Below are 144,179 nucleotides of genomic sequence, written 5' to 3'. Positions count from 1 at the left end.
CACTGAGCGGTACCCTTACGTGCTACCTACTAGGTGTGTGCTGTATTTTTCTGGGTCCAATGTATAGTTTGTCGGACTCCAGCATCATCAAGTGAGGCGGAGCTTCCGCGTAGTATGCGTGCTATAGTTTTGGCGTGCAGACAGCTTGTCTGCACCTACCCAGCTCCGAGTCCCTGGGATCCGTTGGGTATTGTAGCGCCGTCCCAACGAGGAGCTCCACCCAAAGATGAAGCATGACATCCTCTAGGGGATGTGTGAGGGCAACATAAACAGTCCCATTGACTGTTCCGTTCCAATACTCTAACGCCCTAAAATTTCCTCAGGAACATTAGCCCTACTGTTGAATTATGTGATTACTGCTAGGAGCATGGGCTTCTGGACCTCTTGAATTAGCTCCTTGCCCCCCCCCCCCTGTGCCCCTTCTCTCATAGAAGGGGTCCCTTGTTTGAAACTGTATGGTAGTGGCCAGATGTGTACGCTCCTACTTAACTCTCTCTAATCATCGTGCAGCCTTCACGTTCAATTGTTCTTGAATTCCTCATCATAGGATTGTTGAAAGTGCTAAGCAGAAGTCTAATATTTTGTCTTGACTATAGCTTATTGTTATAGTTTGAACATAGCTTTATGAGGCTATGGGTAGCATGTGTTGTTTAAAAAAAAAAACAGGCTAAATACTTAGGGATCCGCGGGGATGTCCGTCTTGTGTAGTAAGGTGTACCCACAATCAAATGAGTCTCTGGAAAAAATCCTCTGACATTCCAAAAACACTGACCTCAACATCTCTTTGTCCATTACCATCCACCTATGGTCTTCGTTTCCCATAATTTCATGGAATCCTTAAAATACATCAGGAGCATCCAACTGTTCCTCTAGTTTGGCGGAAATTTCACAAGTTATAGACTTCACTTCTGCTTCTTCTTTTTGTAACACTGCTGATGCCTGGTTCCTGTCTATTTCATAAAATGCCAATTCACCATCTTTAATCATCCAAGGGATCATATTTATCTCAAAAGGATGCACAGATCTGATTCTAAACATCCCTTTTGGGGTTGTGTACTGATCATCATTGCCCTCTCAAATTACATTTTTTTCTCACCAATTATCTCACTATCAGAGCCTTGCCCAGAGGGATTAAGACCTAATTTCCCTGAAACATTTAGCATGTACGAACCTGAAATGGGGCCAAAGTCAGCGTGGCTTGTGATAGAATCACTGATGGCTCACAAACCACCAATATGGCCAAAGGGAAGACGGTTGGATATCAGGAAAAAAACCTTTCCATTGGCAAATAAATAGAAAACATTCAAGCCCAATGCAATGCCACACAATATAGAGCTGGTTTTGCCATGTCAATCCAGCCACAGTCTTTCACTAATACTCCCAACACATATCCAAGAGGATAATATTCGAACCCATTCTTAAAAAAATGTATATAAATATATCTATATCAAATCAATTATTCAATAAATCTATCCATTCATCCATCCATTCATCCATCCATCCATCCATCCATCCTTCTATCCATCTATAATGCAGTGTGTAGGAAGCTGGCTCTGTATATGGTATCACCACTAGGTGGTTATACCGTGCACAGAGTCCAGGGGTTCCCCAGAAGTGTATAAGGCTCAATGTAAAACCCAAAGTGCTCTATTAGTGGTAGTTTGACTGAGTCGCCTTAGGCCTAACACCGAGGATTATAAGACATTTATTGCACAACAGTGATCAATATTGGACACACGACTCAAGAAGGAGATCCAGATCAATGTTAAAAAATATACTTTGTTTGTATTTTATTTTAAGACCAAGATCTTCTCAATAAGGTCAGTAAGTTTTAAAATAAAAATACTTTTCACTTTGAAAAATCGACACTTAGAAACTTTTCAGCACACTTCAATGTTATCTCACGGGGAAATCAATATTATGGTTATACAGGTAAGTAATGCCCTTACAATTCCGAACTTCAAGACCAAAAGTCAACAAGGGTCAGGTGAGTACCAAAACTGCACCACCAGCGGCACAGGGGCGGCCGGGTGGAGAGGTCAAAATTGGAGTTGAGCCCAAAGCTTTTCAATGGAGACTGGGGTGCCTGGAGCCACACTGCCTGCAAGTAGGTAAATCAGTTGCAGGGGTCAAGCTTTGGGGGTTAGCACCGGGACGGGGGGCCACAAAGCAGCAAATAAAATACACCACCAGCAGCACAGGGGCAGCCGGGTGCAGGATGGAAAATATGCGTTGGCAAACAGGCTGCAGGCGTTGTACAGGAGGTTGCAGGAGGGAGACCAACAACAGCCAAGGTAATGTAGGGGGTCGTAAGGGCACTATTGGCTCAGCTCACAAAGGCCAAGGGCTTTGAGTGCAGGGGTGCATTTCGACATTGGAGTCTTCTTACCTGAGCTGATTGTGGTCTGGGGGAGCCTTTGGATTCAAACTTCAGTTGTTGCTGTGGAGATCAGAAGAGGTCAGCCAATGCTGGACAAGAGGTCAGGATCGCTAGGGAGAGTTCACTGAACAGGTGAGCCATTCAGACTCGGCTGTAGGCGTTGGGTGCAGAGTGGACAGGTATCGCAGTTCCAGCTGGATCCAGAGCATTTGGAGTCATTTTCTTCTGGTTAGGTCCACTGTCCATGGAAGAATTGAGTCTTTTTCGAAGGCAGCAGTCCTCCCAGGGTTTTCAGAAGTCACTGGATGCAAGACAGGTTGTAGGTTTGCAGAAGCTGGAGACAGGCTGGTAGGGCTTGGGCAAAGGCAGTCATTGTCTTCAGTCTTCTCTGCAGGGTCCTCTTCTTGCTTCTTAGGTCATCGCAGATCTAGTTTCTAGGTATGGGAAGCCACCTAAATACTAAATAGGGGGCATTTTAAAGGTGTATCAGATAGGGCCAATGGGCACATTACCTGGGGTGAATACATCCTCTATTAAGTTAGCCTCCTGTGGAAGGGGGCACAGACCTAGCCATGATTGGAGAGGTCTCCTCATCTTCAAGATGGCGGGGACTGAAAGGTGTGCATCACCTCGCATCCCTACCTTAGGGTTGGAGTTGGCAGAGGTAGGCACACCTCCTATTCTTCTAAGTTTTCCTGCCAGTTTTCCCACCCAAAGTGGGGGTATCAATCGGGAGATTCCATCTGCTGCAAGCAGCAGAGGTTGGCAGTCGCATTACAAAAGCGGCAGGCCATTGAAGCTTCCCTCTTCGAGCACTGGCCCATCCTGGAGGAGGAGGTGTGACACCTCTGACCAGGATGTGTATTGTTTCTGGTCCCAAAGAGCAGAGACTTTCCACCCAGGGGTCCAGAAACATGTCTATGTGTGACAGGCTGCCTAAAGCCAGTCAGTGCCCACACCAAGGTTGGTAGGTTTTTAGGGGGGACCTCTGATGTGCCCTCTGAGTGCATGTTTTACTATATTTCACACTGGCATCAGTGGGGATTTATTACAAGGAGCTGTTTGTACCAAACACTCCTGGGTTCAGTGAAGCCGTCATGGTGCAGTGGAACTCGAGTTGTCAAGTTTCCAGCCCATGTACTCTCTATGGCTTCCTTGGCACTTACAATACTACGGAATAGACCCTAATACCGTAAGGATATACCTGCTCATGCCGATATGCCCATACCTGGATATAGTGCACCCTGCCTTAGGACTGGTAAGGAATGCTAGAGGGGTGACTTACCTATATCTTATTCAAAAATCAATTTGGAGGGAGAAAGAAGGGCTTAGATCCACTCAGCTTCCTTATCTCAATATCAAAAAATCAGTTGTAGAGTGGATCACTGGTCCTGGAAAACCAGGGTATTGCATGGTTAGTACTTGGTACTATTTAAGAAACCCTCATTCACGTTTAGTTAGGGATCGAGTAGCGGTATATCTTGATTCTCCGCTAGATGTGGTATTCAACGTGATCGCATAATCATTGGGTTAATCCAATGCTTCCTCCACCCGGAGGCTTTTACCACTGGTAATCACAGTAGTGATCGTGAATCAAAAAGAGTGAAGTGATTGTGATAAAGAAAAAAGGTGTTTAAAAATCTCGTAAAGCCAGTAGATTTCTTTATTGGTACTGGATTCGGGATAAGTTTAAAAAGGGTATTCTAGTTGTGCACGTATCCGACTTATTATGGTCAAGTGCACTTATTAAAAACTGTGTCCAAAAAAGGTCGACATGTTTCAGCCCTCGTCAGCCCCTAGGGGTCAAGCGGGCTTTCTTCAGGACCTGGTGCAAAACAGAGTAGCCCAAACTACGGGCACCCTTGTGGATGTGCGGGAAACTTTTTCCTTCTTGGATGCACATACAATCTAAAACCAATGGGATGAAATGTTTGTGGGAGGGGGGGGAAAGAAGAAAGAAAGAAAAAACACAAAGATCATTGTGAATCCATTCTCTGTATGCAATCATAAAATGGCAAAACTTTGTTTGTATGAGACCCCCAGGTGGGGGACTCCTGGTATGGCAAAGTTCGTCCCTCCTTTACTTGTAAGAAACAGACCTTGTTCACAATCCATTTTGTCATATTCCCAAAAGAGTGAAAAAACCGAATCTCCAAACAGCACCTCATTGTCAACAAACGATGTGTATGCTCTGTACTCCCCTATAAGCAATTCAGGCTGAGGGGTCGAGAGAATAGCACCTCTGGACGTTTCCTGAGGGTGACTGGGATCTAGGTCATCACTTGGGACCACATCGTTAATCAAAAAATGAGTCTGGGCTCATTCAAAGGTTTGTCAATAAAGTTTTCGGTCAGTAAAACTGGTTCAGACAGACTATGCTAAGCGGTACAGTAATGCGGGCTCTAAAAGATAATAGCCCTCTAGTGTGAATCAGAACCTAGAATGTGAACCAATACATTGCATTATTCTGTTCATGTCAATGGCTAAAGTGAGTAAAAACACACAAGACAAGGAGAAATAATGCCGTGATTACCTGGTCTCCTTCGTTACAGGCCACAACGGGTACTCTAGGGGGGTCGCTTCACGCTCTAATGGTGTTTGAAGAGAAAGCAGTGCTTCAAAAGAAAGTAATCTTGGCAATACGTTACGTTTTGTGCTCTCGATTTTTGCTCTCGGCGCTCTCGATCTCCTTCCATTACCTCTTTGGCGTCGGTCTGTGACCAGTGCTGACTCTGCCTCCTAGGACCCGGTGAAGACATCGGTTCCGGGTCTGCTAGTTCTTATGAAGGCAGACTGGTCATAGACATGGAGAAGAGACTTGGAAAGGAGACTCGCTCGTTTACTCACTAATATGGAATGCAGAACTCGATTTGAAAGTCGCCTAATTACGTTCATAATTCGAGGATGGTATTTGCAAATTATTAAAAAATTAGTTTGTCATGGATATTCAATGTTATGGTATACACGGTACCTATTAGGCCCATTGGAGCCGTAAAGCATCTGTACAGAAGTCATTTACGATCTCTTGACAGTGGTGAATGGGCGAAGTGGCTGCATTAGTCTGAATCCTCTGAGCTTCAAAGCATTTCGTGGCTCAATGGGTCATATGTACAATTGCCAGTGGACAGATCGGGCCGCATTAGTCAGTGCCCATATTAATTCAGGCCCCAGTTCGTAGGTATGACATCTCTGTGCGGCAAAGCATCTCGTTAGAATACAAGTCATTGGCAGGTCTCTTTACTGTTGTAAAAAGTCGAAGTGGCTGCGTTGGTCAGAGTTCTCTGAACTGCAAAGCATCTAGTGGGAAAAGAATTTTTATTTGCACACCTCCGTTTTTTTACAAGTTGACGGGTCGGGCCGCATTAGTCAATGCCTGTATTGACCATGTTTATCTCGTTCCTTGCCAGTAGGAATGTCGGTTTTGAAATGTTGCTAGATTTCCCAGAATACTCCGTGTAGACGGATGTTAATCTATCAATCATGTGTTTTTAAGGCTGAGCCATGGGATATTGTCGTTCAGTCCTCGTCTGTGTGTCTGGAGACGATACACCCATCTTTGTTCCTTTTCGAACAGTATCTTTTCGGCATTGGAGTTTTTGTAGGCTAAGGTCTCTAAAATGACCCATTGCAGATCATCCACTGTGTGTCCTTGCTCTATGAAGTGGCAACTCATCTTTGTGGTCATTTTTTTGCATTTCACATTGCTTCTATGTTCACATAGTCTCGTTTTGGCTTTTCGTGTGGTCATGCCAATGTATCTTAAATTGCAAGGGCATGTAATCATGTAGATTACATGGGTGGTATTGCAGTTTGTATGTGTTCTGATTGTCCATTTTAAATCAGGAAGTAGTTGCAATGTTTTGGTTGTTTTAGTTAGGTGACATACTGAGCAGGTGCCACATGGGCAGTGTCCTGTTATGGGTGAATTATTCCATGGACCTCGTGGGATTTCATTGACAGTTCTCTCTGGAGGTCTTGTGTGGACGAGTAGATCTTTTAGGTTCCTAGTCCTTCTGTTCGAGAACCTTGGTTTAGGCCATTTCAGAGATCCAGAGGTGAGGATCTTCCAGTTTTTATTTACGATTTTCTTGGTGTTATTGGAAACCGTACTGTAGGTACTCACACAGGTGATGAGATCTGGTGTTGGTTCTTTTGTGATGGTTTCGAGTAGCGCTTCTCTCTGTTGATTTTTGGCCCTCTTTTGGCATTTTTCAATGGTCTTGACTGGGTAGTCTCTTGAATGGAGTTTTTCACTGAGGTCCCTGGCTTGACGTTTGTAGTCTCTCATCTCACTACAATTACGTCTTAACCTCAGGAATTGCCCATAAGGAAGATTGTCTCTTAATGGGCGTGGGTGAAAACTTTTGTAGGACAAGAGACTGTTCTTGGCGGTTGACTTAAAGAACGTTTTTGTGTGTATTGTATTGTTCTTGATGAATATAGTAACATCAAGGAAGTCCAGACTGTTTGAACTTGCTGTATATGTGAATTTTAACCACACATCTCTTTCGTTCAGCCAATGGTGAAATTCAGTCAGGGAATCTCTATCCCCTTCCCATATGAGGAGCACATCGTCGATGTAGCGTTTCCAAAAAACTATTTTGTTTCGAAAAGGGTTCGAAGTGTCAAAGATATGGTTCGTCTCAAAGTCACTGACATACAGCCCTGCCACACTAGGCGCAAAGGTGCTCCCCATAGATGTTCCGTGGCACTGTTTGTATATAGTTTTATTGTATTGGAAGTGGTTCTCAGTTAATGCTAATCTGCAGCATTCAAGTACAAAGTGTCGCGGTGTTTTGTGCTCCCATTGTTGGTTGAATAGAAGTGTCTCTAGGGTCTCTAGAGTCTTCTGTTGGGGCAAGCTTGTATATAAGCTTTCAACGTCCAGACCAACCAAAAGCATCCTATCCTCAGAAAATTGTAGATTCTGGAGAAGGTTCAAAAGATTTTTCGTATCCCTCAGGTAGGTGGCGGTCTGCTGTACTAATGGTTTTAAATAGTAATCAGTCATTTTCTTCTGGTTAGGTCCACTGTCCATGGAAGAATTGAGTCTTTTTCGAAGGCAGCAGTCCTCCCAGGGTTTTCAGAAGTCACTGGATGCAAGACAGGTTGTAGGTTTGCAGAAGCTGGAGACAGGCTGGTAGGGCTTGGGCAAAGGCAGTCATTGTCTTCAGTCTTCTCTGCAGGGTCCTCTTCTTGCTTCTTAGGTCATCGCAGATCTAGTTTCTAGGTATGGGAAGCCACCTAAATACTAAATAGGGGGCATTTTAAAGGTGTATCAGATAGGGCCAATGGGCACATTACCTGGGGTGAATACATCCTCTATTAAGTTAGCCTCCTGTGGAAGGGGGCACAGACCTAGCCATGATTGGAGAGGTCTCCTCATCTTCAAGATGGCGGGGACTGAAAGGTGTGCATCACCTCGCATCCCTACCTTAGGGTTGGAGTTGGCAGAGGTAGGCACACCTCCTATTCTTCTAAGTTTTCCTGCCAGTTTTCCCACCCAAAGTGGGGGTATCAATCGGGAGATTCCATCTGCTGCAAGCAGCAGAGGTTGGCAGTCGCATTACAAAAGCGGCAGGCCATTGAAGCTTCCCTCTTCGAGCACTGGCCCATCCTGGAGGAGGAGGTGTGACACCTCTGACCAGGATGTGTATTGTTTCTGGTCCCAAAGAGCAGAGACTTTCCACCCAGGGGTCCAGAAACATGTCTATGTGTGACAGGCTGCCTAAAGCCAGTCAGTGCCCACACCAAGGTTGGTAGGTTTTTAGGGGGGACCTCTGATGTGCCCTCTGAGTGCATGTTTTACTATATTTCACACTGGCATCAGTGGGGATTTATTACAAGGAGCTGTTTGTACCAAACACTCCTGGGTTCAGTGAAGCCGTCATGGTGCAGTGGAACTCGAGTTGTCAAGTTTCCAGCCCATGTACTCTCTATGGCTTCCTTGGCACTTACAATACTACGGAATAGACCCATATACCGTAAGGATATACCTGCTCATGCCGATATGCCCATACCTGGATATAGTGCACCCTGCCTTAGGACTGGTAAGGAATGCTAGAGGGGTGACTTACCTATATCTTAAGCAGTGCTAGCTGGCATGACACACAGGCAGGGCCAGATTTGGACCTGGGAATCAAATCCAGCCCTGGCATACTGCTCAGCCAGCCCCCGGTGGGTTGGGGAGGGTTCGAGGGGGTACGACCGACCTTTTTGCAAGGGCCGATTTCGGCTGATTTTGTTACAGGGGGCTGATTTTGCAGGTCCCCGGTAACACAAACGGCCCCCGAGGGGCCCAAAACCGGCCCCCACCCTGACAGCCCACCAGGGAAACGACAGGTGCCCTCTACAGCCAGTCTGGCCCTGCACACAGGCAGTGTGCCATACCAACTTGGTAATTTGTTCACCTCACTAGGGCATGCCAGCTTCAGGGGCAGTGGCATGGTCCTAGTAAGAGGTCCCCAGGGGACCCTTTTCAGCCTCCAGGCCCAAGGTACACTGTGTACCACTTACTAGGGACTTACAGGGGGACAGAAGTATCAATTGTGGACATGTTGTTAGGGAAAGGACACTGGTACTGAGAACCTGGACAGCAGGGACCCAGTGCTCAACAGTTAAAGTAGCATAAAAAAACAGGCAAATGTGGGTGGGAGGTACTGCAACAGAACCCCATTTTCTCACAAAGTGGTATAGAAAACATAATTCACAGGGAACATGGAACATATTTCAGTTTCCTGTGAAGTATTGTTTTGATCATCATAATGACAGCCCCCAGACCAATCTGCAGAGCCTTATCATCATTGGCAGGGCTATTGAGATCACACAGAGAATTACATTATTTGGCAAGATTATCTACATTTTGGAGCAAAAAAAGCAAATGTTCCACATAGGTATGTGGTATTTGTACAGCAAAAACCTAGCCAAAAAGGCAATGGAGTGCTGTAGAGGGTCAAATTGTGTGGCACATTCTTTGGCAGTATTAGTTTGGCCCAATTAAATAAGAAACAACACTTTTTGTGAAATCTGCAAATTATGTGGCAAATCATTTGAGTACAAAAAAGGGTGGTGATGGAGGGAGCATCAGAGCCAATCAAACACTCACACCCAGTCAACAGATCTGGGTTTGATCCATCGCCGTTCTTTAGCCCACTCTGCCACCCCTTGCTCACTTTGCCACTGGATTCAAGCAAGCCTGGCTGAAGACGGCTGAAATGCCAGAAACCGGTCCTAGGAAGCTTGTTTCCGGTCCAGGGAAGGCATGGCTTGGCAGTTCGGGCTGGACTGTTCCCATGAGGCACAGGGTCAGACTGATTTGCATATGGCCATGTCTGAACTGGGGTGGCAGAGTGGGCTAAAGAACGGTGATGGATCAAACCCAGATCTGTTGACTGGGTGTGAGTGTTTGATTGGTTCTGATGCTCCGTCCATCACCACCCCCTTTTGTACCGCTTTGTTCGCCATAAGTTGGCAGGGTATGCTCAGACGTGAGTCCCTTGCTCACTTTGCCACTGGATTCAAGCAAGCCTGGCTGAAGACAGCTGAAATGCCAGGAACCGGTCCTAGGAAGCTTGTTTCCTGTCCAGGGAAGGCATGGCTTGGCAGTTCGGGCTGGACTGTTCCCATGAGGCACAGGGTCAGACTGATTTGCATATGGCCATGTCTGAACTGGGGTGGCAAGAGTGGGCTAAAGAACGGTGATGGATCAAACCCAGATCTGTTGACTGGGTGTGAGTGTTTGATTGGTTCTGATGCTCCGTCCATCACCACCCCCTTTTGTACCGCAAATCATTTGATACATGCGGAAATCTAATATTATGCGGTAAATGCTAGGTCATTTGGTCCTTATGACTGTGCTTTATTATCAACTTTTTGTTGCTTTCTATGGAACAACGAACTTAATTTCAATGAAACACACTTCAATGTTGAAGTGCTGCAATTTGAAGTCTTCAAACCAAATTGATTCTATTTCTCAGTAAAAAAAAGTGAATTAACAAGGAACAGCCTGAAGGCCGGACAGGGTTGTTGCAACAGTCTTATCTTTTACGGTCTAATGTTTCCTTCAGTTTCCATAAGGCTGAGTAGATTCCAGAAAAGGCTCAGCTGGTTGTGTCCCTGCTCTGGGATTGCCAAAAGTCAAACACCCATCACTCTAACTATAAAAGGGCACAAAATCTCAAAGAGTTGGTGACTAACCCATGGAATTACAAGAGTTGGCAGTCAAAGATATTAAAGACTCATTGGAGGTTATTGAGGCTTTCTGACGGGCAACAGTGAGAGCATGGTCAGAGATGACAAAGGGATATGCTCATAAATTAATCTCCGAGGATAATGATGACTTAATTGCAAATATGGTGGAGGGCAACAGAATTATCCTGGAAGGTTAGGCAAGTTTAGGAGTTTTAAGAGCATATTCTGGTGTGTGCACCTCAGATTCTTGATCTAGTGCATCAGACACTCCCTTTGAGGACAGAGGGAAGAGGTAGAGGGGAACATATGTTATGTTATTAATGTTATACAATGCTATGTCACATTATGCTACTTTATGTTATAAACCACACTCATGGATCTTCCAGGCTGCTTCATGTCATGTGTGTCACACAAGTGTGACACCACCTTTGTTCTAAGTAATTTCAAACCACTGATAAGCTGCCCATTCATTGACAAGACAATACCCTGAAAAACACCAGTCTATAGCATCTTCAAAAATGTAAAGAGAGATTGATGAATCGAAGACATGCTTCTTCTGCAACAGGGCAAGTGCTTGTGTGTCTGACCAAGCTCGTCTATACTTGGAGGCACACAGCTTTACTTGATCTATCTACCATAGAGCTCTGCTTCTCGATCTGTATGTGTCCATGACTTTTCTGTAATCTGGGCACAGGATCTTAAATCCAAATCTCTGTTTGACTTAAAGTCAGTGCAATCTCATCATTGCTGGCGAAATTTCACATATTTGATTTAATCTGAAGATCAGCCTGGCGTCTATATTTTGCACCTTTCACCCTCTACTTAAATGATATACAAGGAACTCAAGCCCATATTTATCATAGTGTTGCATCATCCTTGCGTGGCACAAGGGGCGCAAGGGTGGCGCAAAACTAAAGTCAGATTCATCAAGCCATGCAAGGCCACCTTGTGTGGTCCTGCATGGCTTGATAAATCAGGAGTAAGGCAAGCCAGCACAAACCGCTGCATTGCGTTGCTCTGACACAGGGAGGCGTTCCATGGGTCGAGCGTGGGTGTTCCCACGCCAAACCCATGGACTGTTTAGCATTCCCAGATTTACCATTAATGGCAGACATGGTAATGTGTTAAAATGTTATCTTTATTTCTCCTCGTTCTTTCCTCTTTCTACTTGTGCTGCATTCTGCAGCATACAAAGGAAGAAGAAAATGCCACTCAGGACTGTTTTTGTGCAGGAAAGTGTTCCTTAAACACATATTTTTGGCATTTTGTCAAGCCGGGGGTGACAAGCGTCATCACTGAGGCGGGTGACAAAATGGCAAAAATATGTGTTTTAAACACATATTTTCGTCATTTTGTCAAGCCGGGGGTGACAAGAAATTTTCCACACCGGGTACCACCTGACCTTGCTACACCACTGACGAGAACATCACTATATCCATTCACAACTAATACAACTTTCATAAGAATGTAGCATATGCTGAAGACAAGTACAGTTGACACTGCACAGCCAAAACTGCCAACAACAAGCACAATGTAAGTTAGATAGAGGTGACAGTAGCTGACAGATGGAAGGAGCTAGAGAGAAAAGGAAGAGCGCGCGTGGTCAGCAAATTATGCACGGGTGAATGAGCACAGCAATTGACTTGCTTGGGTGAACATCCATGCTAGGAGGTTCAGAAAGGAGCAGGGAAGAGTCACAGAGAGATAAGTCCCCATGCTGTGCACCTGCTGACTAGCACGCCTTGCTGCACTCACTTATAGCCCCTTGGCATTGCAGCGACAACCTGCAGATGGATAGCATCCATATATATATATATATATATATATATATATATATATATATATATATATATATATATATATATATATATATATCATTTTTTTAACACCTCCAGCCTCCGCCATCCCACATCAAAATCAAATTCTATCACATATTTACTAGCCCTTGTTGATTTCGGCTGCCATGTGATTCTTTTCTCACTGTCGCACTGAGACTCGCGCTAGCCCATGCATTCTCGCTGCCTCTTATCCTCAGCTGACACATATTATTTATCAAGAAAAGATGATCTGAATCTAAGAGTACTCAGAATCCGCTCCATCTGTGACACTGTATGAGCCCTAAGGCTGCTCCTGCCCGCATGTCTCTGCCAGAACACATGGCGTCTTTCAGTGCCTGGGCCTTCTTTTGTGTCCTGCCCCCATGTGTGATGCACCTGAACATTTTGTTACCCATTGTAAGGCTCTGTAGGGATGCATTACGGGTCTCTTTGTTCTACCTATTTCCTGTCTATCCCGAGGTGAAACTGTTTCCTGTGGTGGCCTTAAATCCACACCCGCTTCACTTTTAGCTCTTTGATGACAGTGTTGTGGGTACCACACCACAGATTTCCTGTGTCACCATGTACACGTGATAGCTTTCCCTTTTCACTCTTAGATCCTTCATTGAGAGTCAGAATGGACATGTTTGATACACAGGTGAAGCTGATCAGAAAGAAAGTAAACACAATGGGCCACATGTATCAAAAAAAGCATTTTGCGATTACCAAATAGAGATTTTTACCGAATCACTATATGTTAATCCCAAAATACTATGTATGTAAGAAATCGCCAAAGATTTAGCGATTCCTTAATATTACCAAATAGGAATTCGGTAAATAGGTAATAGCTATTAGACAATACTTCTCCATTTGTTGTGAATGGTTTTGCATTAGCAAATTTGCGATTACCGAAATTGGTAATTGCAAATTAGCTAATGCAAAGCCAAGGGTGCTCGGGGGCCTAAGGCCCTCCTAAAGCACCCCCCAAAAAAACGTTCACATGCAAAGCCCAAGGGGCATGTGTGTTGAAGAATGCATTTTTGTGCATTTTTCAAATTTTGGACATGGTGACCATCAACTTGAAGTCGATTGTAATAGCATTTTCCTAAATGCACAGTTTGCATTTAGAAAATGCTTGGTACATGTGGAAAGGGAATTGCAATTTGGGATTCCCTATTTGTAATCGAAATTTCAGGTAATCGCAATTTTCGAGTTTACCTAAAATTGTGACCACAAAGTCTTTTATACATCCTGAAAGTCTATTTTGCATTCGCAAATGGCCAAATTTGGCACTTCGCACAGTTTGCAAATGTAAAATTGTTTCATACATGTGACCCAATGTGTTTTTTAGCATTTTCTCAGTTCTTCAGTATATGGGAATATGTGGGTCTTGAAAGTTAAGGTGTATTGGCCTTCACTGACCGAGGCATGTGGCAGATGCATTTCCTAGCTGCCACGCTTGTTTTTACTATGACACGTGGCGTATGTACAAACCCTTGAACCTGGGTTCCAGGAGAAGGAGGGAGTTGCTGGTGGTTTTGTTTCATGACACTCTAGAGCACAATGAGTGCCTAATGTTTATTATTTTATTGTTTTAGCTCAGGGTGTGTGTGGTGTGTGCATATGTACTGTGTTTAGATCTGGCATTGGGCAAGACCTTTTGATTTTACAGAAATATATGTATAATATTCATATACACGGGGGCTTTCTGCCAGCTCTCTTCATTCATTGGGCTGTTATTGTTTCATTCACATTTTTCTTCCGCACCATACATCACACAGTTTGCGGCACTGGGTCAGCCCTCTTCAGCCATTGGCTTACTTCATTGTGACTTTCACATTTGACACATCCACAAACAAAGTAGCTCCCTTTATTGCCAAGGACTACTACGGCAATGTGTGCCTTTTGAGACCAGAAATGTTTTTGTTTATAACCTTGTTTTTAGAATGGCGAGGTCCAGAAGTGTTCCAACAATAAAACTTTTTAAAAACCTTGACAGAACAAAAACAAACAATGACAAAGCAGGGTGCTTGCAGCCAAAACACAGGCTCACTGCCTTTGCCATGTTTGTTTCCATTGTAGTTCTCTTGTTGGGTGATTTGGCTGGAAACCAGTGCTGCTTTGTGGGCCCGTCAATGCCTCTGCTTGGTATTTTCCGGAAGGGGATGCTGTTTGGTAACACATTTTTTAATGTTCCCTTCGCTATATTTACATGGGAACTTTGGAGTGAACGTGGTGGCTTTGCATGGAGTAAGCTTGGAGTTTTGGTTCTAAATCTTTCCTTGATTGCCTTTAATCTTGACATTTAATTGGCATGGGATCAATCAATTTGCCAATTATATAGTTACACTGCAGAGCAATTTCTTGCTCCATTGTAACCAAGTATGTCAGCAACCTGCAGGTTGCAATTGGATCAGGCAGATATCATTTAAATTGGCTTTCTAAAGTTTTCAATGAAGGACTCAAATATGATACATTCTGGAAGGATGGGAAGCTTCCAATATCCAAATTATATTTGCCAACGCAGATAGCCTTCACCTATGGCCACTTCACTCAACTTCCACCATTTATACCTACTGTGAAGTCGAATTTCCTTGAAGAGTGACTTTGACAATTGTTGGGTACGTACTGGCTAGAACTGTGCAAGCTATTTTTTTTCTTGAACACATCCTTTCACTGTTCACCCAGCGCTCTATATTTACGTTCCATATTCCGCACTTTTTTAAGAGAATCTTGAATAGCTGCATCCAACAATTACAGGGTTTAGGGCCACATGTATCAAAAATCCATTTTGCATTCCTTAAATAGCGGATTTTAGGTAATCGCTATTGAAGAAATGCAAAATGGTATGTAAGAAAATAGCGATTACCTAATAGCGATTCCTAAAGTTTCACAATCACAATTAGGTAATACTACTCCTTATGTTCCTATGGGCCATAAGTGTGAATGGTTTTGCATTAGCTAATTTGCGATTACCTAATTGGAAATTGTTAATTAGTTAATGCAAAACCAAGGGTGTCTGTGGGACTAACGCCCCCCTGTAGCACCCCAAAAAACAATTAGCACATGTAAAGCACACACATGCCCTAGAGCGTGTGTGCACTACATGGCACTTTGAAAAATGCATTTTTCAACAATTGCACATGGTTACTATCGACTTGGAGTCAATGGTAATAACATTTCCTAAATGCACAGTTTACATTTAGAAAAAGCTTGGTACATGTGCTTACAGAGTCGCAAATAGTGATTCCCTATTTGAATTAGCAATTTTAGGTAATCATAAAGCATGCAATTACCTAAAATTGCGACTTCAAAGCCTTTCATACATCTTGAAAGGCTATTTTGTATTCGCAAACGGACGAAATTACCAATTCGCACCGTTTGCAAATTTAAAATTGTTTGATACACGTGTCCCATTGTTTCTGTTGTAGGGGTAGAGAAGTATCATGGGCATGTTATAGTGTGTCTCCACTAAAACCATTCAGCACCACGAATATCGCACCCATTTAGAAGCAGTAGGATTGGAGTTTATGATGGAAAACAGGTTCCCGGGCTTGGCTTTATGCCTCTGGTCTGCACGCTGGGCTGAAGCTTGGATAAAACCGCAAATGCTAGCTTATTTTTGAAATGCACTGTGTTTCTGGCTCAAAGCATAAGCAGTGGTGGGAGCGGCATCCCAGCACGCTTCAGAAACTCCAGCTTACCAATGGCGCGACTGCCAGGAGAAACAGATCTTTCATTCTGAATGCGGTGTCTGCAATTACACCTCTAGCGCGTTAGTCCTTCCTTGGCTGAATTCCCAAAAAGCTAGAGAAGAAACCGCCTGCCGCAGTCCAGGAAACACAAACACGAGCCAGAAGACGGTTCGCATCAAGGAGACAGCGCATATGTTCTGATCGTATGCTAAAGTTTAGTAGTCAGTGGAAGAAGACGTGCATTGGGAAATCATAACCCCGCTATTGTGAAACCAGCACGTTAGAAATCAAATATTGGAGACATGTTTGCAAAAAGTATCAAACCCCCTCTAGTCTTCTTTTTCTTTAGCAGTCACATTCATTCACAATAGAATTTCCACTGCTGAAATTGCAACAAATCTCAGATTTTACTGGCTTGTATTGCATATTTTTGGGATAATGCTCATCAATTCAAGAGTTTTTCAATTAAAAAATAAAACGCATGGACTTTTCCATGAAGCATTTAAAGGGGATACCACCTACATTACATCTCGGTCAGATTTAAAGGCCAGCAAGTCAAATGCAGAAAAGTAAATATTGTCCACTGCATACCAGGGCCACACTGGGACAAAAAGTAGGCCCGGGCACTGAAATAAAAGTGGCCTACGTTAGCGAACCAGAAAGCTAAAAATAAAGTGGCGCACATATGCAAATCAGGCCAGTTTTGACCTTGAAAAGACACTGTATGATTATTTTGCAAGGCATTGGAGAATTCATGCATTTGTATTTGCTGCAGGCAGTGTTTGTTTAAATTTCAGAGAAATCAACAGTAAAAACCTGTCCACATGGTCATAAATCAGGCCCATAAAGTGCTAAAAAAAATCAGATTCACACACTGATCGGCGATACCAGCCCATTGGGTAATGCCCGGCTGCTCTAAAGGCCAGTCCGACGATGCAGCACGTGCACGTCTACTGAATAAAAGCTCCATAGGTCCCAGCAAACAAGGAAGGTGTTTGATTCTCCTTAATATATGTAGCGAGGACCGAGGTCAAACCTCCCAGGCTGCTTTGCGTCACTCTTGGATGAAGTACCAGCCACTTCCGCCTCCGCACCTGCAGTCCTTCAAGGCCGGCCGCCATTACCTCGCCTCCTTCATCTTTCTAATGTTCTTTCCTCTCTCAGCCGCGCGCTCTCCGTTGCCTTCCTCGGCTGCGCCTTTTTCTAACACACAGAACGAGTTCAAAGCTGTCCCTCTCTCTGAACACTCGACTTGACAGGCATTTGCTGTATACCCTAGGAAGGTTTTACACGGGTTTTATTCTTCCGCCAGTTTGCTGCTCCCCATTATAAACTGCACCCATAGAAATGGATATGAGCAGTAGCAGAGCTGGAAGGCTTCTGATGGCAGACTTGAGCGCATACTTGACCTGCCGTGAACCTTTTAGAAAATGCTATAGGAAAACACATCAAAAGCAAGTGTTATTTTAACACCGCTGATTTTAGAAGGCGCTAGGTACATTATGCACCTGCGTTTAATTCACATTTAACCTGAGCAGCAGTACATTGCCCTCCCAGTGGCTTAACAATAGCTCCCTCAGCCCCCGTGGTGCGGGGGGGGGGGGGGGCAAGCTCCAGAGAGCCCCCTCTGGCACTGTGCACGGCCGGTGGGGCCCCTGGCCTTAAAGTTTCTGATTGAGTCTGGAGCGGGGGAGCCACCTAGGTCAACTGTATAGGGGTGGGCTCTAAAGTTTTGTTACGCCAGGGGTGTAACACAGGCCTTGCAGCCCCTACAGTGTGGGGTGGCCCCAAGCTCCAGGAGCCCCCTCAGCACAGCACTTCAGCCAGAGAGCTCCAGATTGAGGCCCCTCCACATACTCTGCAGGGGGGCCTCCTCAAGTTACGTCACTGCATTACGCCACTGCCCTCCCAGTGGCATCATCATGAAGAGAGCTTGTAGAAAAAAGGCAGACATCCCTCTGCACTTCAGGTTGAGATAATGACGTTTGTACCCTTCATGGCAAACTCTTGCATTTAATATCTAACAAGAAAAAGGCTAGGGGGCGGGTCTGGGGAACTGCTTTTGTGATTGGCTAGACAGACTGAGTGCTAGTTTGCATGCTTTACTTGCTAATAAGGAGGTGACTCGTCAAGCTCTAAGGTTACCGTGGGACAGGACAACCAACAGAATTAGTTAGGGACAACAGCTACTGTGGTTAGAGGTAAATATAGAGATAATTTATTTATTTCTTTATTTCGGCCAATTTGGCCATAAAAGACACATGTATATAAAAAAAAACAGAGAATCATAATAACATACATGCAGCAACACTTTAAACTAATAAGTTTAAAAATGTAGTACAAGAATAAATTTTCATCTCCTCAATTTAAAACACATTTCATTTTAGGAACAGATTTTTATAAGCATATACGGAGGTCCTACTCAGAGTATCTGACCAAGTTTCCTGCGAATAATATACACAGAGTAAAGGAACCTGCTTATGCTAAATACAATAAACTGGGTTGTATTGCTTTTTATAATCCTGTATGCTGTAGAACAGGATCTGGTTCCTAGGAGAGTACACATGGGTTTTAGCCATTTCTTTCGAGCCTTCAGGTAGGCACTACATTCAAACAACATGTGAACCTCATTCTCCGTACAGGAGTTTAAGCACATAGGACAACACCCGCTTTTGTCATTCAGGCCTCCCAGTCTTTTCTGTGACCAGCGTTCTGTATTATAGTTCAGCATAAGGATCCCATATCTAAACTTCAAGTAAAGGGACTTTGCAATAGGAGGCTCAATTTCATCCAAAAAGGATTCGAAACGGGGTTCGTCCTTAAAGGATAAAAAACCTTGAATTAGAGACCCAACTCTACTTTCATGTACGAGCCTGTCACTCATGTAGGACCAAAAGGCTCGTTTAACTATAGATTTAGAAAAGGCCGGTAAATTGTCAGGATTCTCCCACATTGAGTACAATCCCAGAAGCATGAACCATTTTTTAATATGCGCAAGCCACTGAATAGAGTTAAAAGAATCAAGAATCAACAATTCTTGAAGGCCATTTCTGTATTCGAGCAGTTCTGGGGTAGACCATAACCTAACCCAAAACATTAATGGTATAAAGAGATAATTGTACAATCTAGTTCTGATGTAAAGCTCGCCAATACCCTTGGTCCAAATTAGTGTAACAATAAAAACTGCAAAAGATACATAAAATAAAAACCTTGGGCCGTATTTATTACACATTTGCAGGTGAAAAAACAGCCATCTCTATAAAAATTTGTTATAATAACCACATGCATTCCGTACAGATAGACAGAAAAATACATGCCCATCAACACGCTCACTCATTTTTGCATGTTCATGGTCCGACCTGCTTTCCAAACCCACCCTGTGGCAAACATCCAATTTGGGACAACCACAGACTGGGAAGGCCAACCAGAATCTTGATCACTCAGCTGCCCAAAAGTAGTGGCAAGTCCCACTCAGATGCGAACCTAAACTAAATATGCTATAGGCAACCCTGGAAGACCACTTGGCATATGTCTGAGACAAGAGCTTGGGCAATCAGACCATAACTTAGTCCTCAAGTGTAGGTAACAGCCCTCTCTATCCCAAAGGGCCATTAATGGGAGCATCTAGCTATTACAGGGCCAGGAACAGATACAAACAGTCCAGCCCGAACTGCCGGACCAGGTCCTCCCAGACTGGAAACAAGCATCCTAGGACTGGTTTTGAAGTATCACCCCTCATCAGATAGGATAGCTTTACTCCGGTGGCATGGTGAGCACAGGACCCATGTCTGGGCATACCCTTCCCACTTAGGGTTACAAATACAAAAAGAACAAATGATGGACTGAATGCTGAACAATGTCCAACACTCACCCCCAGTACAGAGATCTGGGCCTAAATCCATTGTTTCTTTTGCTCACCATGCCATTCCAGTTTGGACCCAGCCATATGCAAATCAGTCTTGACCCTGCTCATCATGGGAAAAGTCCTTACTGGACCAGAAATAAGGATGCTATCCTAGGACTGGTTTCGGGGTATCACCCTCATCAGCCAGGATAGCTTGACTCTGGTGGCATGAGCACAAGACCCACGTCTGGGCATACCCGTTCCACTTGGCACAACAAATGCAAAAAGAACAAATGATGGAAGCAATGCTGAACAATGTCAAACACTCACCCTCAGTACAGACATCTGGGCCTAAAACCATCATAATTGTGCTCACCACACCACCCCAGTTTGGACCCAGTTATATGCAAATGAGCCTTGACCCTACTCTCCATGAGAACAGTTCAGCCCGAACTGCAAGGCCAGGTCCTCCCTGGACCGGAAACAAGCATCCTAGGATTAGTTTTGTGGTATCACCCCTCATCAGCCAGGATAGCCTGAATCCAGTGGCATGGCGATCACGGGACCCATGTGTGGCCATCCCCGTCCCACTTGTGGTGACAAATGCAAAAAGAACAATTGATGGACAGAATGAAGAACAATTTCAAACGCTCACCCCCAGTACAGAGATCTGGGCCTAATTCCATCTTTTTTTGCTCAGAATTACAATTTTAAATACAACGTCACCATAAGTTAAATTGTGACTCCAGAGACACCAGACTTGAAGGGGTCATCCCATTTGAAAATTTCTCATATAAAATGTAATAAGGCAACTCTAATGTTATCCTATGGGAGCAACAGGCCTTGCACTAGTAAAAACGAATGTAAGAGTTTTTTACTACCATGACATGTAAAACCTAAAAATACATGTCATGCATTTTAAATGCATTGCACCCTACCCTCTGAGCTGTTCAGGGCCTACCATAGAGGTGACTTATTTGTATTATAAAGGAAGGCTTGGGCCTGGCAGGCCTTAGACATTTTTAAAAGGTTACTTAAGTAAGTCGCACAATCAGTGCTGCAGGCCCACTATTAGCATTAATTATACAGGCCATAAGCACAGATAGGGCACATTACTAGGCAAGTATAAGTAAATGAAGTATGCCAATTGGGGATAAGCCAATGTTACCACTTTTTAGTGAGAAAGCACAAGCAGTTTTCACTGGTTAGCAGTGGTACAGTGCAAAGAAACAAAACGGAATTCAGCAAAAAGTGGAGGAAGACAAAAAGTTATGGGGTGACCCTGCAAAAAGTGCCATTTCCAACACAACCCCCTCCACCCTAAAGCTAGGGTAGACTACTCAATACTGGACTTCCCTGCCTAGGCGACAGAACATGGACTTTGGCCCTCTACTGTAGGAGCACTTATGAGTTCTACGCCTCTCTGAACTCAGTTTGATCTCTATGTTTATACTTTCCTGAGCCACTTAACTGACCCACAAGGAACCCTTCTCCTCGTCTTTGAACCCCATCTGTTTAGCACATAACCTTAACTTACTCACAGATGCACACCAGTAGGCAGACAGTACCACCATGGCCAACAAGGTGATGTGGCACATTCCACCCCTTGGATAAGATTTCTGACCTCAACCCAAGGAAAATTCTGTCCACAAGGACAACAACCAACAAAGGCCACTGACAGCTGTCAGAGTCAGTAACCAGGCCCCAGGACATCCAGGGATGTCTGACCTCTCTGGTTTTTCAGAGTGGGGGCTGTAGCCCCAGGTGGTTTGCACCATAGTTTCAGTCTACCTCCCAACAGTTCAGGGGTAGTATCCTGAAACTGGTCCTTCAACCCAGGGTCTGTACCCTTTGGCTGAACAAGTGCCTGGTGGGCCAGGACTTCCAGGGGGAACCACTACCCACCCGAAGGGAGACACACTCTGTCTGTATCATGCAAGAGTCTGGCTGGCACAGGTCCCCATCCTTCTGTCCCTGTGACAGCTCATCAATTTCCCCCTAGTCAGCAGTGGCATCACCAGGGTCAGTCTTGGGATGCTCTGTTCTCAGAGCTGGCAAATGCTTACCTACTGGTTGTCCCACTGTGGACTGTTTTCTCCTCCAGCCCCTCCATCTGGGGTCCTGTACCCTCCGCTTGGGAGTGATACCCCAGAAAACTGAACATTCAGGGAGCCTGTGGTGGCCTCCTCTCACAGTTCCCCTGACACCGGGGGCAACACATTCTCCAGAATGCAATCTATGAGCATCTGGGGACTAGCAATGGCCTACCTCGCCACCCCACCCCACCCCACTCCAGGGACCCTAGGGCCGTAGGGCAGAAGACGTCCTGCCCATCGGTCTGAGTTACCCTACACACCTGGCCATTGTACTGCTCTGGAGAAGCTAGCCTTTCAACTACCATGGTCTTGCTAGCCCCGGTGTCCCTCAGAGCGGTGACTGGTACCCTAGTCACTTCCACCTTGTGGAAGTGGCGGCTCCCACCCTCAGGGATCACCAACTCATCTTCTGAGTCCACCTCGCAGCTAAGGGAGATTATGGTATGGTCCTAGACCTGCCCCTGGTGAGTACTTACCCCTAAGGCCACACTGGCCACCCGTGGAGAGCACGCACTAGTGCTGGTTTCTTATGACAGACAGACTCCCCCTGCTAGTGTCCTAGCTGAGAATAATCAAAGCAGTGGGGTTGGAAATAGGGCGCCCTGAGCCCCCACCCACCAGAATCTTCTCCCTGTTTCTCAGAAGGGGCATGGTAACACTTTACTCCTCCTTACTCTCGGACCTGTCTGTGTCTCCCTTGACCTCCCCTCACTCTGCTGGGGAAACCAGAACCACCCTTTTTGGGGTCACTTCAAGATTCCTTTCTTTGGATCCTGGTGCTGATCCAGCGGGCCTCCTCCTTAGCAAGCACCCTGGGGTCCGTGAGCTTACTATTAATGAGGTGCTGGAGTAGATATGAAAACAAAGACTGAACATGAGCTCTCTTGCAATCGAATTATGCAGCCCCTGATAATCCTTGACTTCACTGCCCTTCACCCAACCATCCAGTGCCTTGTAAAAAGAACCAACACAATCCACCCAGATCTGTTAGGCCAGGTTCTGACTGTCCCTGAACTTTTGATTATAACTTTCTGGGGTCAAAACATATTTTCTGATAAGGGCTTTCTTCATTGGGGGAAACCTCCTATCCTCCTTCTCTAGGGCCAGTAGGGTGTCCCTCTCCTCGCTAGGGATATGCCTCCGCAGACTGGCCCCCAAACCCCCTCAGGGATCTTGTGCATCTGTAAGCCATTTTCATAAGTCTCAAACCACTTATCAGTGTTGTATCCCACAACAAGGTCAGGCACCAGGCAGAAGATGTGGACACTCTTCTCTCCAGAGGGCATTGAAAACTTGCTGCCACCATTACCACTGGACTCCACTTGCTTAGCTCTGATGTCCAGTACTTTCATACTTAGCTCACAGGCCATCCTCCGTTCCTCCATGGCTAATTTCTTCTCCTCCAAGGCTCTCTAGGACTCCAGTTTTAGTTTGGCCAGCTCCAACTTGAGCTTCTTCTCTTTTCTCATGTCCTCCAGCTCCTCTGGGTACAGTCCTCTGGAAGACACACTTCTCCCTGCACGGGAAGGGATCTCCAATCCTGGGAGTATGTTACCCTCCCTCCTTAACAGACTGTCTTTCAAGAACTTCCTGTTGATTCTATTCCAATTCTTCCTCGTCATCCACCTCCTCATTATCTGTTGCGGTCTGGTGGGCCTCTACCCATGCCCTCAAGGCATTTTGGTGCTCTGCCTTTTAGTGCTCCTCTTAGAAGTCAGCCCCCTCTACTGACAAAACTCCTTGAGTTGGGCCACGGAATAGCTCTCCAGGTTGGCCAGCTCAAATTCCATCTTTGCAGGTGAGGTCACAGACACAACAGCTAGGTGATGGAAGAATACATTTTCCAATAGCAAAAAGGTCAATCAGGGAGAAGTTATTCAAATTGGTCTTAGATGCGTGATGGTAGTGTACACCAAATTACTGTATGACAGTGCACAAACACAAGCGATATCAATGTTAGAAACTGGGTTGTAGGTTGACTGGTATGGGAGCCCTGGTCAAGGAGGAACCACAATCCTAGTCAGGCTAAGGCACAAGCAAACCCCAAAATAGCATGTGCTCACCCTCTGGTAGCTTGGCACAGAGCTGTCAGGCTTAACTTGAAAGCAATGTGTAAAGTATCTGTGCAACACATCAAACACTAAAACAGTGAAAACACCACACACAAGGATCCCACATCAAGTTTAGAAAGATAGTGGGGGGGCGTGGCCAACTGCCGAACATGGCGGTCGCCTCTTAGGGAAGCTCCGGACCCGGGCAGCAATCCTCCTGGTAATAGCCGTTTCCCGAGGTGCTACCTGCAACCAGGGACCGGCCGCTACGGTACAGCACTAGTGCCGATCATCGGAGCCGTCTTAGGGCTCCCGCGAGGCCCCCGCTGTGGAGTGGAGCGATCGGCTGCTGAGGGGCAAGCCGAGCCGGTGAGATCGCGGGCCTGCGAAACAGCACATGCGGCCCCGAGACCATCGGAAGAAGGGAGAGTCCGGAGTGGATCGGTGGGGCCCCGTCGGGGTCGTGCACAAGAACCCGGAACAAAACGAGTGGTGCGGCGCGACCTGGGGAGCGAGCGCCGGAGGTCTGGAGAAGCGCGACGTGGGATCTCGAGAACGCGAGTGCCGGGGATGCGGCGCGGCCTACACAGGCCTGCTGTATCCGCCACAGTCCGGAGGAGTAAATAACCCGGAGAACAAAGGCGGATAGCGGCGGAGTGACACTGCCAAGGGTCAGCAGGAGAGGAGACCCTGACACGCTGTGTGAACGGACCCCAAAGGTAGCGGTGCAGTCTGGATGGCAACTGCCGGATAACGAGTGAATGGGGCAGCACTGACGCCAGCGGCAGGTAAAGGCCTGCACAGAGAAGGTGGAGAGAGCGTGTACTGCGCTACAGAGCTGATGGGGCATAGCACACTGGGTGAGGCCATAGAGAGAAGGCCACACAGGAAGCCTGGACGACTTCGCCCCCAGCCTCCCTGGGAGGGCATAGACCTGCGCACCTACACTGTGTCACACGGCGGCAGTCGGGGTGCCCGGCAACAAGCTTGAGCCGGTGCTAATAATTACTCTGGGGACCGACGGCGGGGCTGGCTGGGGCAGCTGCATAGTAAAGGGCCTGGTGGACACAGCAGGCAGCACATGAGAATAGCCCAACGGTGACAGTGGGCGCGGATTCCCCGCAGTGGCAAGGGACACGTCCCCTGGTAGTTTCGTGATGGGGCGAGTGAAGGGCAAACAACAGGAAAGCGAGGCGGGCTCTGACCGTGTCCCAGACACAGCAGCATCCATGGGCGCTTCCTCACAGGCCAGCTGTATACCACCTACCAGCCCAGTGGATACGGTGGACAAACTGGACTTAATCTTACAGGAAGTGAGAGACTCGAGGAAAGCTATAGAAACTCAAATCAGCGCCCTCACGACCGGCCTGTCGCTACTCCGAGCTGATCATACTAAGCTCACCGACAAGGTGAAGGACCATGCTGTGGAGCTGGGTGTCCTCTCCCCCCAGCAGACCCAAATCACTACCCATATCAAACAGCTACAGACCCAGGTCGCCACCTTGATGGAGCGCTTGGAGGATGCGTAAGGGAGAGCGCGAAGGAATAATATCCACGTCATTGGTATGCCGGAGAGAAGTGAGGGGGCCTGCGCTGTCCGATACAAGGAGGGATGGGCCAAGGAACACGTCACCTCTGAGGGTCTTTCCGATCATTTCTGCATTGAGCGAGCACACAGGATTCCTGCGGGCCGTCCGAAACCGGGGGCTCCGCCAAGACCACTCATAATTAAATTGCTCAATTACAGGGATCAGGATGTGTTGTTGCAGAAATCGAGAGACGTGCCCCAAATTAGATTCGAGAACACTATGGTCTCGTTGTACCCAGACTACACAAAGATTGTACAGAAGCAGCGCTCCTCCTTCCAGGCAGTTAAAAAGAAGCTACGGGAATCGAATTTACAGTACGCCCTTCTCTTCCCGGCGCTGTTACGGATCATTCACGAACAGAAGACTTATTTCTTTGAAAGCCCTGGCGACGCGGAGGAGTGGCTGGAGGTGATGGAGCCGGAAAGACGATCGAGGACAGCCTCACAGACCTCGACTTCCACAACACGGGATGGTCGGTCGACAGGACAGCGCAACTCGCGCAGAAGAGATATGTAGTTCCGCCCAACGTCCCAACAGATGCAGAAGGATTCCTCCCTCCGAGGCACGGCAGGGATCGGTGATCTGACTACCTCGGAGGTGGACACTCAGAGATCGAACTCTGATGGGAGCGTGCCCTGTTTCCTTCGGTGACTCCGCAGACGGCGGATGGGCTGATCCCTTAGTGGGTTGGACTGTGCTGTGAACCTGGACCCAAACAGAACAGTAACGTACATGGTTGCTAGATCCTTATTTTCATAGTTCTTATAACGGCATTGTATTTGTTGTATACACGGCCCGGGGGATGCGTGACTACTGTGGCACCCCAGAGTCGGCTTAAGCGTTGGATGGGTAGGTTTGGCCACGTACACCAATATGCGAAAGCCTCGTTTGAATGCTATTTTGGTTTATATATTTTTTGTTTGGTTGGGTGGTTCGGTTTAGTTTTCCAATCGGACCGAGTATTGGGTATTATTGGGGTGGGAACTGGTCCTGGGTTGTGCGCTCTCTTAGGTTGGCACGGCAGTATGCAAGTTAGGGCGACCATGAGGTGGCCAAACTTGGATAAGAGATACACATGCAGAATAAATACACCATAATAACGTGGAATGTCCGGGGACTGGGCGCAGTTCAGAAACGCCATAGGATACATGCACAGCTGTTGAGGTGCAAGGCGCTGATAGTCTACCTACAGGAGTCTCATATGGTTGAGCTGGAGGTTGGGAAACTTCGTAAAAAAATGGAAGGGGCAGGTGTTTTCTACCACATGTTCGGGATTTGCGCGAGGCGCCACAATATGGGTCAGGCATGGAGTGCCCTTTACGCCGGTGGAGCAAAGAGTGGACCAGCAGGGGAGGTACATCTTGGTGCGGGGTACCCTGGATGGCAGACCAGTAGTTCTGGGCTCTATATATACGCCGAACTCAGAGCAGGAGAGGTTCCTGGGTGCGCTGTTGGTTGCCTTAGCTGGATGGGAGAGTCACCCATGGATAATCGGTGGGGACTGCAACGCTGTGATGAATGTGGCACTTGATAGGTCGCATCCACCCCTACATGGGACAGGGGTCTGCAAACAGGCGAGTGCGCTGTGTGGATGGGCGGAGGGATGGGGGTTGTGCGATGTTTGGAGGATGAGACACCCAAACCATAGGGAATACTCCTTTTATTCACCAGTGCACATGCTACACACGAGAATTGATAGGATGTACTGTTCAAATAACATTGCGATGCAGGTGACAGATACTACTTATTTGGCGAAATCTTTTTCTGATCATATTCCACTGGAAGTGGTGATCGAGTGGGGAGGATACCCACCCCAGTGCCAACATGGCGGTTGTGGCCTCAAATGCTAGAAGACTCAGTATTTCGCTCCGCTATATTAGACACTATTCAGCATTATTTTACTGAAAATAGTAACACGGCGTCTACTAGATTAATCGAGTGGGACGCCTTTAAAACGGTGATCCGCGGGAAGGCAATAGGGGTGACGGTGGGTGCGCGGCAAGAGGTTCATAAATCCCTTACAGAGGTAGAAGAAAGGCTAAATAAGTTGGAGCAGGAAGCTGTGCAGAGCGCCGACAAGCGGGCACCCCTGCAGGAGGCTAGAATTAGATGTGCTGAACTTCTGGAATCACTCCGGGTCATAGACCATCAATGATACACGCAATTGTGCCATGCAGAGGCGGACAAGGCAGGGACACTGCTAGCAAAATTGTTAAGGGATGACCCCCCTAACGTGGTTATCAGTGAGGTCACTACCACCACAGGAGAAGCAGTGTCCACCCAAGGGGAGATAAATGAGGCTTTCAGGCAATATTACGAGAGACTCTACAGTGGACCTGGGGAAGTACTGGAAGTAGACATAGACGAGTTTTTAACCGCGACACCTTGCCCCCGGCTATCAGCAGATGCACAGAAAGGGTTACTAGGTCCCATTACGAAATCAGAAATCAAAGCCGCCATTAAGGGCCTCCCCAGGAATAAAACCCCGGGGATGGATGGCCTGCCAGCCGACTTTTATGCTACCTACGCGGAAATACTCGTACCCCAGTTGGAAATTTTATATAAAGAAGCACTGGAAAAGGGAAGTTTGCCCCTCACTACGGCACAGGCGCTGGTGGTGTCAATCCCGAAACCAGGCAGGGACCCCACTGACATGGCCAGTTACCGCCCACTATCATTGTTAACGACGGAGTATAAAATACTTAGTAAAGTGCTGGCTAATAGACTCCTGCCGAATTTGCATAAACTGATCCATATGGATCAGACCGTTTTTTTACCTGCGCGAAGTACATCATTGAACATGAGGAAATTGCACCATCTGCTTGCCGTAACCCCGAATCACTATGATTATGCGGGTTGTATTTCACTTGATATGCGACAAGCGTTTGACTCCGTTAAATGGGACTACATATTCAAGGCCCTAGGAAGATTCGGATTGCCAGAAGAGTACGTCCGGTGGATCCGCCTCCTTTACAACGCCCCTACGGCTAGAGCGCGAACGGGAGGGCACATATCGGCAGAATACCAGATACGTAGGGGAACGAGACAGGGGTGCCCGCTGTCACCGCTTATTTTTATATTAGCACTAGAACCTATGGCATTGAAGATTGGGCGGAATTAGGGGATATGGGGATCAGGGTGGGACGTACCACGCACTTGATATCGGCGTATGCAGATGACATTGTATTATACTTGCGCGACCTCCGTACCCCTGTGGACGCCATGGCAGCGATGTTTCTGCGCTTTGAGCAGTTGTCGGGGCTAGCTATCAACCCAACGAAATCGACGGTATTTTACTTCAAGGAACAGGCACCCTTACGGGACTTCTTGTTTGGTACGCTACAGTTCAAGGTGGTGCTGGAGCAGAGTTTTCTGTTTGAAAATTCGCTGGTTTTTGAAGCTCTGGCATGTCTATTTGTCATATTAATTTTATTAATTACTAGCAATTAATTATTTGTCTTGTGCAAGTGCGTTTATATTAATCAATCCGTTTGTCCTAACAAGAGAGAGTTACACGTGGGTGCGCATAAATGTGCTGTTTAAAAATAACGTGCGTGTTTTCATGTTTAAACGTTGCTATGTGTTGTTTATTTTTTAGCACAAAACGCTTTCCGAATTAATGCTTTTCTATGTTGCAAGTGCTAGATAGATGCATACACATAAGGGTATTAGTGGGGTTAACACTGTTTAATCACTATGCTGTGGTAACGTTGTTTTTGTTTCTTTTAATTAAGATGGTCTATTGTGGCCTATGGCGGCCTAGTTAAAGATGGCCGATTTTGTAAGCCTGGCCTCGAGTTGAGAATAAGAAACTGTGATGGAAGAGAGCCCTGCTGAAAATGGTCCTGAAGTCAGCTGACCACAGTCCTTGCTTGCCTTATAAAATTTTCCGTGAGGACATCAGCAGCCGGGGTAATCTTCGAGTGAAATGGAACGTCCTTGGCAACCTTGGGAAAACAAAGGAGCCTTAGAGAAAGACTCTGAGCATTGGTCTCATTGCCGAGGAGAAGTTGAACTAACAGATACATTTGAAATTCTTGGTTCCTGTTCCGTAGTCTTTATTTTGTGATTTTTCCTGAGCGGAGATTTTTGAATGTTGCCATGTTACATCCTTTCCTTCTCGCTCTGCTCAGCGGTCCAGCGGACATTACAACTTTTCTTTGTATCTTTCTTTTGTTTGATTTAGTATAAGAATTGTTAGCCTAGAGAGGGCTTTGCCACTTGCCATTTGCCTTTGCCGCGTATCGAATCTGCGTTGCTGAGGATTGATGCTGAAGGGACTTCGTCTTGAGAGACTTTACCGAGAGACTTGTCCTGACCCGTTCTGACATTTAGCTAGAATAGGTAACTATGAGAAAAATGATTTATGCTGCTTGATTTTCATTTGACTAATTTTAGATAAAGCAATATAACTTGAACATGGTGTTGGATATTATTTCTTGTCAATTATTGTGTATTATATTTTGATTATTCGTATAGGTTGTATAGATTATGTTTATGGACAGTCTCAATAACCAGATCTTATCGACCTGATATAGATGCAGGGTGATTAGGAGTTTTCTTTCCACAGGTTTATTGCTGCTGGTAGAGTATTTGAGCGTATGTTAGTGAAATGGGCCCTAGCGTATGATGAATGTATGTGCGTGTAACTGTGAGATTACTCTATCTGTGGTAGTGGGAATATTATACACACCCTGATCTCTATCAATTTCCTGGTAGCAGAGTGAGGATGGTTATTGATGATTGTCTTGATCTGATAAGATTGCATGTACATTAGCTTATTGATTATTGATTATTGATTGATGTTGGTATATATACTAATACTATATGTTGGAGTCGTAATGTTGAGTTATATGTAGTGCTTCTGGAACTTGGGAGCTGGTAGCAGTTCTGTAGTAGGGCAGAGGGAAGTATATGCTGCTCTCGGGAAAGACGGAATTGTAAGGAATAACGTGTGACAATTGAAGTTGCGCGTCACATTGTCTGGGTTCGGAATAAGTGACATCGTCGTATGTTACTACTAGATATTTCTGGAATATAAGGAGTGTGTATGATAGTGAAGGTTATCTGTGAAACTCTGGTCTTAATTCCCAGGGATCCGTAAGGATTACCGTTAAAGCTTATCGCGGGAGAAGTAATAGGTATTCTCTGAGCTTATTTGAGAAACTGAACAGAGGAAAGCTGTTTAGTTGATGTATGTTATAATTCTGTAGTGGAGCAGATTGTCTGTTCTCGGGAAGCAGGATTCTGTGCGTATGTACTATATTTTCTTGTATGAATGTGCGTGAATGTTTGTACATTTAGTTGATTGTAGGACTCTTTGGACAAGTCCTAGAGGAAACAGTTAATGAATGTATGTTAGAAGGGCAGAGTAGAGGAAGTGCTACTGTGTCAATGAGAGGTTTCTTGTGAAATAGACTCTCTTTTACTATTCTGTGGTTAGCGAAGCAGACAATGGAGATGTTTTTATGTTGTAACTAATAGATTTGTAGAAATTTTGACACGAAGTCTACTGAAAAGATTTTGTAAAGGAGGGGTAGACGAGTGACAGAAGACAGGAGACAAGCGACTGCAGCGACTGTTGACGTCAGAAAGACCGCGCTCTGATTGGATAGTAGATCAGAATAGTGCTCGCGCTAGGATTGGTGCGTTAGTGTGAGCCGCGCAAGGATTGGAAGGGCTATTTAGTGACGTAGACGTTCCAGGATTGGTGCGTTAGTGTGAGTCGCGCTGCAATTGGTTGAAAAATTCGTATTGTATATTTATAATACGGAAAGAGTAGAGAGTTTTTTTTGGTAAACGCTAAAATGTATTACCAAGAAGAGAAAAAGAAGAAAACATTTTTTGGTAAAATTAAAAAGTGGTTTAGCAAGGATAAAGATGTTAAAACGAGAGAGGGTGAGTTGTTACCTCCACCGAAAACACCTGCATCCTTCATGGCTGCAAGACATGGGTTTCATACCTGTATATGGTTGGAGAATTGGGTTAGGTATACTAAAGAAGATGGTGTTCTAGCATTTCCAGAACATGGTTCATTTAATCTAGCCGTGTTGAGAAATTTACGGGAAAAGATGCTATGTCTAGACCCGAAACCGAGACCTACACAGTTCGAGGCTTTAGTGGAATGGGAAGAGGAAGTACATGAGAGAGAAAAACAGAGATCTGGAGGGTACTACAGGTACATGTTTGGGAGGAGACATGACCGTGAGACTCATCATGATCGAATGAAAAGGTGGCGAGATGTTAGTATGTCAGAGGGATTATATCCGATGAGAACAGTTGAAGGAGGAGCAGAAAGGGTTCCTGAGTCAGAAATGAGAAAATATGGAGTTAATGAGTATGAGGATGAGGTCTTGAATGACATGATTTACAAGAGACCACCTCCATATAGACCAGAACCGGATAAAAGTACACCAGTTGTTTCTCCGATAAGAGATACAGTTTGTGTTAGTGAGACAGAAAATGAGACACCTGAGGTAAGAAGTGATCATTACCTTGATGAGAATGCCAGACAATTAGCCAGAACTACAACAGAGTTGACAGAGAAGATTAGGGAGTTAACGAAGAATCTAGAAGCTGTTACGGTGCCTGTAACAATAGGTCCGGTTATGCCTGTGTTTGACAAACAGAGGACAGGTGAGAATGGACTGGTGATTCCATATGTTGGGAATAATCTGACAAATTCAGTTGGTCCTTCAGGAGATTCAGGCAAAAGAGCAGAAAGAAGTGACCTGAGACAATCAAGACATGACACATGTAGTGAAATATTGGATGCTAGTGAAGCTAGTTGTTCAGGGATGCCAATTTTAGAACCGCAGAAGAGAGTGGTTCCAGTGAGAAAAACTGCTGAAATAACAGTTGAGGATTTGAATGATTGGATGAAGGTTCTACAGAAAAAGGATAAAGATTCACAAGTAATTGATGTAGCTAGGTTACGTGTAGAACTAGAAGAGCTTGTTACAGGAACAGTTCCGACAGAGATTCTGAAGAGTCATCATGATGGTGAATTAATGTTCATGTGTAAAAACATTACCTGGAGAGCAAGAAATACACATGACAGGCTAAGAGCAATAGCGAATGAGCAGGGTGTTGACATTGATAAAGTGAAAGCTTTACAAAGAACTTACAGGATGGATTTTACAGAGAAGAATATTGAGAATTTGAATGCTACTGGTAGAACAGGACAGATTAAGGAAATGGTAGCATTATTGCGAAGATGGGGTGATGTAGAAAAGTGGAAGGATAGGTGGTACAAGAAAAGAGATGAGGCTGAAGATAGAACAACTTATTCAGCATTTCCAGTGAGAGAAAAGGAGAAACCAGTGGATAATTATCCTATGAGAGAAATACCTGGAGGAGGATATGTACATGTTCCATGGACCAGACAGGATATTTTATCATTCACGAATGATTTCCCTCGATTGAGAGAAAAGCCCGTCGAGTGGTATAGGCAGGTAGATAGATTTGTGAAATTGTCAAAAGTGCTGTGGGTTGACCTGAATAGTCTGTTTGATATAATTGTTCCAGCAGAATTGTGGACTGAGTGTAAAATAGTTGTGAGTTGGCCTACTGAGGAATATCCAAGAGACCCAAGAACAGGGGCACCAGATCCAGAGGTAATGAGAAAGTATGATCAGGTGATGGTATACCTGAAGAGTAAAGTTCCTGCAAAAGAGACAGACTGGGTAAAGATAGATCGAACACAACAGGAAGCGAAAGAATCAGTTCATGCTTTTTACGAGAGGCTGATACTGGCATTCAAACAATTCAGTGGAGATGAACACCTGGGTGACAAAGATTTGAGTCATTTTGTATACAGATTTGTATATGGCCTTAGACCTGAAATTGGTGAGAGAATTCGTGAGCATACAGTGGATTGGCAGAGTAAGAAAGTAGATGAGATTCTGAGACATGCAAAATACTTCAGTGATGAAATTGAAGCAAAACAAAGAAAGCTGAAAGAGAAAGCAATGTGGGCACAAGTGAAAGTTGCGGAGAGACAGGAAGCACAGTTAGTGGAACAGGCAAATAATCCAGGAAATAATGCAGGGAATAGACCTAGATATGTAGGGAAAGGAAAAGGAAGCCTCGAGGAAGCGAAGAAAAAGTTTCCTTGTCACAACTGTGGCCAATTGGGGCATTGGAGATCGGAGTGTCCTAATCCACCATTAGTGAGTAATGAGAATAAATCCTTAAATCAACAGGTGCAGAATGAAGGAAATAATCAACAGCAGCAACAACAGAAAGTTGTGAGACAGCAGAGTCAAGAGCCAAAAACGCCCTTGTCGCAGAATAAGGGGTTACAAAAGTATAATCAGGATTCAGGATTCTACAATGATGAACAGGTAAACAAACCGAGACGTTCAAACAAGGTACAACAGTACTTGTTAAAGAGTGAAGGGAGTGAATCTGAGGGTGATTATTGACGGTGCCGAGGAGAGGAAGAAGAGTGCATACTTGGTGCAACTCTAGAAATAGACCAGGCAGGACCATTTGTGGATGGGAAAATAAATGAGGAGAGTGTTACTTTTTTGGTAGACACAGGTGCGACAAGATCAACTGTCAGGTCAACAGATGTTAGAAATCTTCCTCTCTCGGATGAAGCAATCCAAGTAGTTGGTGTAGCCAATACGCAAATCAGAACACGTCTTACTGAACCTGTAAGAGTACAGATAGGGAAATTTTCAGACATGCACAGATTCATTGTCTGTGACACTAGTCCAGTGAACCTGTTAGGTAGGGACTTGTTGTGCAAGATGAACTGCACAATTTTTTGTACACCGGATGGAATACCCTTTGAGACACCAGATGAAGATGTTTTGTACCGAGTGACTCTAGAGAATAGAGAGAGTGAGTTAATTGGTGCATTTGCTCTGTTTAATCCGGAGGATTTGCCTCGAGAGCTGAGAGACACAGTGAAAAGGACAGTTTGGGATTTTACTGGAGAGGATGTGGGATTGATGAATAATGTAGATCCAGTGAAAATTGCAGTAAAAGAGGGACTTACATATCCTAACATTCCTCAATACAAAATGACACCAGAAATAATTGAAGGGATAACTCCTATAATTGAGAAAATGATTCAGCAGGGAGTCCTGAGAGAACTACTGAGTAGTCCGTGTAATTCACCGATAATGGGGCTGAAAAAGCCTAATGGGAAATTTAGGATCGTACAGGATTTGAGAAAAGTTAATCAAATTGTGGTGGCATGTTGTCCTATCGTGCCAAATCCATCAGTGATCCTGTATCAAATTCCACATGATGCCGAGTGGTATACAGTAATTGATTTGTGTCATGCGTTCTTTTCAATTCCATTACATCATGATAGCCAGCCGATTTTTGCATTTAGGTTTGGCCAGCGTATCTTAGCATGGTGTCGAATCCCACAGGGGTATACGGAGAGTCCTTCGATATTCAATCAGTTATTGAAGAAATCGTTGGAGAGTTTGATCATGCCTGAGAGCTCAGTACTAGTGCAATACATTGATGACCTACTTGTGGCATCAAAGACACGTGAAGCTTGTGAAGTAGATACCATAGCTTTACTGAATCATCTGGCAGATGGAGGGTTAAAGGTATCTCCAGCCAAATTGCAATTTTGCAAGAAAGAGGTGCATTATCTTGGACACAATATTGAAAAGGGTCTGAGAAAAGTGACGGATGACAGGATCAGAATCATCAGAGAAATGAAAGCTCCAAAAACTCAGAGAGAAGTGAGAATGTTCCTGGGTATGGTGGGTTATTGTCGTCAGTGGATAATTAATTTTTCCTTGATAGCAAAGCCACTGATTAAACTGACAAAAAGTGAGATGACAGATCCATTGGATCTAGATGCAGAACAAATGGCAGCATTTGAAGAGCTCAAAAGTAAAATGTGTGAGGCTCCAGCTTTGGGTATGCCTGACTACGAAAAGGAATTTGAGCTGTACTGCAGTGAGAGAAATGGATGTGCACTTTCAGTGTTAATTCAGAAACATGGATTACTGAGAAGGCCTATTGCGTACTTCTCATCGACACTTGACCCTGTAGCTGTGGGTTTACCAGGTTGTCTGAAATCTGTGGCTGCAACATGCAGGAGTCTGGAACAAAGTGAGGGAATCATAATGGGATATCCTGTAAGGGTATTCGTACCTCACAATGTGGCAATTCTTTTGACAAGAAGCAGAACCCAGTACATGTCACATAGTCGGTTGACTAAATATGAAAAAGTGATTCTGGGAGCATCAAATGTGACTCTTGAGAGATGTGTGAATGTGAATCCAGCGACACTCTTGCCAGATATTGAAAACGTGGGTGTGAAAATGGAAGATGATCATGATTGTTTGGATGTGCTTGAGTACTGTACAAAACCGAGACCAGATATAAGGGATCTTCCCTTACATGAGAGTGATCATGTGTTGTTTGTGGATGGTTCATGCCTGAGAAATGATGATGGTGTGCTATGTGCAGCATATGCGGTGTGCAAAGTTTCAGAGGTCATGGAAGCATCACCATTGAAAGGAGTGAAATCTGCGCAAGTTGCTGAATTGATAGCATTGACAAAAGCTTGCGAAATTGGGAAAGATTTGAGGACGACTGTGTTGACTGATAGTCAGTATGGATTTGGAGTTGTGCATGACTTTGGCCAGCTTTGGCTACAAAGAGGTTTCTTGACATCGAGTGGAACTCCAATAAAGAATGCTGAAATGATTGGTAAATTGCTTGAGGCGATACAGCTGCCTAAAGAGTTAGCAGTTGTAAAATGTGCTGCCCATGGACCAGGAGAGGATTTTATCACGGTTGGAAACCGTTACGCTAATGATGTTGCGCAATACTGTGCCAAGACAAATCAGTCCATAAATCGGGACCGAGAGGGGGAAATGTCTTTTCTCTCTGTGATGTTTACTAATGTCTTAGAAACCTGGGATGAAGTGAAACAGTTGCAAGATGAGGCAGGAGAGGAAGAGAAAAAAGATTGGATTAAGGCAGGATGTGCTCCAAGAGAAACAGACCATGTTTGGGTCTACAGAGATGGCAGACCAGTAATGCCTAACTCCATTTTGTCGTCAATGGCAAGGATGTATCATGGCCAGGGACATTTGGGGAGGGATGCGATGGTAAGGTCATTTAAACAGACCTGGTACAATGCAAAGTTCAGGACAATTGCAGAAAGCATCTGTCAGAGGTGTTTGGTTTGTCAGCAATTTAACACTGGGAAAAAGACAGTGGTGAGTCTGGGAACAATAGGCAGAGAAGGAGGTCCTTTTACAAGAATGCAGATTGATTTCATTGAGATGCCCCAAGTAAACAGACTGAGGTATGTTCTAGTGGTAGTCTGTTTGTTTTCAAGGTGGGCGGAAGCTTACCCGACTAGAAGAAATAATGGAATAACAGTGGCAAAGTTACTGTTAAGAGAGTTGATTCCTAGGTACGGGTTTCCAGTAACAGTCGAGTCTAATAGAGGTGGACACTTTCAAAATGAACTTATGGGTTTGATTTGTGAAGCATTGAAAATACAGCAAAAGCTACATTGTGCATACCGACCAGAGGCTTCTGGTGTGGTTGAGCAGATTAATGGCACAATAAAGAACAGGATTGGAAAGATGTGCTTAGCCACTGGCATGAAATGGCCAGATGTTTTACCTTTAGTACTGATGACTATTAGATCTACTCCAGATAGAACTACTGGTTTGAGTCCGCACGAGATATGGGACGTGCAATGCGCCATGCATTCGTGCCTGTCAATAAGTTGGTGACAATAACTGATGACATGATTTTGGATTACTGTAAAGGCCTGGCTGACGCAGTTCATTCTGTGTTTCACCAGGTTGGAGAAGAAGCTACCACACTTGAGAAGAAGCAAGCCCATGATCTGAGTCCAGGAGACTGGGTGAGGATAAAAGTTCACAGAAGAAGAAATTGCTTGGTTCCAAGGTGGGGAAGGCCAAGACAAGTTATTCTGACTACGACGACTGCAGTAAAGTGTGCTGGAGTGAGACACTGGGTACATGCAAGTCATACTCTGAGAGTTCCAAACCCAAAAGAAGGGACTGGTAAAGAGTATTTTGAAGAGTCAGATTCCAGTGATGATGAAGATACAGAATCGGTGGGGAAAGAAGTAGGAAAAGCTTCGAATGAACCACTGCGAGTATCAGAGAAGAGATCAAATTCTGTAAGAGAGCCTGAAGTTTCAAAAAGCAGTGAAGGAAAAAGAAAAGAAAAGAGAAATTTCACAGAGACTACTCCTGAATCAGAAGAGGAGGAGATCGAAGAACCACTTGAGATTATACTTGAAGAAGTAGGGTCAGAAGAAGATAGAGAGGGACAGATTGCGGAAGAACCCCGAGGAGGTGTAGGGAACATTCTTGATGAGATAGGTGAAGGGACAAGTAGACAGCAAGAAGATTGCGTGTCGGAGACTCGAGGAGGGACAAAAGTAGGGAGATCTCAAACAGTGGTGAAAAAATCTGTGGAAAAGAAGAAAGCTGCTGGAAAACGGAAACAAGAGGCACTTGAAACAGATGATGAGAATGAACAAACCGAAGGTCGAGTTCTGAGAAAGAGAACTTGGATTGGAGAAAGAAGTAATAAAGAAATAAAGCCGAAAAAGGTGTTAAGAGGAGATCGTTGGCCTAACAACAGAGTTAAGAGGCTGAGATACAAAATAATAAGAGCAAGTACATCGAAAGCTGAGCAAGTGAATGAAGTTTCGAGTCAAAGTTCAAAAGCTGAAGGAGAAGAATCAAAGGAGTCAAAAGAACCAGTGGAAATAAAAAGAGTAAGAAGACCCAACCAAAAGTACAGATCACCGGAATGGTCTTATGTGGCACTGTCTGAAGGAGGAAAAGAAGAAACAGTGACTCGAGATAATCCGGAAGAGATCTTGAGAGAAGTGGTTGAGGAAGATACTGGTGAAATTCTGAAAGTACTCTTGACTGACATTGGAGAAGAGTCGAGTACTGAGGATTTTGATGTCGGAGATCTAATACAATTTGATGTTGAAGAAATTGAAGTGAAGAATGACAAGTATCCAAACTGAATAAAGGAGGATTCACTTGGATTAAGTGAACGAAAAGATCATTTGGAAAAACTGAAAGCTGAAGAATTGTTGAAGAATTGAAGAGTTCCTACAGTAGTGGAGTAGTAGAGGCTAAACTAAAGTAGTAAAATGGCTCACATAGAGGATAATAGAAATAGATGTGCCTTATTTAAAAGGTGGTGTAGAATGTGCTGCTGCTGTACTGGATTATTAATGCTTCTATGGGGTGTTTTAGTTTTATTAGTTACTTTTAAAGTAGAGTTTGAGATGCATACAGGGAATGTGACAAATGTAGAGAAGAATTCGCAAAAAGTAGTTCCAATTAGAATTAGTAATACTTACATACACAAAGATAGGTCAATTAATAACTTTTCTAGTAATGTTTTTTCAAAATTGTTATATGAATATGTGAAAACAATGGAAGTAAGGGATTGCTACGTCTGTATGCAATTACCTGCATCCGTTTCAGAGGGTGTTACTTATCATCATTTACCAGCTACATATGGTATTTCCTGTAGTATTTTAAGTAGTGTTTTTTATTTGTTAGGGAAAGTAGATTATAAGATGTCTAACAGAGATAGTATTTTTGGGCACTTGCCAATGAACAAAGAGCTGAATCCAGCTAAAGAAGCTAACACTTTTGGTGAAATTTTTATTGAAGAAAAAGGATTAACATTAGATTACATTTTTAAGAATAATTTAACTTGCAGTCTGAAAGGAGAGGAGAAAGCTTTCCTGGATATGGTAGAAGAAAGGAGATTAAACATGCAGGAAAAAGCAGGAAAATATAAAGTGAGTGAGACAATTTGGGACATTGAGATGGGAAAAGAGTTGAAGAATGGGGCTAGTCCAACTTTAGCTTTAGATGCACCACAGAAAGGTAAACTTTGCATTACAAGAAGGAAATCCCAATATGATACATATTTTGTTGGGACTAGTGAGTGCCATGATACATACTTCATTGCAACAGGTTGGGGTTTCAGAGGTGGAGAAGATACAATTTTTCCAGGAGTATATTATGTTTGTGGGAACAAGGCTTATTACAAGTTGCCTGACCATTGGTATGGCACGTGTTATGTGGGCCTGGTTTTTCCAAAGATTTTTCATATAGATAAAATAACAGATGTAGAACATATTAATTTACTAATGCGTTTTAAGAGAGAAACTTGGTCTGAAATAGTGGGTGACATTTTTGGGGTTTTGATTCCAGCAGTGGGAATTTCTTTGAATGCTTATGGAATTCGGAAACTGTCCACAGTGGTTGATCGCTTATCGACAAATACCGCTGGAGGGTTTCTTTTGGTGAATACGGAATTAAGTGCCGTACGTGCCATGTCTATGCAAAATCGACTTGCCCTTGATATTTTATTGGCCAAGGAGGGTGGAGTCTGTGGAATGCTGAAAGTTCAACATTGTTGCACTTACATTCCAGACGAAAGTAAAGACCTGAAGGTCTATATCAAAAATATTACTGATTTGCATGAAGAATTAGTACCACTTGAAGCTGAGAATTTATGGACTAAAATAGCTAATAAAATGATAGCTGTTAAGGATTTTATTGCAAAAATAGGTAGTACTATTATAGGTAGAATATTGTTTCCTTTAACTTGTATAATTGTTGCTTTATTGATAATAAGATTGGTGTGTGTGTGTTGTAAAAACAGGGGAGGGAGGAAGAAATTGAATAAAGAAAAGAAAAACAAGAGGTTGAAAAGAGAACCTCAAGAAATTGAATTAGAAGAATTGAGGGAGAGTGTTTACTTAGAGACAAAAAGGGATGATGAAAGAGTGACTGGTGTGTAATGTTGTGTAAGGGGAAAAAGACATTTCCGATTTCTCCTAAAATGGGACTACATTTTCACTAATTTTTTTTTTGGGTTTATTTGGTGATAAAATCACCAAAGGGGGGATTGCTGGAGCAGAGTTTTCTGTTTGAAAATTCGCTGGTTTTTGAAGCTCTGGCATGTCTATTTGTCATATTAATTTTATTAATTACTAGCAATTAATTATTTGTCTTGTGCAAGTGCGTTTATATTAATCAATCCGTTTGTCCTAACAAGAGAGAGTTACACGTGGGTGCGCATAAATGTGCTGTTTAAAAATAACGTGCGTGTTTTCATGTTTAAACGTTGCTATGTGTTGTTTATTTTTGAGCACAAAACGCTTTCCGAATTAATGCTTTTCTATGTTGCAAGTGCTAGATAGATGCATACACATAAGGGTATTAGTGGGGTTAACACTGTTTAATCACTATGCTGTGGTAACGTTGTTTTTGTTTCTTTTAATTAAGATGGTCTATTGTGGCCTATGGCGGCCTAGTTAAAGATGGCCGATTTTGTAAGCCTGGCCTCGAGTTGAGAATAAGAAACTGTGATGGAAGAGAGCCCTGCTGAAAATGGTCCTGAAGTCAGCTGACCACAGTCCTTGCTTGCCTTATAAAATTTTCCGTGAGGACATCAGCAGCCGGGGTAATCTTCGAGTGAAATGGAACGTCCTTGGCAACCTTGGGAAAACAAAGGAGCCTTAGAGAAAGACTCTGAGCATTGGTCTCATTGCCGAGGAGAAGTTGAACTAACAGATACATTTGAAATTCTTGGTTCCTGTTCCGTAGTCTTTATTTTGTGATTTTTCCTGAGCGGAGATTTTTGAATGTTGCCATGTTACATCCTTTCCTTCTCGCTCTGCTCAGCGGTCCAGCGGACATTACAACTTTTCTTTGTATCTTTCTTTTGTTTGATTTAGTATAAGAATTGTTAGCCTAGAGAGGGCTTTGCCACTTGCCATTTGCCTTTGCCGCGTATCGAATCTGCGTTGCTGAGGATTGATGCTGAAGGGACTTCGTCTTGAGAGACTTTACCGAGAGACTTGTCCTGACCCGTTCTGACATTTAGCTAGAATAGGTAACTATGAGAAAAATGATTTATGCTGCTTGATTTTCATTTGACTAATTTTAGATAAAGCAATATAACTTGAACATGGTGTTGGATATTATTTCTTGTCAATTATTGTGTATTATACTTTGATTATTCGTATAGGTTGTATAGATTATGTTTATGGACAGTCTCAATAACCAGATCTTATCGACCTGATATAGATGCAGGGTGATTAGGAGTTTTCTTTCCACAGGTTTATTGCTGCTGGTAGAGTATTTGAGCGTATGTTAGTGAAATGGGCCCTAGCGTATGATGAATGTATGTGCGTGTAACTGTGAGATTACTCTATCTGTGGTAGTGGGAATATTATACACACCCTGATCTCTATCAGTGGCACCTCACACGTTTAAGTATCTAGGCATCCAAGTTTATCGGTCCCAGGCAGACATGATAGAGGGCAACCTGAACAGAGCCCTTAGAGCCTTACGATCTAGCATTACCTTTTGGACTGCTCTGCCACTGTCAGATGCAGGCAGGGCGGCAATAGCAAAAATGGTGGTCCTCCCGAGGCTGCTTTATTATTTTACAAACATATCACTTATGCTCCCGGGCACCACTTTTAAATTGATGAATACACTACTAATTGACCTTATTTGGGGGACAGGTAGGCAGAGAATTAGCCTTAAGAAGTTACAACGCAGCACCTCTGGAGGCGGCCTGGGAGTGCCTGCTCTCAGAGCTTATTTCTATGCCTGTCAATTGCAGTGGCTGGCCTTCTGGACAGCAGGGCGCAACCTACAGGAAATAGGGATGATTGAACAGGATGTTGAAAGAGGGGCTCTACACACCCTCTTGCTACCGCACAGTAGGATCCCGCGGGATCTACCCCCCTGTTGCGCACGGCGTTGTGCTGTTGGGGGGCAGTCCTGCAGTACACTGGAGCATCCCCTGCGTACGCCGGGAACATACCCCTGCTCGGTACACCTTTACAAGATGGATGCTTGACGTCGCGCAGGCTGGCGCCTTGGTTGGATGTGGCGGTCAGCACGGTGGCGGACCTTTTCGGAGACGGGGTATTAATGGACCACGATAATTTTGTGCGAGAAACCGGAGCTCCGGACCACCTATATCTCTTACAAGCAGCACTATTGCAATACGTCCGAACACATTGGGCTCCACAAAGACAAGAGCCATCCACGAATGATCTGGTTAAAACACTGTACTATATGGGGAGGGGTCGGCACCTCATTAAATGGCTATATGTAGGGCTGCGCTCCCATACACAAATAGACCTGACGCCGCTGCGCACAGCATGGGAGGGTGACATAGGCAGAGCCTTAGAGGACAAGGAATGGGAGAGAGTAGTGGAACACCCGAAGAAGGTATCAAGGAATGCGAGGTTCAAGTACATCCAAACCATGATCTTACATAGGGCATATCTTACACCGCACAGATTAGACAAGATGTACCCAACTACACAACATCATTGCCCCAGATGTCGATTAGAGGGAGCAGACCTTATACATACGATATGGTCCTGCCAAAGAATTGGAGGGCATTGGGACTCGATCAGACGCCATACGGCGGAGATTACACACAGGGAGATACCTGCTACAATCGAGAGCTGTATACTGGGATTAAGGAAGGGAACTTCCAAATATAAAGTACAGAACATGTTTGTGAATTTAGCACTTCTATTGGCAGTGCGAGCGATCACCATGAGATGGAAATCAAAAATGCCGCCCACAATCTATGCATGGCATACTGAAGTGGTGAGATGGGGGGGAGCAGAGAGTGCAGCACTGAGACGGGAGGAAGCGAGAGGGTTACGGAGGACTCCTATTGCGATGGAGTGGGATGCCATGTTGGAAGCGGGTCGAGCCTTGGACGTAGACTTTACTACCACTAATAACAACACGCAGGGTAGTGTATGAGGCCGGGATACGGGCATACACGTACAAAGCAGTAAGAAATTTGCAAAGTGTATGGTGTGTGAAGCAATTATGTACATGCCGAAAATGACAGCGGGAGATGTGTAGGGACCCAGGAAGAAGGGGAGGGGGGAGGGAACGCTATTGTTGTGGGTTATATATTATTTGTTGAGATGAGCACTATGGTAAGCAATTGCAGGAGTAGGGAACAGCTGCGGAAAGCAGACATTATGTTATTTCATACTACAAGTCATATGATAGAGTTATTATGCAATGTCACGCCACTGTATGAAACGTGCAACTTTTGAAAACCAATAAAATTATGTTTAAAAAAATATATATATTTAGAAAGATAGTGTAGATTTAAAAAAATAAAAGAAGACCAAAAAGACAGAAATCCAATCAGGGAAACTGAAGATATTGAATTTCAAAGTTTAAGTTAAAATAGAACCAAAAAACACAAAGCGTCAACAAGGGATATCTGGTCGCGCGAGACCGGGACAAAGTAATAAGTTCAGGCAATTGCGATGGAGCATCAGCTGGATACAGGACCATGTTAGACCTGCTGAACAAAGTACCTTAAATCCTGGTTGTGGAGCATTGCATTAATCCGAGGTAAGATGCGTCGTGCAGCTGAAGCAACACATTGGTACCCAGATGCGGCAAGGCTCCGATGCGAGGTCCTGCCGCGTCTTCGTCGAGGATCCCGTCGATGGGGGCTTGCAATGAGCAGCCTGTGCATCAAAAGTGTGGTACGCAGCTGAGGCGATGTGTCGGTTCCGAGGAGTTACCAGGCTGTGATGCGGGTCCTAGCACCGTCGTCGAGCTGCCATCGATGAGGGATGTGAGGAGTTGGATCAGAGATGTGTCATGCTAGCAGCGATGCATCAGTTCCAAAGACTGCGCGGGTGTTGCGGGCCTTCTGCAATGGGTCCAATCCACGCAACAGCAACGATACGTCGGTCCCTGCTTGAGGATGCACCGCTTAGCTGAGGAGATGTGTCAGTTCGGATAGAGGATGAAGCGCTCAGCAGCCAGGATGCGTCAGTTCTGCTGGTAAGCACCTTATGCCCCCTTCCTAGGGTCCAGGACTGGTTGGCACCTCCTGGCAGGGTAGACTCACAGATGGCGAAGTCCAGGTGCAGAGGCCCAGCTGTCACTCACCCCATACATGCAATCAAAGACAGGCAACAAGCACCAAATGGCTAAAGCATAACAATGCTCACTTTCTGAAAGTGGCATTTTCAGAATCGCAATTTAAAATTCGACTTCACCATAAGTTAGGGTTTTAAATTGTAATTCCAGAAAAACCAAACTTGAAGGGGTAATTTCTTCCCATTTGGAAAATATTTTTATAAAATGTAATAAGGCAACTCCTTGGTTATCCTGTGGGAGAGCCAGGCCTTGCAGTAGTGAAAAACTAATTTAAGAGTTTTTCACTACCAGGACATGTAAAACGTGACAAATGTATGTCCTGTATTTTAAATACATTGCACCCTGCCCTCTGGGCTGTTCAGGGTCTATCCTAGGGCTGATTTATTTGTATGAAAAAGGAAGGTTTGGGCCTGGCAAGAAGTTTAACTTTCCAGGTCAACATGGCAGGTTAAAATGTGGGCATTAACAAAACTGCTCTGAATTTGCTGTCCTCCTTTCTCTCTGATAGTTCCCAAAGGTATCTATGAACCAGTTCCATTCTGCGTCTTTTGTGTTGCCATGCGGGGTTCCTCAGGGATCATCCTTGAGCTCCACGTTATTTAACCTCTACGTGTCCCCCTTGGCTAATCATGTCCGCTCCTTTGGTTTCAAGACAGTGTCATAGGCTGCTGACACTCAGATTATTGTATCAATCTCCAAGGAGACTCAGGGGATTGCACACACTTCAATCTCTGTATGAAGCCTGTTGCACTTTGGATGACCAAGAATTACCTCAAGCTGAATGGAGAAAAGACTGAAGTACTCTTTTTTGGCAGCCCTACCACAATCTGGAACGGTAACTGGTGGCCTGATATGTTGGGCACTCCACCCATTCCAGTGAACAATGAAAAAAATCCTGGTGTCCTCCTGGAGAGTGACCTCTCTCTGGATCGCCAGGTCAACCACACAGTCTCCATGTGTTTCTGAACCATTAAACTGCTCAGGAAAATATTTCAATTTTTGGCCCTTCCAGCTCGAAAGCACGTTGCACTTGATTTGGTGTCGTCAAGGATGGATTACTGCAATGCGATCTACCTTGAGACTAGCAAATTGTACATTTTGCACTGGCTCGTCTCGTGCTGGAGATCCCTAAGCAGCAATCTGTTTCAAAAGGACTCCGGGAACTGCACAGGTTGCCGGTTGAGAAACGCGTATGGTTTAAACCTATATGTACAGTACACAGAGCTCTCTACAAGGTAAGTCCAGTCGATATTAAAACCATGTTTAAATGGTATGTGCCCCCTAGAACTCTCTGTTCAGCACATCAAAATCGAGTGACTGTGCCCAGAACTCGGAGGAAGAAATGGGGAGGCAGAGCCCTCTCTATGGCAGCGGCAAGGCTCTGGAATACTCTCCCGCTCTGTCTCACATTTTTGAAAATCCATCTCCCTTTCCGGAAAGCACTCAAACCAGTTTTTCTTACCTTGTAATAGGCACTATACCCTTTGTATCCTATTAGTCTTCTGCATTTTGTGCTACACTACAGCGCCTTGGCACCCATGGGCCTTTGAGCTCTTTACAAATCCTTATCAAATCAAATCATAACAAAACTGCACACACAGGCTCTGCAATGGCAGGCCTGAGACATGTTTAAAGGGCTGGCTACTTAAGTGGGTGGCTCAGTCAGTGATGCAGGCAAACTAGTAGCATTTAATTTCCAGGCCCTGGACACAGGCACTGAACATTACTAGCAACTTACAAGTAAATTAAATGTGCCAATTGTGGATAGGCCAATGTTACCACGTTCTAAAGAGGCACTACATACAATTTAGCACTGGTTTGCAGTGGGAAAGTGCACAGAGTCCTAAAGCCAACAAAAACGAATCCAGCAAAAAGGGTAGGAGGAAGCCAAAACATTTGGGGATGACCATTCAGACAGGGCCATTTCCAACATCTATGTTTGTTTATCACAGTATTATCACAGTACATTATCACAGTATAGGAGCTAAACATGAATGTTTAGCATTTTTTCTGTTTGTTCATCTTGTGAACCACCAAAAGAGATTTAATTTTAAATCAGAAATACGAATCAGGAATATGAAAATAGACAGATACCCAGTAGCTTGCTCAATGTACAGTGGACACTATATTTATCAGTTGTGGGTGTTCCTTTAATAATTCAAAGCATTCTGGGCATTCTAGTCTAACAAACATTGGAAATACTTTTAAATTTACATATCACTATTGTCCTGTCACTTCTCCTTCTACCTCCAACATTTACCACTAAAATGGAGACCTCTACAAACTGAGGTTTTGGCACCCACGGCAGAGAAGAGTAGATAAAGTAGTGCTGCTAGAATACTACTGAGTACCTACTGAAAAATGCTTTTAGTGAATAGACCAGTGCTTAATTTGAGGCGGTGGTTTCCAGTGCTCAGCATTGGCACTTAATTGTCAACACTGGTGCTTGTGGCAGTCTGCCACTAGTTGGTGCTATCTGAGATGACCATGATAATAGTCAATTATTAATTCAGTAGACATTAAAAATGAATATTACCTGCTGCCGAAGCCATTCTTCTAGCTTTGGGGACCTGGAATAGTCTGAATTGTCACACTTGTTGGAGTGTGATGGTTAGTATTTGTGTTGTTACTACCATTTGCAGCATGGCAGGGGCAATGTATGGTGCAAGCTGCAGTGGTCTCCTGATGAAAGCCATGGCACTTATTTTTATTACAAATTAAGCACTAGAATAGACTCCTCTGACTGCTGCATATGGGGGAGCTGCAGGTCCAGGTAAGCAGTGGTCCGCCAGGAAGCTCCACACCAGCTCGTGTTATACCATTAAAACTGCTCTGGGCAATTAAGATACTATAAATGCAGCATGCACCAAACTAAGATGACGCTGTCCTTTTCTACTCTACTATGCACTGTTTCTGTACGTTCAAAGTCTCGCTGACTATAAAGAATCAGAGTGAACATATTAACAGTGAAGATCACACAACACGTGCCTTAATGGCTTCTTATATAGACTTTATTAAGCCATATATTCCAAGGAAATGCAATTTTTCTCAATTTTCTATTCCCATGTGTAAACTTCTATTTATCTTTCGAATGCTAGAAAATGCTTAGAAATGTAACCTGCAAAACGGTAGTCTCTCTGTGTTAGCCCTTATTCATCATCATACAAATTGCCATATTTATGCATCAGTCATGTGTTGATTCCAAAATTAATATTTATACAAATTACAATTTCCATCTCAATCAGCAACGAAAATTGTACATACTGCTAGAAACCAATATATTATCATTTTTTACATATTGTATTCATTTTAGTACAATGCTGATTTAACAAAATAATTTTCTGCTCTAGTTATTTCCTAAGCAAATGTATTCAGTGCGTGTTTTGTTATAGTGCTACAGAGAGAGGAGCCTTGGTGCCAGACTCCTTCACTCATTTGGAACTACCCACACTGTGCACCTGAGACAAAGACAGATGCAAAAATCATTGCTTTATATTTGTGCCTATGATTTGCATTGATTTCCACATTTTTCAAGACTCACAGATTTCCAGGTTTAAACTGCTACATGTTGCTTTCTTTATTGTCCATACTTCAGAAAATCTTAAGACGCATGTATGGCAAGAACCTGGGGCATATTTACAAGCCCCTAAGGCCACCACGTCCCTTTCAGTGACGTTGTGGTGGCGATAGGGGGTTCGCCTTATTTACAAGGCAGCGTTAAGCCACTTTGCGTATCTTAATTCTGCCTTCTAAAAAAGGCACCCTTTCATGCTGTACTTAGGGGAAGGCAATGGGTCTTGTGGTGGGCGCTCTAATGCAACACCAATTCATTTTGACACTGCCCCCCATTTACAAGGGTAGCGTAAATAGAAGGCAGCGCCAAAATTAAGACCAGGGAAAACTGCCGCTAAAACGGCGATAATGGGCTTGATAATATGCCCTAGACAATTCCAATAGAAGGGTTCCATGATGAAATATCGGTAACATAAATATCGTCAGAAATAAATATTGTCACTAAAATATCGCTTACATTAAAATCGTCATCCTATACTTAAACAAGAATTCACACAAATATCGATTTTTTTTTATCGACAACCCTAATATCGTTCACACTAATATCGACAACATAAATATCGACTACTACATTATCGACTTTATTTTAAATAACATTACCTTAGACATAAATATCGACTACACTAACATCGACGACCTATCTGCTTATAGAAATATACAAAAAATATCGTCTTTTTATTACCAACTGGATATGCACTATTCTTTTATTTTACTCACTTTTTTTACTATTTTACTTTACAAAACTATTCACACATATAATTATTTAGTTTTCCTAATACTTATTGATATAAAAATATATACCCTTTTGATCAAAAATAAATTGTATTAAATAGCATAATATTTACCATGTTTAGTAATAATTTACTTTTTATTGTTAAAAAACAAATGAATATTGTAAAATATACATTAATATGTTCAATAGAATTATGTATTAATTGTTTATTGTATATTAAAAAATGTTTTTCATTGTTAAATATTTTTCTCAGATGTTAAAAAATGTAAATTTATGTTCTGTACATATTGTGATAAAATCAATGACATAAAAAATATGTAATATATTAAATTTTTATAAATAATATTAAAATTTAATATACTAATTTATGCATAATTGAAACTGTATTTATGTACAAAACTGCAATATAATTTGTTAGCAAAAATTATGTTAAATGTTTTATAAAATGTTCAAAATCTTTGCAGTAACAAATTAAACTATGAATAAAAAAAAAATTAAAAAAATTTTATTTCTTAATTTTGAAACTTGTCATATGTATGTAAAAATGTTATAAAAATGTTTTTAATTTATATTGTTGAAATGAATATTACAACATGACATATATTATTCTTATTAAAAATAGTAAATAGATAATGCTGGATAATAAACCATAATAATGAACTATTCTAACTCCAATCCTACGTAAGTCAGGGTAAATGGTGGATACTAAACCATTATAATTAACTATTGTAACTCCAAACATAACATAAGTCAAGGAAAGTGCTGGATAGTAAACCATAATAAATTACTATTCTAACTCCAATCCAACATAAGTCAGGGAAAGTGCTGGATAGTAAACCATAATAAATTACTATTCTAACTCCAATCCAACATAAGTCAGGGAAATTGCTGGATAGTAAACCATAATAAATTACTATTCTAACTCCAAACATAACATAACTCATGGAAAGTGCTGGATAGTAAACCATAATAAATAACTATTCTAACTCCAATCCAACATAAGTCAGGGAAAGTGCTGGATAGTAAACCATAATAAATTACTATTCTAACTCCAAACATAACATAAGTCAGGGAGAGTGCTGGATAGTAAACCATAATAAATTACTATTCTAACTCCAATCCAACATAAGTCAGGGAAAGTGCTGGATAGTAAACCATAATAAATTACTATTCTAACTCCAAACATAACATAACTCAGGGAAAGTGCTGGATAGTAAACCATAATAAATTACTATTCTAACTCCAATCCAACATAAGTCAGGGAGAGTGCTGGATAGTAAACCATAATAAATTACTATTCTAACTCCAATCCAACATAAGTCAGGGAAAGTGCTGGATAGTAAACCATAATAAATTACTATTCTAACTCCAAACATAACATAAGTCAGGGAGAGTGCTGGATAGTAAACCATAATAAATTACTATTCTAACTCCAATCAACATAAGTCAGGGAAAGTGCTGGATAGTAAACCATAATAAATTACTATTCTAACTCCAAACATAACATAACTCAGGGAAAGTGCTGGATAGTAAACCATAATAAATTACTATTCTAACTCCAATCCAACATAAGTCAGGGAAACTGCAGGATAGTAAACCATAATAAATTACTATTCTAACTCCAAACATAACATAAATCAGGGAGAGTGCTGGATAGTAAACCATAATAAATTACAATTCTAACTCCAATCCAACATAAGTCAGGGAAAGTGCTGGATAGTAAACCATAAAAAATTACTATTCTAACTCCAAACATAACATAACTCAGGGAAAGTGCTGGATAGTAAACCATAACAAATTACTATTCTAACTCCAATCCAACATAAGTCAGGGAAAGTGCTGGATAGTAAACCATAATAAATTACTATTCTAACTCCAAACATAACATAACTCATGGAAAGTGCTGGATAGTAAACCATAATAAATTACTATTCTAACTCCAATCCAACATAAGTCAGGGAAAGTGCTGGATAGTAAACCATAATAAATTACTATTCTAACTCCAAACATAACATAAGTCAGGGAGAGTGCTGGATAGTAAACCATAATAAATTACTATTCTAACTCCAATCCAACATAAGTCAGGGAAAGTGCTGGATACTAAACCATAATAAATTACTATTCTAACTCCAAACATAACATAACTCAGGGAAAGTGCCGGATAGTAAACCATAATAAATTACTATTCTAACTCCAATCCAACATAAGTCAGGGAAAGTGCTGGATAGTAAACCATAATAAATTACTATTCTAACTCCAAACATAACATAAGTCAGGGAGAGTGCTGGATAGTAAACCATAATAAATTACTATTCTAACTCCAATCCAACATAAGTCAGGGAAAGTGCTGGATAGTAAACCATAATAAATTACTATTCTAACTCCAAACATAACATAACTCAGGGAAAGTGCTGGATAGTAAACCATAACAAATTACTATTCTAACTCCAATCCAACATAAGTCAGGGAAAGTGCTGGATAGTAAACCATAATAAATTACTATTCTAACTCCAAACATAACATAACTCATGGAAAGTGCTGGATAGTAAACTATAATAAATTACTATTCTAACTCCAATCCAACATGTCAGGGAAAGTGCTGGATAGTAAACCATAATAAATTACTATTCTAACTCCAATCCAACATAAGTCAGGGAAAGTGCTGGATAGTAAACCATAATAAATTACTATTCTAACTCCAATCCAACATAAGTCAGGGAAAGTGCTGGATAGTAAACCATAATAAATTACTATTCTAACTCCAAACATAACATAACTCAGGGAAAGTGCTGGATAGTAAACTATAATAAATTACTATTCTAACTCCAATCCAACATAAGTCAGGAAATGTGCAGGTTAGAAACAATATAAATTTTTCTATCTAAATTATTTTTTAGACCCTATTCCCCTATAATACCAAAATAACGCTTCTTCAATATTAATTTAATAATGTTTATTAATATTAAAAAATAAATTTCGTATACAATTTTTAATTTCGATGTTAAATTTTGATTTCATGATAAATTTCTAATTTATTAATATTTTATACAATTTTTTAACACTACATTTTTAAATTACTACCCACCCTAATCCCCTATAATACCAAAAACCCGCTCCTAAAATTTTTATATGAAATTTTAAAATGTAATTACAAATTTAATTTCGTGAACAATTCGAAATTTCAAATTAAAATTTCGATTTCTTAATTATTTTCTAATTTGTTTATATTTTATAAATTTTTTAAAAACCAAATTTTAAATTACTACCCACCCTTATCCCCTATAATACCAATAACCCGCTACTAAAATTTTAACAATTCTTTTGTAGAAAATATTTTTTAACACATATTATTACTAGGTTTTCTTCAAGAGAGGGGAGAAAGGCCCCTATCCCTTACTCGCCAGGTATTAAGCGTTGGTCGAAAGGTACTGGTTCTTGCCCGATGACAGGGGGAAACCCCTATCCCCCTAATTTTAGCAAAAGTTCTGATGGGTTGTCTAGGCAAGATTGGTATATCTTAATTCTTGGAGGAACAAATTCCAATTCAAAACAAGTTGATCCAGAGGTGAACAAGTCCTTTATTTTGCACTCACACATAGGAGTGGGTATGAAGGATGAGAAAAAGGGGTGGCACAGCCAACACGTGTTTCGCCCCCTACATGGCCTATAGGCCTGGGGCTTCTTCAGGGCTGTACATTAGGGGTAAATAAAAACCATTTGGGAGTATACAGATACATATAAAGGTATATAGCACAAGAGTTATAGAGATAACAGGCCAGTGGGTCAAGATGTGAAAGCGCATTGGGAGGAGAAAGCAGAACGAACAGTGTGATAGACATTAAGAGTAGTGATTATATAGTTGACAGCGGGGAATTAATAAGGAAATGGATAGTGCATTGCAAGGGAAAAACAAAAAAAGGGGGGGGGGGGTTATTTTTTGGAGAGGTCACGTGAGGGTTAGTAAGGAAGATGCAGTAGGTATCAATATATATAAGTTTATATACAGTGTGTAACATATTATGGGAAGAAACACGATAGTGATTATACCACATGTCCATATTTAAGAACAAAGAAAGAAGCAGGACGTGATTAGAGGTCATCAAAACCGGAGACAACAAAGGTTCCGTAGGCCACAAGTCATTTAAGTGTACAAGGAAAAACATTGTTATATACAGTTGGTATGTCAGTAAGGGCCATAAACAGAGATTAAACACGTGGTTGTTACAGTATACATGGTAAATGTAATGTGATCCACATAGGCGTAACGGCAAAAATTTCGACAAGTCGTGGAACATGGAACATAAAGGTGAGGTAACGACAATGACGATGCGTATATAAGACATTGAAGGCCAACAAAACAATAATGTATGGAATATAGATAATAAAGGTTGTATATTTACAAGGTCGGTACCGGATCACGGGCAGCAAGGTGATGAGTTGGTAATGAGTTGGTAAAAGGTTGTCACGAGAGAGAGGATCTTAGTTAGTTTTAATAATGGGTCTGTTCGCTGCGCATGCAGTGCGAGTCAGGTGATATCTCGATGCTCGACGAGAAATGTGAATATGCTTAAAGCCAAGTGGTGGTGATCTGCGATCAGGTAAAGTCAAGTGGCGTGGTTGTTGGGCAATATCATGCTCGAAGGTGAGTACATTCGTCGGTTTAAGTTGCAGGCGTGATCGCGATTCAAGTAACCAACGTAGTGTTTACAAGGGTTGTTACCATTTGAAGTAGGTCATTAACGTGCACTTGAAGATTCCATGCGTGAACTAATAAAGTGATCATGATTTAAGTTTGAGGTCGGCAGCGCGGCAAAATGCGGTCCCAAGCGGGATAGACGTGTTAAGATACAAGTGGCGCGGTATTGAAAAGATATAGGTTTTAGGTTGAACGTGCTCATGACGGTTGAGGTTTATTAAAATCTGACAATGCGGTGGTGACAAGACTTAACGTAGTGACAGCAAAACGTGATCAGAATGGCGTTTTTACCGGGCGTATTTAATTTAGGAAAATACAGCGAGATACGAGTGACGTGGTCGTGCAGGTATTTATTTATTTAAAGTGAAGGTGTTCGTAATGAGTGAGGTATAAAAACTACAAGGTAGGTTAGTCACGGTGAGGCGTTAGGGCGGTAGAGGCAAAAGCAAGCAGAGTAGAGCTTACCGAGTATTTCTGTAATAGGAAGTTTCAACGATGTGCTAGGTAAATTAACGTAGGATTCTAAGGGGAGGGGATCAAAAGGAGAAAAAGATATCCTTAGCTCATGGTAGGAGGTAAGCCAAGGGGAATATCAGCTATGTTGCATTGCTTACCTCAAGTCTTGGCTAATGCCTGATACGACCGTTCTGTTCGGTTCGGTTCAGTGTTCGATGTGTGCTCTGAGGAGGCAGCGTAAATAACGGGGCTCAGGGAAGGACATCCGGGTTAGGACCCGGAAGTGGCCTGGTTCGTGCGGAGGCGCCATTTTGGATTGGGAAGGGGACGCGGGAGGGTGATCTGCTGCCAATTGTCATGTTAAATCAGACAAAGGACGGATAAAGTTCTAATTTGAATTGTATTGGGGATTTGAGAAGAATAAGGGAAGAGTAGTTAGTTGCATGTCAAGAAGGTGCGTAGAGTTGTGCAACGAATATCTGGGGGATGCGAAAGGGTCGGACCTAGAAGGAAATCTAGATATATAATGTAAATTGTTCTTAAAAATACTTATCTGACTCATTCCCAAGGGGGATGAAAAGGAAATTATAGAAAGGAAAATAGGGATGTATTCACAGTTGTATTACATCCAAGGGAGAAAAAACAATCAGAAAAAGTGGAAACACAGTTGATGGAATTAATCTTCTCCCAGCCATACATGCATTTCTGCATCTTTGTTGAGTCCTAGTTCAGTTGTTTTGAAATTCATGATTAGCTCACTTTCGCGTCTGCGAAGTCTCAGTTCCCGGTTTCCTCCTCTTTTGGTCTGGTGTACAATCTCCAGTCCATAGAAAATGAAATCCTTTTTATGTTGATGTTTGTCGGCAAAATGTTCTGTCAGGGGGTGACCAGATGTGTATTTATGGATATTGCGGTAGTGTTCTTGTATCCGGATACGCAGTGGTCGGATTGTACTCCCAATGTATGGTAGGTTGCATGGGCAAAGGATCACATAAATGCAGAATTTGCTATTGCAATCAATCCATTCTTTTATGGTGAATTCTTTTCCTTGTGTCATTGGTATCTTTTTGGTTTTGTTGCGGCTCAGTTTGCAGACACTACAGTTTTTGCAGGTATGGTATCCTGGTGGTCTGTCCAGAAAAGTGGTAACTTGTTTGCGTTTATCTTCAAATTCTGATTTGCACAGTATGTCTTTCAGGTTCGGGGCACGTCTGAAGGTTATCTCAGGATATGTTTTAATTTCATCAGCTAGGTTCGGAGTATGTTGTAACAGGTGCCAGTGTCTTTTCAGGCTTTGTCTAATTTGGTGATGGCCAATGCTATAATCTGTGATAAATCTTATTGCTGAATCATTCTTTTTTTCTCCCCTTCCATTGGTTGTAAACATCCGTTTGCGATCTAACTTTGATACTGTGGTCATGGTGTTTTTAAGTGTGGACGCATGTATCTTCATGAGCCACGTGGAAAAATTCTGGCTGTGGGACCATGAGGTCAATTTCCTGGACGTTACTCTTTATGTCAAAGATAACACCTTACAGAGCAAACTTTACAGAAAGGATACTGCAGCCAATTCCATCCTGCGAGCTGATAGCTTTCACCCACGTCACAACATTAAAAATATCCCTAAAGGAGAATTTCTGAGGACCCGCAGAAACTGCAGCGAGGATGAAGTTTTTGAAACCAAAGGGAAAGAGATCATATCAAGACTATCCCAAAGAGGATATGAGCAGTCCACACTTAAAAACACCATGACCACAGTATCAAAGTTAGATCGCAAACGGATGTTTACAACCAATGGAAGGGGAGAAAAAAAGAATGATTCAGCAATAAGATTTATCACAGATTATAGCATTGGCCATCACCAAATTAGACAAAGCCTGAAAAGACACTGGCACCTGTTACAACATACTCCGAACCTAGCTGATGAAATTAAAACATATCCTGAGATAACCTTCAGACGTGCCCCGAACCTGAAAGACATACTGTGCAAATCAGAATTTGAAGATAAACGCAAACAAGTTACCACTTTTCTGGACAGACCACCAGGATACCATACCTGCAAAAACTGTAGTGTCTGCAAACTGAGCCGCAACAAAACCAAAAAGATACCAATGACACAAGGAAAAGAATTCACCATAAAAGAATGGATTGATTGCAATAGCAAATTCTGCATTTATGTGATCCTTTGCCCATGCAACCTACCATACATTGGGAGTACAATCCGACCACTGCGTATCCGGATACAAGAACACTACCGCAATATCCATAAATACACATCTGGTCACCCCCTGACAGAACATTTTGCCGACAAACATCAACATAAAAAGGATTTCATTTTCTATGGACTGGAGATTGTACACCAGACCAAAAGAGGAGGAAACCGGGAACTGAGACTTCGCAGACGCGAAAGTGAGCTAATCATGAATTTCAAAACAACTGAACTAGGACTCAACAAAGATGCAGAAATGCATGTATGGCTGGGAGAAGATTAATTCCATCAACTGTGTTTCCACTTTTTCTGATTGTTTTTTCTCCCTTGGATGTAATACAACTGTGAATACATCCCTATTTTCCTTTCTATAATTTCCTTTTCATCCCCCTTGGGAATGAGTCAGATAAGTATTTTTAAGAACAATTTACATTATATATCTAGATTTCCTTCTAGGTCCGACCCTTTCGCATCCCCCAGATATTCGTTGCACAACTCTACGCACCTTCTTGACATGCAACTAACTACTCTTCCCTTATTCTTCTCAAATCCCCAATACAATTCAAATTAGAACTTTATCCGTCCTTTGTCTGATTTAACATGACAATTGGCAGCAGATCACCCTCCCGCGTCCCCTTCCCAATCCAAAATGGCGCCTCCGCACGAACCAGGCCACTTCCAGGTCCTAACCCGGATGTCCTTCCCTGAGCCCCGTTATTTACGCTGCCTCCTCAGAGCACACATTGAACACTGAACCGAACCGAACAGAACGGTCGTATCAGGCATTAGCCAAGACTTGAGGTAAGCAATGCAACATAGCTGATATTCCCCTTGGCTTACCTCCTACCATGAGCTAAGGATATCTTTTTCTCCTTTTGATCCCCTCCCCTTAGAATCCTACGTTAATTTACCTAGCACATCGTTGAAACTTCCTATTACAGAAATACCCGGTAAGCTCTACTCTGCTTGCTTTTGCCTCTACCGCCCTAACGCCTCACCGTGACTAGCCTACCTTGTAGTTTTTATACCTCACTCATTACGAACACCTTCACTTTAAATAAATAAATACCTGCACGACCACGTCACTCGTATCTCGCTGTATTTTCCTAAATTAAATACGCCCGGTAAAAACGCCATTCTGATCACGTTTTGCTGTCACTACGTTAAGTCTTGTCACCACCGCATTGTCAGATTTTAATAAACCTCAACCGTCATGAGCATGTTCAACCTAAAACCTATATCTTTTCAATACCGCGCCACTTGTATCTTAACACGTCTATCCCGCTTGGGACCGCATTTTGCCGCGCTGCCGACCTCAAACTTAAATCATGATCACTTTATTAGTTCACGCATGGAATCTTCAAGTGCACGTTAATGACCTACTTCAAATGGTAACAACCCTTGTAAACACTACGTTGGTTACTTGAATCGCGATCACGCCTGCAACTTAAACCGACGAATGTACTCACCTTCGAGCATGATATTGCCCAACAACCACGCCACTTGACTTTACCTGATCGCAGATCACCACCACTTGGCTTTAAGCATATTCACATTTCTCGTCGAGCATCGAGATATCACCTGACTCGCACTGCATGCGCAGCGAACAGACCCATTATTAAAACTAACTAAGATCCTCTCTCTCGTGACAACCTTTTACCAACTCATTACCAACTCATCACCTTGCTGCCCGTGATCCGGTACCGACCTTGTAAATATACAACCTTTATTATCTATATTCCATACATTATTGTTTTGTTGGCCTTCAATGTCTTATATACGCATCGTCATTGTCGTTACCTCACCTTTATGTTCCATGTTCCACGACTTGTCGAAATTTTTGCCGTTACGCCTATGTGGATCACATTACATTTACCATGTATACTGTAACAACCACGTGTTTAATCTCTGTTTATGGCCCTTACTGACATACCAACTGTATATAACAATGTTTTTCCTTGTACACTTAAATGACTTGTGGCCTACGGAACCTTTGTTGTCTCCGGTTTTGATGACCTCTAATCACGTCCTGCTTCTTTCTTTGTTCTTAAATATGGACATGTGGTATAATCACTATCGTGTTTCTTCCCATAATATGTTACACACTGTATATAAACTTATATATATTGATACCTACTGCATCTTCCTTACTAACCCTCACGTGACCTCTCCAAAAAATAACCCCCCCCCTTTTTTGTTTTTCCCTTGCAATGCACTATCCATTTCCTTATTAATTCCCCGCTGTCAACTATATAATCACTACTCTTAATGTCTATCACACTGTTCGTTCTGCTTTCTCCTCCCAATGCGCTTTCACATCTTGACCCACTGGCCTGTTATCTCTATAACTCTTGTGCTATATACCTTTATATGTATCTGTATACTCCCAAATGGTTTTTATTTACCCCTAATGTACAGCCCTGAAGAAGCCCCAGGCCTATAGGCCATGTAGGGGGCGAAACACGTGTTGGCTGTGCCACCCCTTTTTCTCACCCTTCATACCCACTCCTATGTGTGAGTGCAAATAAAGGACTTGTTAACCTCTGGATCAACTTGTTTTGAATTGGAATTTGTTCCTCCAAGAATTAAGATATACCAATCTTGCCTAGACAACCCATCAGAACATATTATTACTAGTAGGAGTTCCCCTATAATACCAAAAACCCGCTCCTAAAATTTTTATTTGAAATTTTAAAATTTAATTACAAATTTAATTTCGTGAACAATTCGAAATTTCAAATTAAAATTTCGATTTCTTAATTATTTTCTAATTTGTTTATATTTTATAAATTTTTTAAAAACCAAATTTTAAATTACTACCCACCCTTATCCCCTATAATACCAATAACCCGCTACTAAAATTTTAACAATTCTTTTGTAGAAAATATTTTTTAACACATATTATTACTAGTAGGTGTTTTGTAAGTTTTTTAAAAACATAATACATATTTTTGTATAAATTTTATAACACCTTATATTTTTGTGTCGATATTATATAAAACGACATTTTGATCAACGATATTCTGTTCATCGATATTTTTTTATGACGATATTTTTGTCATTCTCACGAAACGATATTTTTTACAACGATATTTTCTATTACGATATTTTTAACAGTCGATATTCTTACCACGATATTAATGCTAGTCGATATTTTCCCGTCGATATTCTATCTTTATACCCAATAGAAGCCCATGTTAGATGTCCTTCACATCTAACATGGGCTTCAATTGGAATTCCATAGAGCATATTATCAAGCCCATTATCGCCACTTTAGCGGCAGTTTTCTGCCGCTAAAGCGGCAATAATTTTATCGCATGTCTTGATAATATGCCCCTAAGTGATTTGCCCAGAATCACAGGATGTTGAGCAGATGCCGAGACTCGAACTTGATTTGATTGATTTGATTTGATGTATCGTTTGTAAAGCGCGCAAATCACCCCTTGAGGGGTCTCTCCGCGCTAGGACTTTGCTTTTGTCGGTCAGGGAAGGGACCTATTAAACAGTGTCGTCTTAAGAAGCCTCTGGAATTGCAGGTGGTTTCCCAGCTCCAAATTCGGCAGCTCTGGCCGTAAGGCCACAACCTCTCCCCAAGTTAACATGCTTGTCGTCACTGGGCCGCTGCTAGCTCCTCAGCAGCATCCAATTTGCTGCTGAGGGGCTAGGAAAGGGCAATGAGTGAAAACTACGGAACGCAAACAAGGCCTGTTTACATTCTTTTCCTCTCACAACCTTGATGACTTCTGAGACCAGTGGTAGAAAGGGCAGTGCCAGGGGGTGAAGGTTGTGGAAAATTACAATTTATGCATTTCGTTTTTGGAGTTCTAGGTAGTATGTATCACATGCCAACCCTTCTGCCTTACCATAGCACTATCTGTGGATCAGCATGCATCAGCTTGTTTTCATTAGCATAACTACACAGCACCTATGGTGCGTTTGCTTGCATGCGCTAACACCTTGGATGTTTCTAAAATGTAAAAGTGCCAAAATAGATTGGCAAGCATTTGTCTCACTTCCTGTCTCACTGTAAGTGTTCAGTATTGCCCTAGTGCTCTCACCTTTGTGCTCAGTTCTCCATTTCTCTCAAGTCAGTTTTGTGATATACAAATACTCCTCCATACACATACGTTTGTAAACATTTTTTTAAGATTAAGTTTTGTGACCATTTTTTTTGGTTTAAGTTTAAGTCTACTCTTAGGCCCTTATGAGTTTGGCGGTCTAATGGACCACCAAACCCATGGTGGCAGTGCGGCTGCCACTACACGGGTGGTCCAGCCGCCCTATTACAAGTAGGGTGGTTGTACCACTATAGAACAGCTGCTGCCGCCAGGTATCTGTGATCCCTGGTATGCTTGCTCCAGTCTGAGGCCCCTAATTTGCTGGTGGTGCCACTGCAGCAGAGCCAAGCATAGCATGAGTTTCCTCACTGCCACAATTGTCTGCACCGGGGGATACATGCAGGAGGGCACATGTTCCGCCCCCCTGTATGCATGCACTACCAGTTCCTGCAGGGCATGGACTTGACAGCCACCGCCCTGCAGGAACTGCATTTGACTTTGCCATTGCAGTGCCTTTTTCATAGGCACTGCCGTGGGACCGCTAAAGAACCACCCACCAGCGACTGAAAAATCGTAATCTGGCGTCGGTTTCTTATGGCTTTGGCAGTCTTGGATCGTGGCGGTGGCATGGCAGCCCTGCTCCAAGACCGCCAAATTGGCACATGAATTATAAAGGTTTTGTGAATATCCTAGAAGAAAGAATGGATATAGGTAGAAACTTCCTCAAATAGTTCAAATCTCATCCCTGGAAAACTTAACAAAACTAATTAAGCTGATTAACCTTTTCTATAACCCATTAGTCCTTCTTCAAAGATTTCTTCAAAGCTCAATGCTATCACTCCCCATGCAATATTTACATGCATACCTTACTTAATGCCCTTGGTTAATCAGAGGGCAACCTTCTATGCTGATAATATGCAACTTTACTTAAAAATATATTCTTTCAACTATCTGGAGTATCTCTATGAAATCCTGACTGAGGTACTGTTGTCGACCACAACCCTCCATCTGCAACTCAACACAATACAAACAGAATTCATCAAAATCACACCAATAGCACCATCCCAATACAAACCTTTCCCAAACAAAAGCCTATTGTCAAAACTTCTTCAGTCATAGTTCGGGCGTCATCCTGGACACACTTCAACCTACAATGCCACATTAGTAATATTACAAATGAGCTCAACTCCAACTCAGACTTCTGAGAGGACTAAAATAATTTATTCCAGATGAGGACTTCTGATGGCTGGTCCAGGCATAAGACCTCTCTAGACTGGACAACAGACTCATGGGGATCCCAAAAATTCATCTTGTTCTCTCAAAGCAATGTTCTGCACAGGTCTGACTGGTCTCAGGTTCTAGAAAAACTGACCATGTATTTCCCACCCTGAATATGTTGAACTGGCTCCCATTTGAGCCAAGCACCACCATCAAGCTTTCTTGCATCACACAGAGGGCAATCCATGAGGGCAGTCCAAGGTTTCTAGTGAATAAATACAAAATCTCAGGCATCCAATGAGGCCTGAAAAGGCTCACCGCCTGTCCTGGAAATTCTGAAAATTAAAATGACATATTGATTAAAAAGTCCTTTTCGGGCAGCGCCCCTGAAATTTGGATCTCAAACCCACTAGAAATCAGGACAATTTTTCTAACAAATTATTCAAATGGAAACTGAAAAATATACAGTTTGAGCAGCACCTCCCCCTTGCACAACCACAGTACTGAGCCTCCCTCTCAGCGGCACCTCAAAACTGAGTGAACGACGTCTCTATAGTCTCTGGTCTTTTCTTCACTCAATGCTCTCATCCTTCTATCGATCTCCAGCTCTCTTGTTTGAACCTGAACCCCAACATTCTATTGTCCTCCTTGATTGTCGAAAGTGGCAAATATACGCCCTAAGTCAACATCTTATGCAAACTACTCTTAATTGACTTTGTGTTTGTACCTATTGATCTTTTGATGTAAAGCACTCTGACTCCCTCTGGGTGTGGTCCCTGCTACAGAAAACTGTTAAATAAATAAGGAAAGAAATAAATAAATAAATATGAAAAATGAAGTTGTCCGAATTCGCAAACGACACCACTTTTCTATATAAGCGTCCAGACTTCTGTGTACCCCTGCCTGGAAAGGTCAAAAGAAAGTCCAAACTTTGCGTGCTAAGTTAGGAACTCTTGCCACAGTGAAAAAGTGCAACATTATCCAACTTCATCTATTTCACCAAATTCACAGCTGAATCTGCTTGGTGCTGCTATCTAGCAGGTTTCTTGTTGCAGAATCACTCACATTACGGGCAACTCAGACTCACAGGGTCCCAGAGTCACTTGGGTGGCCCAGGGTTAGAGGAAAGCAGATGCCAGTCTGGGAGCTTTATGGAGCAATTCAGGACTTGTGGTCATGTGTGGAGACTTGCCGTAAGGCCCTGGAGACTGCCACCAATTGTCTGCAGCCCACCCATGGCTCTGAGGAGCCCTTTCCCGAAGCAGGAGCGGTTTCCTACTCCAGAAGAGGGCACACTTAGCAAAGTTTGTAACACTTGTATACATTTACAAGTTATTTGTCACTCGTTTCACCATGTCTCATATCCAAACCAAAAAACACATTGAGGATGCTATAGAATATTATAGCCCTGGGTCTTATTATTCAGGTTGAGGAAACAGAGAGTAAATTTGATGCCAAAATCCATAAATTGTGTAAGCCCACATCAAGGCCATCACCCACTCCCTATGAATTTATTTCATCAGTGGGTATCCACAGCATTATCAACATATCAAAATTGCACCTGGCGAAAAAAGAATTGCTCCGGACGAAAAAAAGAACTTTATGGCATCATTTTACCATGTGCAGTTTGATGGAAAGTCCCTATCAGCTCTTAGCAAACACAATAGGATGATGGACGGAGTGCTGAACATTTTCTGACACTCACCCCCAGTGATAGATGTGGGTTTGGTACATCATCGTTCTTCTGCTCACTAAGCCACCCCAGTTTGGACTCAGCCATATGCAAATTAGTCATGACCCTGCTCCTCGTGGGAACAGTCCACCCAAACAGTCAGGCCAGGTCCTCTCTGCACCAGAAACAAGCATCCTGGGACCGTTTTTGAAGTTTCACCCTTCATCAGCCAGGCTAACTTGAATCCAGTCACAAAGTGAGCAAGGGACCAATGTCTGGGCGCACCCTGGCCATTTAGGGCAAACATAGCAAACACAATAAGATGACGGATGGAGTGCCAAAACCTTTCAGACACTCACCCCCAGTCACAGAGCTGGGTTTAATCCATCATCGTTCTTCTGCTCACTAAGCTACCCCAGGTTGTACCCAACCATATGCAAATCAGTCTTGACCATGTTCCTCATGGGATTATTCTAGGTTTATTCTAGCCCGAACCGCCAGGCCAGATCATCCCTGGACCGGAAACAAGCATCCGGGAACCGGTTTTGGGGTTTCACCCCTTATCAGCCAGGCTGGCTTGAATCCAGTAGCAAAGTGAGCAAGGGACCCACGTCAGGGCATACTCTGGCCACTTAGGGCGAACATACCAAACACAATAAGATGATGGATGAAATGCTAAACTTTTCAGACACTACACTGACCCCCAGTCACAGATCTGGGTTCAATCCATCAACGTTCTTCTGCTCACTAAGCAACCTCAGTTCGTACCCTTCCATATGCAGAAATGGAGAAATCAAACTTTGTTCCACAAGAAGCCAGGAAGGAGAATGAGAGAGCTGTGGAAACTGGAACCATAAGATACTTTGTTTTAAAAAAAAGATGTATGATAATTATGGAAATCTGGTAAACCCAAGCCCCAATTAGTCTTAGCTGTTTTTAATTTCTTATAACTTATATAGGGATTTTTAGCATTCCAAATAAATGTAGAAATAAGTTTATCTATATTTTTATAAAATTGAAGTGGGAGTTGAATAGGTATCATAGAAAGAAGATAAAATCTTTTAGGAGAAATGACCATTTTGATTGTATCAACTTTCCCCCTCCAAGATAAATGTAATGCAGACCATTTATGAATTTTGTCTTTGATATGATTTATAATATCATCACAATTCAAGGTAATCGATTGTTTAATGATGCGAGAAAATAGAATACCAAGATTATTTTATCTTGACTTTTAGCCATACTATTTCTTTATTTGGTAGTATATTAGGGACACAAGAAACATTCAAAGGAAAAAAATCAGTTTTATTAGTATTTAAAGTATAGCCAGAAATCTGAGAATACTTATGAATTAGATTTAATAAAGGCTGAATGAAGAATTCTGAATTAGCAACATATAAGAGTACATCATCAGTATAAACTGACGCTTTAATCTGAACATTATTTATGAGAAGACCTTCAATTTCCACAGAATTCCTGATGGCAATAAGAAATGGTTCAATCGCTAGAAGATAAGCGAATGGGGACAACCTTGCCTAGTACCCCTAAATAGGAAAGAAATATCAGAAATGTTACCATTAATGAAGAGTTTGGCAGAGGGTCCAGAGTAAAGAGCGGAAATCATATTAATAAAACCATTACCAAAATTAGACTTTATATAATGTACGGAAAATATATTGCCAATGCTACAAAAGCTTTGGCTTATTTTTTCATTGAGAATTGTTGGAATGAGCTAGGTCTTAAAACACATGAAATTAGTGCATGATATGAAATATCTATATTATGAATAGCAGGATCAAAAACTGAAGGAAATAATTGATGTGATATTAATATATAATCTATTTGAGAATAAGAATTATGAGGATTTGAAAAAAAGTACATTGTTTCTCCATTGGATGATGTATATGCCAACTATCCACTAATTGTGTTGTTCTGAAAAAGGATTTTAGAGTGTAAAACGCATTGGATGACATTTGGTTGAAGATAATCCGTCCTGTATAGGATTAAAATCACCTCCAGTATAGGATTAAAATCTCCTCCAATAATGAGTGAGACATTACCTAATTTTGGTATTTCTGATGTGAAAAAAGACCAACAATTTGGATCATCAGCCGTCGGACCATACACATTAACTAATTTTAATTTGAACAATAATAATAAACGACCTTCTGAATCCGAACATTTGCTTAGAATTTGAAGATGTAATTTTTTTGCAACTAAAATTGCAACCATATTTTTTTAATCAGCGCAGGAGAAGAAATAACAGTACCAACCCATTTTTTATTCATATAAGATAAAACAGAGTCATCTATATGTGTCTCCTGAAACAAACAAATATCAGATTTATGTCTACCTAAGCATTCTTAAACCTTAGTACGTTTTACAGGGTGTCTTAAACCTTTAACATTTTAAAAGAAAAAAATGTAATACCTTTAAAATTATCTATATCTATAGAAAAATAAGGTCAATGAAAAAAGTAAAACTGAATAGATTGAAAGAAAGAAAAGTAGCTCTAACATGACATGAAAGGAAAAACAGGAAATACTCAAATCAACATTAAAAAGACCATATAGACAAACATACACACAACAGAAAAACATAGATATTAGCTCAGAACTGTACACATGCATATGCAAGAATGAGCTTCCTAATTAAAGCACTTAGCAAAGAACTAGAAACTAAATATAGGCGAGTTATAATGAAAATTATGTATAACATAAAAAATCAAGTGTCAGACACATTCCTTTCCACTGAGAGCGACAACTGATGATCTAGGAAAAAGAGAAGATCCTCAGGACACTGAAAAGACTTGGAGAAACTATCTTTCCTTATTCTCAAGGCAGATGGTTCAAAAAGACAGTATTTGAAACCACAGCTTCTTAATCGCGGTCTGAGGTCCGAGATTCCTTACGTATTTTAACAGTTTTTTGCAAAATCTTGGTGAATTAAACTTTTATGTCCATTAACCATCAAAAAGGGAATATCTCTTGCTGCTTTCCGGAACATTACCAAATGATGATGACTCAAAACCTTGAAGATCAGTTGACGAGGTTTGGCATTGCTTGGATTGCGATTTGAAGGAATTCTATGTGCCTTATTGATTTCAAATGTTTCTAGAAAAGTGAGGCATAAAAGACCTGGTAGCAATTTTTCTAGTTATTGTGCACTTGTTCCCTTCAACACCCTCTGGCAAGTTAAAAATACACAGGTTATATTGCCTGTTGCGATTTTCTAAGTTAAGCAATAAATTACTCATTGGCAATAATTTTGACGTAAGAGGCGTCAAACCCTCAATTTTGGATTTGCTATCTTGAATTTTAATGACATTATCAGAAACTTTCATAGTGATACTTGCCATATCTTTGTGAAGCATTTTTGATTTCTGAAGCACTATTGTCTGTATTGGAATGAACCGCTTATAATTCCTCTAATAAAAGAAAGTGAAGGTTGCTCACACTCCACAACTTTTGATTTGACTGATGGAGGAGAAATGTTTCGTTTGAAGTAACATGCACACTTTTTCCTTCCGTTGCAAAAAAGACTTGTCAAAATTAATAACAGCAGATGACAATAATGATGTAAAGAGAATTAACTGTAAAGCAATACAAAAATAGACAGTGCAGTAGCTAAAAGCAACTGTGGGTGTAGCTTAGGCCTCAGCTGCTCCCCTTTCCTGTATGAAGCTCTGCCATTCTGAGAGAAGACATCTGCAGCAGTTCACTTGCCTGACCGGTTAAAGGCTGATCCATGGAAACACCAGCAAAGCAGCAGTAAACAATCCAGAGTTGACACAAAAATGGAGCACCTGCCTCTTTAAACAGATGAAGAACACAAAAAACTGGTAAAACTTGCCAAAAGCTCAACTTTAAATTGTTGATAATATTGGCTAAATCTGGGAGCTATCGGACGGCAGCCATCTTGTTTCGCAGGCTCGTGCGACTCCCTGCTGCTATCTTCTTGACCCCTGGGATAGGGATGGCCCGGCCAGCGTGATGAGATGGCACTGAAGGGATGCCTCTTCTATTTCTGCCTTTCTCCCATTCACATCTATCTCCTCTGCCAGAGATTGCTCCAAAGTTCACTCTAGCTGCTGCTAACACATGTTCTCTTGGCTTAGCAACTTCTATGCACCACCTAGGTATGCCCTCTTGTTAGTGAGCCAGTGCTTCTTTTCAAGTATTCATGGGGCAGATTTACTAAGATTTTATGCACTGTTTTAGTCACAAAAGTGACACAAATCGGCGCAAAATATTTTTGGCTGATTTTCTTTCCAGCCCTAAACTTGTTTCTCACTATTTCTACTTGTTGCTATTATACATAGTATAATTACAACACACTAGCCTCATACAGTGGATAAGGTTGATTTAAGAAACTCACCTTGCATGAGAAGCTCTTTTTGGCAAACACAGTTATCTGCACTTACATCGCTCTATGATTCAGTGCCTAAGGGGGCGTGGCTTGGCCAGCTGCAATATGGCCGCATTCTAAGTAGGCTCTGCCGGTCAAGCCGATAATCCGTTAAAATCCTGCAGACTGGCGAGGTGCTGCCTTCCGGCACCAGGTTACTCAGACTCGTCTTACCTTGGGGAGTCTACTTCTGTCTTCCTGGGCCCCCATCTGCGCCGGCACACTGAGATCTTTGCTGAGGCCTGGCACGGTGTCAGGGCCTCCCTGCTGGCATGCGGAGGGTGCTCTGCCTCAGTTGCAGCGGCGTCACCGATCCGCCGCCCTGCCTGATCGGACTCCTGCGGACCAGGAAGCCTCACCGGAGCTGCCCTGCCACACTGCTCCTTCGGACCCGGTGAGTCGCTTTCGGTGCGGGTGCCCTGCTGCGGGGTAGGGGGAGCGCACCTTTCTCCTCCTCCCGGTGCCCGCTGCCTCGGCCTGCTTGCTCCGGGCCTCGCAACGCAGGTGGCATGCCCTCGCGTCCACTTGCTGCTCAGTGGCCCTGCGGGCACGAGCTCACGGCTGTCCCTTCTGGCTCCTGGCCGCCGATGACAGAGACCGCATCCATCCATATCTCCTGCCGGCCCACTGCTGTGCCCTGTGCCTCCTCTGCTGCCTGCATGGCCCAGTACCCTCACTCCCGCCCTTATACTGATTTCGCCGCCTGCACCAACGGGCCAGATACTTGCCAATTTCTCCAAGTTTAGGTGACCCCCCGCCGGGCTTTGCTCCGTGTCGAATCGCCGGGGCTGGCGCTCTGTTCATATACTCTGCCCCCCCAGAGTCTCTGGCCTGTATGCCCACCTCTTAGGCCCTGTGTCTGCTAACCTGTTAAGAAGGGGCCTCCTCTTGCCTGCTGTCCATCGCCTCCACCACTGAGATGCCACTTGTTCCGTGGGGACCTGGCACAGAGCCTTCTACCTGGGGCTCTGGGCTCACCCTTGGGCGCGTCTCATCCCCCCAGGTCTCCCATCTTCAACTCGGCCTGCTTGGCCTCCACAAGGCCCCGCGGAAGCAGGCTGCCGCTGCACCAGCTCCAGCCCACCCTAATGCTTCGGACTGCCAGCTCCTCCCTTACTGGGCTCTCCTACTTGTCTGGTGCTGGGATCCTCCTGGTCGGCTTAGCTGGCCGCGTTGCACCTCACCCGCTCCTGGTCTGCCCTGTGTGCCTGACTGCCACTGCCTCCATTGGCGCCCTAACTTTATCTCCGCCTCTCCTGCCAGCCCCAGCCTCCTCACGCACTGCTCCTTTGCTCCCTGGCCCCTGGTCTCTGGGGTGCACCAGTGCCAGATCATGGGGCGGACCGATCCCAAGCAACCGAAGCTGCCGTTTGACCAACGTAAACCGCCGCGACAGGAGGGGGCAGTCACGGACACTGGCTAACTCGCTACCCACCCCGAAAGTGACTCTACCCGTGAGGATGATCTCAAAGCCATTATGCTGGATGTAAAATCCACAGTCACTGGCATTGCCGCCCAGCTTGACCAGCTCCCTGCCAGCCTGGACACCGTCAAGGCTCGGGTGGGCTCTTATGATGCGCGACTAACTCAAGTTGAGGTGAGGTTGTCTGATGCAGAGGATGCTGCCGCCCAGGATCACCACACACTCCTACAGATGGACAGTTTTGGAGCTCATTAAAAATAAAAATGAGGATTTGGAGGCGCGTTCCTGCAGAAGCAATCTCCGTATCATGGGTGTGACTGAATCCTCCAGCATAGCCAAAATGGAAGATTTTGTTGAACAATTGATCTGCAACTTATTTGGGGAGGTCCTTTCCCCGGTATTTATAGTCGAGCGTGCCCATTGCTCTCTGAGACCCTGGCCTGCTCCTGGTCTTCCTGCTCGACCTATCATCGCTAAACTATTGAATTTCCATGACCGGGATGCAGTTCCCCGGGCTGCCAGGGAGAAAAGGGGAAATTCGCCATCAGGGGAACTTGATCTCCTTCTATCCTGATTATATAATGGCGGTTCAGGCTGCCTGCTGCGAATTTCTCCCGGACAAACGTCTGCTGCAAAAACACGACGTATCTTACTCTCTGGCGTATCCGGCCAAGCTGCGCGTCAGACACGGCTCGCAGGTCCACACTTTTCTGGAACCAAAAGCGGCTTTGGCCTACACCAAAAAACTGAACAAATCACAGCGCTCCACCCCTTCCAGCTCCCAAGTGGCCGCGACCGGCGATCTAAGTGACAATGACTGAGAACAACCCTTTCTCATGTACTCTGACCTCCTGGCATGGCATGGCATGAGCTTGCCTGATCTGGTCCTGGTTCCTGTTGTTACTCCACTACTCTTACGCTGGTCCGCATTCGTCACCCTCATGGTCCCTAGCTCTAGGACCAGGCTGATATTTGCTGCTGATGGGACCTTTACTACACCAGCCCCATAGCCCCGCATTCCTCTCTCCTTCTTTATGCAGCATTGACACTTTTGTTGCACTGTATTTGTTATTTGTGTATATGGGGGGTCCTGGGCTTTGAGGTGTTAATTCGGGTCTCCTTCCCCTTCTCCCACAGTCCGATTTTACCAATGGCTTGGCCACCCTGTCCTCGCTGCAGGGGCATGCGCTGCACTGAGCCACGTCTCTGTGGGATGATTCCCCTTTTTTCTCACTTAGTTTCTCCCCTTCCCAGTTGGGGGTTCCCTGGGAGGGTGGAGTTGGTCTCTCAACCTGATTGGGGGGTTGGTGTGGGTGGTGGGGGGTCCTTTGGGTTATGTTGCCTTTCCTCTGAGGCCTGTTGTTGGGTTTGTTTTTTGACCTAATTTATACCGTGCTGTCTGATACACCAATCTCTGTACTGCATATCGCACCTTACACTTCTCAGGTTCCCCTTTTGCACTCGGCCTCATCCGGCATTCACCTTCCTGGCATAGCTTTATGACGGCCACCACACTCTGAACTTGGAATGTCCGTGGCCTAAATGATCATCGGAAGGCCTGCCTTGTACATGCACACCTCATTCGCCACAAAGTTGACATCTGTTTCCTCCAAGAAACTCACTTGCTCCCCGCAACCGCCTCCAGGTTCCAATCTTGGCACTGGGACAAAATCCACTCACCCTTATACTCTATCTACTCCCACGGGGTATCCAGCCTTTTACGTAGAGGGCTCCCCTGGCGCACCAGTAAGGTCATTTCCGATCCTGAGGGGCGTTTTGTCATCCTGCTTGGTACCATCTTAGCCCAGCCCCTGATTCTCGCAGTGATTTACGGCCCTAACTCTGATGATCCCGACTTTCTTGCGCAGGTATGGCAGCAACTATTTCGAACTTAATGCCGGGTCAGTGGATTCCCCCTCCACACTTTGGGAGGGTTTCAATGTAGTGGTTCGGGAAGAATGTATCCTCAAACTGTCGGGCGTCTTGCGCTCTATCCGCGGCACACTTGAGCGCCTACAGGGAGCAATTAAGGCCCTCGACTCTCTGCACTCTGTCAGCCCCCACCCCGACACCCTTGCACAGCTCCAAGATAAACTCTCCTAATTCTAGCAAGATGCCGACAGGGAGCTCTCCTTTTTCGGTAGCGAAGCGAGGTCACGCCGTTACCAGGTCATTTCACGAGTCACCGCTTTTTATACTCAACTTTACACCATCGGGACTACACCGTCGCGTGACCTCCTGGACCAGTACTTCGACACTCTTGAACTCCTCTGGATGAGCAATGGCCATCGGGAATACCTCGATGAACCCTTCTCTAAGGAGGAGAATCCTAGCTGCCATCAATAGTCTGCCCTGGGATAAGGCGCCCAGCTCCGACAGTCTCCCCGCTTCTTTCTATAAAGCATTTGCGCCCATCCTCATCCCGCATCTCGCCGCTATGGATAATGACTCTTTTGAGTCTGGCCACTTCCCTCCTTCTCTTCGCGAGGCCCTGTTGACACTGCTCTTGAAACCACACAAATCCCCTGAACTTCTGGACTCATATCGCCCCTTATCACTCATTAACACAGACAATAAGATCTTCACCAAGCTTCTGGCCTCACGCCTCTTGCCCCATATGCTCATGATTGCTCGCCTGGCTCAGTCCAGCCTTATCCCCAGACGCGCAACGTCGCATAACCTCCACATGATCTTTGCTGTACTTCATCAGATCAACCCCGCTCTACAGGCCGTGGCGGCTCTTTTTGACACCACCAAGGCTTTTGATACTCTCGAATGGCCCTTCATTTTTTATCTCCTCCCCCGTCTTGGCTTTAGCCTGGTTTTTCTGCGCAAAGTCCATCTCCTCTATGCCCTCCCGGTGGCCCGCCTCCGGATCAATGGTCAGATATCAGAACCCATTTGCATCTTGAGGGGTACTAGGCAGGGGTGCCCACTCTCGGCTCTGCTTTTTGCTGAGGCCATGGAGCCCCTTGCAGCCAGGCTCAGGCAATATCACACTCAAAAGGGCCTGGGCTTCGCGGCCCGATCCCTGATCGTCTCCATGTACGCGGACGATGTCACGCTTTATGTCCGCCATCCTCAAGAGAACCTCGGCCCCATGGTCCGTGAGGTGGTGCAATTCGGGGGTCTATCTGGCATCCAGGTAAATTGGAGTAAGTCTATTCTATTCCCTTTGACGGATGCCACAATCCCCTTCACCCCGGACTACCCTTTCGTGTGGGCATCAGGACCCACCAGATAACTGGGCGCCTGGCTCAGTAGGAATGTGGGTGAAAACTTTGGAAAGCCAATTTTGGTCGGGTGGTTGATTGGCTGGAGACGAAGATTCCCCTTTGGCAGCACCTACCACTATCCTTGGTGGGGCGTATTGCCATCGTTAAGATGGTAGTGCTCCAGAAATTTTTATATTTGTTTCTGAATGTGCCTGTTCCTCTCATAGCTCACTTCCTCCGCACTCTCCTTTCCCTCATCATCTCCCTTGTCTGGGCAGGGCATCAGCCCAGCATCGCGTATGATATCCTCATGCTTCCCCTCGTGTGTGGTGGGATGGGTACCCCGGATTTTAAATTATACGCCCGCAGTGCCCAGGCCAGCTTCCTTCACTTCTGGTAACATCCAACGCCGTTCCAGCCTTATGTGGCGGTCGAAGCTGACCTGGCGGTCCCCTTGCACCTAAAGACTGCGATCTTTGCCCCTGCCAAGCCGCCATGTGGAGAAATCGACACGGTGGAGACCCTGCGCTGGGCTTGGGACGGTCTTCGGAAATATTCGGGCTTAAGCTTGCTCTCTGCCGGCGCCATGCCTGTCACATACCACCCGGCTTTCCCCTCACTGCACACGGCAAGAATGTCGAAACGTGTGGCTGGCATGGGTCTGGCCACTCTATCTGACCTCTACCCCAACAGCAATTTATTTTCGCAGCCGGCCGAGTCTGACCCAATGGATACACTGTTTTACTATCAACTTAGAGCGTCTTGTCGGGATTTGCATCCCACGTTCCCGCAGCCCCCCCTTTCAATGGCTGCCCTTGACCTGACATACACTTCTTCCTCTCCTCACAGACTGGTCTCTAGGATCTATGCCACCATGCTAGTGGCCTCCTCAATATCTGCTGATCGCGCCCGCATGGCCTGGAGCGAGGACTTAGGCATCGATCTCTCTCAGGAGGACTGGCTGTACTGTTTCTAAGCAGACTAAACGCTTATCTCCCAACTACTGCATGCATCTCATCCATTTTAAATATTTACACCGCTGTACTGCTCCCCCGTCTAGTTATTTAGAATGGATCTCGTCCCTAGAGATAGATGTCTCCGGTGCTCGTCTCCCGCTGTGGATTTCTCTCATGTTGCTTGGCTGTGCCCTTTGGTCTCTACATACTGGCGCGTAGTGTGCACTATTATTACTGAGATAACCTCCTCGCCTGTCTTGCCAGATTCCCTGACCTGCCTACTCGGCTTGGTGAGGCAATGCCCATGATGCTTCCCGCTGACTCACGGCTATACCTGCTCATTCTCACGCGTCGTAGAGTTGCTATACATTGGGGTCCGAGGCCCGCACCCAAGGCAAGTGCCTGGCTCGAAGATACTGTGCGGTGTCAGACGCTTCAATCAGAATTTTGGGAACTAATGTCGGTTACTGGTCGCCCGGTAAACAGACATAATATCGAATTCAAAATATCGACAGGACAGAATATCGAGTTTTTAATATAGAATGGACAGAATATCGAATTGCCAAAATATAGTGGTGAAGAATACCGAAAATCAGGTAAGAAATAAAATATCGATTTAAATAATATAGAAGTAAGTAACATCGACAGTCATAATATAGTTGTTAAAAATATCGATTTTTTTTATAGTGTTTTAAGTGTTAGTATATGTGTTAAAAGTATGTATAAATTTTGGAATGTATGTTTGAATATTTTTTAAGTAATGAATTTTATGTTATTTAATTTTTGTGTAATTTAATTCTGTAGCGGGTTGTGGGTTTATAGGGGATTAGGGAGGAAAGTAATTTAATTATAGTACATTAAATAATAATTTTTAGGAATTATTAATTATTTTTAACTTAATTTTGCGTTTTACTTCTGTAGCGGGTTGTGGGTTTATAGGGGAATAGGGTGGGAAGTAATTTAATTGTTATTAGGTAAAAATTAATTGGTTGTTGATTAATTATTAATTGGTAAATAATTTGTATTAATTGGTAATTAATTAGTAATAATTGTTTAATTGATAATTATGTTAATTGTATTAATGTATTATTTATAGCGGGTTGTGGGTTTATAAGGGAATATGGTGGGAATTAATTTAATTGTAAATAATTAATTATTGAAATAATGTTTGTATATTGCTAATTAATTTATTCTTATTTAATTATTAATTGGTATTAATTTTATTTATTAATTTGTGGTATTGAAAATTAATTGGTTGTTAATGAATTATTAATAGGTTATTAATAAAAAACATTGGTATTTATAATACATTAATTATTAAATATTGTGTGATTGGTAATTAATTTTAATATTTTTATTTGGTATTAATAATTTATTTATTTTTAATAAAATATTAAATTATTATTTTCCCTACTATTGCACTCACTGGAGTGGGAATAGTAATTTTTACCCCTACGCTATCCAACACTTTCCCTACTATTGCACTCTTTGGAGTGGGAATAGTAATTTTTACCCTCCCGCTATCCAACGCTTTCCCTACTGTTGCACTCTCTGGAGTGGGAATAGTAATTTTTACCCCTACGCTATCCAACGCTTACCCTACAGTTGCACTCACTGGAGTGGGAATAGTAATTTTTACCTCTACGCTATCCAACGCTTTCCCTACTGTTGCACTCTTTGGAGTGGGAATAGTAATTTTTACCCCTACGCTATCCAACGTTTTCCCTACTGTTGCACTCTCTGGAGTGGGAATAGTAATTTTTACCCCTACGCTATCCAACGCTTTCTCTACTGTTGCACTCTTTGGAGTGGGAATGGTAATTTTTACCCCTATGCCATCTGACGTTTTCCCTACTGTTGCACTCACTGGAGTGGGAATAGTAATTTTTACCCCTACGCTATCCAACGCTTACCCTAGAGTTGCACTCACTGGAGTGGGAATAGTAAATTTTACACTCCCGCTATCCAACGCTTTCCCTACTGTTGCACTCTCTGGAGTGGGAATAGTAATTTTTACCCCTACGCTATCCAACACTTTCCCTACTGTTGCACTCTTTGGAGTGGGAATAGTAACTTTTTACCCCTACGCTATCCAACGCTTTCCCTACTGTTGCACTCTTTAGAGTGGGAATAGTAATGTTTACCCTCCCGCTATCCAACGCTTTCCCTATTGTTGCACTCTCTAGAGTGGGAATAGTAATTTTTACCCCTACGCTATCCAACGCTTACCCTACAGTTGCACTCACTGGAGTGGGAATAGTAATTTTTACCCCTACGCTATCCAACGCTTTCCCTACTGTTGCACTCTTTGGAGTGGGAATAGTAATTTTTACCCCTACGCTATCCAACGCTTTCCCTACTGTTGCACTCTCTGGAGTGGGAATAGTAATTTTTACCCCTACGCTATCCAACGCTTTCTCTACTGTTGCACTCTTTGGAGTGGGAATAGTAATTTTTACCCCTACGCTATCCAACGCTTACCCTACAGTTGCACTCACTGGAGTGGGAATAGTAATGTTTAGCCCTACTCTATCCAACGCTTTCCCTACTGTTGCACTCTTTGGAGTGGGAATAGTAATTTTTACCCCTACGCTATCCAATGCTTTCCCTACTGTTGAACTCACTGGAGTGGGAATAGTACATTTTACCCTCCCGCTATCCAACGCTTTCCCTACTGTTGCACTCTCTGGAGTGTGAATATTAATTTTTACCCCTACGCTATCCAATGCTTTCCCTATTATTACACTGTCTGGAGTGGGAATACTAATTTTTACCCTCCCGCTATCCAACGCTTTCCCTACTGTTGCACTCTCTGGAGTGAGAATAGTAATTTTTAACCGACCGCTATCCAACGTTTTCCCTACTATTGCACTTACTGGAGGGGTAATAGTAAATTTTACCCGCCCGCTATCCTACGCTAAAAATATTGCATTTTTGTAATAAATATTACGTTAATATATATGTATTATTATTATTTTTTTACTTACATTAATTATTTATTAATTTTAAACTAATTTAAGTATTTTTAAGTATGTTTCAGTTAATTATATGTTTTATTTCATTAATTTTACATTAATTTTAAGACATTTAAAAAAATTCGATATTGTGACTAACTGTATTTTTTACAACGATATTTAGGATTCTATATTTTTGTACTTACCTGTTAGGAGATAGGGCTTCGATATTTTGGCATTCTATATTTTTCCTTCGATATTTTGGCAATTCGATATTCTTCTTCTCGATATTTCGTCAGTGATCCTGGTTGGCCACGTGATATTTGGGGCCCTCTTGTTTCATACCTCCTCTCCCGGAATGCCTCTCCCTCTGTGACCTCTCCCGCTCACCCTTGCGGGTCCGGCCGCAGCAGCCGCCGGTGCTGGTCCATAGGAATCCTCCTACCTCCCCTTGCTCGCTGCTGTCCTCTCGCACCCCTCGCACCTATATTCCGCCCCGTTTGATGCCCCTTGCTGCCCTCTCAGGCTCCGCATCCTGCCACTTTACCTTTCACCCCACGATGTGCCGCTATTGTACCATTGCCTCCATGCTGTTCATGATTGATGCAATGTTTCTATTTTCTCCTGTCATGTGCCTGAGTACTATCTGATTACCTTGTAACCTGGTGTGCACGATTTGCAATAAAGATCTTTGGAAAGTTGGAAAAAAAAAAAAGATTCAGTGCCTCCAAATGTACCACGTAATTTCCCGGTTAGCACCATATAAGGCACACAATTTGAGTTTTCTTGCCTCCTCTCCGAGTCCGACCCTTTTCAATATTTATGTCGCCCCACTGGCAAGGGTTGTAAGATCCTTTGGATTGGAGGTACTGTCCTATGCTGATGACGCAAATCATGGTGTCTATTACTCATAGAATTAGGGAATCTGCCACTAACTTTAAAAACTGAATGCAGGCAGTCTCCTCTTGGATGGTTGAGAACTATCTTAAGCTCAACGGGGAAAAAACAGAGGTCCTGATCTTTGAAAACCAACAGAATATCTGGTCAAACGATTGGTGGCCAGATTCGCTTGGTTGCTGTCCTTGCCATGTATCCCATGGTAGAAACTTAGGGATCATAGTGGACAACTCTCTCTCTTTGAGCCTGCAGATTAACAGAACGGTGTTCACCTGCTTTGGGACTATTAGGATTCTCAGGAAAATCTCCCATTTCCTTTAGTTCGTCTTCCGAAAGCAGGCAGTGATTGTCTTAGTGATGTCCAGATTGGACTATTGTAATGCCGTCTATTTGGGCATTAACAAGGGCCTTGTTCGTCGTCTGCAGCTGGTGCAGAATGCAGCAGCCAGGCTGGTGATGGATCTTCCAAAATATCACTCAGTTTCCCTAGCAAGCTTCATTGGCTTCCTTTAAATCGAAGAATTTTGTTTAAAGTCCTATGTCTTACCCACAAGGCTTTATATGGCCTAGGCCCGGATACTATCAAAGGGCTGTTCCTGCGCTATGCTCCCACCAAGCAGATGAGATCAGCTAGTAAAAATCTGCTGATCCCAAGGTTCAAGAAGACTAGATGGGGAGGCAGGGCGTTCTCCATCGCTGCTGCCGGGTTATGGAACTCCCTCTCTGGCGATCTCTCTGGACAAGCGTCTCATTCTCTTTTCCGCAAGGCTCTGAAGACTTGTTTCTTCGCAGAGACATCAGTTTGAGCTTTACTTAATTTCTGTATGACAGTCCCTCCTGTAGCGCCTTAACGTCTCTGGGCTACATTTGAGCTTTAGAAGTCTAATATTCATTCATTAATTCATTCATTTACAACAGCCAAACATGTTGCATAGCTTGCGTGTTCCTACATTGCTGCACTATTGCCCTGGCATGTGCATGAGTGTTAATACCAGGATGCAAAAAGACATTTCCTGCATCCTGGTTCATATTCTTGCCTCTGTAGAATGAATGGGTTGTTATTCATGTCTTACTGAAACACTGTTTCTTTAAAATAAATAATTTAACAATCTAGATATAACAATATTCTGACAGTAACATGATAACACTTAGATGTATCAATACTCAGAAGCCTTAAACCTTTAATGCTTTGCCAATAATTCTCAAAGTTAAACAGAGATTGTTTTCCTTGTATTTTGTCTCTCTTTGCCTAGATTGGCATGTATTAACTTAACATATGCAAGCACAAAACCTTTCTGTATCAAAATTCCCCATCCATCCCAGGTACACAACGAAATGCCACAGGAAGGAAGGAAATTGTTTACAGCTGGGACTGTAACTCAGGACCACGGTATAGATGTACAGCAGATGATGCTGTGACTCATGCAGCATCTCAGATGTAAATATGTACCAGCATTTCATTTAATTTCCTTTTTCATTAGATTCGTTTAGCACTGGGGCTGGAGATGATAAGATCACCATAAGCGCTAACCAGAAGGCATCTAGTGTCAGAATTATTTCATTGTCACTGACAAAACATTCTTTGGATATTACAATATTTATAATCAGATCCAAATGTTTACCAGTAATAAATGTATAAGCCCCTTAGTAGCATAGCTCACTTTTTTAGCTGATACTTTTTAAAGTGCCTGTATGTACCTCACAAATTCTCAGCTTACAATAAGATCTGATATTGAGAACACTTGAACCCTAAGCCCTTCATCATGGATGCTAACTCACCAAAAGTCCATGGGTCGCATCCGCAAAATAACTTGGGGGCATATGTATCAAACTCCCCTCTAGCGAAACCTAATTTGCGAAATTTTGCGATTCGCAAATTCAGATTCGCTAAACGGGATGTAAAAAATAAATCGCTAATCATGTGCGATTACTTAAAAGTCGCAAATAAATCGCAGAATCCCGTTTTGCGATTTCTTAATAGCGAAATTCGCAAATTAAGAAATCACAAAAACGGGAATCTGCAAGCCTGGTGCAGGCTGATGACATCACAAACAGGAAACTGGAGTGATTGCCTGCACCTGCTCACCTGAGCCACACCCAGAGGCTGCTTGTGGAGTGTGAGGAGGCTTTCCTGGAGACAGCAACCAGCAATGGATCCCAAACAACAACAGCAGGGCAAGGATGCTGAGAAAAGAAAGCGAAAACACAAGTTTTCTGAAAAGGAGCAGGAGGTCCTCATTGAGGAGATGGTCTGCAGCCATGAGCTCCTCTTTGGGAAGAAGGCACTCAAAGTCCCAGAGGCCAGGAAGAGGAAAATCTGGCTGGAAATACAGAGCAAGGTGAATGCTGTTGGAGTCACCACACGTACCATCGAGGAGCTGCGCAAGCGGTTGTACGATATGCGCCAGATGCCAATCAGACTGGAGGAGGACCATCCACTGCAGAGCAGCCAACCCCCCATAAGGAGCTCGTGGAGTCTACCCTCCTGCCTGAGAGCGTTGGTGGTGTGGCTGCAATAGACAGCTCCGACCCCTCATCCAGCAGACAAGGTTAGATGCATGCAAAATCAACCTGCACTCCTCCCCATCCCTTGCACACTCCCCCAAATGCGCATAGTAAACTCCCAAAATGTCAATCCAGGCCAGGTCTTACAGCACACACAGCAATGCATCATGGGACTCGTAGTACTGTGTCTGACTGTGTGTCCATGACACCATCAAAATTAAATGCAACATATGTGTTTTGGGGATCATTGAATGAAAATGTGTCAGAGGTTAGCCGTCAAAGAATTGTAACTTTATTGAGTGCCACATGCAGACAGTAACACAAACTCATGTGGTCCCCTTTACATCCACAGCACATGGCATGCCACAAGAAGACAGCGCTGAGGGAGAGGAGCCTGCAGACCCTGCGGACTCCAGCGATGACACAGACCAGCAGCCAATTCAGCGCAGGAAGCGCGCATATGTGCCCCCACTGCCTCCATTTGACGAGGAATTCCCAGCAACAGGCGATGACACCAACAGGAGAGAGGGGAGTCAGGGTGTGACAGAAATGCCCTGTCATGATGCACAAACATCAAGGCAAAGGGAACAGGCCACATCCAGATCAAGGCCCAGGAGCAGCACTGCAACAGAAGGAGAAGGGTCCGTGTTCTCCGGCTTGGAACAGTGCATGCTGCAGGAACAGCGCCTGCAAAGCAAGGCAATGCGGTCAATAAATCGCCAGCTATGCCGCATACATCAGGACAATAGGAACATGGTAGCGGCAATACATGAGCTCTGTGCCACTTTGAGGGACACCCAAGCTGCCAATGACAGGGCTGGACGACGTGCCAATGCACGCCTACACAATTATACCAAGGCAGTCAACCGCCTCTGCACCACCACCAGCGCACTGACACGCAGAAGTGTAACAATGCAGGTGGACATGGCACATTGGTGCCAGGACATTGCACGAGGGCTTGCGCAGGTAACCACTGCTGTGGAACAGCTGCAGACAGCCAATGCTGGTGGCAGCGCACTAATGGCCTCTGCTGAGAGTGAGGACACATCAAGTCGCAGCAGCATAACTCCAATCTTGCCAGATGAAAGACGCCGCAGTGGCAGACAGGTAGCAGGCCAAGGGAGCACCATGGGGGGCACTCACCCTGGACGGCAGCGACGGATGTGATCATCTGCGGGGACACTGCCTGCAACATGGCTGCATTAACCCGAAAAGGCTGTTTGCCCTATTACTTGTGCCTTCTCTGCACTGTGTGTACAACATGTGCTGGGGACAATTACTATTTCTTGCATGTGAAGTGTGATTAAACACTTGACACATCATCAGGCTTTGTTGTCTCATTTCATCCATACTCACCTAAAAGTAGTTTTGTGTGATCTCAGTCCGTCTCTGGCGTCCAGCAGCTGCCCCAACTCCTGGTGCTGGTCTGGCAGGGGGAGCAGGGCGCTCGTCATCCGATGTGTCTGTATCGGTCACATCAATTGTGGTGCCTTTCCTCATTGCCATGTTATGTAGCATTGCACAGCTTGCCACGATTTTACAGCAGGTCTCAGGGCTGTATTGCAGTGCGCCTCCACTTTTTTACCGGAAGCGGCTCTTCAGGATTCCAAAGGTTCGCTCAATGACGCAGCGTGTAGATCTGTGTGCCCTGTTGTAGCTCCTCTCACTAGCATTTGCAGGATCCAGGTATGGGGTCAGGATGAAGTCGCACACTGCATAGGCACTGTCACCTGCATGGACAAAAACACAATAGGTAAGTCAATGTCCCCCCCTCAAGTGATGTAGTGGATGTATTGATGTGTGCAATGTATTTACCAAGCAGGTACCCCTCCCCAAAGTCTCCAGCACTCAGACGTCTGTGTATTCCACTGTGTCTGAAGATGAAGGAGTCATGTGTACTGCCGGGGTATTTGGCTACGATGTCTGTGATGTGATACTTAGCGTTGCACACAATCTGTATGTTGAGGGAAAGGTAGCATTTCCGATTCCTGTAGACATATTCAGTTTCTGCTGGGGGTGTGATGGCCACATGGGTCCCGTCAATGCAGCCAATGACGTGGGGGAAACCTGCAATCTGGTAGAAGTCCAGTATCGTTTGCTGTAATGCCTGTTGGGTGGTGTTGAAGTAAATGTGATGTGAGAGCCGCAGTAGCATTGCATCTAGGAAGGCATGGAAGAAGCGCGAAAGTGCACTCTGTGACACCCCACCAACCACCGCTATGACCCGTTGAAAACTCCCTGACGCCAGGAGGTGCAGGGAGCACAGGACCTGCACATGTGTGGGAATTGTTTGTGTCCTGCGAGTAGGGTGCTCCAAGTGGGGTTTCAGCTCCTCAATCAGGTCCATTATGGTCTGTGGGTGCAGTCTGTACTTGTCATAGATGTCCTCTTCAGTGTTCTGGAACACTGATGCGCAGCCTGAAGATACGTTCCTGTCTCCTTCTCCTCTGAGCAAGGGCCCGAATACGCAGCCTCCTGGCTATCACGAACATTGTTGCCATTGTGGGTGGGTCTGTTGCATTGTGGGGTGGTTTAAGTACCTTGCACCAGTTTACCACCTGCAAGCAATTGGTGTTATTAGCGATTTCTTAATTTGCGAATTTCGTAAAATCGCAAATTGCTAATTTTTCATACATGTGTTTGCGATTTCTTAGCTTGCGATTTCTTGATAGCTAAGCTAAGAAATCGCAAATTAAGTATTCGCAAGGAAATTCGCTGTTTTCATGTTTCGCAGCCTAAGAAATCGCTAATTTAGCGATTTCTTATTTTTCTGTGTGGAAGTGTGTCATACATATGAAATAGCGAAAAATCAGTCGCAAACGCTGTTTTTTGCGATTCGCAGCGTTTGCGACTCATTTTTCCTTTCATACATATGCCCCATAGTCTTTACCTCCTCATGGCATCCCAAGGCCTAGCTGTTCTTCCTCCAATAGCCCATCAGCAGTCTTCTCTTTCATGCTCTGCACCTCTGTTTACTTTATGTTCTTGTTGCTGCTTTCTTGGCCCATGATATCAGAAATAAGAAGATCAGAGCAAGTGTAGGGTACCAAAGGGTAAATGTAAGGGAGGCAACTACTGCTCCCGGCTTCCCCTAATTTATGCCTATGCCATTCGCATGTTATTAATCTTGGTGTCCCTCTGGAACTACAATGGCACCACTCAACCTGAATTCAGTTTTCCAGTCGTGATGTAGAATGTCACAGCCAGAGTATGAACGTGAACTTCGCACCTGATGCACACTAAGGGCCTGATTAAGACTTTGCATCCCCATGGCCCTGGGGCACCCGAGAGTTCTCACCACCATAAAAACTGTGGCAGTGAGGAAACTCATAATATGCTTGGCGGTGCCGCAGCGTATCCCTGGCAGTGACAGCGTTCCGACTGCCCAAGTCGATCCATCGGACTGCCATAGTCATAATCAGGCACTAAGCCTGTGGCCTCAGCTGAAACTGTGAAAACTAATCACAGTTATGTTGTGGTAATTATGGGAGGAAGGTTTGAATTAATCTCAGTCTTTGGAAAATATTTAGGATTGCATTCCATTGCATCATTTTTGGCCTGCTGTGCCACTCTAGCCAAAGTCCAGCCATATGCAAATTAGACTTATTTCTACTCCAATAGAAACATTCAAGCTCACACTATCAGGAAATGTACTCTCTAGAAGAAGCGAACACAGACAAGCCCAAAATGGTTTTGGCATAGTTGGGCCTTATCAGTGAGGTACAACTTGACTCCCATGGCACAGTGAGCACAAGACCGACGCCTGGCATACTGGCTGCATTTTCTGTGTCTCACCTAAAAAAAAAGTAATTGGTGAAAGCTTGAATCAATCTTAGCTGCATGTAATTACTATGGGGATACATTCTGATTTGGTGTTGGTGGTGTTCCCCTTTGAAGAGATCCTGACTTCTGGGTTAATTCTGAATTGGTCCTACCAGAGCAAGGACATCCCTTACCTGCATGTGGCTGACGCCTGTCTAGATGGCATAGTGGACCAAGAAACAATGATTCAAACGTGATCCCAAAGTAATTACCAGTCATTGAGATACCTTTAAGCATTTAATGCACCATATTTGTGTTTTCTTAAGTTAGACACTCTAAATGCATTGTGTATGAACAGAGATGGGTCCTGTGCTCCCCTTGCCACCGGACTCAGACTGCACTCCACTGACGAGGTCCAACAAGCCCAAAACCAGTCCGGAGTTGCTTATGTTCCCACCAGGAGGGCACATAGCCAGGAAGGAAATTTAGGTAGGACTGCCCACTTTGGAGCAGGTCCAAGTCTGATTTTCCTGTGGCTGGACCCTGTCTAGAGTGGCATAGAGGGCAAACAATTCATTATCCGGAATGAGAATATTGTCCTGATAATTATCAGTGGCTAAGAAATTGTTCAAGCATTCCACCCAGCCCTTTTTAGCTGGGTGTAAGTAAGACACAGGGGGTTTGGCTGGAGAGAGGGGCCTATTTACAGAAACAAGGAGTTTGGGAATGCCCATTAAAGTACATGCTAGCATGTGCCCCAAACTGGCAAGGCAAACTACGTCATGGAATGCCCTCCGTGAGTGGGGTTTATGAGTATAGATTTCGCCCCATTCCAGGTGGAGAAATCTGCATTCATAAATCAATCCATGTCTGCCAGGAATCTATTTGTGAACTCCTGGCAGGTGTTAAAGGTACATTTGGTTGTTAACTTGCTTTTGCGAACACATTTTTTTTAAATCAGCCCTTCTATGTAGAACTCTTGTTGGAAAGTAAAAAAAGTCACCATGTGATGATATATTATTGCGAGCCTTATGTGAACCTATAGCACACAGGTGAAAGAATGCCTTGCATTAAGTAGTTGAGGGGTGAGTTTATATATGCCGTTTTGTAGCTCTTTCATACCTTCAGAACACAGTATGTGGGCGATTTCGCTAAGCAATCAACTGAACGCCGCTCACCCTCTAGAAAGACACATGAACAAATAGACTCCATTTCGCCCACACCAAGGCCAACATCCTACCTGCAATCAACAACAAATGCAGTTTGCAATAACACATTGATGAGTCAAGCAAGAGCAGGTTTTAAAGAAAAAAACAAGGGATGGAAATACACAACAATCCTGCAACAAGTAAATGAGCTGAACAAATGTTAGATGTGTTACTTGCCATCTCTGCATATGCATTTTCATTGGATGTGGTGTCTTACATCTTCATCCCATTAATGCATTATTTAGCTGGAACCTTGATGGCCATGATGTGCCTTGAGAGCTTAGCAGGTTGGGCTTCTGCTCTCCAGATGAATGGTGCTGAGGTTGGATCCCGCATTGCATCACTCCAACTTGTCTGGTCAACATGCAACAGTATGAGGGTCCACAAGAATAATGACTATAAATAGAGAGAGTGGATGGAATTGAATAAGGTCATGTTATAGATCCTGCCAATGTACACAGGACCACAAAACATAGGTATAACACCATTATATATAATTAAGGCTCCCAGTTTTCCGTTTTTACTGATTTTCACAGATAAATACAGACAGAAAACAATGTATTTCCAGACTGTATTTATTTTTAAAAGTGGAAAATACAGAAAATTGAGCACCTTCTCAGTTACTCCTCCTTGTTACTGTTAATGAATTCCCAACCAAAAGCTGTACAGATTGAGCGCATATATAGCTAAGAAACAGATTACATTTCCTTAAATAACTGTATATCTTAACATATGTGTGTGCTATTATACAAATATTTTCACGTGGTTTTATAGTTTTATTATCTTTTGCTGAACAATTTGTCAAAATTGGACAGGCTTCAAAGTATGAGTGCACATTTATTGGTTTAATAAATGTGAAAATATATAAGAGTTACTGCCTCATTTATCCACAAAACACAAAAGGAATATGGATGAAACCAGATAAAGTGGCCAAAAAAATGAATATGGATGAAAACAGATGGAAATTTAAAAAATAAAAATACCCCAAGACAGGGAGCCCTATATATAATGGGGAGTAGTGAGAAGAAGAATTAATTGGGGGATCTTCTTGTGTCCTGTGTTACTGAGTAACTTACTATTAGGACACAAGACCCTCATTCATTCATTCATAGGGTCTGATCCTCTTCTAGCAAACCATAGTGGTTTTTATAAGGGGACTCCTACTCTGGGAGATCTTAGTGGCTGTCTTTTGTACAAAATCTTATTCACTGTTATTAAATGGAGTGATACAAAATTAGACTCTAAAATGTTGTAGAATAAAATTGCTTGCAGGTAGAGTAAGATTTGTATCTGTGTTTCTTACAGGAATGTTAAAAACATAAAGTGAAGGAGGACGTTAAGGGTGTCACTTAACCCTCCCTTACCTAGGTCAATATGTTTCAGCCAACTCACTTCACCCAGTATGGCGGAAGTGGCTTTCATCAGGACCCTAGTGCCGCCCATGCTGCTCTTCCTACACTAGACTGTCAGTCTGATTTGTGTATGTAAGTAGTAGTGCCTGCATTCTAAAGTGAAAAAAGTAAATACAGAAAGGTTAAACTAAACCAAAATTATTTTATAGACCCTTGATGAAAGTTAAAAACAAGGGTCATTACATCTATATCTCTACAATGTGTGTAAACGGCATATTTTCATTATCAATCCATTCCCAAGTGCATGTTTACACGGTAAGTACATCCAAGCCAGCACAACATAGGTGCTGAAAAATAGATGTTATAATGAAGTAGACGAGGCTTATCTTATTATGTCCATTAAAAGGCTTAATGGAAGAGGGAGCAGGGTAACCCTGTGCCTCGCATTCTAAAAAGTGGAGTTTATAAATCCCTAAAACTCACAATGCCTTAGCACGATTAGAGGGGTTATTTGGTCTCTACTCCATAAGAAGTCACCAGGCTATTTACTATAGTGCTTTTCTACCCGCTTCCAAACTGACCCCAGGCACTAGGGTTGAGTGCAACATATCTAGCACATATGGCGTCACAATGCACCTGGCATTGGTACTTGTGTGTGATGTCACAACATGTTGGGTGCTTGATGTCAATGCACGAGTAATGTGAACACTGGGTGAATAGTCTGAGGTGGGTGAAGTGTTCCTTTGGGTATTTTTCTGTGCATCGTGGGTATTCCTCGGAGATAGCGCAAGAAACCCTAAAGTTTAACTAAAACTTAGGGGCATATTTACAAACCCCTATCACCACAGGGACATCAATTTTAGTGATGTTCCTGTGGCGATATGGGCTTCGCCTTATTTACAAGGCAGCATTAAGGCACTTAACGTCGCTTCACACTGAATTGTAAATGAGGCTCCTTCTCAGGCTATACTTACTGTAAAAATGGGCGGGCAATCTATGTTGCGGTGGGCTTTCCACTGCAACACCCATTGATATTGACACTGTCCCATATTTATGAGGGCAGCGTAAATATGGAGCAGCCCTAAAATTAAAACCAGGGAAAAACAGGTCTTAAACAGGTACAACGAGGAGAAATGTTTCATTTCTCCTCCTTTTTGCTGTTTCTATATGTGCTGTGTTGTGCAGCACACTTAGAAAAAGCAAAAGGCCATTGATTGTTTATGTGCAGAAAGGTGACCCTTCCTGCACATAAACAATCAATTAAAAAAATTATGTTTTGCAACTTCTATGTGTGCTGCATTAAGCAGCACACATTGAAGTTTCAAAATGCGATTTCAGGTTGTTTATGTGCAGGAACTGACACCTTCCTACATGTAAACAATCTTCCCCTGCACGCAGACACTATAGTGCAAGGGTGTCTGCATTGGCGCTAGGCAGCTAAAATTAGCGCTGGCGCAGGGGTAAACGCAGTACTGCACCGCATCCTTGTAAATATGGTGCAGCCCTGTGCTTTGCAAGCGGCGGAGGGCAGAGTTAACCCAATGTGGGTAACGCAGTGTTCCGCCACTTCCTAATAATTTTAAATGCAGTGGAATTTTAGTGTTAGCTGTGGAAGAAGCTGGTAATGTATTTTACTCTTAAAGGAACCTTATAAATTGAAATATGAAAGTGAGACATAAATGCTAAATATAAAATGAAATATTGCATGATACATTTTTCACATTTGTACATCATGTACTAAAGTTAATAATAGATGTGCTTATCATTTGCGCATGTTGTGAGGAAACATTGCTGATTCCAGAAAATGTTGAAAATAAATCTTATAAGAGAAGAGATGATAATGCTCATATAATCCTACCGTTAAAGTGCTACTATTGCTCACATGCTAGTAGTGAATCAGTGTATTGTATGAGTCATATCGCAATATTCTGTATTGTGAGCTACCAGTTTCAATCAGCATTTGCTGTAATGCAAATATAGAAAGCAGACAAAATAAAGAATGCTCATTGGTTTACCTTTCTCACAAAAAAAATTGTTCTCAATGTTCTCAATCCCAGTAACCCCATTGCATTTGCCCTTGCCAAAGGCAGAATCCTCATCCTACATTTCTTTACAATTTTACATACTCATGAGGCTTCACCCAACAACATTTTTTTTCTTTAGGATCAAAGACTAGGGCATTGATAGGTTTATTCATCAGAGTGCAGTCAAGGCATCTTTCCATCAATCTCTTCTCTGCCAAGGTCAAGCCCCCGGAACGTGACTATGTTATCTTATGCCTAATATGTGAGTTGACAACAAATTTCTTTGCAGGTTTAAGCCATGGAACATAAAAGGCACCTGGTAGCCCTACTACCTCCAACACTGTATTTCTAACTGTTTAAAATTGTGAGTTCATTCAGATCCTTATACAGAAAAGGCTCAATCTAAGTGCCATCTCAAAATCAATGCCCATGATACCCAGTAATGGACCTTGCCTCCACGCTCCTGTATTCAGAACATGTTTTTGTTGGCTTTTAGGACTTTGTGCACCTTACCACTGCTAACCAGTGCTAAAGTGCTTGTGCTTTTTCCTTACATGGTAACATTGGCTTACACCCAATTGGCACATTTAATTTACTTATAAGTCCCTGGTAAAGCAGTATACATGTACCCAGGGCTGGTAAAGTGGTAAAACAAATGCTACTCGTGGTGTTGCAGCATTTAAGTAACCCCTTAAAACATGTCTTAGGCCTGCCAATTGCAGCATGCATGCAGTTTAAACAGGACAATTCAACCTGGCAAAATAAGCTTTTTGCGAGGATTAATCTTTCCTTTTTAGAACATATAAGTCACCTCTACTGTAGGCCCAAAACAGCCCATAGGGCAGGATGCATTGTCCTAAAAATAGTTGGACATGCATTTCTAAGTTTTACACGCCCTGGTAGTAAAAAACTCACAAATTCATTTTTCACTACTGTGAGGTCTAGTTCTCTCATAGGATAACATTGGGTTGCCTAATTACATTTAATAAGTGATAACTTTTGTTTGGGATCAGGTAGAAATATCAGGTTTGGTGTTTGGGGAATTGTAACTTAAAACCCTCCTTAATGGCAATGTGAGATTTTTAAGTCACAATTCTGAAAATGCCACTTTTAGAAAGTTGGCATATTCTTTTCCTAGCCATTTGGTGACTGCAGCATGTTTCCTGGGTCACATGGCTTTGTGCAGTTGGATTTTGTATTTTCCTCATAGAAAGACACACAATAGAGAGCCTAGGTGCCAGAAGAATGAGGGTGGAGCTGTGCACAGCTCCTCTTGAACTTCAAAAACTCGGCTGCAGCTAACACACCAAGAACTTAGTCGGCCTCACTTCATGGCAGCTCCCACTATATTCTCCTCAGCAGCAAATCTGGCTCCTCCAGAAGGGGTATCCAGCCTCTTGGACCCCTCATAGGCTACAGCCTGCAGCTTTGTCCTGCTGGAGATTTTAGACTTCCATAAAAGAGGAATAAGGGCTTGATTTATATATTGGCGGAGAGGGTACTCCATCACATGTTTCGTAGTTCCTTCTCCACCTATATATTAGTCAGCCAGCCGCTTGTACATGCGGGCAGACCTTAGGGTTAATCACATCAGAGACTCCTCTGAAAACCATAAACTGCGCATCTATCTCTCAAACTTCTTCATCTATCACAATGCAAATCACTGCACCACATAACAAAATAAAATAACAGTCTCTCGGTGGTCCCCACACACACTCACACTGGTTCAAAACATAGAGAACACCCTTTCAACCACACTACCTACATGGCGTAGCATGCTGCTGATGTAGACAAGTGCTTCAATACCCCAAATTGCGACATTAAGTGCTATATAAATACTGCAATGCAATGCAATACAATACACACAACTCACACGAGAATCAGGTCAAATCTACACTTCCCACAAAATTAAAAAGGCAAGAAAATAGGTGAAAAGCAAAGTTCCACTTTGGATTAAAGATTTAAGCTCTGGCGTAGTTATGGTCATTTAATTAACATATACCAGTAGAAACACAATATGACCCCCCCAGGAAAGAAAGTTGTACACTATGGGATTTAAATTTCAAGTGAAGTAGATAAAGAAAGCAAATCCCTACGCTAGTTATAGATTTAATTGCAATAATCAAGTAAGGATTTAGGACTTCAGAGAAACCAATTGAACCAGACATTTTTTTTTAAATGCACTTAAACACTTCAAGAAGTGCTATTTGCAAGTAAGTGTATTAAAACGTTATGCGTTCATCCGTCAATAAGGTAAATGGATGTTCAAGGACTGAATAAATCCTTGTAATGTATGCGCTGAATGATGAGGCTTATTTTCCTATTTTATGTATATAGGTTTAACACATCATGAACCAGCTGTACAAGAACACACAGGAAACAAAGGATTTTGCTTGGACAGTGTGTGGCATTTAAGGGGGCCAGATGCACAAAGTTAAAAAGGTAAGGAAGGAGGGAAGAAAGGCACTTTTGAAGCGCACCGTACTCCAAATATCATCTTGGCGCGCAATAGGTAAGGTTACACCAGGAAATAAGGATCTATATTGAAACCCATTAGGTAAACAGGTCAGCCGCGGTCCGTGCAGGTAACAGCAGTGGAGCGGTGGGGCCGGTTAAGGGGGTATTTCGAGGGAGGATGCTGAGGGAAAATTACTTATTTATTTAATTTTGACTCTGCATCGTCCCTCGAAATCCCCCCTTACCCGGCCCCACCGCTGTTACCCGCACGGACCATGGCTGAAACAGGGGCACGTTTAACCTTTTACAAAAGGTATCATGATCAGAGCTAGACTGCTAGGTTGCAGGGAGAAGGTCCCAAGTCTTTGCTGCGAATACTGAAAATGGCTCTACGCCCAAAGGCTGTTGTTCTAATCTTGGACACCAGTGCCAAGGTTTTGGAGGCTGAGCATTTGGGTAACATTTCTTGATAAGGTTCTTGAGAGCGGGAGCTTTCCTTCCCAGTAGAGCTTTGTGAACTAGTGCCTCAAATTGTATTCCCTGGTTTACCGGCAACCGGTGTAATTTACGTCTAGTCTTTGTCTCATGATCAAACATCTGCATAATGCGGGCTAATCTCACGACAGTCTTCTGATTGAGTTGTAGTTGATCGATTACCTCAGTAAGTAACCCCATCTAACAGGAATTAGCATAATCAATCATTGCAATAATTGCAGCAGCTACTACTGTGGATCTATATTTAGGTAAAATCACCTTCAAGCTGTTCCTGAATAATCGAAGCTGATGCAATTAAGAGGACACATCTGAATTAATCTGGGCCTCAAGTGAAATTTCAAGCCTAAACTCGTCACTACCTCTACTGATGTGGGAGGAGGGCTCGCATGGTGCTCCAAGGAGATCTGGAGACACATACCAAGCGTCTTCTCAGAGCTCAGTAAATGGATTTCAGTGAGATAGGGATTAAGTTGAGATAGGGATTAAGTTGATTTTGAATTTTATCCACTGGGCATTTTTTAAAATGATGACACTCGATAGCCTATGTGGGCAACAATTTGTGAAAGGTCTTTGTGAACAAATATTGAAAAATATATATTTCAATGTGAATCTCTAGGTTTGCGGCCTCCACACTCTCCCCGGGGGCCTGGTGTGTCCAGATTCCACATTTGGGAAAGTTTTGGACTTTGAAGGGGGGGGGGGGGGCTTCAGATTTACTATGCCCACCTCAAACATAACCAGTGTTTATGGAAAGTTATGTTAGAACACACAACTCCACGTTATTTCTTTTCTTCAGCAATATTAGATAGGCGCTTTGCCATGTCTTCTATGTCTTCATAAATGGCACTGGAAGACCCAATCAAGAATCATACTAACAGACCACGGCTCGAAAACGTCATATGGGATCTATGTTTCAATTCTTAGTGTGTTTATCTGTCGAAATATTAGGGATGAGTTATTATGGCTTTGTTACAGAACTTCTGACATCAAATCCCTAATAAAGAGTACTTTTGCTGTGACCAGAAGCACGCAAAATTGTGGAGCTTAGTGCTGCATGAAAGTCAGCAGCGTTGCATTGCATGAATTTGAGAAAAAAGCACACAATTATAGCTGCAAAATATTTCACACTGATGATGTCGTCATCCATGCCAGCGCGAATAGTGTGGGGATGGCGTAACACCAAGCCTTTTGCCAGGGAGCATCGGTCCTGATTGAGTGCTATCTTGCATGACAGTTGTACTCAAGGACAACCCTTGAGTGCAATCCTCATTCGAACGTTGCACACTCAAAAGCTGCACACATTATTTGTAAACAATCACACAATGTCCCATGCACGCAGACTGTTTTCATTTGACGCTAGGATTCCATACAGAGCTGGTCACTCTAGTGTGCTTGACTTTAGTTGATGTGGAATTCTAGAGATGACTGCGCTGTTGCAGCCTATTATGCTGTCTTTGCATAAATTACAATGCACCAGGTTTGCAGTGGCGTAACATAGACCCCCCAAGCTCTGCTGTAAGGGGGGAGCGAGCTCCAGGGGTCCCCCTCAGTGCAGTACCCTGGCCTGAGAGCTCCTAAGTCCAGAAGGGGGCCTCTCCATGTACTTTGCGGGGGGGGCCCTCATGTTTCGTTACGCTACTGCGGGTTGGCACTAGGAGACGCAGTGGCATTTAGCCCACCACTCACCTCAACTTCAGTGCAAAACACCATTTAATCATTAGCGTGTTGCATAAGGGCCTAGGGCAATGTTTAGTATACCTGGGTCTGCTTTTTCCTTCTAATTTTGCTCACCATTGAGAGTTAAATGACCTGGCATTCCACCTCTGCTCCTCTTCACAGTTATGCTGTCCCAGAAAAAAAAATGTTCAGAACACATTCCTATCTGGCAAATTCCTGGTCCCCCTCTGCTTTCACTGCCTACGTGGATTCTTCCCAACCCACCTGTAGCGTTGTCACACCAGCATGCTGTGGAGCCTTTAATGGAGACAGTAGGTCTGCTGCATGCCAGCTTTGTCAGGAGAAGATAGGGGTCAACATACCAGCTACAAGGAAGCCAAGGACCAGCACTGTCGCTGTCTGTTCAGCACCTGTGATGTATAACTCCAACCTATTTTGCTCAGCTCACTGCAGCTACGTGTAGTAGTCAATGCGGCTGGTGTTTTCGTCGCTTCTGCCTATGAGTACATTCTGACCACAGTTCCCACTTATTCGGCTGGTAAAGAAAGGCTACTCTCAACTACTCTCCGTAGTCACACCCAATGGAAGTCTGTTCTTTATTTAAACTGATTCATTTCTATTGCTGCTCTCACCAACCCTCCATTTGCCACATTCATTGATACTTTTGCAAGCTACATTGATACCACAATGTAAATAAAGGGTGAGTCAGATTTACTAAATTCTCGCGCAATGCAGTGGAGCCATCAAAAATGCTGTGCTGCGTTGCACGACAGTGAGAGAGCAGGAGAGTGCCATATCTACAAATATATTGTTCTCCCCTACACTCTCCATAACGCTGGTGCAGAATTTTGCTGCAGAGCGCCATAAACACACCTTAGCGCCATAGTGCAAGAGTGTGTGCATGCGTCTAGTATAGGTTTTCACCTGGAAATGTACCCTTCCAGTACAAAATACTATTCCTAGACAAATTTTAGAACTTTTCTTACTGTATATGTGCTGTAAAGTGCAGCACACATGCGAAGTTGGAAAAGAAAGGTGAAATGAAAACAGTTCTCCTTATAATGCCTGCTTTCAAATGACAAGTCATTTTTTAAACAAAACCCTTATCTCTTATTTTTGGTAGATGGTGGTTTGCGCCAAAAAGCATGGGTTGCTGCATGGGAATGCCCATATAATACCCCCTTAATGCTAAGAAATGCAAAGCTGCGCTTCACAGAATTTTGCATTACTTTAGGCAATTTCTAGCACCCAAATATTTTGCGCAGGAAAGTAAACAGTACATTTTTTTTCTGGTTCGCATCATTTTTGTGATGCACTCACAGAGCAAAGTGTCGCTAAATCTGCCCTGGAGTCTCCAAACAGCCAAACCTGTCTGTAGCCAGACCCAAAAAATAGGAAACTGACATTATTCAGCTCCAGAGCAGTGACTCCTAATGAATTTCAGAGGTTATTTAACCCACAAAAATGCATAGACCTATTTCCGTGGTGGAAACGGAGCTAAGGGGGGTGACAGAACCAGGAAAATGAATTCACTGTGGCATAGCCTCTGGTTTTCAGAGAAAGCGATAGGACTAAGCTGACTTCCTGTCTGTTTCTTTCCCATAATTCTTAGCCTGTAACCCTGAGTGCTTTCACATGTTTACACCTTTACTGAGGTGCAAGCAGTGCCTTTTACCTTTTACTGAAATGTCTAGGATTAAAAAGGAAATCTTGTTAAATCTCTATCCCTGCATGAGGCAGACCATTTCCCTGAGCTCTGCAGTTAATGCCAGGGTGTCAGAAAGCTTACTGACTTTTTCCTTTATAGAATGCTGAAAGGGTCAGTGTGACCACAAGCAAGAATACTTTGACATTTAGACAGCAGCTGCTCTAAATTGTGGCAAGTTAATGATTTGTAGATAATGGTCTCAAATTGGATGCCAGTATTAAATTGTTAACCATGTATTTAGAGTGTGTGTTGCTTACATTTCAGGACTTAACAATTTCACAGAGAGGGCTGATACTGTCCTGCAACGAAAGCAAACCCTCAACTTTTTACAGAGGTTCCAGACATGAAAGGAAGATCCCATGACGTCACAGCTTGTTTCAATCTCACACTCTACCTTTGTACGACAATACAACAGTTTTAATATAGGGCTGCACTTATATCAATAACCAAAGTATCATATAGGTAATTACATGTGCCTTAAGAAAAGGAAACCGATACTTCACTACATACGCTACCCTTGACGATACGTTAGTAGTCGATTTTGTGGATTCCTTTTTTGAAGTCGATTACGGGTTGTAGAAGTAAAAGAAAACATCTTCTAGAGCTGCCTAAATTCAAAACAACTACAAAACAGAAACAATCCTTCTCCAGGGTGACCACTGCTAGCTGTAACTCACTGACTCCCAAACTCAGAAGATTGACCCCCACTTCAGCCATCCACAAGCAGCTCACGACAATATGTAGATTGGAGCCCCTGAAGGTTCTACTGTCCCTGCAAGCTTTAGCATTGATGAAACCAATGTCTTTTGAATTTTTTTTAGATAATCTATCTCCGCATCTCAGTCACTTCCAATAGTATTGAATTCTCTTTTACTGAGAAGAGACCCCCACAACGACCAGTCCATGAGCATCATATAAATGAACTAATAACTAAATATATGTGCAGTGTCAGGATTAATTCCCGGTTGCACGCTGGCTGTACCGCTAGTGCGAACCAGGCATGCTCCGCGGGTCACGCCCCACGTGACCGCGAGGCAACGTCGGAAGTAGTGTAAAGGCGGCGGTCCGGGAAGAAGACGCTGCAGATGATTCAGGTTGCTTGCGGGAAACAGACTTCTCCGGAGGACTGCACTACAAGGAGGTAAGAGTGCTGTATAGCACATTCCCGGTGCCGCTTTGCTCTAGAGCACGAAGCCAAGAGAGTTGAGCTTCATTGCTCTGATAGACCCTCCTCCTCTGTTGGACAAGTCCTGGGCTGGGCTCATGCAGAGGAGGCTTTAGGCACCCTCGAAAGGGACCTTGCCAAGGGTTTTGTGTTTGTGAACGAGACCAGTATTTGACGGTCTCTTGTATGAGAAAAATTGCTCATGGCCATTTGATGAACTATTGCATTAAAACACTACGTCTTTCTGTTGGCAGAAACCAGGCAGGTTCAGCCGTAACCGGATAGAAGAGCCGTATACTGAACTTCATTGTAAGGGTTAAGCGGGGCAGGACGCCTGCTTAGTGACACCCTTCCCTGACATTCTGGCCGCTATTTGAATCATCAGAGGGGTTATGTTGGTGCCAAGTTGTTTTTGTGTGCATGTACTACTGCCACAGTGTATTGAGGAGTATCAATGTTCTGGGCTGCTTTCTTTTCTCAAAGACTGTGAATGCACTGCTACCCTTCAGGATACTCAGCAACTTGGTTGTCCCATGTTTTTGTTCCTTTTTGTTTTTATCCAGAAGCGAGAGAGAGTATAGGGCGAAGCTCGCAGTGTTAGTCTAAGGCCATACCAACTTATCACTGTGGTACGTGTTGTATGAGTTTCTGTAAAGTGAACGTTCTACTGAGGGGTCAGGGGAACAGGGTGACACTCAACGTATATGTTCTTCTTTGTCTTCCCTAGTGCCAGGCTGAGGAATATGCAAACACCCTACTCTATTCTGGTGTCCGTGGTTCAGGTTCTTTTCTTTTACAGGTAGGGGGAGGCGGACTGCTCTAGAGTCGATTTACAATCGTGCCTGTTTTGAATCTGGGTAGGGAGGTTGTGATACGCCTACTTATATTATTTTCCTGTGTCAGTCCCAGGTCTCCCTCCCTGCTGTACCTACCCTTTCCTTCCCCCGCTTGATAGCTCCAACAGTCTGTGAGTATTACATTCCAGACTTGGGTGCCGATCACGATCCGGTAAAAAATGTCCCCGTACGACTCGTATCGGGTCTTTTTACCGTACGAATCGTACAAGTGCCGTACGAACTGGCAATCACGATTCGCATGGTAAAAAGTCCATACGAACCGCACTGGGAATATTTCCCCACACGTCCTCGGGTCGGAAAATGTGTCCGACACGTCCTCGTACGATTCACCGTACAAACGTGAAAGGTGAAGTCCGACCGGGGAATCACGATCCATCCCGGGCGTCCGAATGTACAACCGTATGGTGAAAAGACCGTCCGCACCGAACTCCCATAACAACCATGGAGACGTCCAAACAGGTGCCCGGTACGTGCCGTACCCCCCCCAGCCCCCGTAGGTACGCGCCGACCCCCCCAGCCCCCGTAGGTACGCGCCGACCCCCCCCCCAGCCCCCGTAGGTACGCGCCGACCCCCCCCAGCCCCCGTAGGTACGCGCCGACCCCCCCCTAGCCCCCGTAGGTACGCGCCGACCCCCCCCAGCCCCCGTAGGTACGCGCCGACCCCCCCCCCAGCCCCCGTAGGTACGCGCCGACCCCCCCTGTGTGTACACCCGTGTACGGTGCGTACCCCCACCCGTGTATGTACGGTGCGTACCCCCCCGTGTACGTTCGAGTCGAACCCCCCCGTGTACGTTCGAGTCGTACCCCCCCCCGTGTACGTTCGAGTCGAACCCCCCCCGTGTATGTACGGGGCGTACCGTACATACACGGGTGGGGGTACGACTCGAACGTACACGGGGGGGGTACGACTCGAACGTACACGGGGGGTTCGACTCGAACGTACACGGGGGGGGTACGCACCGTACATACACGGGTGGGGGTACGCACCGTACACGGGTGTACACACAGGGGGGTTCGGCGCGTACCTACGGGGGCTGGGGGGGGGTCGGCGCGTACCTACGGGGGCTGGGGGGGGTCGGCGCGTACCTACGGGGGCTGGGGGGGGGTCGGCGCGTACCTACGGGGGCTGGGGGGGTACGGTGCGTACCGGGCCACCTACTCTGGTCGATTCGCGCCGTACTTCGCTTTTGCGGCACTTTTTGGGTGCCGTGAAAATATTGCCGTCCGGACTGCTGTCGGTTCGAATCGTAATTCCTGGTTCGTGAAACGCTGCCTGAAAGCGTCCCGACGTCACGTCGCAGCATTCCCGGATCACATACGTATGTATATTTTCGTCGGTCGGTGTTTTTTACGATTCGTACGGAAATGGTGCTTCCGTGCGAATCGTAATTCCATGTTTGTAAAGTTTTACGACCGGGTACGAGTCGGACGGGGAATTCGCTCCGACCGACGGTTCGTACGCGGTTTTTACCGGATCGTAATCGGCACCTCGGTGTTATCGGGAGGTGGGCCCCCATAGAGCATCGACACCACTCCGAGGATTTGGGAAGGAGGAGCCCGACATGCAGTTTGATATCATTGTCCTTGATGTTGTGGCACACACTCTCATTGGATGAGCTAGAGATGGTTTCATCCCATTCACAAAAGTTATCATGCCTTGGAGGTTTCCGATGCCTGTGAGGTGCTCCTCTCACTTAGCTTGGTGCCCTGTGGGAAAGTGGGCTGGCACCAACAGAGATGATCAGACCAGGCACAGCCAGCAATAAAGCTGGTATGGTGTTCCAAGAAAATTGTGTTGAAAAAATAGGATGAGGCACAAATCTTATGTCTTAAATGCCATGATGTAAATAATATCATGGATCAGATTGTCATGGCTAAGATTATTAATTTTCTAAATACGTTAATATCTTTGTTAAAAATATCTTTGTGTATTGTATAGTTGAAGTTTATATCTTTTTTATTTGCATTTTTTGTATTTTTTGATTCAATGTTGTAGTAGTTGGTTTTAAATAGTTTTTTGCGATAATAATATTAAGAGTGGGTTTATAAGGGAGTAGGGTAGGGAATGATTTAAAGTTTAGAATTTTTACATTTTGGTATGTTTAAACTTGTGTTAATTTTTCTTTTTGATTTTAAAACATTTTTTATGTAATTATTTTTTCTTTTTTATCATTTGCTAATTATGTAATGTTCAAACTTTTATGTGTAATATTTTTAAAGAAATTTATATTTTTTTGTTAATAATGTTATATTTCTTAATTTTTGGTTAATAATTTGATTAAAACCAACATAATAATGTTTATAGATGCTAAAAATGTGCCAAGGTACAACTTCCAAACAGCGCCAAGATTTACATCATATTATTAAGAATTTATAATCTTATTCCAATATAAGGCACCTTTCAAAAAAGAGGAGACTTCCAGCAGTACTACATGATCAGGTAATAGTTTTCGAAACCCTTCAATGTAAGACATGAATTAAATACTTGTGTTGTAAAAACTCTTAACATTCACAAAACAGCACCAAATACACCTATATCTGCTGTGAGCAACATCACAGGGGCACACCTCAATCGTATTTGGGTCAAACTGTCCCAGGGGAAAACAAATTGATGACTGAATAGACCACACCTGAAATTTAGTTAAGAATGATCTTTCCCACAGGTGGGTAACAGTGAGGAGATATGGTTCAGGGCCCGTCACAGTTTGGAGGGACAGAAGCGATCTAGCGGTCGCCCTTTTGAGCATTTCCAAATCCCCAGGTTCCTTTAAATATTTTAAAAACTGATCCCCAATAACTCTTCTATCCCTCTCACTGGGGAGATAAGGCTTATAAAACAGATCGGGCAGCTCAAGGTTCGAGCAACAGACTCCACATAACTCAGCCATGGAATTCTGAGGCCGTAGTCACACCCAAGGTAGTCCTCGGTCATATACTCGTTAAATCCTTTTTGATCTTTAGACCACACAGAGATCCACAAAATCACGTGAGACAGCTTCACAGAATCCTCCACATAGCGCTCAATTCTTCATATACAAATAAGGACAAGCTTTTGGGAGCCAAGCTCAGCAGCCGCCTACAAAATTAATTCTCCTCTTGCTGTAAAACCTTACCATTGCAATATTCCCAAATAGCTGCACCATACAAAAGTAAAAGTAGGCATTTCATTTTATATACCTGCAAAAGTGGTAGTAAGGGTTTGTTACAGATCTGTTTGGAAATCTAAAAAGGGCACTACAGGCTAAAGAAAAACTGGAACACCATAGCTTTGACTTACTCACCCGGTCAAAGGCGCAACTCAGGTCGATAATTGCAAGATAAATAGTCCCTTGCTTAACAAATACATATTTTCCTATTATATGAGATTGAGGTTCAGGCAGTGTTCCATATTACCTTTTAATTCCTAAAACCCATCCTGAACTGGACAAAGAATATTATGTGACTGCGCCCAAAATTCTACATGCTGTAATAAAATGCAGCCCACCACTTTCACTACATAATTGAGCAAAGAGATGGGTCTATAGCATGTAGGATCTTGCCTGTTTCCCTTTTAAAAAAATGGTACTATAACTGCTGCTTTACAGGACAAAGGGAGGCCGATTTGCACAACAGCATTCGGAACATTTGTTGGAATGGGGGCCCAAAAATGGGGTTTGACTTTATAAAGATACACAGGTATCCCATCCGGGCCAGGGGCTTTACTAGACGGGCTTGCCTGTATTGCCTCATAGACCTCTGCCAGGTCAAACCTGATCTGAAAAGGATAGAGATCAGTATTGGATGGACATCGAAATCGAGAGCATAAACCTTTTTAAAATGGAATACCCATTGTTCGGGTCTTATGGTGGAGCCAATATAATCTGGAGTGGTCAAAGTTGGTTGCCTGCCATTTACAATGGCCCTAAAGCCCCTTATTATTTCTTGATCATTTAAACAATCTGTTAAATTAATTTAAATAATTACATTTAATTAATTTCAGTGCATTTATTGGTTTTTAGAAAACGTGGTTTTGTATCGCTATCTTTTATATTGGACTTTTTAAATGTATGTTCTTTAATTTTATATTTAAAAATTGTTAATTTATAGTTTTAATTTTTTAAACATTATTATACTTAAATACAGGGTCTCGTCCAATCCTCCCACAGGCAGCGAACCATCAGCCGTGAATGACTGAATTTAAAGTTACTCAATGCATCAATCTTGGAGGAATAAAAGGGAAAGTTGCCCATGCCAGGATCTATACTCATTATCTGCAGGCACACACACACACACACACACACACACACACACACACGCACGCGCGCACACACACACACACACACACACACACACACTCTCTCTCTCTCTCTCTCTCTCATATCTACCTTAAAACTGGGTTAGTTTGAAATCTATTGTGCTTTAGTACTTTAACAATTCGTCCTCCTCTCTATTCCACTGTCATTTAAGCCCCCCTAGTGTCCTGCTTCTGAAGATATGACAGCGTGATTGTTGGGAAATCGGAAGCTTACACCCCCCCGAACTAATGGACCAAGCTATGCCCCTGGGTGTACACAGCAGGGTCAAAAGTCACAGATACAGTTGACACGTGTTTTAGAGGTAGAAGGTTTCTTGTTACTACATCATGATAGAGTGTTATTTAAAGTGGCGTAACAGCAGCTCTTTCCTGACTTAGGGCAGGTTTGTGCTGGTCCTGCTGGACCAGGGATGCCGTTCTAGATTATGGTTGCCTATTTGGAGATGGTCTCTTCGCTAACTAAACAATTGCATGAAAATCAACTTAAAAGTTACTTCAGAGTCACTGCGAAGAGGAGGGCCAATACCCTCAAACAGCAAAAGAAAACACAAAACTGTTATTTGAAATAATTCAGGAAATATGATAGACTCAAGCCAAGCGTGAGTCCTGAGCATTGTCAGGAAATTCAACAATGTTTTGTTGTAAGATAATCAAGATGTGGGCTATATTTATAGCTAAGTTGACAAACATGACCTTCTCAATGAGTGCTTTTTCTTCCTCAGGGGAAATAAATCACAAAAATTGCTAGCATGGCCCAAACCCACAGGTTACCCGGAAGATCCCCGTTGTCCCCAGTCTGGGGAACAAAACATGTATAGTTTGTTATCATGTATTACATTTTTTTTTCAATTTGTCTTTACAAGAATAACCAAACTCGCAGGACATATGGGTTTGACTTTTGCTGAAACTTTTTAGTCTAGACACAGATAATTCAACAACGTATGGACCTCTGGTCAACTTTCCATTTCCTCCAAGAACTTTAAAATCTGTACTCAGTTTTAAGAACATCTGGACATGGAAGGCAAAATGTATTTGGATAATGGATAATGTATTTTTTCCAATTGAGATACAGTCATTCTTATGGGATACAAATGCTACTGGGCATTATAACTGACAATATTAGTTCAAAGTGGATGTGTACCTCTGATTTAATAGGATTTTGTTTTTATAGGTTGAGCTCAATGGTTAGGTTGTCTGAGCCAGTAGGAGATGGTTTTACTCTGTATGTGTTGTTCCATTGGGCTATACATTATCTCACATCCCTTTCACAATATATACGCACTTTCACTGGTGTATCGTCAGACCCTTTGATTTAGGATTTTTTTCCTGTGTACGTTGATGCTATGCAACTGGAAGACTAACTCTCTGGAAAACGGGAAGGGCTTTAGAACAAGGAGGATGGCATGTTTACTCAAATTGAAGACTAGTTCATCTGCGTAAACCTTTCTAGGTCTCGCATAGGCAGCGTATGTGCTGCCTCTACGAGGCATCAAGTAATTACTATTAATAGTTAAATTCCACCTATTGCATTTCTCTTTGTTTCGTCACTTACCATTGGTAAAATCTGGCATTGCTCTTCTTAACTCGCTCTTGGTTGGCTAGTGGTCAGACACGTCACTTCCGTTTTCTTCCGTTTCTGGAGGAAGCAGCATCGATCAACTACTGTTAACTTGCGCTGCAGGGCGGCATCTTTTAATGTAGGAATTACTTCTTTTTTTTTTCCATGGCGCCCGGTTCGCACCCCTCGCTCCTTGTTGTTCTCTGTAGGCTGAGGTCTTCCAGCCTGTACAGGGAGCCGCACCGGCTCTGCTGCTCCAGCCGCCTACTTTTGCACTTCGGCTCGTTTTTCAATTGCAGGCTGCCGGTGCCTGTTTTTTCACTACAGCCTCTCAATATAACGTACTGTGCACAACGATGCTCCTCTGATTCGTGTCCGGGTGTTATTTTTTCTCGGGGTGCATGTGAAGTGTAGTGACCATGTTATCAGTGGTCATGTTCTATTATGGAGTGTTATTGTATCACTAGGGTTCTGGGTTCCATGATGTGTTGAGAGCTCTTTAGCAGTTAGAGTCTGTCCTGTGTGGTTGTATAAGTTGTCCTCTCTGATGGTAATACATCTACCTGGAATCCACCTGATGTGAATCCTGTGCTTACTTCACACTGGCGACGACTGGGAGTCAGAGGAGGACAGCGTTCACTAGTGAAGACGCGTTCAAGGTATTTTTTTTTTTATTTGGTTGTGCATGAATGCACCTGCGGCTGTTTAAATGGTATGTGCTTCTGATTGCACCTGCGGCTGTTCGATACTGCTGTTCAATCGTTTATTGAAGCGGCGTTTTGGAGCGGTCGATACTTGTGCCTATGACACTTTCTTAGTGGTCTGCGCCAGTGTGTGAAATCGTCTTGCGCTTTGATCGCGCCTGCGGCAGTGTGTGAAATCGTTTTGCGCTTTGATCGGGCCTGCGGCAGTGTGTTTCATCAATATCGGAAAATTTCTGTGTATGCAAATACTGGCGTGCGTATGCTGAGGAGATCGTAGCGGTTACGTGGTTATGTTTTGAAAAAGCCACACTCACCCGCTCGAGCTGCAGCGTTCTTGTCAGGAACCATCTTCTGCATTCTCTTGATTACGCGCTTCCCTTCTCAAGTCAGCAAAGCATGGTGGGAGCGTGATGATGTCACGCGTTTTAGCCGCCATCTTGGATTGGTCTAATTTCGGATACAGTGATTAATATTGGCAACTTTGGATGACGTTTTACAAAATGTTGTAAAGTATTTACAAGGAGTATGGCCGGAAGAAAGGAAGTTGAGTGGTGAGTTGAGTTCGTTTTGGAAAGTTAATGATGAACTTATGTTTTTGCATGGATTCGTAATTAGAGGCGACAAGATTGTTCCACCTCAAAGTGTTAGGGAACAGTTAGTAAAGTTGTCACATGAAGGACATTTAGGAATGTCTTCCACTAAACGTCGTTTGAGAGAGTTCTATTGGTGGCCAAGCATGGATGGTATGGTGGACAGGTGGGTTAGAGATTGTATTCAATGTTCTAAGAGTGACAAATCGGTCAAACCTTTATCTGTGGGTATTTCACCTATTGAGTATTCCCTGTGTCCCTGGAGTAAATTAGGGATTGATATTATTGGGCCTTTGAATTTTTCTTCTGCTAAACAGGTCTTTGCGGTGGTTTTAGTGGATTATTTTTCGAAATGGCCAGAAGTCAAGGTGGTAGACAAAATTACCTCTAACCATGTGATAGAATTTTTAGACAACATTTTTAGTAGAGAAGGTATTCCATCTGAATTAGTTTCTGATAATGGGCCACAATTTATCAGTCATGAATTTGAAATGTTTCTAAACAAATGCGGGGTCACGCATAAAAGAGTTTCTAATTATAACCCAATGGCTAATGGTCAGGTTGAGCGTTTCAATAGGGTTGTGAAAGAATCTATACAGCTAGCTATTAAAAGTAATATTGATTGGAGGTGTGGAAATGTGGATTTTCCTGATCAGTTATGTCCCCTATCTTGGACCCCAACGGTTCTATATGCATGTTACAAGTACATGTATGTTCCCTCCAGTTCCAGTTTCTAAGACGCAAACATATGTGTGTCTACCGTCGACATGTTCTCTGTCAGATCCGCCATCACAGGGCTGGATATTCGATTCCTAAGTATGAAAGGCCACCGACTTTATATGGCTAAGTTACTTCATTTTTACAGTTCAGGCAAGTAGGCCCGATTCTGTCCTCAAGCCTTTCCCTGCTCTCTGTCTCTGACAGCTTCAGCTTGAGCTCGCATCTGTATCCATGAACTTTGTCCTACTCCCTGTGCAGCTAACGGTGCCTGCCTCGGCCAGTTTTCGCCTGCCTGCCAAGAAGCTGTATTTCACCTTCGAATTATCTATTTTGCTCTTCAGCCGATGCATTCCTGTCTAGTGATTTAGGTAAACATTTCCTTTAGCTCACAAGCAAAGGACTCAGCCTTTCCGCCCTCCTGCAAGTGATTCATAGCCCTGCTGCCATGGAAAGTTTTCTATCCCTCGCATCTCATATAGACACTTAGACGCTTGTACACGCACACAGTCAGTATAGAATAGATTCTGTCCGAGAGTCTCTTCCTTGTGGATAACATAGTTCTTTAAACATAGGATGTTAGATATGATTTGGGATTAGGTTGACTTGACCCCCAGACTTCTCGTCTCCACATGTAGAGCTAAATGTCAAGTCCCCTTCACCCCCTAGTTGCACGTCAATTACACGTCATGCTGCCGCGCGCGCATCTATGCCAAGTATTATCTTATAGATCCACCTATGTCTGATAATTCTAACCAATCATGTTTCTTTTATTCCTTATTACGCCTAGTTTCGATTACGTACCTGTCATGTCACTTTTCTTATCAAATGTTACGCCTTCTACATTCGTTTCATTGTAATGCATTTATTATAAAAATACATGTCTGTCAATAAAGTATTGTACTTCACTTCCTGAACCCTCGCGGTGACGGAACCTGAAGGCCGCGACTCGAGTCGGCCATTTTGAATGGAATAAAGCCCATTAGAAAACCTCTTATACCACGGATTCTGCCTCTTGTTATTTTGAGCTATTTTACTTTATTTAAGATCCCGTATGAAATTCAGTCCGGTATTTTTATTTACCACATAATGGCGCCCGAATAGGGACACTTTCTCATCTCACGCGCCGGCGGTGCGTTGCAGGCCCGGTCTCCTGCCACAGCTGGACGGACCATAAAACGCGTACCAGCAGGATTTCCTGTAAGCTCCCTCCGGTCAAGCGGGGGCGACTGAGGCTGCGATCAACCCAGACGAGGCGGTGAGAAGTGCGAAGTATCCCGACCAGAGCCTAGCTGAGAGAGCAAGATCCGAGGTATACCGAGGCCCACCAGGTTTTCCGAAATCCCGACGTCCAGAGGGTCCGATGTCCGCAGTCGTCGAGTCCTGTCCATTCTCTGAGGCCTTCCGTTTCAAGGAGCTACTCGGTGAGTACCATCGCCGGGGAGGCGTGTTGACGCGCACATAGGTTGTGCCGGTCAAGACGGATTTGGGTACACAAATCCGGTCTGCACTGTTTAGCAGTGTATATGTACTGTTTAGCAGTATATCAAGTATTCCGAAGTATTCAGTTATTGTCAAAAAATTCAGCGTGGTGATTAGTTAGGCAGACTGTCATCATTGTCGGTCATTGTTAAAATGTTTAACGTTTAATGTTTAAAGTATTCAGAAATGTCTTGCATATTGTGGTATGAATGATTGTTCATTGTTCACTGTTCATTATTGTGTTTTTTTCGTATTAAGTGAGTTCAAGAGTAAGTATCAGATCAGTTGTCAATATGCCGCTCTTCTCGAAGTTAAGACAGATTACTACCAGAAAAGGGGTGCTTGAAGAAGCAGTTCCTATTCCTCCTAGGGACACCCCAGGGCATTTTATGTACCATAAACATGGCTTAGATGCCATATTGTTTCTTGATCTATGGGTAGATTATACCAAGGGATTACCGGAAAGTCAAAGGTGGCCCGCAGCGGGAACCTGGGATGCAGAGTGCATCATGAAAGTGGAGGAAGAGTTATGGAAAAGAAAGGTCAGACAGTCACAGAAAGACGCTGTTGAGTTATGGCGTAAAGAATCTCATAGGCGAACAGAAAAAGCACGTAGACAAGAAGAGAGGAGTAAAGAAAGTTCAAATAAAGTTCAAGAAAATCTATTAATTGAGGAAGGTATCCGAGTGAAATTAGAACAAGTAAATAGACAAAGAAATGCTCTTATGAATGGTATGTATCCCCTTCTAGCCGAAGGACTACCTAAGGCTGCTCCAGAGATGCCAAAAGACTTGCCACCCCCATTATTTCCAATTAAGGTACATCCAAAAGGGCATCCCAGAACCGCAGAAGATGTTTTTCTTTCCTCATATCTAGACGACGCAGCTCCCGAGTATGCTAACGCCGCACCACATAGACCGTCTGGCGGAGGGGTTCAACGTCAGGATCAGGTATCTGTCCCCGTGCAACAGCAAGTTCCGACACAAGCTTCGGCAAGCACATCTGTTTCCGCATCTGTCTCCGCAGTCGATCCTACAGGGGTATCGACACCCATAGTTGCTGTGTCACGTTCAACGAATCCATTCACACCCGACGCCCCAGATGGGGCCACGGGAGGTGCTAGCAGTACCTTTACACCACCCAGAATAAATAAACTTGTTTTTCAAGAGTCAGCACATTCACGTACACCAAAATTCGTAAGTGAACGTACGCTTAAGGAACTCCTTGTTAATTGTAGATATGACCCCGTGGTCGGTAAAGAGGACGAAATGGTCCTGGCATCATTACGTATCAGACGAGCCGCAGAGTATTTAGCAAGGTTACCAGGAATGACTACGCATCTAGATAACATATATCATTTTGTTCAAACAGGACGAGATCCAGGATGTATTAACAGAGCTATGGAATTCCAGAAAGTAGAAATACAGGGGGAACTGTTACGTTTCCTCATAAACTGTGTAATCAGAAATCAAGATCGTCCGGGGGTAGACCCGAATGCAATGCTTATTCTTACAAGATGGAGTCAGAATATATCAGAAGGGAGACACGATAAACAAAATTGTATAATAGCCATGTGCCGAAAAATCCGTAAAGAAATAGAGCGTATTCATGAAGAAAGATTGGGAACAGACGAGTTTGAGCAAGATGAAGTGTCCGAATCAGGGAACTCCGCAAGACAGTCAGAGACCATAGCCTATGTAGGCAGAGGAAGATCCTGTGAAAATGCTAGATGTTTTCCTGATCCAATACACTCTGTATGCCCAAATAATAGCAGAACGTATCCGACGCCTGTAATAAATCTGAAATCTCCTGAACATTTGTTTCAAGCCGCAGATAAAATACTACGAGAACGAAGGGGTTACCACCTCCTCGATTCCATGGATGAGCAAGAATTAGCCAGATCAGCCGTTCACTGGATTGACAGTCCTGAAAAATACGGTGATGAGACCGTAGCACACACATTTTTTAATCTCGGTACAGATGAACAACGTTTAGCTGGAATCTATATGATTCAGCAACTCCTCATATTATATAAGAGCCAACATGCTGACCCTGGTCCTTTACCTGATATATTAACGGAACTACTCACAAACAGATGGAGAGGTTCTAGTAACAAGCTAATTAAAGAGATATTAGTGTCACGTAAGCAGTATGTCCTTTGTGTAAGTCCGGATTCTCTCTCGCTGCCCCGCAGAGAAAGAGCGCCGTACTATATGGATAGACAAAATCCTTTACGAGAAGTGCACCCAATAAAAGGCGAAGACAATGAGTTTCACCGTGTATTTGTTTACACACCCATATCAAAAATGGAATTATTAGAAATGAAGAAAATAGTACCTAGTCATGATAAAGACCCAGCGGGTTTCCACCGAGAAATTAAAGACATGTTACTAATGGGAGAGTACACCTTTCCTGATATTATGACGATATTAAAGGTGCTTTTGCCTGCTGGCATATATGAAAAACTGAAAGAAAAAGAGTGGGAAGTGGGAGACCAAAAGATAGACTGGACAGCATTAGCAGAGGAAGAAAGGGGCCGAACTGCAGGTTCAGGGCTCGGAGATAAAGTTAAACTGTTACCAGGTTTACTAGTACAGGTACTGCCACGTTTATTAACTACAAAAAAGGAAGATTGGGGTGCAATCACAGCCTGCAAACAAAAGCAAGATGAAGACACAAGCGATTATTATGCTCGATTTGAAAAATGTTTTGGTATAAATAGTGGTATAAAAGCAAGTAGTGACTCATATCCACATTTATTTGTGACAAAATTAGTGGAAAATGCATTGCCTCCAGTAAAGAATAGAATATTGAAATTCGAGAGTACCTGGCAAAGTAACACTCCGTCGCAAATGCTACAAATGTTACAGTATCATCACAATAGAATTAGGGATGAACAAGAACACGAGCATAGACGCATGAAGGATACAAAAATGAAAATGCTAGTTTCTCAGACAGTACCAGCAGATGGTCACAAAAAGGGTGTGACACATTCTGGTGATTCTGCAGTTCCTGTAAAAGGAACCTGCAATTACTGTAAACAACTAGGCCATTATGTACACGATTGTCCAGTCCTGAAACGTAATATAGCTACAGGTATTGCAAAAGAGAGACCACGATTAGTTAGACAAGATCAGAATGAACAAGGAGCTATGCAGCATGGACAGTCCATGCCAGTTCAGCAACAGGCAATGCCAGCCTCACAGCAACCCATACAGTTTGTGCCAGCTGCACCACCGTTGCCTGCTACTGCCACACAAACCACAACACGACAAATGTATCAGACTGCACAGTATGAATACCCTGAGTATCAGCGTTACGCATGAACCAGCCTAGAGAGGGAAGTTGACTTACCGCTTATCGAGATTCCTGTAGATCAAGAAGGACCTTATGTACATAGTGAATTATTAGGTCAAGATAGAAAATTCTTACTCGATACAAGGGCAAGTCGAACAACCATAAAACGTAGTGAAGTTCCAGGGGCACCCCTCTCAGGCTCTCAAAATGTTTCCCTTGGTTTTTCAGGAAAACCTATTGTTAATGAAGTATCACAGCCTCTACCACTTACGATAGGACCTTTGACACGAACTACAGATTTATTGCTTACTAAATCATGCCCAGAAAATCTGTTAGGAATTAAAACTCTGAAAGCACTAGGAGCCATAATATGTTGTTCTCCGGAAGGAGTAAGGTTGTTTTTACGTGATTTTAAAGGTCACTATGTGTCTAGAGACATGGATCCCCGACTACAGACTTTACCAGTACATCTATGGGCACAAGGCCCTGCGGATGTTGGCTGCATGAACATTACACCCTATCGAGTCACACTGAAAGCAGGAGTGGTACTACCACGAATGCGACAATACAAGTTACCGCATGATGCTGTAGTGGCTTTGCTGAAAATCATTGATGAGCTGATTGCCCAGGGAGTAGTTGTAGAAACAGACTCCAATGTATGTAATTCACCGATAATTCCGATTCTTAAACGAACTGATCCTACTGCCCCACCAGTGTACCGATTGGTTATTGATTTGCGTGAACTAAACAAGTGTATTGTACCACAATTTCCTGTGGTCCCTGATATATCATCATTATTGACAGCAATTGATTCCGAAGCAACATTCTTTACTGTAATTGATCTCAAGAATGCCTTTTTCAGCGTCCCAATAGATCCGGAAAGCCAATATTTGTTCGGATTCAGTTTAAATGGGCGCAGCTTTAAATTCTCACGCGCTCCCCAAGGATTCACAGAAAGCCCCAGCATCTACAGCCAAGCACTGAAACGAGAACTTGACAGTATCCACATGCCAGTCAATACTGCACTGCTTCAATATGTCGATGATCTGCTGATCACCGCGAGAAGCGAGCCAGAATGTGAAAAAGCTTCTCTGACAGTTTTACATTTTCTAGCCGACAAGGGGCACAAGGTGTCTCCTTCTAAGCTGCAATTCTGTGTCCAGCGAGTTATTTATCTTGGTCACTCGCTGTCCAAGGAGGGAAGGCAGCTTACACCAGATCGCATCCAGTTAATTGCTAACATGTCAATACCCCAGACACAAAAGGAGGTGCGAGCTTTCATAGGCCTCACTTCATATTGTAGGCAGTGGATCCCTCAGTACGCATTTCTAGCAAAACCACTCATTCAGTTAACCACACAGGAGGCAGCCACATCGACTGTTCTCCCTTGGACTCAGGAACATACACAAGCTTTTGAAAGTTTAAAGAAAGCTTTATGTCAAGCACCTGTTTTAGCAACACCATGTTATAGCAAACATTTTACACTCTTTGTTACAGAACGCGACGGTACTGCCTTGTCAGTACTCACTCAGGATCAAGCAGGATCACGCAAGCCATGTGCTTATTTTTCCAGTACATTAGATCCCGTAGCTCAGGCTTTGCCTGCATGCCTGAAATCAGTGGCAGCGACAGCCTTAGCTATCAGACAAAGCGATGCCATAGTATTAGGGCACCCATTGACAGTACAAGTACCACATGCAGTAGAGGTTCTTGTGAACCGAACACAAACACAACACTTGACCATAGCAAGACTTACCGGTTATGAACTGACATTGTTTCAACCACACATAGAGATCCGACGGTGTAATACATTGAATCCTGCTACACTATTACCTGTAATTGGAACAGACCCACTAGCTCATGATTGTGTTGAAATCATTGAAATAAAGACGAAACCTAGACAAGACTTGACAGACGTTCCATTGTTAGATCCAGACCTGACGTTGTATGTAGACGGATCGTGCATGAGAACAAGTACAGGAGATTTAGTGGCCGCGTATGCAGTCACAACAGACACTGAAGTTATTGAGACAAATTGTATAGATACTTTGTCAGCCCAAGCAGCAGAACTTATTGCTCTAACACAAGCCTGTATTCAAGCCACAAATAAGAAAGTTAATATATACACTGACTCACGTTATGCATTCGGAGTTGTACACGACTTCGGCGTGCTGTGGCGAGAGAGAGGTTATTTAACTTCCCATGGTGCCCACATTCAGCACGGACCCCTCATTCATGCTTTGTTAGATGCAATACATCTACCCACTGCTATATCGATTATGAAATGTAAAGCACACACGAAGGTTACTGATACCATTTCTCAAGGCAATGATTTAGCTGACAGAACAGCTAAACAGACTGCTCAGAATCGCACATTAGACATGACAAAGCCAATAGTTCAGACACCAACACAGTGTATGACAATTAAGGATCCCGCACTTGACGTAATTGACATACAGACACATGCCACAGCAGAAGAAATAAAGAAGTGGACTGAACTAGGAGGGATCCAGACAGATCAAGGGTGGATGACGAAGGAGAAATCTGTATGGTTTCTCCCTGATTCCATGGTTCAAGCCATTATAGCTACAGTTCACAGTCCAGCACATTTAGGAGAGAAGGCTATGCTAGACAGCATTCAGCACATTTGGTTCAACAAACATTTACGAGCAGCAGCTAAACAAAAAGTTCGTACCTGTATGATATGTTGTCAGTTTAATCCGGGAAAGAGTGTTCCCGTAGAGCAGGGTGGATTTCAGCCTCCTGACCATCCTTTTGAAGTCCTCCAGATGGATTATATTCAGATGGAACGTTGTCGAGGATTCAAATATGTTCTCGTAGTTGTTTGCGCTCTCTCCCGTTGGACAGAGGCGTATCCCGTATCAGATTACACTGCCCCGACTACTGCCAAGCAGCTAGTTCGAGAATTCTTCCCACGGTACGGTTTACCACGTGTTGTATATTCAGATAACGGCCAGCCTTTCTCATCCGAATTAATGAAACATGTCTCACTTTTGTTGGGATATCAGTGGAAATTCCACTGTGTCCGACACCCCGAGGCAGCAGGTCTCGTGGAACGACATAATCAACTTTTAAAAATCAGATTGTCTAAAATATGTCAGGAAAAAGGTGTGGACTGGATAGTAGCCTTACCAGTTGCGCTATTCTACATGAGAATGGTAGCACACTCTCGAACAGGGCTATCCCCTTATGAGGTGATCTTTGGTAGACCACCGAATATGTGGGGGACGCCTATACCCCGTAAAATAACTGATGTTGACTGTAATATGCTGACAGATTACCTGGCTTCCTTGATGTCTGCACTACAATCTTGTCGTTCACAGGTAGTCGCAGCTTTTCCCGACAACACCGAGGTGAAACCTCATGACGTAATTCCCGGTGATTATGTTCTCATCAGGAATTTTGATCGGAAAACCCAACTGGAGCCAAGGTGGAGGCTTCCTAAGTTGGTCCTGCTGACGACCAGAACAGCTGTGAAGATCGAAGGGAGAAAGGGCTGGGTGCATTCCAGCCATATAAAGAAATTTCATGGACTTCCTCCTGACACAAACAGTACTCCCCGTGTGTCTTCCCCCATTGACTCAAAGCTACCTTTGGCTGAAGCCAGTAGCACCGAACTCTATAAGCAGAAACTCAGGTCCAGATCCAAACTGTCGGACGATTTGATTGTTTAAGTCCTCTCCAAGGTGAAGCGGTTGAATCTGTCCCGACATGTATCCCTTAGGTCTGAATGATGTAGAGTCCAGAATCATAATGAAACGACATGCTTATTGTAAATTACTGCGTAACCACTGTATTGTGACTTTATTAATTTTGTTTTCCCTGAGTTTTTTAATAGTTACTGCAAGTATATTGTTGCATATGTATTATCCTGTTTCTAAACGTGCTTTCAATATAACTGATGAACATTCTTTTAGTGAATTACCCCCACATGAGTTGTCCTATAGACTTGCGCTGCGCACCAACACCTTCATTAGTATGTTACATCATTCCCATCAGACTAGTAATGCCACCAATTGTTGGGTGTGTGGCCGACTCCCTCCCTATCAGAATACCAAAGGAGTTCTGCCTTTCTTTCCACAACCGTTCACACACAATGGCTCCTGTGGAGCATGGTTTAGTTTATTAAATTCCATAGACCCAGACACAGCAGTTTATCAACAACATTGGATATGGGGAAATCTGAATCTAGTTTTATTCAAAGTCTGTCACCCTAATAAGGAGGGTCACCCCAGTAGAACAGGAACTGATTTAGAAAATGAAGTGTATAAATTAGGTAATTTTACGCCTAATCTTATGATTTTGAATGTCAAATCCGAAGTTGAACTAATTCTGCCTACTATGTCAGTATTTCCAGTTAAGGGTGATTTATGTGTAAGAAAAGTTGGTTCCATACATATGGGCCATAGCCAATGCGTTACTACAGTAGAATATAGCGATCAAGGTAAATCTTCATTTAGAGCTTCTCGCCATTCTTACTTTATATGTGGTCAGACGGCATATATGCGTCTGCCTCTAGATTGGGATGGTACCTGTTACATAGCATTCCTTTTGCCACCTGTTTTCCTAGCTCCCCCTGATTATTATCGAAATGTTCATTTAGTACACAATAGAGAGCGAAGAGATCTCCCAGTTGTCGATTATACTGAGACGGCATGGGACAAGTATGTAGATTTCAATAAAGGTATCTTTCCCTATATAGGTACAATATCAAATAGTAAGCTGATACGCAGACTCACCAAGACTCTTGAAGCTGTAGTAAACGAGACTATAGCCGCCCTAGGCAATCTGACAGAGGAACAATCAGTGATGAGAATTGTTGTTCTCCAGAATCGTCTTGTCCTTGACGTCATCCTGGCCGATAGGGGCGGAGCTTGCAGGGTCATCGGATCCAGCTGCTGCATATTCATACCAGAAAATTCGCCATCTGTATATAAAGCTATAACACGCCTTCATAAGATTGTAAGCCAGATACACGAGAATCCAGGCACTTGGACGTGGTCCGGGTGGTTTTGGAGTGTGATATCGGCCTGGGGATGGAGAGTTCTATCCTTCCTAGGTATTGGCCTTCTTATGCTCTTCAGTTGTTGTTTATGCCTGCAATGTGGACCAGCGATTTGTGGTCTGTGTGCCACATCATGCATTCCATATCACAGTTCTCGTTCAAAACACCGGAAGAAGAAGGAAGAAGAAATGATGCTCCATGAGCAAATCGATGGAATGATGAAGATTGATATCTCTTAAAGGGCAAGTAGGGGACAAGGAGGGAATGTGGAAATGTGGATTTTCCTGATCAGTTATGTCCCCTATCTTGGACCCCAACGGTTCTATATGCATGTTACAAGTACATGTATGTTCCCTCCAGTTCCAGTTTCTAAGACGCAAACATATGTGTGTCTACCGTCGACATGTTCTCTGTCAGATCCGCCATCACAGGGCTGGATATTCGATTCCTAAGTATGAAAGGCCACCGACTTTATATGGCTAAGTTACTTCATTTTTACAGTTCAGGCAAGTAGGCCCGATTCTGTCCTCAAGCCTTTCCCTGCTCTCTGTCTCTGACAGCTTCAGCTTGAGCTCGCATCTGTATCCATGAACTTTGTCCTACTCCCTGTGCAGCTAACGGTGCCTGCCTCGGCCAGTTTTCGCCTGCCTGCCAAGAAGCTGTATTTCACCTTCGAATTATCTATTTTGCTCTTCAGCCGATGCATTCCTGTCTAGTGATTTAGGTAAACATTTCCTTTAGCTCACAAGCAAAGGACTCAGCCTTTCCGCCCTCCTGCAAGTGATTCATAGCCCTGCTGCCATGGAAAGTTTTCTATCCCTCGCATCTCATATAGACACTTAGACGCTTGTACACGCACACAGTCAGTATAGAATAGATTCTGTCCGAGAGTCTCTTCCTTGTGGATAACATAGTTCTTTAAACATAGGATGTTAGATATGATTTGGGATTAGGTTGACTTGACCCCCAGACTTCTCGTCTCCACATGTAGAGCTAAATGTCAAGTCCCCTTCACCCCCTAGTTGCACGTCAATTACACGTCATGCTGCCGCGCGCGCATCTATGCCAAGTATTATCTTATAGATCCACCTATGTCTGATAATTCTAACCAATCATGTTTCTTTTATTCCTTATTACGCCTAGTTTCGATTACGTACCTGTCATGTCACTTTTCTTATCAAATGTTACGCCTTCTACATTCGTTTCATTGTAATGCATTTATTATAAAAATACATGTCTGTCAATAAAGTATTGTACTTCACTTCCTGAACCCTCGCGGTGACGGAACCTGAAGGCCGCGACTCGAGTCGGCCATTTTGAATGGAATAAAGCCCATTAGAAAACCTCTTATACCACGGATTCTGCCTCTTGTTATTTTGAGCTATTTTACTTTATTTAAGATCCCGTATGAAATTCAGTCCGGTATTTTTATTTACCACAGAGGAAGGCTTTACGGGCCACTTTGCACACATATCGGATGTCTCCTCATTCTGTTACAGGTTGTTCTCCATTTGAGATGTTAAGAGGAAGGAAGCCGTCCTCAAAGCTCATGCCATGTTGGTTGAGGAAAAACAAGTGTCCTGATCCCATGGTGGATCTCAAAATGGTTAGAGAGCGGATTCAAAGATATCAAGATAAGATGCTAAACACGAAGAACAACAACTCTTCAAAAGTTTGTAAAATCAAAGTGGGTGATTTAGTTCGTGTTAAATTGGGTGGCATTGACAAACGATGGTCTAAATGGTCTGACCCGGTGAAAGTAATTGAGGTTTTCAGCAGAGCTGTTAGAGTACATGGTGGCAAAATATGGAATTTCAGACGGATATCCATATTCAGATCCAAAGATTTTTGTGATGATTCACCTGTTTCTCCAGTAAAGAAGTCTTTGAATACTGAGGATAATGGGGACTTTCAAAATTTTCTGGATACATTCAATGGTTCTAATTCTGAGTTTGAAGGGGTGTTTCCTTCTTCAAATTTGGATAATGTTGGGAATGCTGCTGAACCTTGTTTGACTCAATGTTCCTCTGCAACATCTAATGTGGTCCCTGTTGAGAACCAACTTGTTAGTTCTCCTGTTGAAGTATCCATTTCACCTGTTCCAAGGAAAAGTTCTCGGGTGAGAAAACCACCCGTTAAAATGAATGATTTTGTTATGTTTTAGTTTTTTTTTTGTTTTGTTTTTTTTGTTTTTTTTGGGGGGGGAAGGTGTGTAGTGTCCATGTTATCAGTGGTCATGTTCTATTATGGAGTGTTATTGTATCACTAGGGTTCTAGGTTCCATGATGTGTTGAGAGCTCTTTAGCAGTTAGAGTCTGTCCTGTGTGGTTGTATAAGTTGTCCTCTCTGATGGTAATAAATCTACCTGGAATCCACCTGATGTGAATCCTGTGCTTACTTCATGAAGCACATGCTCTCCGCACCCTGTAGAGACCCTCAACATCCTGTGGTCCTGGACAAAATACTTAATCTCCCCGTGCCTAACAAAATCAATGTTCCATCTGTAACACCACTGGTGCTCATGTAAAGTGCTCACATACTTTTGGTCGAGTCCGCGCTATATAAAAAACTCTGAAAAAAATGTAATAAACACCTGTGACATTATTACTTATTTGCATCGTCCCCAGTCTCATTTGGAAATTTGAATGTAGAATTCACTGGAAAAATGTCACACGAAATCAAGCACACGCTCTCCGCACCCTCCCTCTGCATTGGGAGCTCAGAGAGCGAAGCTCGTGCAACTGTGAGAATCACCAAGAGGGCAGCCTTTGGGCGCTAACACGCGCCGCCATTTTTAAAGCCCCTGTCCCGGCGTTTACTTGTTGTTCAATTGTAGGCTGCCAGCGCCTGTTATTTCACTACAGCCATGTGCACAACGATGCTCCTCTGATTCGTGTCCGGGTGTTATTTGTTCTCGGGTTACACGTGAAGCACACGCTCTCCGCACCCTGTAGAAACCCTCAACATCTTGTGGTCCTGAGCAAAATAGTTAATCTTCCCGTGCCTAACAAAATCAATGTTCCGTATGTAACGCCACTGGTGCTCATGTAAAGCGCTCACATACTTTCGGTCGAGTCCGGGCTATATAAAAAAACTCAATTTTTTTTATAAACACCAGTGACATTATTACTTATTTGCATCTGCCCCAGTGTCATTTGGAAATTTGAATGTAAAATTCACTGGTAAAGGTACACGGAATCAAGCACACGCACCTTGCACCCTCCCTCTGCATTGGGAGCTCGGAGAGCGAAGCTCGTGCGACTGTGAGAATCACCAAGAGGGCAGCCTTTGGGCGCTTTGCTGACTGCACACCATGCGGGGAACAATGGGGCAGGTTTTGAACACGGTGCTTCTTACTGCGGATTCCACTGGAAAACGTTTTAATGAGACCTTGTAAAAACACTAGTTGCCCAGCACAGCTTCGTAGCGCTATAGTTTATACATTACAAAGACCTTGTTGTGGTTTAGGATAGATATATACAGCATGAGCTCTTGTGATTAACGTGTCCTGCTGGGCCTACCCACAGCAATAGGATATGGCCTAACGGCTAGAGCGGTGGACCTTGAAGTTGGGGGACCGGGTTCTAGTCTCGTTAGAAACCCTCAACATCCTGTGGTCCTGAATGGTGTGTTTTTATAACTTTCTAGTAAAAGCCCTAATACTGAGGCGTTATGATTTACTATGTACAAATCTCTTCACTCTCATGAAAGTTCGCTTTTTCCATGTACGGCCAGTAAGTGCTGCTTCTAGGCTCTACCATATACTTTATCTGTGACAGGCCGGGGTGTCTCTTCTCTCCCACCACAGGCCCCTGTTCCTAATCTCCCGTTCCACTCTGCACGGGCTGCAGTGCATTGTGGGTTTATCTACCCCCACTGCGCTCTCCCAAACTACCTATTTAAAATTAAAATGCCACAACAATGGGCAGTGACCACACCTCGCTGTGCAAATGCATTCAGCAGCAGTAAAAGAAAGTGTCTGGTGCCAGCCGTGGCAAGGTGGGGGCATGGTGGCTCTTGGCAGGGCGGGAGGGGACGCGGGAATTTGAAAACTGAAGCTAAAGGGATAGGAAAGAAGTGACGACTGCACATTTGTTTAGTGTACACAGTAAATCAATCGCGCCTCAGAAGCTACAGAGGAGAGGCGGCCAAGGCTGAAGATTGAAGTTTAGGATAGAGGTGCATTGAGAGAGATCTTGTGCCTGTCAAGCCAAAGTCTAATGGACAACGTTGGGCACGAGGGCAGCGCTCAGTGTGGTCTCAGTACTGGAAAATGGGAAGCTGCTTCTGAGCACTACTGAGGCTCCATGGCAGAGCTGTTTGGGGGTCTCTGTACTGGAAGAGCAGGAAGCACACAATTCAGGACTGAGGAGCATTACAGCTTTACTTTGTCAAACTTTAACAGAATAGCAGGCTTTGCAGGTCCGGATTGCCGCGCTTCAAACCTCGCTCAATCAATGTGAGGCACATACCATTGTGTAGGTTGAACCAACATGCTGGAAGAACCAATCGGAAGCGGAATTCTAATGATGACTGCTAACCTTTAACAAGCATTTCCAATGCAATTGGTCTTGCATTTACGCGACTTTGAGCTATTGACATTGCAAATAACAATGCCTTTTATTTTTGTTTTCATTTTTAAAACATAAATGAAAGGCATTCTCATTTACAATGCCAATAGCTTAAACTTGTTTGAAAAGGCATTGCCATTTACAATGCCAATAGCTCCACAACTCGCAGTTGCGAGACCTATTGCATTGTAAATGCTTGTTTAGATTGTACTACTGACTACTGAACCCCAGAATATTGCTATACAAGAATATCAAGGACAGAATATTGAAAGACAAAATATTGAAAGGTAAGTGCATATAGGGAACTATAGATTTACCATACCTAAATTCACATATACGTACTATTAAGCAGGAGCGGTCCGTGCAGGTAAAAGCGGTGTGCCGGGGTGGGTTGGAGTCGACAGGCCACTACGAGGTAAAGTTAAATAAAAGAGAAAACCACTTACCTTGCGCTCACAGGCGCAAGGTAAGGTCCTCTTTTTTATTTACCTTTTCCTTGCCGTCATCTGTCGACTCCCCCACGCCCCATCGCCCCGCCTCAACGCTCTTACCTGTATGGGCCGCTCCTGCCTTTAAGTTATTGTACTACGTAGTTACGTATATGTGGAGTTAGGTTTTGAAAATCTAGACTTACTTATCGGTCGATAGTTGTTTCAGATATTTTGTCGTCAATATTGCGTCACACTAATGTTCTGCTGTCGATATTTATGGTACAAAGCCTTTTTAAGGAAGTAAATACTGAATTCCTGAAAGTGGGCTCTCTATTTGCACCATTGTGTGTATCATAGCATGAAAGAGTTGTACTTCAAGACCACTGTACACTGAAGAGAAACTAAGTAAACAGACAAATCATGGTGTGGATCCGGGGATTTCAATCTAAGCGCATATGAATTCTCAGATTTTGTGCTTTTCTGTGCCACAGTTAGGCTGCAAGGAATGCCATTGGACCTATTAAAGCTGCTTTTCTTGTCCTGCTGTAGGTCAGGCTTGACTACTGCAGTGCTCTATATGAGGGTATTAATATGTCTTCGGTGAAAATATTTCAAATTTGCAATATACAGCAGCTCATATGGTAGCCAAAGTGTGGTAATACAGGATTTGGAGCTCATTTTGGCTCTGGTACATTGGCTATAATTGAGACAAATACTCAAAAAGTTAGTGTTCACTCTAATGTACCAAGCTCGGGGGGACCACTTCTCTAGGATACAGCAGAGATATATATGTCTCGCAAGTGTACCCATAGGCACTAGTGCCTAATTTGGGCCGGTGGTTAACAGTGCTTACACCGGAATTTATGACAATCTGCCACATGGTGGAGCTGTTGGCCTAATTTAAAGGTGAGCAAAATGATAATTATCGATTAATTCAATATACATTCAATATGCATAATAGTTGCAACCCAAAACATTCTTATAGATTTGGGGGGGCTGGCATTGTCTAAATTGCCACACTTGAAGAAGTGTGATGGTTAGTAGGTGCACTGATATTGCCCATGGCAGCGCTGGCAGGGGCCATGGGTGGTGCAAGCCGCAGTGCCCTTCTGATGAGGCAGTGGCACCTATTGTTTTACAAATTAAGCAGTGGCTGGCACCTCCAGTGTGCCCAGGAAGCTGCATCGTATTTGTCACTGACGTTACTAATTAAGTCTGTGCTGAGTGTGTCAGAAAGAGCCTGCTGAAGTGTGGTTGTATGTTTGCCTGAACAAGTGTGTCAGAGACAGAATTCAGTGAGGGTTGTTACGCATGGTTCTGACCTTGCCACATCCTGGCTTGAGAAGTAATAGGGTAGAACGGATCGCCTTTAGGAGGAAGATAGTATGCAGGGGCCAGTACTGGAAGATGAACTAGGACTTAGGGATTGCATTGCTCTCCTCTAGGACCTGAGATGTGGGAGATGAAGAGGGGTTAGAGATCGCCTGGTTCTGATGACCTCTCACAATATAAATCGAGCAGATGTGCTGTGGTTATCTACTTAACAGAGCTACCAAACCTATTGGGTGAATACCAGTGGGACCCTTTGTCACTGTCACCCAAAATGGCAACATGTCAGCTGAACGGTTTTACAACTGTCTCTCCTCGCTGATGTCATGGATGAACGCAAATTTCTTAAAACTTACTACTGAAAAAAACGAGATTCTGGAATTTGGCCAGAAATCCTCAATTTGGAGCCAACTTTGGTGGCCCATTGAAGCCAGAATGTGCCCGTTGCCAGTGTCTAAGTCTAGAAATCTCAGCTTTTTGATCGACGATCTTACATGTGCCCCTCAAATAAACCAAGTGGCCTCAGCCTGTTTTTCTCACATTAAAGGTCTTACGTAAGATTCTTCCATTTATTCCGTTCTCCTTGAGAAAATCGGTGGTTGGAGCCTTAATCCTATCAAGGATAGACTACTGTAATGCCCTTTATTTAGGCGCTGGAGTTAAACAACTCAATAAGCTTCAATCACTGCAAAATGCAGCAGCGCGAGCCTTGTATGGTCTACCCAAGAATCATTCCACCTCGGCCAGTATAAAACAACTCCACTGGCTTCCGGTGAGACGTCGGGTGGAGTTCAAAGCCCTCTGCCTAGTGCATAAAGCCCTCTACGGAGGTGGGGCGGCAGACATACAATCCCTACTCTCCCGCTACATCCCGCTGCGCCGCCTAAGAACTATGGACACTGGGCAAGTTCTTCTTTCTAGGATAAAAAGAGTGAGATGGGGAGGAAAACGCTTTTCCTTTTTAGCAGCCAAATTATGGAACTCCCTCCCCGTCTCACTGCAACTTCAGCCCTCGCGCACTCTTTTTAGGAAGGGCATAAAAACTTGGCTCTTCATGCAATTCTATTCATAGGGCGGCTCCCGGCTCACACTACCCAGTGCCAAGACGCCTCAGCATAAGTGCGCTCTACAAATACCATCAGTCAGTCAGTCAGTCATCAAGGCACAAAGGTTCAAACCACTGATTTTCCAGCAATAGACACATTTAATTCAAGATGGACTTGGGTCTTAGGCTAAAGGCTCAAATCAAAGAAAGGCTCACATGTACCATGTCACCTCACTGATTGGGGCCAACTACCACCAAAATGTGGGAGGTACTCTTGAGTAACCACAAAAGAGGGTGGAGGCTGCCATTGAGTAAGATCAGTAAGAGATATCTCTGTAGGTAAGAGGCGCACGGGGAAGAATGAGTACTGATTGCTATATATGCGCATGTGCTGTGGTGTGTAATGTACAAAGGATATAAATGCGCATGTGCTGTGGTGTGTAATGTGCAAAGGATACAGTTACCTTTGGTCAGTGAGACAGCTGGTAATAAATTGGAAACTTAGTTGCAGGGGGTAGGACCTTTTTAAAATAATATTCACAATGCTTGCCATGATTAACCACTGAAACCACTAAATACATCTGTCCTTAATCACCTGATAGCTTGGCACAAAGCAGTCAGGCAATGTGTAAAGTATTTAGGCAATGCTCAACATAAGAAAAGACCAAAACCACTTAGGAAAGATAGAGAATATTTTATTAAATAAAATGACACTAAAACAATACAAATACAGTATGTGGAACTATAGATATGAGTTCCTAAATATTGTTTAAAAATATATTGCCCTATTGGAGTCTATATTAGAAAATCTAGACCTATTGTTGTTACTCCTAATAGAACACTATATTTATGTCAGCCAATATCTTTGTATATGATATTCTGACATACAACCCATTTGTACAGCAGTTTTGTTGAAACACATATGACTAGCAATTCGCTTGTTGTATTTCCTACACAGTGGGCTGGCCTAATATGAATGGATGACTTAGGACCTGATTACGAGTCTGGCAGTCCGACAACCGTAATACAACTTTGGTGGTTGGACCTCCATTGCACTACCGCAACCGCCAGGCCCTCACAATATGCTGGAGGTGCCGCTGCAGCATCGCCATGCATATTAGGAGTTTCTGGACCACCAGAAGTGTCATTTAGGTTCTTCCTGCATGAAACTGCTGCCGGTCATGAAACAAAGAGGGCCCTATATGGCCTCCTTGTACCCATGCAAAGGGGTGCATGTTGTGCCTCCGTGGGCTTGCACATCCGATTCCAGCATGGCATAGACTTCACAGTCCATGCCCTGCTGCAACGCGCTGTGGTGGTCCTGCAGAAGAGCCTTTCTAAGGCATACATAGGTGCCTTTGAAAGGCACTGCCACAAGACCGCCACACTGCCCGCACCACAGACCACGTTAAACACGTAATTTAGCACTCCAGGACCGCCATACTCGTAATTGGGCCCTTAGTCATGATGGGACAGGGTGGGAGGCTCACTGACTGAGAGCTTTTCACTATGACAAGTGTTTCTTGAGAGTCAGTTTGAAGGCCTGAATGGAGGATGAGGATGAATCGTGACTGGGTAGCATATTACAATAGTTTTAGTCAATAAGCTGATTTATTTACCATAGTGAGGCGATGTATGACATTATCACGAATACCTTTACCACGATAGGTAGTTAAAGTTAGGACCAAAGTTTCCATAGGGAAAGCATTTTTTGTTTTGCCAATAACTTTGGAACTGCTTGATGAATCTTCACAAAATTTTCCAAAAAACCTCCCCTCCTTGGTTCAACTGCTATGTTTGAAGTTTCGGGGTGATCCGTCAAGCCGGGCCAAGTAAAAAGGGGGCTCCGAAAACCCGTTTCCCCATGTTATGTCTATAGGAATTTTTCATTTTTTTAACACGACTACAGCCCGAACCACTGAACGGAATTACACCAAATGTGGCAGAAAGCATGATGGTGGTCCAGAAAGTGTGCTTTTTGTGATTTGGTGTAAATCCGTTCAGTAGTTTCATAGATGTTTAAGTTTAAATAATATAGATATCTGGGAGCACAAAATCCTACTGAAACCCTACTGAAATTTGTTTGGCTGTCAACACTTCATTCAGGAAATATTGGCAGCCATCTTTGGATTCAGTTGACCCCCTACGCCTCTTGGGGGGTCCCACTGGGACCTCCCCTCCCCCGGGCCAAAAGTAGCATTTATATTAAAATGTCGGCGGGATCTGCCCCTAAAACAAAATGAAGTGCGGGCGCCCATGCTTCTTTCATTTTTGCCCCCCGGGTGAGCCAGGTCCACGGGGCATTATGGAAAAAAGAATGTGGGGTGCACAGCCCCCCTCCTGGGGCTTATTATACCCCGGGGACCACCACCTCCCCATTGCTTCTTCAAATATCTCCCTGGGGCTTATTTCATTTTAAACCGGGGGGGGCAGCCCTGGGGAACGCCATCTCTCCAGTGCTTTATTGTAAAATGATGCAGGGGCTGCTTAAACCCTCCCACAGCCCCAGGGGATGGCACATCCCTGGGGCTCTCAATAAAAAAATATTGCGGGCCCTGTGCCCCCCTGCAGCCCCGAGGACCAACACATCCCTGGGGTATAAGTTTAAATTGTATGCTGGGTGCTGCATGCACACCCCTGCAGCCCTGGGGACCACCACCTTCCTGGGGTAAATGAGAAGATTGCAGGGGCCGCGCGGCCCCCCTCCTGGAGCCATAGATGGCCCTGGGGAATGCCACCCCCAGGGCCGAATCCTGCAATGTACCGGGGTGCCCACCGTCGGGACATTGTTGTTTGCTATGGCTTGGTGGAAGAACCACTCCTGCCAAGCCCTAGCAAACACTGCTCCGCTTCCAGTAAGCGAGAGCAGAAAATGCTCCTGTTTACTAGAAGTGGTGCAGAATTGCTTTTACACACAAGGAGCTGCATGTTAGCAGCTCCCTGTGTGTAAGAGCAATGCTGGCTCCCGCTGGACGCTGGGAGCTGGCAGGCTCTGCAGAGGTCTTGAGGCCCCCCCCCAGCATTCCCCAACCTTTAAAAAGTGGGTGCCCCAGTTGGGCCCGGTGCACCCCACTTCATTCCGGGCCATGTGGTATGAGGTTCCCGGGGTCCAAAAATGGCCCGGGAGGGGGGCCGCTCGGCACCCCTCCCTTTAAATAAATGAAAGAAATACAAAGAAAAGGTGGAGATTGAGTCCCCAGGGCCCAAATCGGGCTGGAAAGGAGGGCCACAAAGCCACCCTCCCCATTCAAAAATGGCCTGGCCCAGGGGGATGGGGTCACTGGGGCCAAAAACGGCCCAGGGCAGGAGGGCCATGCATCCCCCTCCCTTAAAAAAGGGAAAAAATTGAAAAAACCCTCGGCAAGTCACGAGAGGCCATGCACTCTTCCCAACCACTCTGCAAAAAAGCCTTCTGGAACACTGCCAGTTGGGAGATGAAGTCCCCTTGACTCCAGAGGATCTTTGGGGGCCAATAGGCCCTCCTGTCACCTCCAGTAAATCCCCCACAGTGAGATTTCTGAGAGGTCTGTGAAAGTCACCACCACTCTGCAAATGCACCTCCTGGTGTACTGTTGGTTGGGAGAAGATGTCCCCTTGCCTCCTGGGGGCCTCAGGACTAAAGTTGACTTCTTCCTCCAACCAGTAGTGCACCAGGAGGCATGTTTGCAGAGTGGTGGAAAAAGGGGGCATGGCCTCCAACAACTTCTTAGCAATCCAACTGTGTGGGACTTACTGGAGGTAACAGGAGGAGTAGTTGGCCCCCAAGTACCCTCAGGAGTAAAGTGGACTTCATTCCGCAACTAGTAGTGTGCCAGCAGGCGCGTTTGTAGAGTTGTGGAAAAAGGGGGTATGGCCTACGAAGACCTCTCAGCAATCGCGCTGTGCCGGTCTTCCTGGAGGTAACAGGAGTTGTTGCCCCCCTGTCAAAGCCATTAAGGGCCCTGGGGACCCAATCCCCTAGGGACGGTTCCAGCTATGACTCAGAATGCCTGCCCCCGGAACATAACAGTTTTCCTGCCCGCACTGCTGCAAGCAGGGAAACCTGTGTTTGCTCTCGCTTGGCGGGAGCTATTTTAAAGCTCCCGCCAAGTGAGTGCGAACACTAAGTCTGCTCCCAGTGGGTGGGAGCATGAAAAATGCTCCCAGTTGCTGGGAGCGGACTTTTCATCTGTTTCTCTGCCCACTGTGAAGCGGATGAAAAAGTTTTTTCCTTCCACAGGGCATGTTTTGCTTCTACCTGCGGGTCGCGGCATGTTGGCTTCCGCTGGTGGTAGAAAGCTGGATGGGCCAGAGGGGCATTGCTGCCCATCCCGTGGCCTCCAACAACGAGGAAGTGGGTGCCATGGGTGGGCTCCAATGCACCCACCCTTTACTGGCCAGGCCCCAGGGGATGAGGTCCAGAGGGTCAATATTCTCCCAGGGAAGGGGGATGTGTGTCCCCCTCCCCATTGATAATGTAGCCAGGCCCTGGGAGATGGGGTCCCCAGAACCGAAATAGGCCCACGGAGGCGGGGCCGTGTGGTTCCCCTGCCCAATTATTAATAGGATAGGCACCAGGGGATGGGGTCCCCAGACCAGAAATCGGCCTGGCAAGGGGGGCTGCCTGCCCTCCTCCTCATTTAGAAAATTACCATCAATTTGAACTTGATGGTAAAGTGCATTTTTGAAAGTTCCATGTTACACACACACATGCCCTTGGGGCATGTGTGTGTGCAACATCTGCACACATGCATATTTCAGGGGAACAGGGTGTCCTTTTGGTACCCTTGCACCCTTGAAATTGCATGCGCAATTTGCGAGTACCTATTGGGTACTCGAAAATTGCACATGCAATTCCCATTCATTCCTATGGGCCTGTATGCCCATAGGAATGAATGGGAAGCCATTCATTATTTGTGACTCGCACTTTGCGAGTCGCAATTAAGGAATGTGTAGGAATCGCTATCTTTTTAGCGATTCCTACATGCATAGGTTTTTGCGATTCCATAGTTGCGATTCCTTAATAATTACATTAAGGAAACGTAAAAGTCTACCTTGAAGCATGTGACCCTTAGGGTCTTATTATGATGTCAGTGGGACTCCCACCAACAGGCTGTCGCTGGCGGTCCAACGACATCCAGGATAGCAGAATGACCACCGCATTATGATGCCACTGGTCAGACTGCAGCGGTCAGAGGGACAGACCATCGCCTTAAGGAGCCCGTGGGGGCAATGGTCAGACCGTAATACCTACAATGGGGGCTGTGCCTGCACAGGCACCGCTGTAGGGATTACGATGCCCATTTCCCACATCCTTTTCATGACGGTCCCATTTCCATGGAGATCCTGTCAAAAAGGGAATTTGGGGGCGCCTAACAGGGCTCTGTCAACCGTGGGCCTCAACTATGTGGTCTGGGGGCACATGTGGTACCCCCCCAATCATTCATACACGGTGTGCCAGACACCATATGGCACACTGTGCATGGATATTTAAAAACATCCCTTATTCTATTGCGGCTTGCGCTGCAGCCCTTTTCCGGGGCCACAGCACAGGCCGCAAGAGAAAAAGGGATGTTTTCAACTGCCTTGATGGTGGTTGCATCATAATCTGGCAGGTAGGACCTCCGACTACTTGTCGGGTGGTCCCACTCCCACTACGATGGCGGTCGGATGCTGATCCAAATGCCATCGTAATAAGGCCCTTTGTCTCATGTAGTTCCCCATACAAGCTTTATTGACTTTCCTGCCCTGATACAATCATACAGTGATATATTTAAAGTAAAGTATTTACAGGGGAGATTATATTGATGAGAGTTTATATTTGTTCATGTGCTCTTTTCCCTTTTAATATATAAATGAATATTCATTAGGAAAAAGAGGACTCATTCTATATCATAATAATAGCATTATGAATTTCATCAATGGGTACTCATATACTGCCTTTAGGGACCTTGAAGCATAATTCAAACAAGGTATACATTTTGTCCATAGACATATATCTGTGCCTGTGCGGAAAGTCCTACATAAATAACCATACAAATAGTTTATAAACTAGCTAATAGAAACGCTAAATAAGCATTTGCAAAGTCAATGGGTCTGGCCTAAACAAGCTAGTACACTGGTTCATTTACTTTTTATTGGAAGCATATGCCACAAAAATAAAAGGAAGAAAAAAAGAAAATATGCCATTGCCTAAACACATCCTTGCAAAACAAATCTGAATTAAAAAAATAAATAAACCAATGCATATAATTTTAACAGAATAAAACCAGTGATTCCCACCAGGCGACTGTGCTTAGAACAGTTATTGAAACCTTTATTTCGTTTTAATGCACATCATGCGAAAATATGATTCTTGCTGGTGCAAATAAAAGGATAACTAGACAAATACCAAAAGGATAAAGACTGGAAAGCAAAAAATCATGGAACCACCAGCCTTGGCACAAGGTTTCTCATCTTTTTATGCAGATGTGCACATGTTGCCAAGTGAAATGCTATCATCCACAGAGCAAGAGAGGCAATGGTTGAAAAGGGCTGTGTGCTTTGATGGGCGGAAGCAAAATATGCCTCACAGGTGAATAGACCAACAGAAAAAGACAGCTGACCCGAAGCCTCTCCATGCGTGCATTTTTGTATATCTTTTTTATTTACGGATTGTTTTTTACATGAGGCTGTCAGACAGCTAAAGCTGTCTTTCTAAAGCTGTCTTTGGGCCAGACCGAAAAATACAGTATCATATGTGTGAAAAGCAATTAAGAAGTCGTTGCAAAGACTCTTTTTCTTCCAGTTTTCTTTCTCAACTGAAATTACAGGTGTTTAAAATTATTGCCTTTCTAGTGAAATAATAAAAAGCATCATTTGAAATTGCTGTATTCTTGTCTAATATTGCAATTTTCTCCGTGGGAATATTGCTATGATTTTATAATAACCATAACATGTGAGCTTTTCTCATACAATTTTACCCCAGGAGTTTTATTTCAAACATTACTTAACACTCCTGCGTTAATAAAGCTCCTAAAACTATGTTTTCTAAGCCCTCTGCAGACAATCTCGAGCATTCCCAGCTCAATTGTATGTAATATTGATAGGTTCAGCATTATTGGTGCTTAGGGCTATATATTTCACTCTATTGTCAGTTAACAAATCATGCAATGTGGTCTGCAACTGCAAGCAGAATGCGGTTTTCTTCTGGTTCTTATCGGTTGGTTGCAAGGTGGAGGTCTGTTTGTTGGGATTGGATGTTGCACTTTGTGTGCTTCCAGGGTGGAGTTCAATTTGTTGGGATTGGATGTTGCACTGTGTGTGCTTCCAGGGTGGAGGTCTGTTTGTTGGGATTGGATGTTGCACTTTGTGTGCTTCCAGGGTGGAGTTCAATTTGTTGGGATTGGATGTTGCACTGTGTGTGCTTCCAGGGTGGAGTTCTGTTTGTTGGAATTAGATGTTGCACTATGTGTGCTTCCACCTTAAACAAAGTCCATGCACAGTGTACAATTAATATAAAAATGGGATCTACTCCTTTTACACTTCTTGGTTAGAATGTGTTTTTTCAACTGAAAATAAGCTGTTAAGAAGAGGATTCTCCATAGCACTTTCATAGGTGAATGCCAAAGGTACACTAAATTTGGATGAAAAGCAAACAAAGTTTCGCTATGAATTGTAAATAGTGGTATTATCTTAAAGAAGGAAGGATTTGTGGTAATGCTTGCCGGCTTCAACACGGCTGGCTGTAGTGAACTTAAACCCGAAGAAGCCGATACCCAGGGGCGGCTCCTCCGCTATGGCGGAGGAGCGTTGCCCCACTGCTTTCATGCAGTGTGAGAAGCAGAAACATAAAATGGTAATACATTTTAGTTGACGGTGGGTGTGGCTGCTTTGCTCTCCGAGCAGGGCGGGGGAGGAGTGGTTTGCCCAGTCCTGAGTGCACAAAGACTGCTTGGTCGGCCCTGTCGGGACACCCAGACCAGTCATGCGCACTCTGCTCCTCTCCACGCAGGCTGCGCTGCAGCTTGCATGGAGAACATGCCCACCGCATAAGACCCTGGCTGGGCCACGTCCAAGCCAATCACAACGCTGCAAGCTTAGGGGAGGGAGCCTGGATGCCTGCTTCCTGTCCCTGTCGGAGGCAAGAGAGCAGAATCCAGGAAGACCAGGAACCAGGAATCAAGGTAAGTTCAAATTATTATTAATTTTTTTAAAACAATGAAACTCCTCCTCCCTGCATGACCTCCCCACGTTCGTACCCGCCCGCTCCCCCCACACACAAGTCATGCCGGCTGCGACTGCCGGTACCATCTACGGTGGAATTTGGGGTCATAAGCGAACCTGGAATTTAGAAAGGAAGAAAGAGAACAAGCACAGTAGTGAATATCAAACCATAATCCTGAGGCAAGTCAGAGTTGAGAGGATTGGTCAGCAAATAAAAACAAGTCGGAATCCAGAGACAAGTCAGATTTCAGGCAAAAGGGTCACAGAAGAGAGGGAACTGAGAGGGGAAACCAAACAACAAAGGAAAGGAAGACAAATATGGTGAATGAATTGAAGCGCTAGAGAAGAAGCCAATACAACACAGAAAGTTGCCGGGCACCTTTGTGGAAATATGGATTTTTCTGGTCAGTTATGTCCCCTATCTTGGACCCCAACGGTTCCATGTGCATGTTACAAGTACATGTATGTTCCCTCCAGTTCCAGTTATGAAGACGCAAATACATGTGCGTCCACCGTTAACATGTCCTCTGTTGATCCGCCATGAATGGGCCGGATATTCCATTCCTAAATACGAAAGGCCACCGCCTTTATATGGCTCAGTTACTCCATTTTACAGTCCAGGCAAGTAGGCCCTGATTCTGTCATCAAACTCTTCTTGCCTTCTGCCTCCGAAAGCTCGAGTCTGAGCCTGCATCTGTGACCATGAACTTTGTCTCATTCTCTGCGCGGCTCACGAAGCCTGACATCAGCCTATTCTCTGCCAAGAACTGTATTTCACCTTCGAATTATCTGCTTCCCCCTCAGCCGATGCATTCCTGCCTAGTAGTTTAAGTAAACATTCTTCCAGCTACCGAGCAAAAGGCCCGGCTTCTCTGTCCTCATGCAAGTAATTCATGGCCCTGTTACCATGGAATATTCCTACCCCCTCACATTCAGTGTAGACACTTAGACGCTTGTACACGCACGCACAGTCAGTATAGAATAGATTCTGTTCGAGAGTCCTTCTTTATGGATAACATAGTTCTTTAAACATAGGATGTTAGATATGATTTGGGATTAGGTTGACTTGACCCCCCAGACTTTTCGTCTCCACATGTAGAGCTAAATGTCAAGTCCCCTTCACCCCCTAGTTGCACGTCAATCACACGTCATGCTGCTGCGCGCGCATCTATGCCAAGTATTATCTTATAGATCCACCTATATGTGACATCATAACCAATTATGTTCCTTTTTACTCCTTATTACACCCATTTTTGGTTACGCAGATAAATCGTCATTTTCCTTATCAATTGTTACGCCTACTGCATTCGCTTCATTGTAATGTATGTACTATAAAAGTCATTTCATGTCAATAATGTATGTACTTCACTTCCTGAACCTCCGTGGTGATGGAACTTGGAGCAACCGATTATAATCGTTCACTGGAATAAAGCCCATTCCGAACCTCTAATACCACGGATTCTGCCTCTCATTTTACTGAGCTATTTTATTATGTTTCTGTATCAAATTAAGTCCAGGTAAAGGAATTTTATTTACCACATGAATGGCGCCCGAACAGGGACACTTTCTCATCTCACGCGCCGGCGGTGAGTTGCAGGCCCGGTCTCCTGCCACAGCTGGACGGACAATAACGCGTACCAGCAGGATTTCCTGTATCTCCCTCCGGTCAAGCGGGGGCGACTGAGGCTGCGATCAACACCCAGACGAGGCGGTGAGAAGTGCGAAGTATCCCGACCAGAGCCTAGCTGAGAGAGCAAGATCCGAGGTATGCAGAGACCCACCAGTTCGAAGTCGAGTCCAGTTTCCGACGAGTCGAGTCGAGTCCAGTCCGGTTCAAGTTCAAGTTTCCGAGGCCTTCCGTTTCCGAAGCTACCCGGTGAGTACCATTACTGGGGAGGCATCTCTGACGTGCACATAGGTTGTGCCGGTCAAGACGGGTTTGGGTACACAAATCCGGTCTGCACTGTTTTAGCAGTGTATCTGTACTGTTTAGCAGTATATCAAGTATTCCGAAGTATCTAGTTATTGTCAAGAATTATGCGTGGTGATTAGTTATGCAGACGATCATCATTGTTGTTTCAGTTAAAGGTTTAATGTTAAATGTTAAATGTTTTAAGTACGTCCTGCATATTGTGGTATGAATGGTTGATCATTATTGTGCTTTTGTACTAAGTCTGTTCAAAATCAAGTATCAGGTCAGTTGGTCAAAATCAAGTATAAGGTCAGTTCTCAATATGCCGCTCTTTTCGAAACTAAGACAGATCACTACAAGAAAAGGGGTACTCGAAGAAGCCGTTCCTATTCCTCCTAGGGACACTCCAGGGCACTTCATGTATCACAAACATGGCTTAGACGCTATATTATTTCTTGATTTATGGGTAGACTACACCAAAGGATTACCAGAAAGTCAGAGGTGGCCCGCAGCGGGGACCTGGGATGCAGAGTGCATCATGAAAGTCGAGGAAGAGTTATGGAAAAGGAAAGTCAGACAGTCACAGAAAGACGCCGTTGAGTTATGGCGTAAAGAATCTCATAGACGCACAGAAAAAGCACGTAGACAGGAAGAAAAGAATAAAGAGAGTTCAAATAAAGTTCGAGAAAATCTATTAATTGAGGAAGGTATCCGAGTGAAATCAGAACAAGTAGACAGACAAAGAAATGCCCTTATGAATGGTATGTATCCCCTTCTGGCCGAAGGATTACCTAAGGCTACTCCAGAAATACCGAAAGACTTGCCACCCCCATTGTTCCCAATAAAGGTACATCCTAAGGGGCATCCTAGAACCGCAGAAGATGTTTTTCTTTCCTCATATTTAGATGACGCAGCTCCCGAGTATGCTAATTCCGCCCCACATAGACCGCATACCAGGGAGATCCAACGCCAAGATCCAGTACCCGTATCCCTACAGCAACAAATCGTGTCACAAGTTCCGGCAAGCACCTCTGTTTCTACATCTGTCCCTGCAGATACTTCTATAGCTGTGTCCACACCTATAGTTGCCGTGTCACGTTCAACGAATCCTTTCACACCCGACACCCCAGATGGGGCCACGGGAGGTGCTACCAATATTTTTTCTACGCCACCCAGAATGAATAAACTTACTTTTCAAGAATCAGCACATTCACGTACACCCAAACTCATAAGTGCCCGTACGCTGAAGGAACTTCTTATAGATTGCAGATATGACCCTGTGCCCGGCAAAGAGGACGAAATGACCCTAGCATCATTACGTATCAGACGAGCCGCAGTGTATTTAGGGAAGTTACCAGGAATGACTGCGCATCTAGATAAAATATATCATTTTGTCCAAACAGGGCGAGATCCAGAATGTATTAACAGAGCTATGGAATACCAGAAAGTAGAGATACAGGGGGAACTGTTACGTTTCCTCATAAATTGTGTGATCAGAAATCAAGACCGACCGGGGGTAAACCCGGAAGCAATGCAAATTCTTACCAGATGGAGTCAGAACATATCAGAAGGAAGACATGATAAGCAAAATTGTATAATAGCCATGTGCCGAAAGATCCGTAAAGAAATAGAACGCCTACACGAAGAGAGATTAGAGGTAGACGAGTTCGAACAAAGTGAGGAAGAAGGGTCAGGACTGCCCACAGGACAGTCAGACACCATAGCCTATGTAGGTAGAGGAAGATCTTGTAATAGTAATAGATGTCTTATTGACCCGATACGTCCGATATGTCCAGACAATAACAGGAGTTTCCCAACACCCATAGTCCATATAAGGTCTAACGAGCATTCGTTCCAAGCAGCTGACAAACTACTCCGAGAACGAAGGGGTTATCATTTTCTCGATTCTATGGATGAACAAGATTTAGCCAGGGCAGCTGTCCATTGGGTGGACAGTCCCGGAAAATATAGTGATGATACAGTAGTACGCACATTTTTGAATCTCACCCCAGATGAACAGAGGTTAGCTGGGATTTATATGATTCAACAACTCATTATACTATATCGGAGTCAGCATTCGGACCCTGGTCCCTTACCTGATATATTGACTGAATTGCTTATGAATAAATGGAGAGGTGCAGGTACTAAATTAATTAAAGAAATTCTAGAATCAAGAAAGCAGTATATTCTTTTTGTATGTTCAGACCATGTCTCATTGCCCGTCAAGGAAAGAACCACGTATCACATGGATAGACAGAATCCCTTACGAGAAGTGCACCCAATAAAGGGCGAGGACAACGAGTTCAAGCGCGTATTTGTATATACGCCCATATCGAAAATAGAATTGTTACAAATGAAGAAAGTGGTACCCAGTCATGACAAAGATCCAGCGGGTTTTCACCGAGAAATTAAAGACATGTTACTCATGGGAGAGTATACCTATCCCGACATTATGACAATATTAAAGGTATTGATGCCTGCTGGTATTTATGAGAAACTCAAGGAAAAAGAGTGGGAGGTAGGAGACCAAAAGATAGAATGGTCAGCATTGGAAGCAGAAGAAAGGGCCCGAACTGCAGGAGCAGGGCTTGGGGATAGAACTAAAGCACTACCAGGTTTACTAGTACAGGTACTGCCACGTTTATTAACTACGAAAGAGGAAGATTGGGGTACAATTTCAGCCTGTAAACAGAAGCAAGATGAAGACACTAGTGATTACTATGCCCGATTTGAAAAATGTTTTGGTATAAATAGTGGCATAAAAGCAAGTAGCGAATCATACCCGCATCTGTTTGTAACAAAATTAGTAGAAAATGCCCTGCCCCAAGTAAAGAATAGAGTATTAAAATTCGAGAGTACCTGGCAAGGTAACACTCCATCACAAATGTTACAAATGTTACAGTACCATCACAATAGAATTAGAGAGGAACAAGAACATGAACACAGACGCATGAAAGACACGAAAATGAAAATGCTAGTTTCCCAGACAGTTCCAGCTGAAGGACATAAAAAGGGTATGACACATTCCGATTCAGCAGGACCTGTAAAAGGGACATGCAATTATTGTAAAAAGCCAGGTCATTACGTACATGACTGCCCAGTTTTAAAACATAATATCGCCATAGGTAAAACACAAGAAAGATCACGGCCACTCAGACAAGATCAGAATGAACAAGGAGCTCTGCAGCATGCCCAGGCCATGCCAGCCGCACAACAGCCAGTACAGTTTGTGCCAGCTGCACCACCGTTGCCTGTTGCTGCCACACAGACAACAACACGACAAATGTATCAGACCGCACAGTATGAATATCCTGAGTATCAGCGTTACGCATGAACTAGCCTAGAGAGGGAAGTTGACTTACCCCTTATCGAGATACCTGTAGATCAAGAAGGACCTTATGTACACAGTGAATTATTAGGCCAAGATAGAAAATTTTTACTCGATACAGGGGCAAGTCGAACGACCATAAAACGTAGTGAAGTTCCAGGGGCACCCCTCTCAGGCTCACAGAATATTTCCCTTGGTTTTTCAGGAAAACCTATTGTTAATGAAGTGTCACAACCTCTCCCACTTACGATAGGACCTTTGACCCGAACTACAGATTTATTGCTTACTAAATCATGTCCAGAAAATCTGTTAGGAATAAAGACATTGAAAGCTCTAGGAGCTATAATATGTTGTTCTCCGGAAGGAGTAAGATTGTTTTTACGTGATTTTAAAGGTCACTATGTATCTAGAGACATGGATCCCCGACTGCAGACTTTACCTACACATCTATGGGCACAAGGCCCTACTGATGTTGGATGCATGAATATTACACCATATCGAGTCACATTAAAGGCAGGAGTGGTGCTACCACGAATGCGACAATACAAGTTACCACCAGATGCTGTAGTGGCTTTACTACAAATCATTGACGAGCTCATTACCCAAGGAGTAGTTGTGGAAACAGACTCCAATGTATGTAATTCACCGATAATTCCGATTCTTAAACGAACAGATCCAAAGGCCCCGCCAGTATATCGATTGGTTATTGATCTGCGCGAATTAAACAAGTGCATTGTGCCACAATTCCCTGTGGTCCCAGATATCTCGTCATTACTGACAGCCATTGATTCCGAAGCAACATTCTTTACTGTAATTGATCTCAAGAATGCTTTTTTCAGCGTCCCAATAGATCCGGAGAGCCAATATTTGTTCGGATTTAGTTTAAATGGACGTAGCTTTAAATTCTCACGCGCACCTCAAGGATTTACAGAAAGCCCCAGCATCTATAGCCAAGCACTGAAACGAGAACTAGATAGTATCCACATGCCAGTTAACACTGCCTTGCTTCAATACGTCGATGATCTGCTGATCACCGCAAGAAGCGAACCGGAATGTGAAAAAGCATCACTGACAGTTTTACAATTTCTAGCCGAAAAGGGGCACAAGGTGTCCCCTTCTAAGCTGCAATTCTGTGTCCAGCGAGTTATTTATCTTGGACACTCGCTGTCCAAGGAGGGAAGGCAGCTTACACCCGACCGCATTCAGTTAATAGCTAACATGCAAATACCCAAGACACAAAAGGAGGTGCGGGCTTTCATAGGCCTCACTTCATACTGTAGACAGTGGATTCCCCAATATGCATTTCTAGCAAAACCACTCATTCAGTTGACAACACAGGAGGCAGCCACATCGACTGTTCTCCCTTGGACTCAGGAACATACACAAGCTTTTGAAAGCCTAAAGAAAGCTTTATGTCAAGCACCTGTCTTAGCAACACCATGTTACAGAAAACAGTTTACACTCTTTGTTACAGAACGCGAAGGTACTGCCTTGTCAGTACTCACACAGGAACAAGCAGGAGCACACAAACCATGTGCTTATTTTTCTAGTACATTAGATCCCGTAGCTCAGGCTTTGCCTGCATGCCTAAAATCAGTAGCAGCGACAGCTTTAGCGATCAGACAAAGCGATGCCATAGTGTTAGGACATCCATTGACAGTTCAAGTACCACACGCAGTAGAGGTTCTTGTAAATAGAACGCAAACACAACACTTGACTATAGCGCGACTTACAGGGTACGAACTTACATTGTTTCAGCCACATATAGAAATCAGACGCTGTAACACATTAAATCCTGCCACACTTTTGCCAGTAACCGGAACAGACCCACTAGCTCATGACTGTATTGAAGTTATTACTATAACGACAAAACCCAGACAAGACTTAACCGATGTCCCATTGTCAGATCCAGACCTGACATTGTATGTAGATGGTTCATGTATGAGAACAAATACAGGAGAGTTGGTGGCCGCTTACGCAGTCACAACAGATACTGAAGTCATTGAAACTAATCGTATAAATACTTTGTCAGCTCAAGCCGCAGAGCTCATCGCTCTGACACAAGCCTGTATTCAAGCCACGAATAAAAAAGTCAACATATACACTGATTCACGTTATGCATTCGGAGTTGTACATGACTTCGGCGTGCTGTGGCGAGAGAGAGGTTATTTAACTTCCCACGGTGCCCACATTCAGCACGGACCCCTCATTCATGCCTTATTAGATGCAATACATCGACCCACTGCAATATCAATTATGAAATGTAAGGCTCATACGAAGGTTACTGATATCATTTCTCAAGGCAATGATCTAGCCGACAGAACAGCTAAACAGACTGCTCAAACTCAAACCCCCGACTTGACAAAGACAATAGTCCCGACACCGACACAGTGTATGACAGTTAAAGATCCTACTCTTGACGTAATTGACATACAGACACATGCTACACCAGACGAAATAAAGAAATGGACTGAATTAGGAGGGATCCAAACGGACCAAGGATGGATGATGAAGGAAAAGTCTGTATGGTTCCTTCCTGATTCAATGGTCCAAGTTATAATTAACACCATACATAGTCCAGCACATCTAGGAGAAAAAGCTATGCTAGACAGCATTCAACACATTTGGTTCAATAAACATTTACGAGCAGCAGCCAAACAAAAAGTCTGTACCTGTATGATCTGTTGCCAGTTCAACCCAGGAAAAAGCGTTCCCGTAGAACAGGGTGGATTTCATCCTCCTAATCACCCTTTTGAAGTCCTCCAGATGGATTATATCCAGATGGAACGATGTCGAGGATTCAAATATGTTCTCGTAGTTGTCTGCGCTCTGTCCCGCTGGACGGAGGCATACCCGGTTTCAGATTACACTGCCCCGACTACTGCCAAACAGTTGGTTCGAGAATTCTTCCCACGATACGGTTTACCACGTGTTGTCTACTCAGATAACGGCCAGCCGTTCTCATCCGAACTAATGAAACATGTTTCACTTCTGTTAGGATATCAGTGGAAATTCCACTGTGTCCGACACCCCGAGGCAGCAGGTCTCGTAGAAAGACATAATCAGATACTAAAAATCAGATTGTCCAAAATATGCAGAGAGAAAGGTGTTGACTGGATAGTAGCGTTACCAGTTGCACTCTTTTACATGAGAATGGTAGCACACTCTCGAACAGGGCTATCCCCGTATGAGGTGATCTTCGGCAGACCACCAAATATGTGGGGGACGCCTATACCACGCAAAATAACTGATGTTGACCGTAATATGCTGACAGATTACTTGGCTTCCTTGATGTCTGCACTACAATCTTGTCGTTCACAGGTAGCTGCAGCCTTTCCCGACAACACTGAGGTGAAACCCCATGACGTAGTTCCGGGTGATCTCGTATTTGTGAGAAATTTCGACCGAAAGACTCAGCTGGAGCCCAGGTGGAAGACACCCAAGTTGGTTCTGCTCACCACAAGGACAGCCGTGAAGATCGAGGGCCGCAAGGGCTGGATTCATTCAAGTCATATCAAGAAATTTCATGGACTATCCTCGGATATAGACATTGTGCCCTGCACTCCCTCACAGACTGATTCAAAACTTCCTTTGGTTGAAAAGACTAAAACTGAACTCTATAAAGTAAAATTGAGGCCTAGAACGTCAGACAATTTGATTGTTTAAGTCCTCTCCAAGGTGAAGCGGTTGAATTTGTCTCTGACATGTATCCTCTAGACCTGAATCATGGACAGTCGCGAAAAATGATGAAACGACAGGCGTATTGTAAATCACTGCGTAGCCACTGCATAGTGACATTAATAATCTTGTTTTCCTTAAGTCTTTTAATAGTTACTGCAAGTATATTGTTGCACATATATTACCCTATTGCCAGAAACGTTTACAATGTTACCGCAGAACATTCTTTTAGTGACCTACCGCCACATGAATTGTCTTATAGACTTGCGCTGCGCAATAACACTTTCATTAGTATGTTACATCATTCCCATCAGACTAGTAATGCAACTAATTGTTGGGTGTGTGGCCGACTCCCTCCCTATCAGAATTATGAAGGAGTCCTGCCATTCTTTCCACACCCATTTACACATAATGGCTCCTGTGGAGCATGGTTTAGTTTAATCAATTCCATAGACTCAGACACAGCAGTTTACCAAGATCAGTGGGTATGGGGAAACCTGAACCTAGTTTTACTCAAGGTCTGCTACCCTGACAAGGAGGGTCGCCCCAAAAGAACAGGAACTGATCTAGAAAATGAAGTATATGGATTAGGTAATTTTACACCTAACCTCATGATTCTAAATGTCGTATCCGAAGTTGAACTAGTCTTACCCACCATGTCAGTATTCCCAGCGAAGGGTGAATTGTGTGTAAGAAAGGTTGGTTCCATACATATGGGCCATAGTAAATGCACTACTACAGTAGAGTTCAGTGATCAAGGCAAATCTTCATTTAGAGCTTATCGCCACTCCTACTTTATATGTGGTCAGACTGCATATATGCGTCTACCTCTAGATTGGGATGGTACCTGCTACATTGCATTCCTTTTGCCACCTGTTTTCCTAGCTCCTCCTGATTATTACAGAAATATTCATTTAGTACACAACAGAGAGCGGAGAGATCTCCCAATTGTCGATTACACTGAAACAGCATGGGAAAAATACACAGATTTCAATAAAGGCATCTTTCCCTATATAGGTACTGTTACTAATAGTAAGCTGATACGTAGATTAACTAGAACCCTTGAAGCAGTAGTGAATGAAACTATTTCCGCCTTAGGCAATTTAACAGAAGAGCAGTCTGCTATGCGGATTGTTGTGCTTCAAAATCGTCTTGTCCTTGACGTCATCCTGGCTGATAGGGGCGGAGCTTGTAGGGTCATCGGATCAAGCTGCTGCGTATTCATACCAGAAAATTCGCCATCAGTATATAGAGCCATAACTCGCCTTCATAAGATTGTAAACCAGATACACCAGAACCCAGGCACTTGGACTTGGTCCAGTTGGTTTTGGAGTGTGATATCAGCCTGGGGATGGAGAGTTCTATCCTTCCTAGGTATTGGCCTTCTCATACTATTCAGTTGCTGTCTATGTCTACAATGTGGACCAGCGATCTGTGGTCTGTGTACCACATCGTGTATTCCACCACCAAGATCTCATTCGTCACGGAAGAAGAAAGAAGAACAAATGATGCTATATGAACAGATCAATGGATTAATGAAGATTGATATCTCTTGACGGGCAAGTAGGGGACAAGGAGGGAATGTGGAAATATGGATTTTTCTGGTCAGTTATGTCCCCTATCTTGGACCCCAACGGTTCCATGTGCATGTTACAAGTACATGTATGTTCCCTCCAGTTCCAGTTATGAAGACGCAAATACATGTGCGTCCACCGTTAACATGTCCTCTGTTGATCCGCCATGAATGGGCCGGATATTCCATTCCTAAATACGAAAGGCCACCGCCTTTATATGGCTCAGTTACTCCATTTTACAGTCCAGGCAAGTAGGCCCTGATTCTGTCATCAAACTCTTCTTGCCTTCTGCCTCCGAAAGCTCGAGTCTGAGCCTGCATCTGTGACCATGAACTTTGTCTCATTCTCTGCGCGGCTCACGAAGCCTGACATCAGCCTATTCTCTGCCAAGAACTGTATTTCACCTTCGAATTATCTGCTTCCCCCTCAGCCGATGCATTCCTGCCTAGTAGTTTAAGTAAACATTCTTCCAGCTACCGAGCAAAAGGCCCGGCTTCTCTGTCCTCATGCAAGTAATTCATGGCCCTGTTACCATGGAATATTCCTACCCCCTCACATTCAGTGTAGACACTTAGACGCTTGTACACGCACGCACAGTCAGTATAGAATAGATTCTGTTCGAGAGTCCTTCTTTATGGATAACATAGTTCTTTAAACATAGGATGTTAGATATGATTTGGGATTAGGTTGACTTGACCCCCCAGACTTTTCGTCTCCACATGTAGAGCTAAATGTCAAGTCCCCTTCACCCCCTAGTTGCACGTCAATCACACGTCATGCTGCTGCGCGCGCATCTATGCCAAGTATTATCTTATAGATCCACCTATATGTGACATCATAACCAATTATGTTCCTTTTTACTCCTTATTACACCCATTTTTGGTTACGCAGATAAATCGTCATTTTCCTTATCAATTGTTATGCCTACTGCATTCGCTTCATTGTAATGTATGTACTATAAAAGTCATTTCATGTCAATAATGTATGTACTTCACTTCCTGAACCTCCGTGGTGATGGAACTTGGAGCAACCGATTATAATCGTTCACTGGAATAAAGCCCATTCCGAACCTCTAATACCACGGATTCTGCCTCTCATTTTACTGAGCTATTTTATTATGTTTCTGTATCAAATTAAGTCCAGGTAAAGGAATTTTATTTACCACACCTCTCCAAGGGAAATTGACAGCTTGTAAAGCTCTCTGTCACGCATGGCTTGGGTAACCCTCCCCTTGACCGTCACCAATAATTATCCTTACGCTTCAACCGCCACCATACCAGTCTTCCACAATCTTGCAGGTTATCTAATGCTGATTCTATGGCGTCCTTTCGCAGAAACAAATCACTTTTTCCATATAACACCCTAAATTCTGAAAGGTCTTTATATCAGGAGTCATTACATCACGGGGCATTATATCAGGGGTACCTTTACATTAGAGATAATTACATTGGGGTAGTTTATTTCTCTGTAAGGTTGTAAGTATTATTTTTTCATCTAACTGTGTAGTTATAGTTAGGTCAGAGTTTCCATAGAAAGAACTATATATATTTTTTGCCATTAGACAAATCTGCAGGAAATTTTCCAAAACATATTTCATGCACCTGACTGTATCATAGAATGCTTTGCGCTTACTAGCCCTGTGCATCCCTGAACAATAATAACTCTTTACAATCCTGACACACTACCCGTCCATGAGCCCTAAAAACTTCGTACTGACCTTTTTCACTACCCATCCATGAGCCCTAAGAACTCCTTACCACCCCTATAAAAATGTAAAACCATACACACAGTTAAAGATAAGGCACTTAAAATAATTAAAAAGTAACTTATCAGTGAAGTAAAGTCCTCCAAAGGAAAGTGCTGAAATCCTACTGTTGATGTTAGGACTCCCGATGTACTACCTGCCTGCCTTGTAATGACTAACAATGTAAATACATCGAAGAAATGTAACATACCTTGCAAATATGTAAATAGTTTTAACTAATGCCAAACCGGAGTAAACTGGGCCTTTATCCCTGCTCCAGTCAACATGAAAATGTTTTTTTTTTTTTTACCAGCTCATTATTCACAGCAAACATTTAGGAAGTACAATGTTCATTCCAGCCATGCTATCAGTATTGTGTTTGCCTAGCCAGATGGGCCTCAGGCACAAATTATGAAAATCAGTTGATATCAGTGTTCATATGTTTCAGCGCCACAAATAAATTACCGAACACTGTTTATTCAGTGTTTGCATAATACATTCACAGATAACATTTTTAAGAAAATATTTAGAGTGCGAACCTGCCATTATCCCCTGCATAACACACAAAGGCTTACTAAGACCTCAAGCAAGGCAGGCATGGCCACATGGGAATGGAGAGCAAAACTTGCACGCCACAGCCTCATCAAAACATGTGGGCCTGTCAGGATACCAAGCAAAGAAGACATGCCCCCTTAGGGGTGGGGAGCAGAGCACATGCATGATCCAACGCCATTATAAAACATAAGACTGCTGAGAATCCAAGTTTCCTAAGCTCACCTTCTTAGGGATCAGATGCAGACCATCATCAAAACACAAAGGACAACCGGAACTCAAAAATGGCAGGCATAGACTCTAAGTAGTGGACAGCCGAGCCACATCTTGCACCCAACACCATCAAAAGATGCAGCCTGCCAGGACCCCAAAGTGAGCAGGAATGGCTCCACTGTAGGATCCTTTCTGCTGCTGCCCTCTGAGAAAGAGAGGATAGCAGCAGCCCAGGCTCTCCTAGTGGCCTTCCCCAGCACCCCCTTCTCCTGCTGATGGCCCAGTAAGCTTGTGTGGGGTTATCTTCGAAAAGACTGCTGCCACTCTGTGTCCACCCCCAGCACCACTTTCCTCAGTGGATGACCCCCATCACAGTGAACATCAGTGGAAAAAGGTTAACAATTGAAACGCCAGTTTCCATTTTATGGAGTTATAATCAAACATTTTTGGCTTAAACCAAGAACCAAGTAAAGCATTCTCACAAAGAAAGCGACTCCTCTTTGGAACAGTTGCCAGATTGAATTTGACTTCCATTCCACAGGCCTTCTGATCACCCCCTCATCTTCAAGCATGGAACAAAACCTAGGAGTCACTAGTGACAACAATTTGTCATTATTGTTGTTGATCCTGCCTCACTGGATTACCCTGATCCTCTCTGTTGCCTGCGAGATAATGAGAGACACATTCCGCCAAAGCTCTGTGCAGCTAGCAAAAGAACTATACAATCTCCTCTCTTTGGTATGGAATGGCCAGACCACATCACACCAGGACTGTTACATCTTTGCTGATTACTAGGCAAGCAGTAGACTGCTCAAACCCCCGTGTGGGAAAATACAAATATTTTGGTGGGAGGTAACTGTACTCTTGAGGTTCATTGCCTTGTAACTAACTTTCTCCTTCCTTTTAGTGGCGGTTCCTCCGCGAAGGCGGAAGAGCATTGCCCCACTGCTCTTAGAGATGTGAAGGAGGGCAAAATACAATGATAATAACTGAACGTTATTATCATTTTATTTTTGGTTGTTGCGGGCAGGGTTAGGGTGGTGGAGCTGGTGACTCAGAGAGGAGTGGACTATGCACACTTTACAAATTCCCCACCAGGCTGTAATGGACAGCCTGATAGAGAATATGCACAGACTTGCAGTCCCGATCTGAGCGCCGATCCATAGTGCTCAGACCAACTACAACACTGCATTGCAGACTTGTGATTGGCTCATGGGAGCTTATGTGCCCGGATGCTTCCTTCAGCTTCTTTCCGTACTGGAGTCAGGAAGAGCAGAGAAGCGGAGGAGAAATGCGGCCGGCGGAAAAGGTGAATGCTTTTCTTTTTATATTTTCAAACCCCACCCCGTCCTCTCCCCCGCCTCGCAACCCCCATTGCCTACTAGCCGCCACTTCTTACTTATGGCTCAATGAATATTAACAAAGACTGACAACGCCTCTGAGGAAAAGTCTATGGAATAGTCGTTCCTTAGCTCCCTAAGTGTGTAATGCTTGCTGACTGCTGTACTACGCACACTTATGCTGACTTGCTCTCTTCTAGCGCTTTTAGTGCTCGTTCTCAGACATTTACAGGCTGGCCTAGTCTGATTTTCAGCAGGGTGGTATTTACAAGTCTCAGGTTTTTAGTTGGGAAC

The sequence above is a fragment of the Triturus cristatus genome, chromosome 10 (assembly GCF_964204655.1).
Source record: "Triturus cristatus chromosome 10, aTriCri1.1, whole genome shotgun sequence".
NCBI lineage: Eukaryota > Metazoa > Chordata > Amphibia > Caudata > Salamandridae > Triturus > Triturus cristatus.
Note: the sequence above shows the minus strand (reverse complement) of the source record.